Source organism: Struthio camelus, chromosome 4 (assembly GCF_040807025.1).
Source record: "Struthio camelus isolate bStrCam1 chromosome 4, bStrCam1.hap1, whole genome shotgun sequence".
In the NCBI taxonomy this organism is placed as follows: domain Eukaryota; kingdom Metazoa; phylum Chordata; class Aves; order Struthioniformes; family Struthionidae; genus Struthio; species Struthio camelus.
This window is the reverse complement of record NC_090945.1, coordinates 8,324,765-8,460,950: the sequence shown is the minus strand read 5'-3', so window position 1 is coordinate 8,460,950 and position 136,186 is coordinate 8,324,765. Positions and strand designations below refer to the sequence as shown.

At 58.9% G+C, this 136,186-nt stretch overlaps 2 protein-coding genes and 1 long non-coding RNA gene across 3 annotated transcripts; 2 read left to right on the top strand and 1 right to left on the bottom strand.

Annotated features, from left to right (window-relative positions):
• Positions 1-22,507: 22,507 nt before the first annotated feature.
• On the top strand, positions 22,508-41,624 carry LOC138067059 (maestro heat-like repeat-containing protein family member 2B). Its single transcript, XM_068941016.1, has 42 exons — positions 22,508-22,532; positions 22,838-22,977; positions 23,183-23,305; positions 23,765-23,930; positions 24,346-24,444; positions 25,014-25,165; positions 25,593-25,736; positions 26,279-26,371; positions 27,138-27,207; positions 27,322-27,435; positions 27,891-27,964; positions 28,267-28,386; positions 28,946-29,053; positions 29,245-29,404; positions 29,793-29,833; positions 30,117-30,258; positions 30,854-30,906; positions 31,518-31,625; positions 31,926-32,045; positions 32,232-32,354; positions 32,518-32,670; positions 32,904-32,930; positions 33,279-33,401; positions 33,737-33,816; positions 33,912-34,047; positions 34,179-34,262; positions 34,523-34,627; positions 34,854-34,977; positions 35,141-35,250; positions 35,960-36,112; positions 36,895-37,049; positions 37,293-37,455; positions 37,732-37,925; positions 38,508-38,645; positions 38,821-38,932; positions 39,511-39,657; positions 39,953-40,132; positions 40,421-40,576; positions 40,751-40,873; positions 41,041-41,143; positions 41,354-41,419; positions 41,498-41,624. Exons 1-42 carry the CDS (start codon positions 22,508-22,510, stop codon positions 41,605-41,607), a joined length of 4,917 nt encoding a protein of 1,638 aa, XP_068797117.1. The 3' UTR covers positions 41,608-41,624.
• A 7,659-nt stretch (positions 41,625-49,283) lies between these two features.
• LOC138067113 (uncharacterized) lies at positions 49,284-59,766 on the bottom strand. The gene is made up of 3 exons (XR_011140774.1): positions 59,546-59,766; positions 58,198-58,344; positions 49,284-49,428 (listed from the first exon to the last, which is right to left on the bottom strand). It is a non-coding gene; the product is annotated as an uncharacterized lncRNA (long non-coding RNA).
• A 323-nt stretch (positions 59,767-60,089) lies between these two features.
• On the top strand, positions 60,090-117,355 carry LOC138067058 (maestro heat-like repeat-containing protein family member 2B). Its single transcript, XM_068941015.1, has 44 exons — positions 60,090-60,123; positions 60,503-60,607; positions 60,818-61,018; positions 98,558-98,697; positions 98,903-99,025; positions 99,486-99,651; positions 100,067-100,165; positions 100,735-100,886; positions 101,313-101,456; positions 101,999-102,091; positions 102,858-102,927; positions 103,042-103,155; positions 103,614-103,684; positions 103,986-104,105; positions 104,665-104,772; positions 104,964-105,123; positions 105,512-105,552; positions 105,785-105,977; positions 106,573-106,625; positions 107,237-107,344; positions 107,645-107,764; positions 107,951-108,073; positions 108,237-108,389; positions 108,623-108,649; positions 108,998-109,120; positions 109,456-109,535; positions 109,632-109,767; positions 109,899-109,982; positions 110,243-110,347; positions 110,574-110,697; positions 110,861-110,970; positions 111,680-111,832; positions 112,615-112,769; positions 113,013-113,175; positions 113,452-113,645; positions 114,227-114,364; positions 114,540-114,651; positions 115,230-115,376; positions 115,672-115,851; positions 116,139-116,294; positions 116,479-116,601; positions 116,769-116,871; positions 117,085-117,150; positions 117,229-117,355. Exons 3-44 carry the CDS (start codon positions 60,829-60,831, stop codon positions 117,336-117,338), a joined length of 5,130 nt encoding a protein of 1,709 aa, XP_068797116.1. The 5' UTR covers positions 60,090-60,123; positions 60,503-60,607; positions 60,818-60,828; the 3' UTR covers positions 117,339-117,355.
• The last annotated feature ends 18,831 nt before the right edge of the window (positions 117,356-136,186 follow it).

Genomic DNA, 136,186 nt, shown 5'->3' with positions numbered 1-136,186 from the left:
GTTCTTCCCAACTATCCTTTTCTTCCTTGGCACCTTCTTTGTCATATATGTTGGATAGTTAGGACATGCCTGGTCCTTCTGTCATGGTAGGGCATAACAAAGCATCCCATTGTGAGGGAGCCGCTTGAGCGGCTCCTGAGTTGGCATAATTGTTGCCTTTTTCTATAGTGGTCCTGCCTTGGTGATGTGCAGGGCCGTGAATCACAGGAGTGTGTTTAGGATCTTGAGTAACATCCACCAATTCATGTACTTGTGGGCTGTGTGGGATGCTCTTTCTGCTGGAGGGTAAGACCCCTTGCTCTTTCCATAGTGCCCCTACTGCATGACAGACTCCAAAAGCTTGCTTTGATTCGGTATAAATATTAACAGTTTTGACTTTAGAAAGCCTTGTTGCTCTTGCCAAAGTGACCAGTTGGGCCCCTTGCGCACTCATAGTAGATCTTAGGGGGCTGAGCTTCCAGTATTTTGAAATCGGGTACTGCTGTGTAACCAGTTGGCTGCTTACCCTCACGATAGTAGGCAGATCCAGCTACGTACAAAGCTAACCCTGGGTTAGGGAAGGGAGCCTCTTGTAAGTCTTGAGGTTTTTCCCCCAAGCTGCTTCACCCTCGTGCAATCGTGGTAATGTTTTTCCTTGTCCCTAGGCGAGAGAAGTAGGGTAGCTGGGTTCAATTTGTTACCATGTTGACAAAGTAATTCCTGTTTATATGCTTGCTGTGGAGACAGAACTTGGAGTGGAAATCTTAATGAATTTTTGTCTCATGGGGGATGTATATGGTCGGGGGGTGGTCCCAGAACCTATGGTTCAATGTTTCTCAGCAATGATTGCTGCAGCAGCCACCACACGGATACACCCAGGAGTTCCCCAGAGGGCAGCATCTGATTGTACAGGGTGCTATGTGCCTGATGAGGGTTGAGGACCTAGCATTTGAGTCAGCAGTCTACTGGCAGCCCCTTGTTGTTCATGAATGTACAGCTGGAAAGGTTGTTTTAATAACCAGGGAGCCCTAAAGCTGGGGCTTGACTTAATTTTTTTTTTAAATGCCAGATCTGAGGTGTCTGCTTTATAGGTTCTACTTGTTTCTGTTTAGTCGCTTCCAGTAACAGTTTAACTAATTCCCCCCAGCCCAGGAATCCATGGTCTACAGAAGCCTACTGCCCCTTAAAAACCTCTAATCTGTCTTTCATCATCACAGGTCAAGGTAGATCTTCAATGGCTTTGATGTGCTCAGGATTGTTTGGTTGTTTTCCTTCAGTTAGACTAAATCCTAAATGTTTTACTCTTTCTTGACAAAACTGGAGTTCAGATGGGGATGCATGGTGTCCCTTTTCAGCTAAGGCTGTACACAGAATTGTTGTATCTGAAGTTACAAACACTTTTGGTTCTGCTAGCAAGCAATAAACTGTCTGCATACTGTATTACCACTGAGTGGGAGGATAAGACAATGTTATGCAAACCTTTCTGCAACAACTGAGCAAAAAGAGCTGGTGAGCCAGTGAATCCTTGTGGAAGCTGTGTCCAGGTCAGTTGTCCTTTCCAGGTAAAGGTGAACAGAAGTTGACTCTGCTGCTACAGGTATACTGAAGCAAGCTGAAGTTCAATCTGTTGTCAACCACTTAACCCCTACAGGAGTTTGAGTTAAAAATTGTGAAAGGGTCAGGTGCTACAGAGGCATGTGAATCCTGTACAAATGGATGCTCAGGATCTCCATCACTGTCCAGATGATGATTATGTACTGGTAAAATGGGTGTATTAAAAGGAGAAATGCAGGGCTTCAAAATCCCCTGCTCTAAATAGGTCAATTTGTTTCTGAATGCTTTTCTCTGCCTCCTGTGGGATAGGATATTGTTTTACAGGGGGGGGGCCCTTGGAGAGTTTTTATGCACGCAGGCTCTGCGTGCATAAAAGCAAGCCCCCTGTCTGTTCCTTTTTCACTCCACAATTTAGCAGGCACAGCAGCTAATTCAATAGGAACATGGGCCCCTGGAACTGGCACTTCTGATGCACTGACTTTGAAAACGCCTCTAACTACTAAATCCATACTGTTTGGACTTGCCTGTATCTGTGTGTGAAGTGCTTGTAACAAATCCCACCCTAATAAACACAGGTGATTCTTCAACCAAAAGCTATTGCTTCCATATTGATTTTGCGTCTATAGCTGTCAGTAATGGTTTGCTCAGGTTTTTCTCCTCCTCCCATCACCCCCCTACTTTCCAGGCCTCCCCGCAACACAACTGTTCATCTGCATAATTCAAGGGAGAAAGTAGCCCCTGTATCCACTCAAAAGGTTACTTGCTTTCCAGCAACTTTCCTGGTTGTGCAGCCCTGACTCTCCAAAGGGATTACATCTGAGAACATACATACACATTTAACACGAGGACAGTTATGTTCCTCCTCGAGTAGTCATTGATCAGCTTGGCCTGAGACTTGATTCTTCTCCAGAAGGAGGGTTCACCCTGACTGTGCTGGAAATTGTGGATGGCTTGGGTGCTCACACTGCCCATATCCTGAGTTGCCACAAAAACAGCATTCCTGAGACCCCTGACCCTGGTGTAGAAGTTAGTGGCATTCCCCTTCTTCCCCTTGTGACTCCTTGTCCTGCAGCCATCCCATGCATCTGCTGTCCAGGGGAAGATCCATGACCTTGTCCTCTAAAGAACCCAGTTCCACACTCGGAGGGAGGAGCCCTTGCATGACTGCAGCCAGACTTGTTGCTGCTTCCTTTTTTTAATTTATTTTTTCCCTCTAATTTCTTAGCCTCATGCCCATTACAGGCAAGAGTTGCCAGGCAGACAATCTCACCTAGTCTTTCCTGGCCAGTCGTCAGGCCCATGTTTAGAAAAATATTTCTCTAATCTATGGCAGCTTGATCAACTAATAGATCTCTTAGCTTTGGCTTCTGGGTCTGCTCCACCGCTGCCCCCCCCTTCCCCCCCATACATCTGAAATTGCTGAAACAAGCAAGACAGAGATGTGGATGGGGGTTCAGTAGGCTGTTGGTGGTGCTCCCCCACCCTTGACCAATTTGCTGGTCTAACAGCTGCAAGCCTAATAGCTTCTTCTGGTCCTCTCTGAGCCTGTCTAAGGTGCCTGTGATCTGCATCATTTGAATAATCCCACCCAAGATCTATAGCAGGCCAGGGGGTATGAGCCTCAGGATCCCCTCCCTCTCCTGCCCAATGTTGATTGGCATCTAAAATGGCATGTTTCTCATCTGGTGTCAACAGAGTGTCTACTACCATCTGTACACCTCCCCAGGGAGGGTCATATGCCTGAAATATGCCTTTCAGGATTCGAATGACCTTCTCGGGGTCCTCCTGCCACTGAGGGGTCTGTTACAGAATCACAGAATGGTTGAGGTTGGAAGGGACCTCTGGAGATCATCCAGTCCAGCCCCCCTGCTCCAGCAGGGTCTTCTAGAGCATGCTGCCCAGGATCCTGTCCAGGTGGGTTTTGAGTATCTCCAGGGAAGGAGACTCCACAACCTCTCTGGGCAACCTGTTCCAGTGCTCTGTCACCCTCACAGTCAAGAAGTTTTTCCTCGTGTTCAGATGGAACTGCCTGTGTTGCAGTTTGTGCCCGTTGCCTCTTGTCCTGTCACTGGCCACTCACTGAGAAGAGTCTGGCCCCATCCTCTTGACACCCCCCCCTTCAGATACTTGTAGGCATTGATGAGATTGCCTCTCAGTCTTGTCTTCTCCAGGTTGAAGAGGCCCAGCTCTCTCAGCCTTTCTTCAGAGGAGAGATGCTCCAGTCCCCTCATCCTCTTTGTAGCCCTTTGCTGGACTCTCTCCAGTAGTGCCATGTGTCTCTAGTCCAGAACTGGACCCAGCACTCCAGGTGAGGCCTCACCAGGGCAGAGTAGAAGGGGAGGATCAGCTCCCTCGACCTGCTGGCAACGCTCTTCCTAATGCAACCCAGGATCCCATGGGCCTTCTTGGCCACAAAGGCACATTGCTGGCTCACGGTCAGCTTGTCCACCAGGACTCCCAGGTCCTTCTCTGCAGAGCTGCTTTCCAGCACGTCAACCCCTAGCCTGTCCTGGTGCAGGGGGTTATTCCTCTCCAGGTGCAGGACCCTGCACTTGCCTTTGTTGACCTTCAGGAGGTTCCTCTCTGCCCAGCTCTCCAGCTTGTCCGGGTCCCTCTGAAGGGCAGCACAGCCTTCTGGTGTGTCAGCCACTCCTCCCAGTTTCGTATCATCAGCAAACTTGCTGAGAGTGCACTCTGGGCCTTCATCTAGGTCATTGATGAGTACACTGAACAAGACTGGACCCAGGACTGACCCCGGGGGACACCGCTAGCTACAGGCCTCCAACTAGACTCTGCGCCACTGACCCCAACCCTCTGAGCCCTGCCATCTAGCCAGTTCTCAATCCCCCTCCCTGTCCACTCATCCAACCCACACTTCCTCAGTTTCCCTAGCAGGATGTGATGGGAGACAGTGTGCAAAGCCTTGCGGAAGTCCAGGGAGACGACGTCCACTGCTCTCCCCTCCTCTACCCAGCCAGTCGTTCCATCCTAGAAGGCTATCAGACTGGTCAAGCATGATTTCCCCTTGGTGAATCCATGCTGACTCCTCCTGATCACCTTCTTGTCCTTGTGGAGGGGAGGCTGACAGGCCTGGAGTTTCCTGGCTCCTCCTTCTGGCCCTTGTGGAAGACTGGAGTGACACTGGCTTTCTTCCAGTCCTCAGGCACCTCTCCTGTTCTCCAGGACCTTTCCAAGGTGATGGAGAGTGGCCTAGCGATAACATCCGCCAGCTCCCTCAGTACTCGTGGATGCATCCCGTCAGGGCCCATGGATTTATGGAGGTCAAGCTTGGACAAAAGATCTCTAACCTGATCCTCCTCAACCAAGGGAGAGTCTTCCTTTCTTCAGACTTTCTCTCTTGTCCCCAGGGTCTGGAATTCCTGAGGGCTGGCCTTAGCAGTGGAGACTGAAGCAAAGAAGGCATTCAGCAACTCTGCCTTTTCCGTATCCTTCATCACGAGAGCACCCGCCCCATTCAGCAGCGGGCCCACATTGTCCCTAGTCTTCCTTTTGCTATTGATGTATTTGAAGAAGGCCTTCTTGTTGTCCTTGACATCCCTCGCCAGATTTAATTCCAGCTGGGCCTTAGCCTTCCTTGTCGCATCCCTGCACGCTCTGACAACGTCCCTATATTCCTCCCCAGTGGCCTGTCCCCTTTCCCACATTCTGTAGACGTCCTTCTTCTGTTGGAGTTTTGCCAGGAGTTCCTTGCTCATCCATGCAGCTCTCCTGCCCCCTTTGCTGGATTCAGAGGGCTGCGCTGCTCTTGAGCCTGGAGGCAGTGATACTCGAATATTAACCAGCTCTCCTGGACGCCCCTTTCTTCTAGGGCCCTACCCCATGAGATTCCCCTAAGTAGGTCCCTGAAGAGGCCAAAGTCAGCTCTCCTGAAGTCCAGCGTTGCGATCCTACTTATTGCCCTGCTTCTTCCTCGTAGGATCCTGAACTTTACCATCTCATGGTCACTGCAGCCAAGGCTGCCCCCAGCCTTCGCATCTCCAACTAGACCTTGTTTGTTTGTTAGTACAAGGCCTAGCGGCGCACCTCTCCTCGTTGGCGTCTCCACCACCTGTGTCAAGAAATTATCATCAATGCTCTGCAGGAACCTCTTTGACTGTTTGTGTCTACTGTTGCCGCCACATAATCAAATCTAGGGGTCCGCAGGGTCTATAAACTCAGTAAAGACTTGGGGTACTCCTCCTCCTCCCTCTCGCAGGGCACCAGCTATTGGGACTACCCGTAAGGGGGCTTGTATTATTTCAGCATTCGCAGTGGGTAATGGGAGGGCAGGATACAACGGGGAAGCAGCCCCTCCTTCATCATTATTTCTCCCTTCCTCACGCTCTTCAGGACTTCCATTCTCATTCCCCTTTCTGATCTTATTATCGTTCCCATTGCCATTATCATGACTACCATGCCCTGACCGTCTGCTGCTTCCCGCATGCATCATCATTGTTCGGACCGTGCTGTCCTTCTGGCCTTCATATGCCCAGTTGTCCCACACGTACCAGGAATCCATTTGACCAGGATAATGATCCTCAGGCTGGTGCCATGAGAAAGTTAATATTTGTGAATCAAAACCTCCACTCGACGGCCAGCGTTCATCTGCATTGCCATCGCAAGTAATAAAAGCCCAGTCCTCCCAGCACAAAGTTATTAATCGCCTCAATGACATACCTGCGATCCCTGGAATACGTTTCCAATTCGTAATACTTTCTGCCAAGGGTCTCCCTTTTGGGGCACTTAATCCAGTTCCCATTTTTCTTTCCCTCTTTTTTTTCTTTCTTCTCCTCTCGCACTCCACCAAATTGTAAAAGCTTATAGGAACGTAGGAAAGACAGTACTCACCCAGTCTGAGGACGTCTCCACAGAAGGTGTTTTATCTGTGGGGCAAAACTCGAATTCAGATTTTTTTTTCTCTTTTTTTTTCTTTTTTTTTCCCTTGGGGACTCAAACCCCTTCACTCATCCTCCTTCAGTGTGTGCGCTATGGGACTTGAACCCACTTTTTTCCTCTTCCCTTTTTCAAACTCTTTTTTTTTTCCTTTCTCTTCTTTTTTTCCTTCTTTCAGGGGACTTGAACCCCAAATAACCTGCTCTTTTTTCCTGCTTTTCCAAGAGACTTGAGCCCCAAATAAAATACTTAGTGGTGGAAATTAAGTATCCCTGAATCGGTGTAACCCGAGGAGCAGTCCATGAGGTGAACTCACCCGTATGCCGGCAGCAGTTGCTCCAGAGTCACATCAAGCAGAGAAGCCTGGGTCCCACCTGGGCTGCCAAACTGCTGTAAAAGTCCCCAGGCATTCACCCCTAAGTCAGGGTCAGCCTCGTACGCGATCCTTCATTTCAGCTCGAGCTGGGTGCCAGCTGGAGCAAGCCAGAGACTGTAAGCGTAGTTGTCAGGGAGCTGCAAGCGTCGGGCAGCTCTGCAGAGGCAGGCGAGCTGGGACCCAAGGGTGACGGCAGGGCAGGGACCTGGCGCGCTCCCGTAGCGCCTGGACAAGAAGGGCAGGGCAGGTCTGGTGATGGTGACCGGGGTCAGCCGCGGGCTCGCCAGCCCAGTCTGCAGGGACAAGGCAGGACCAAAGTGAAGTCAGACGAGCAAGGCGTAAGGCCTGGCATGGCACAGCCCGGGCAGGGCCTGGGCTGGGACGCAGCCCCGAGCAAAGTGGGAAGGAAGAGGGGTGGAGGGCCTAGATGAAGCTTCTTGAGAGTGTTCTGCATAATGGGGTACGGAATTAAATTGACAGTAGCAAGAGCATTAAAATTAAATATGCAACAAGTACATTATATTCAGACTAAGCGTTAGTAATGAGCCCTTTCACAGTTTCCTTTTCTTTTTCACATGGGAAAGTGGAAGAAAGAACTGAACTGATCTGTGAGTCTTGGCTACTGCAACCCCCATACACAGAAGTGTGGGCGGTTTGTTAGAATTATTTCCAGAGGTGCTGTTATTGTAGAGCAGGCGGGCATAGATGTCCTGTCAGCTCAACACTTCTTGAAAATTATCGCAGACTGCATATGGTGGTGCTTGTTATGTCCCTGAGCTAGATTTCTCTCCCGTCAGCTGTTCCGGATAGAATACATATGCCTTACAGCCTGACTCCGTGTTTGCTCTGACGTCAAGGAGAGGAGGGTGTGTGTTTTGCCATCCTGTTAAAATAGTGCCAATGAAAAAGAAAGAAGGCTCGTGTTCTGTAGAGCTAGTGGCCGGCTAGTGGCCGGCTTTGGGGGAAATTAAGTATAAGTCTCCATCTGATGACTGTGTGCCTCAGCTTCACTGTAATTGTGGCTGCAGCACTTTCTCCATTCTTGGCTGCAGCTAAGTGGCAGAATGTTACAAGGTCCCTAGGTGGCTGTCTGCCATTGACACAGGTAACTCTTACAGTCTGGCTGCTGGTCCCCAGCTCCAAGACTTTTCAAACTGAGGAGAAGACAGTTCAGGAGAAGAAATGGGACATGAGAAGAAAAGCAAGGCAGTGTAAGAGGAAAATGTATATGTTCAGCTCTGTCATTATTTATGGTTGAAAAATAAGCAACCATCACTTGTTTATTTTTTGTGAAATGATGTCACGCGTCTGCCCTTCGCCATGCTATCAAAGACAGTCTTGACTGCCTGCACGAGACCTAGGACTGCAAGCCGATGGTCAGTGTTGCGTTTGTCGCCCTGTGACCTCAACGAGGTCCTTAGCCCCACTTTTCCATGTTATTCTGTGCACCCTTCAGTGTATCGAAGTGGGAAGGTGGTACTCGCCCAGATGGGTGGGCAAGTAAAGCTCTAAGGACGAAAGGAACAAGTGCAGCGTATGTAATGTTGGAGTAGTAGGGACTGTTGACTTTAGGCCTGATAGAAAAGGTGTTTCTAGAGGAGGTGGAAGGAGGCGGACCAGCAGCAGGGCAGGTTAGGGCAAGCGATGAGCCAGGACGTGTGCTTTGTGTTTGTGTGGGAGCACCTACAGCATAAGCACCGACATGGCTGCTGAGTTGCGTATGGTGCTTTGCTGGCGTGCAGTCATTTCTAGGTGGCGCTGAGTTATACTGGGGAAGTCTGCCAGGATTGCTCTCCCAAGACAGTGATTATCCATATCGGCAATCGTCTTCAGTAAGGAGAATCATGTTATTTGGATGACTCGTACTGCGTGGAGGCAGAAAAGCCTCCGCAGGCAGAAATGTGTGCTGGGAAAGATGCTTGTTTTCGGTGCTTGAAAGTCATTTACAGTTTACGTATCCCTGTGAAGTCTGGCTGCATAGCTCTGCAAGGTGACTTAAGCTACGTTTTCCACTGCACTGCACTTCCCTAGGGCACGGAGCTAAGCAGGATCTTGTGTGGGTTTCCAGAGATGCTGATAAAGTGCAAGGCGCTGTGTGGAAAAGCAAGGTCAAAGAGGGACTTGCCTTTGGCCTGGAAAGCAGTCGCGTTCATGGACCTCCTTTTTTGCAGTATTTTATAGCTTTGACCTTGTTGCTGGAAGTTCCCTCCCTCATACGTAAGGGAGCTTCAACGTAATAATGGCTTGCTTTGCTTTTCCTGCACGGTACAACGTTTCACAGCAGTCAGGCGCTCTGAGAACGAGAATTGCCCTTTGGAGTTGCTTGATTGCTGATGAACTTGAGAGTTAAAAGTGGCCCTGTCGGTGCTGCCTTTGACCCAAATGTGCGAGGGTTGCAGTGTGGCTTCGGCTACTTTCAGAAGCGTTTGTTTGTGTCTTGAAACACACGGCTGCTTTTTGAAAATGCGGTCTTTGAGGGTCAAAAGACAGACAGAGTGCCTGTGGTGTAGGAGCCATATTTAGTGTGCCGTCTTGCAGAGTCTATGAAAAACCGGGCATGCCCAGTGGTTTATGACTGAGCAATTGGGAAGAGGGCTTTGTGCTCTGATTGTTAAAAGTAACTGGAGGGGAGAGCGCCCAAGATGGGTCTCCTTTCATGTCTCTGCAAAGCCAGAAGTTATTCGGCTCTCCACCTTTGCATTAGGTGTAGCTATGACTTTGGTGATTGGTGGAGCTTCTAGGATGTGTGACAGCAGCCGGAGAGTCACACAGAGATTCAGGCAGAAGTTGGGCTCCCGTACCCCAAACTTTTCTGTCTAATTTTGTAAAAGATGTAATAATGCGATGGGAGCAAGGACTAGAATACAGGACATGCTGCTGTCACACGAGCGTCTTTACTGCATGAAGCCAGCGAACTCTTCCACGTGAAGCTGGCCGATCTCTATGGGGAATCTGAAGTGCTGCTGATGGCCTTTGCGGGTGCCTTTGGTAACGGTTGGCTTTTTAATCCGTGGGAGGTGCTTGGGAAAACAACAGTTTGGGAACACCTTGCTCTTTCCCCCTTTGTAGTTGTTCCTTCCAGACCTGGGTGATGAGGGCAGCGGATCGGCTCTAGGAATGCCAAAGATTGAATGCTTCTCCTGTCCTGAAAGGGCTGAAAAGTGAGTGAGCCAGTGAGTTTCTGTAAGATGGCAAGTAAAGTCTGCAGGAATCTTACTGTTCAACGTGACTTAGTGGTGTTGTAGTACTGAGTTGAGGGCAACTTAACTGGGGTAGAGAGTGAAAATTATCCCCGATATTTAATACTAATTCATCCAATTCTAGAGAAAGTAGCCGAGAAATCTGAAAAAATCTGAAGCCTTCTGGTTTGCTTTAAGAAAATGCTTCACTTTCTACACCTGGTAGCTGTCTTCACCGAGATTTAATTTTTGTGACAGTGGTGGTAGAAAGGATGGACTTAGTAAAAGACTTATTTCTTGAGCTCCAGTCAAATTACTATGGCTGTATTTGTGTGTGTGTGTGTGTGTGTGTGTGTGTGTGTGTGTGTGTGTGTGTGTATCCTAATGAGGCAGCTATATAGATATAGATAGATATAGATAGATATAGATAGATATATATTCCCGTAATGAGGCAGAGATGCAACCCGGAAACTTGTGAAGACACAGAATTAGATAATTGCTGATTAATAAAGTACTGTCCTCATTTCTGAATCTCTTGCCTTGCCAAACTATGTCTGCCTCACCGCAGTGTTGACCGTATTCTGCAATTCTGTCATTTTTTAGCCATTAGAGTCTTTCTGAGCGTTATGTTCATTTGATTCCTTTGGTTTCCAAATCGATAATCAAATCTTCCTTCTAATGCTGGCGCGCGCTAACGTTACGTTCTCTCAGCAAAATAGCTTTTGAAGTTGTGATTCTTACTGCTCGGTGACGTTTGACACTACACGACACTCCCGATCAAAACTGCTGCTCGTTTCTATCAGCCTAGCAGCTGTTTCTGTAGTGTGCCTAATGGATGTTTTCCATGCTGCCAGCTTCCTGCGTCTTGCGTGGCGTCGTGGCCTAGGCGTAAGAGGCCACAGAGGCACTGCTGTCTGCCACGCGTCAGTCGTTACCCTACAGCATGTCACATAATGCCCCAGCTTACCATGGGCAAGATTTAAAGGTGCCTTTCTAGCAAAACCAGGACACACAACATTTCTTTCTGAACCTTCGTGCATGGCTGTGAGCCACAGAAGCTGCCAGCACGAAGACAGACGCTCGTCTGTCAAAGTACCACCGCGTGCATTTGTGTGTACGGGACCTGAGGAGTTGTAGTAAAGGGCTGAGGTCAAAGTCTGAGCGTGGTGGTTTTCTATGATGTGGAGCTGGGCAGAATGGAGCTGTTCGTCGCTGCGTGCGCAATGGGGTCTCTCCTCGCAGCCCTGCCAGCGATTGTGCCGACGCAGGAAAACAGGAGGACGTTTTCTGCCTCAAAGAACCATTTCTATTCCTTGCGTATGATTTTGTAGGGGAGGCGTCATTAGCTAGAATAGTGCTAAGGCCCGTGCCTGCTACAGGAGCAAAGCTCTCCTGTTGTTAGAAAAGGAAGCTAATTTAGCTCTAGCCCAGCTTAGCGCTAGTGCCTAAAGTAGATGAAGCCTGCAGGCCTCGGGATTAAACGAGTAAATGAGCTCGAGGGACATTGCTGAGGATGCGGCTGCAAACCTAGCTAGAACCAGCCCTCAAAGATACAGCACACAACGGCCAGAGGTAACGGTTAACCTTCGGATAAGAGCAGGCACTATGAAGCAAGAACATAGCAACTGTCCCGGGATGCAGACGTGAACCAATCAAAAGGAAAGAGACCGCCGACCCAGTAAAGAAGATCGGAAGAGACTGTCACTAGCAGGCGGGGAAATTTGACTGTAAGGAATATAATTAGCCCAAAATTTCTTTGTTCAGGCTCCCTCCCCGGAGGCACCCAGCTCGAGCTGTTACTTTGCCGTACCGTCATTTAAATAAATAACTAAATTCACTGTTAGACGTACGTGAGACTCTGCTCCTAGGAAACCTAGGGACGAACTATTTCCGTAACAGCATGGATTCCATCTTCCGTAGAGCAAGAAATGTAAATCTGAACCCAAGTGACCTGAGAAGAGGGGCAGAAGGCCACGAAGGATTTTTGCTATCAAATTAAGTATTTCGCTAGGCAACTAGTGTTGCCTCTGAGGATTGCTCTTATGACCAGATGGAAATCTTATCTGACTGCTTTGTGTAACTGTTCAGATGTTATGGTCGGTGACTGCCGCGCTGAGCTCATGGCAGAGAGCAGATCTTTATTTTGTTTGAAGGCTTATGTCCACAGGAATAACTGTCCCAGTTGCTTCTTTCTGCGGAGCTACTAAGCAAAGCAGCTAAGTGAGCAAAGAGCAGTCAAGAATCTGGTGGGAAACACTTCTGTGGAGTGCTTTAAGAGGAGAAAGGTAGTTTTCTCACTAGGTCAGGATCATCCCCCGTTAGTGTTGATGATTTCCTTTTCTTTGACCTGTCTGACCTGGTCTCTTACACTAACTACTTGGAAAAGACCCCTTCATCTGCTCTAGCGTGAGGCTGAACACGACTCTCTCGCAGCTCAGTTCTCACAAAGCAGTCTGTGGGCTTCTTTCAGGCAGGGCATTGGGCTCCCCATCGTACAGCACATCCTTTCCAAGGTTTGTGTTTGTAGGTATTTTTATGGGTTCCCACTATGCTATCTCGCTCTGTTTGTTAGTAGCAGTCTGCCTTCTGCAGCTGTTGCTGCCTTTTTTGCTCTCCTAATTTGTTTCCTGATTTTACTAGGTCTTTGTTGCTACTTCTTCCCAAATAAACAGAAGAGCTGCACGTGCCTTTAATCATCCAACTGTTCTTTATCTTTTCTTAGTGCCTTTAAATTTGTGCCCAGCTCTCTCCCGTGATGTATCAAACAGGCTACCATGTTTTGGCCTATTGATCTTTTTCCAGAGCCCTCCACCTCAGGCCTCTTCCTTCTGTGCTGTCTGTCTTAGGCTGCTGTTCCTCTCGTGATGGTCCTTTATATTTCGTTACTGCGATGAAGATAGTGCCGACATCTTTTAGCAGATGATCTTGAAGTATTTTGTTGAAATTGGCAGTATTTGTTTCGTTCTGCTGTCTAGTCTGTGACCTGTGGCCCGTCCTTTCGTGCAAGGTCTGTGACCTTTTCTGCCTGTCTTCCCGTTTTGTTTTTTTCTTGCTCCCTTTCTCCCACTAGGAAAGTCTTCCTCTGTTGCGTTTGCCCGGTCTCGCAGTGTAAGCAGGAGTTACAAGTGTGTTGAAGCCCAAGTTGAAAACCCTTAAGATCTGTCACTTTCTGATGGCAGCAACGTAAAAGGAGCAGTGGCCTCCATCATGCTGCACTAAAACGCGGCATGGCTTTAGGAAGAGGCCGGATGCTGTCATCAGCAGGACTTGATGAAAACAGCCAGCTAAGCCAAGGTGTCTGCAGTTTGAGAGGGGGTCTCCTGAGGTGAAGGGTGTGCCTGCGCTTTCTTGTTCACGCCGAGCGCTTTCAACTTGACCGATTACTCGCTGACAGGGTATAGCTCTTTTAACTGAGCTTTTCCTGGGCAGAAGCAGGGTAGACGTTAGCTCCGCAAGCCCAAAACGAAGCCTAGCAAGTAACAGCTGTGAAGTGAAGGTTTGGAAGCTGCCCGTGAGCCTCTTGCTGCAGCGTATGACAACCCGGAAGGGAACCGCCACCGTAGCCAGGACTGGAACGCGTAGCGCCGCCAGCCCCAGCTGCCTCCTGGGGCTTTGCTTCCTGCCGAGCTGCTCAGTGGCCCCCGCGGGCACTGGTCCGCGCTGGTGGGGAACAAGCGGAGGATGGTGTGGAGGAGCTGCTCAGAGCACGTGCACGTTTCGGCAGCGCGTTATGGTTCGGAGGAACTGCGCATTTCCGACTGTGGCAAAGAACTGGAAGTGTTGGTCTCAGAAATTTCCTTTTCATCCTCCGAGCTTCGCTTGTTGCCGAGTTCCTTTTGGGCTTTCTGTGGCTGTGACGGAGCACCGAAAGCGTTGGTTGTGCGGGCTCCGCTTCTGCACGTGGGATGAGACCGTTCAGTGCCGGCGGCTGCAGTTCAGCGTTGGAGGGCGTGCGGATGTCTATAGCGTCTGTGCTAAGTGTTGTTACTAGCCGGCAGCCTGCTTAAACCCGTCCGCGCCAGCTGCTGGTTGCTTTCCGGGCACTATTTCAGGCCTGTTAGGTTGCAGTGTGCGGAGCCTTCCCTGGCCTGGGTCTGGCCGCCTTCGGGAGCGTTTCCCTTTGTGCGCGCGGGGCGGATTGCCGGCTGGAAGGGCTGTCGGAGCGTGGGGTTGGGGCGGTTGGACAGACTGAAAAGGATTCGCTTCCCTGCTGGGGAGGAAGGCCTTACTGCTTGTGACTGCTGTGTTTGCTTTTTGTGTGTGGGCTTAGCTTCCCGCGGCCGCCCCGGCCCCGGCCCCGGCCCCGGCCCCGGCCCCGGCCCCGGCCCCGGCCCCGGCCGGGTCGTCGTGCCCGCGGGCCCTGGCGCGCTCAGAAGAGCCAACGCCGCCGCCCTCTCCCGCCGCTGGCGGGGCGCTGCTGGCCGCTGGGGCCGCTCCGGGGCGTTTGGCCCCCGGGGCTGCGCGGCAGCGACCGAGCGACGCCGTCCGGTCGGTTTTCCACGGAAACCGGCCACGAAACGCGGCGCTGGGGAAAGGGCGGCGGAGCTGAAGTTTCCCGGCCGGGGCCCCGCTGCCTGGGGCGGGTCCCGGGTCCCGGCGGGGCGGAGCGGGGCGGAGCGGAGCGGACCCGCCCGCCGGGGAAAAGCGGCCGAGGGCGGCGGCGGCGGCTGCTTCCTGCTGGCCGCCTGCGGCCCGGCCGGGCAGCCGGGAGCGGGAGAGCCGAGGCCGGCGGGGGAGCGGAGCGGGCCGGGCCGGGCCGGGCCGGGGCGGCGGCGGCTGCCGGCGGCGGGAGCGCCTTCCCCGGCGCGTGGGGGGGCCCGTGGGGGGCCGCGGCGGGGGCGAGGGGAAGGGGCTGGCGCGGTACCTGCCCCGCGCTTGTTAACCCCCCCTTCCGCTTCCCCTTCCCGGTTGGGCCTTTCGGGAGGCCTCTGCTTTTGCGGGCTCTCCCCTCGCGGTTCGGCTCAGCTGGGACCTTAGCGTCGGCGGGCTGGGGGCGGCGGGGGGTGCGGGGCCTCTGCTCTGTCCCCAGAGCGCTTGTGGGGCCCGGTGGAGCCTTGCTGCTGCCAGGAGCAGCCTCGCCCTGTGCCAGTCAGGCCCCGGAGGGCGCTCGGGTGCGGCAGGGGCAGCAGCTTGGCCGGCTGGGCCTCCTCTTGCAGACGCCAGCCCTGGAGGGCAGGAAGGAGCTGGTGAGGCAGAAGGCAAGCAGGTGCCCAGAGCTGTCTGCTCTTGGCGGTTGTCTGAAGGTGAGAGCTGGGAGCTGAGCCGAAACGGGCTGCGTTGGGGCTGCTGCCGCGGGCGGCTGGAGGGGTTCTGGGCAGGGCCCTGTCCTCGGCCCGGCTGGGGTTTTGTCTAGGCGCAGGTGAGCAGAGGGGAGCCCCCTGCCTCCCCCGAGTCCTGGGCGCGGGTTTTTGCCCGGCTGCTGAGATGGGTAACGCGCGCCGCTCCGGCTGGCGGGAGGCCGACGGGCTCGGTGGGCTCGTGAGCAGAAGTTGGTGGTGTCCTCGGCGGCTCCTCCGCAGCACAGAGCGGGGTTGCGGGAAGCCGCGTGCACAGTTAACCCCGGTGCGGTGTGCAGTCACCCCCCTCTGTGGGACCCGTTGTCGGTGGTGTGTCCGGCGCTTGAGCGGGAGGCTGGTGGCCGTTGCAGGCTGACGGGACCCTGGGCTGGCTCCCTCGGAGAACAGGTACGCGGCTGGAGGGAGCAGCAGCCGCCTCCCCAGGCCTGAGAGGGGGAGTAAAAGCGTGTCGTGCCTGGCTGGGCAGCGCTGCTGGGGCGAGCTGGAGACAGCGTTCAGGGGCTGAAGCATCTGCTGGCCCGGCTTGGGCTGCGAGTGGGGAGAGGCAGCGCTAGCTGGAGGGGAATAAAGCCGAAATGGCCAGAGCACAGGGAGCTACCCTTTCCTTGAGCTGCCCCGCAGCAAGAGGGCTAAGCCCGCTCTGAGGCTGCCCCCCTACTCCCCAGTCCCCAAGCACTTCCTGAGACTGCATGTGGGGCTGGCAGGGGGCACAGGGCTGTGGGTGGGCTCTCCTTCCCTGCCCCGACCCCCCCCCCCACCATCACTCCCAGGGTGCAGGGGTGGGTGACTAGACAGCCTCTGTTCCTGGGCCCTGGGAAAAAAGCTGCAGTCATGCGTTTCCAGTGTGCAGAAGCAGCGGCTCAGTCATGCATTTGGGGGATTCAAAACCAGGTTTAGTGGGCTCATCTTGGGGGGGGGGGGGATGGGGCTCAGAAGAGGAGGCCAAGTCCTGTGGTTTTTGTCCTCAAAAACAGGGTCGGCGGCTGGTTTTGGGCTCAAAAACAGAAACTAGGCCCTGCTTTTTCTGGTGCTCAGAAAGGGAGGCTGAGTCCTGTGTTTTTGGTGCTCAGAGCAGGCCCACTGGGCTTTTTGAGGCTCAGACCTGCGTCTGCCTCAAAGCCTTGCAGGAGGCTAAGCCCTGCGTTTTTGTAGCACAAGAACAAGTTCAATGGACTGGTTTCAGAGCTCAGAAATGGAGGCTGAGTCCTGCGTTTTTGGGGCTTGGAAACAGGTTCATTGGGCTGTTTGGGTGCTCAGAAATGGAGGTTAAGTAAGTGCTGCGTTTTTGGTACCCAAAACCAGGTTCATTGGACTGGTTTCAGAGCTCCGAAACACAGGCTAAGTCCTGCGTTTTTGAGCTCAGAAACGGAGGCTAAGTGCTGCGTTTTGGGGGCTTGGAAACAGAGACTACTAAGTCATCCGTTTTCAGCCCCCAACCCAGAGGCCCTGGGGCCCTTTTGTGGGTGGTGGGAGGGAGAGAGGGGTGGGAAGGTGGTTGGGCCAGGTTGGGGGGGGGGTAGGCAGGGCCCGCGGACCCTCACCGGAGGTGGGGGTCTGTCCGCGCGCACCCCGAAGGCAGGGAGGCTGGCATGCACCAGGCCGAACTTTGCGTCTGAGATAGTTTCTGGCGCGAAAGGCACTTTTGGGGAGGAAACGCGAGCAGACGCCGTCTTCCAGTTCCACTCTTTATTCACCATTTGTATAATAATGTCAATATTTATTTAATATGTGCATACTGTTAATAAACAAATTATGCTCCATGTGTGCAGTATTAAATATGATATTCAGATGCAAGTTGTGACAGTGATTGATTTACAACCTGGGCAGTCACCAAGATTGCTGCAAGGAGCTGGAGCTGCAATGTCATGAATTTATACATTTATATTCCACATGTAAACATTTTTATATATAAAAACAACAACTATGTACTCAATATATACATACTATTAATAAACTAATTATGCACTATGGATGCAATATGGAACATAAATCAATCATAACTTGCATATGAATGTTATGACCTGGGCAGTCACCCAGCTAGCTGCACTGAGCTGCAGCTGAGCTGTCACAAATTTATACATTTCTATTCAACATTTACACATTTATATCCATAGTAATTAACTATCTATTCTATATGTACATACTGTTAATAAACTAATGATGCTCTATGGATGCAATATGGAACATGATACTCTATGCAAGTTATGACAGTGATTGATTTACGACCTGGGCAGTCACCCAAGCTGCAAGGAGCCCGAGCTGCGCTGGCACGAGCGGGCGCTGCGCTCCCAGCTCGGCTCCCAAGGAGGCCCAGAGCCCGGCGGCCGCAGGCAGCTCGGCCCCAGCCCGGAGCGGGGCGCGCGCAGGGCAGGAGGGAGGCGAGGCGAGGCGAGCGCAGTCGTCCTGCTGCGAGCAGGGAGCCGGGCGCCTTGCGTCAGGGGTGGAGGAAGCCTCCCTCTCTGCGGCGCCGCTCTCCCGCTTCCGTCTCCGAGCGCAGAAAGGAGGTGCGAGGCCGTCGTGCGGGGTCGGCACCACCTGCACCTGACACAGAGACAGGCAGCGAGGCTGCAGCTGTTACTCACCAGTGACGCAGCCCCTCCAGGCGATGCAGGGAGAAGCCCCCAGGAGAAGATGCCCCCAGGCTCCGCAGGAAGCGCCCCCGAGGTCCCCGTGCGGGTGAGGGGCCGGGACGCGGCCCCTGCTGCCGGACGCGCTGTCCCAGGCTCTGTGCGCAGGCGACAGCAGCAGCAGCGAGCCCGTGGCAGGATGACACTTCAGCATTTGCTCCGGCCACCCCCGAGTGCCCGGCTGGGGCTCCTCTGTCCCTGTAGGAGAGGAAAAAAAAAGGAGAGGGCATTTCAGGAGAGGCCCAGCACTGCGGCAAATGGCCGCAGGCGTGGGTCGGGACAGTTGCTGGCAGTGCCAGCAGCAGCCGCCCCCAGGGCAGCGCTGGTCACCGGAGCTTTCCTGAACTCCCCGGGCAGCGCCCCGTCCTGCGAAACACGAGGCGCAATCCTGCCCCGCCAGGGCTTCGGTGCACAACGCTCGCAGCAGCTCTGCGCAGCCCCAGCAGCCCAAGCCGGCACAGACAGACCAGCACTGACCCCCACGGCCTGCACAGGCCCTGTGGAGACACAGAGCCTGCTCTCCTCCCTCCCAACTGCCCCGCAGACATGACAAAAAATAACAACAACAAAAAAAGCTCAGCCCCCGCCGAGCAGGGGCGCAGCGCGGACCTGCCCAGGCGCCGCACTGGGACACTCACCGCACAGCGCCTCCTGCATCTTCGTGCCGGCGCCCTGCTCCTCGACGAGGCTCAGGCTGAGCCTTTCCGACTCGGCTGCTCCCACACAGCGTCACCTGCGCTGGCAAAGGCCCTCGCGAGGGACCGGCCGCAGAATCGCAGCGAGGACGACGCAGCTCTCGCTCGAGCAGGAGCTCCCGGCCCGGCACCCAGCCTGCGCACGCTCAGAGCAAATGCCGGGCTGTAACCCTGGACCTCGCTGGGACGGAGCGGCCAGGGATCACGGCGGCTCCCCACGAGGCTCCCCCCCGTCCGACACAGCAGTACAGCCGGACGCGCAGCACCACTGAAACAGAGCTAACAAGCACAAGCATTTTGCTGGGCTCAGAGCCCAGAGCTGCCCCCTCCCCAACCCCCCCGTGCAGGAGCACCCGGTGCGAACGGCTCTTCCCTGAGTCTCAAGGCCCTCGGAGGAACGAGGAGCATCTCTGACCCCAGAGAGGAGAAACCCTGCTCTCTCTGTGGGGAAAGCAGCAGAAAAGCTTCGCCCAGGTTCGGCAGCGCAGCTGAACAACTGCCCTTCAGAGAGCAGCACCCTCCCTGCAGCTCTCGCTAGCAAGCCTGTGAAGCGCACCTGGGTCACGAGTCCTGTCTCTGACCCAGCAGGGGTGGGTTCGGGGGACACAGTCTTGTACACACTGACTCTGCCCCGCTTTTACCCCGGGCCAGTCCCGACGGTGCTGGCACAGCCTGGGGACGGCGGCCCCTCTACCCCGAGCCTGGGAGAAGCAGGCTGGGACCCACCGGTGTGCGGGGAGCGACTGTACTCACCGCTGGGTCCTGCAGGGCTGCCGAAAGGCTCCGTCCCTCCGGCCGCAGCTGCCTGAAGACCGCTCCGCACACTTTTCTCCATGCCAACGGTGTCGCCGGGCAGAGATGGAAAGGAGCTGGCGTGGCCAGCCGAAACCCCGCTGACTGGTCCAGTTCCTCCCTGCGCTCATCCACCGATGAACCGCGTCGGACTTCATGGTGCGTCTCTCACCCTGTGCAGGGCCCAGCCTGAGCCCAGGGTAGGCGTAGAGAGCGGTAACAGAAACATTAAGCTTGCTGTGAATGCAACGTGGATGGAAACGTTTGGCTGTGCGTGAAAGCCGTCAAAGGCAAGCCTTCCCCGCTGTTTTGAAAGGAACTTGACAGCCCTGGGAAGGAGAATCCCTGGCGGTCAGCCGAGGCTGAGCAACTCGGACAAGAGGTTTGGGCAGCGCACGCGCTGTTGCTTGGACGAGAGCATGTGGCTTTGCACACCTGATCCCATCTTTAAACAAAACCTTGCCCCAGAAGCAACTTACAGCTTTCAGTGCAAAACCAAGAGCAGGAGGCACAAGGCTGCTGGGTTTTAGAGCAATCAGAGCAGACAGCGCCTGCCCCCGGGAGTCACTAGCTCTCCTTAGACACGTGCAAAGCCCCAAGGCGGCCCCCCGTTAACAGCAAGGCTGCACAGGCACCTACAGGAGCGGCAAACTGTCAGCTGAAGTTTTAAGCCCATTTTATATACTCATATAAGAGAGAGGTAGTACTTTAAAACATCACGGACAACAACCATCACAGTATTTGCTCACGATCAGCTAGTTCAAAAACCAGCAAGCGGAGGGAGGGCTGGGTTCAGCCTGGGCACGCAAAGGCTCGAGAGGAGGATAACGAGTAAGGAAGTAGCGCGGTTGAACTGGGACACAGTTAACGCAACACGCCGGAAGTTGATCCTGTAACGCACGGCTAACTGATGCACTAAAACTCGCATTTCTTTCGAGAGCTTAAAACCAACAAACAGAAAAGTAAGAGGATGGTTACAAATAAGAACTGCTTGTTTAAGGCAAAATATAAAGTTTATGTGTTTTAAAAGAAGAAACGGAGCCAGCGGATCACAAGCATGGCCAGGGGACTAGGCAACGGTTGTTGAAAAATATTAGCTAGGAAATAGGTGAAGCTACGGAAACAAAAACACCGTTAACAAAGCCCTTAACGTCACCCTACCAAACCACCTCCCAAGACAGGTCACGGAAATAACTCCTCCTAACTACCCTGGCTCTTCGCCTCTCCCCTCAGCAGCGCCGAGGGAGCACGACGCCAGTCCTGCCCCAGGGAGCCGTTAGCTCTCCGGGGCTTAGTTTCACTTCAGCGGCTTTCTTTTTCTCACCCCCCGCACACCTACAAAAAGGGAAAGGGGTAACGCGACCCTGGTTTGCTCGTACACATGAATTGCCACGGCCGAGCGTCGAAATTAAAAGCAAGAGAAAGCTGTCCGTAAACCAAGGCGGTAAACGCAAGCGACCCTTAAAGGCGCCCGTCTCCCGGACGCACAGAAACCCCCTCTCTCGTGGTGGGGAAGGCCGGGCCCTCCGGTACGGGCCACGATCATGACAACGCCAAGCGTTACCTGCACGGCTGTAGCTTGCCCCACCGCAGCTGTGAGCAGCTGAGACCGCTCACCGGACAGCGTCCCAGCAACAGCCTCGATAAGCAGCGAGCCGAGGCGCTCGCTGCTCTGCTGGGAAAGCAGCAGCCTCAGGTCCCGACGGGGGGCAACACCGCCGCCCGTTGCAGCCTGCCGGAGCCGCGGCAGTGCTGCAGCCCCCGGACATTGGACCGCCCTTTCCTTCGCACGCCCGATCGCGCCGCACGACAGCGCTGGCAGCGCCGCAGGGCGAAGCGCCCGCCGATGCTCGCACGGCTCGGAGACATCGTGACTGACGGCAGCCGGACGCCGAGGTCCAGGGCTGCCCCATAACCGCTCCGGAGTCCTGACGGTACGGCAGGGCCCCCGAAGGGGACGGCGTGCCCTGGCTGCTCCCCACCCCCTCCCCCCCGCTGCCCACACACACGCCGGGCCAGGCCCCGACTGCTCGAGCAGGGGGGTCGGCGAGCCCAGACACCCGGGGGCAGCCACCTCCCCCGGGGCTGCGCTCGGCACTGCCCCCAGTCTGGGGGATGAAACCCTCGGGGGGGAGGGGGAAGAGGAGGAAGGAAGTGTAACCAGACTAGGGGAACCCGTGCATCGAGCCTGGAGCCCCCCGCCCCCGGGCCACCCCGCAGCTAGAGGTGCCAAGGCACAGCAGGCAGGCGGGCGGGCCAGGACCGCGGGACCCGGGCACAGCAGGGGCCAGGGGGTCGGGCCAGCAGGACCTGCCGGGGAGCTGGAGGAGACGGGTCGCGCCGGCACCCGCGCCAGCACCCCCAAGGGAAGCGGCCGCAACGAGAGCACGGCTCCCCCCGCCCCGGGCGGCGCTTAAATGGGCGGCGGAGGCGGGGTGGGGCGGGGCCTCGTTGGCCGCCTGCTGCTCGGCGGCGGCGCTGCGGGCGGGGCGCCCTTGGGCGCCGCCTGGCGGCCGCGGGCGACACTGCCGGGCCGGGCCGGGCCGGGCCTAATTGGCTGGCAGCCCTGGGTGAGGCGGGGGCAGGGGGTGTGTCGCGGGGCAGCCCCTGATTGGCTGGCAGCCCTCTGTGAGGTGTGTGGGCATGTCCCGGGGCAGCCCCTGATTGGCTGGCAGCCCTCTGTGAGGTGTGCGGGCGTGTCGCGGGGCAGCCCCTGATTGGCTGGCAGCCCTCTGTGAGGTATGCGGGCGTGTTGCGGGGCAGCCCCTGATTGGCTGGCAGCCCTCTGTGAGTTGTGCAGGCGTGTCGCGGGGCAGCCCCTGATTGGCTGGCAGCCCTCTGTGAGGTGTGCAGGCGTGTCGCGGGGCAGCCCCTGATTGGCTGGCAGCCCTCTGTGAGGTGTGTGGGCGTGTCGCGGGGCAGCCCCTGATTGGCTGGCAGCCCTCTGTGAGGTGTGCGGGCATGTCGCGGGGCAGCCCCTGATTGGCTGGCAGCCCTCTGTGAGGTGTGCGGGCGTGTCGCGGGGCAGCTCCTCATTGGCCACCGCAGCGGCGGTGGTGCGAGTTGCCGTCCGGCGTGGGGCTGGCGCAGCAGCGCTGTCCCTGTGCCCGGTGCCATGAGGAGACTCCGGGTGCTCCGAGGTGAGGGGCCGGGGCCGGGGCCGGGGGGGAGCCCAGGCGCGAGCCCCCAGCAGCATTTCTGTGTCTGTCTCGTAGTGGGAGCTGAGAGGGGACCAGCGGGCGGGGGTGGTCTCACCAGGGCCAAGCAGAGGGGAAGAGTCGCTGCCGTCGCCCTGTCGGCTGCCCTGCCGCGAGCGCAGCCTGGGCCGCCGCGTTAGCGGGGAGCGGAGGGGTTTCTCTCCCGGCGGGGGAGGCGTTTTCCCCGGGCTGGGGCGGACGGCTGAGGCCAGCAGAGCTGACGCTCGTCCTCTGGTCTCGCCTTTCAGGTCTCTTCACTTGCGGCGGTTGCTGGTCCCGACCTCGCGTGGCCGAGGATGGAGGCAGGGTGGCAGAGTCCGTCCCTGCAGCCGTCCCCACCTCTGCTGACCTCGTGACTTCTCTGTGCAACCGCCTGCAAGACGAGGAGGTGAGGCGCGGGCGTCGCGCTGGGCTGCGCGTGGGTTCGCAGGCGCCCGGCAGGGCCCCTGGTTTCCCAAGGGGGCCGCTGCCCTCCCGCGAACGGCGCGTGCTGCAAACGCTGCCGCTGGCGGGCCCCGTGTCCGCAGCTGTGGGGCTCCCTGGCGGTCAGGGACAGCAGGGCCGACCTGTTCCCTTCTGGGCTGTGTCCCCAGGGCGACAGGGCGGAGACTTACCGAGAGCTGGAGAGAGTCTTGCAGGCCGAGGATGGCCGCTTGCAGAGCGCTGTCCTGGGCAGAGCGATCGCGGCGGCTTCGAGGGACATGAGAGCGGCGCAGGTGAGCTGCTCCTCTCTGAAGGCAGCCAGCGGCGCCCGGCTGGAGCCGGGCTCTGTAAACCGCAGGAGGGCTCTGCCGACACGTCTCGAGCGCTGAGGCCTGTCAGAGGTTGCCAGCCGCCCTGGGGCAGCTCCTTCCCCGCGGATCTGCCTCCGCGAGAGCTGCAGAGGGAGCGGGGAGCGGGAGCAGCTCCCTGAGCCAGCAGCGCCTGCGCCCAGGGCTGGTGGCGGAGCTGGGACGTGCAGGGCCACGATTTGTGCACCAGCAAGTGTTTCCCGGAGGGAGAGGCCTTGGGGGCTCGTGGCTGCAGTGGATTTGGGGGCGATACCGGGAGCTGCGCAGGGAGGTGGCCGAGGCAGGAACCGAGGGCTGGAGGCAGGCGGTGGCCGCCGGCGCGCTCAGCCTGTCCGGCTGCCTCGGCCTTTCTCCTGCTGAGGGGGGATTCGTTGCTCTTGCCAGGGTGTGACAGAGGACGTGCGGACGGCCGCCAGCGACGTCCTGGTGGCTCTGGCCCGCTCCCACTTCGACAGCGTCATGTATGAGCTGCAGTGCCACCTGAGGGCCCTGGGAGAGATCTCCGAGGACTTTGTGTTTGTCACCTTGGGCAAGCTGGCCAGCAGCTACGGTAGGGCCCCTCGGCCTCCGGCTCGGGGCTACGGTCTGCGGTAACCGGGAGAAGGGATCCTCCCCGTCCCCCAAATGCTCCGTGCTGAACCGGAGCGCTACGGACGGGACGGGCGGGAGAGGCAACGTGGCGGGCTCTGCCCCCGCCGCCCTGGCAGGCCCCCGAAGGGCTGCCCCGCTCCCCGCTTCGGGGCAGGCCCCAGCACCCTGGTGCCCTGTCGAGTCCCTCCCCGTGCTGGGGCCTGCCCCGGCCCCTCGGGCAGCTTGGTGCCCCGCTGGCCCTCCAGCGCGTCCCCGGGGGCCCGGCAGCCCGCGGGCTCGCCCTGCCGCGCTGCCCCGGGGTTTCCCCCGCGCGCTGCCCCAGCTTCCTCTGACGACGGCCGCTCTCTGTGCCCCTGCCCCTGCCCTCTGTGCAGCCCTGCGGTGCGTCCCCTTCGTGGGAATGACGCTCTTCGCCGTGCTCACGATGCTGAGCCAGGTGGGGAGCAGCCGGACCCTGCGCGCTGTCTGTGGCGGTGAGTGTCGGCCCCGCGGGGAGGGGAAGGGCCGGAGCAGCCCTCGGCGCCCGGGGCTGTTGCTGGGCCACGGCAGGGCCGAGCCTGCGGCGAGGTCAGGCCTCTGCCGTCCCCACCAGCATCAACGGGGCGAAGCAGCGCCTGAAGCCCAGGAGGTTTCTGTGGGCGGGAGGTGGGGGCGCTCAGCGCAACGGTGCAGAGGCCCTCCTGGGCCCTTGCCGCTGCCCCTGCTGCTGCGCTTTCCTCCTGGTGCGACCTCCCGTCGTTGGAGCTCTGCCCAGGCTCACTCGCGCCTTCTCCCTGCAGGGCAGGCTGGTTTTGTGGGGTTCAGAGAGAGCAGGCGAGTATTGGGGAAGGTTTGGGCAGGGAGGCAGTGAGAAGTGCAGGGGGGACCAAGGCTGTGAGGAGGAGGAACGGGAGTGATGGGGAGGAGGCGAGCAAGAACGCAGCGTTTCAGTCCCGGCATGTCAAAGCGTTGCACGGCTTGTCCCTGGAGCCAGACCCGGTCTCCTCCAGTCTCCTCCGCGCGGCAGACTCTGACGTGATCCTTCTGCCTTGTCTCGCTGCAGTCCTGGAGCAGTGGTCGAAGGCCGTAAACACCTACCTGCGCGACTGGGAGAAATGCCCCTTCCCGCGCATGGGGCAGGCCCAGTTCTGCAGCAGCGTTCACCCGCTCTTCTGCCACGTGGTGGGGAGCTGGCTGGGCTGCGAGGAGGAGGAGGTGAGAACGGCTGCCGTGGCAGCCCCGCGGCGGCAGCAGCGACATCGGGGTCCGTCTGTCTGTCAGCATGAGGGCCGTGTGGGAGGAGAGGCGCCCGGGGAGGGAGCAGGGTGTCTGATGCAGCACCCAAAGCCGGGCCCTGCCGATGCTGGTGGCAGGCGACAGGCAGCGTGCGGGACTGCATCTTCAGCCGCTGCCCGCGCCCAGGAGCACGGGGCCGGGGGCCGCCCTGCTGGGACCCAGCCGAATCCGGGGGCCTTTGGGCAGGGCCGGGGGGGCCCGGGGCTGGGGACGTGCCCTCTGCTGTGGAGCAAGCCCTCGTCCTCCAGGGGAAGCAGGGAAACGCCTGTCTGTGGGGAGGGCAGACCGTGTCGGGGCGGAAGGACCTTCAGCCCTGATGAAGAGCATCTCACTGCCCTCCGTGCAGGTCAAGCAGGCGGTCCTGGGGGCGATGGCTGCCATGATGGGCCTCCTCCTGCACGAGGAGGAGCACCGGGAGCAGGTGTGGGCGCAGCTCCCCTGGCTCCTGGGCCAGTATCAGCAGGTCCAGGACACTTTCCGGGTGACCAAGGTGAGGTGTCACAGTGGGGCTCGGTATGGCCATGGGGTCTGTGCACGTGCTGCAAGGTTTCAGGGGGCTGTGGGGTGCCTGGAGGAACCGGGGCCCCTTGAGAAAAAATGGAGAGGGCAGGGGAGGCTTGAGGCCTCCTGGGCTTCTCGGGCAGGACCAGAGCAGCGCAGGTGGGGCCGAGAGGGAGCTGAGCGTCTTCGGGGCCCGATCTCCTTGGGAAGGGAGGCCTTGAGCCCCATGCCTGGGGCGCCATGCAGGCCAGGGGCTCTGCTGTAACACCCGTCCGGCTGCTGTGCAGCGGCGTCTGGCGGGGATGGGAGGTCTGAGGGGTGTGAACGTCGTCCGATGGGCTCTGCGCAGAGGAGAAGCCCTCTAAGGCTGCTGCTGGGAGGGAAGGACACACGAGAAGCCCCGTGCAGGAGGGTTTGGGTTTTTCTCCTGGGGGCTGGAGTTGAGGAGTTCATCACAAAGAGGCTGGGTTTCCTTTCTTAAGACGTTGCTTTAGGTGACAGCCCCGCTCTTCCTCCCCCGTTCCCTTGCAGGGTCTGAGTTATTTTCTTGAGACTTTGGGGGAAGTGAAGATCCTCATCCCCAAGGACAAGCTTCAGGCCATTGGCACCGCTGTGCACAGCCAGGTAAGGGCAGCGTGACCTTGTACCGCTTGCACAGGGTGCAGCAGACCTGATTCGCGCGGCCAGGAAGGTCCTGCTGGATGGCCGGGCAGGGCATCCTGCCCGGAGGACCTACCTGAAGGCCGGGTCCGTGCAGATAGTTGGGAGTCGCCTCCCGTTCCGGTGTCTGGAGGCTGTTGTAGAGCTGGTTGTGGCTGCTGTGCGCAGGCTCAGGGGAGAGCCCAGCTCACCCAGCAGTTTCCCTCCCAGCCCCGTCGCAGCTCTCTGGAGCCCAGAGACCCCGGGCGCAGCTCAGCCCTGGGCCCCTGCGCAGCCCGGCCGCCCCAGACCTCTGGATGTGCCCAGCGCCTCAGTGGGGTGGGCTGGGCTTTGGCTGTGGGTCGCGTCCCGGGGCTAGGCCTGCCTTGGGAGTGAGGGAGGGGGAAAGCGAAAGGTTGGGGAAAGGGTTCATCTCCTCAAAGTTCGGCATCCCGAGTTGGCCACCAAAGCCCCGGCACTTCCCTCTGGGCTCCCTCTGGAGCTCCGGAGCGAAGCAAGGGTGATCCACTGCATGAGGCGAGGAGCTGCGGTCGCGGGGCGAAACGTCCCTCGGGGACGGCATCTCTCTCTCCAGGGAGTCTGCGGCCGGCCCGGGGCGACTCGCTCCGACTCAGGCAGCCGCTTTGCAGCTGTCCAAAGCTCCCGGGGAGCCGAGAGCGGAGGGAGCAGTTTCTTTTCCGTCCGCTCAGTCCTGATGCTCTTTTCTCTGAAACGCACCTTGTTCCCACAGCTCAGTGATGAAAGCAAGCAGCACAGCGGGGACCACCGGTCGGAGCTGACCTACTGCGTCCTGCTGCTGGGTGAGGGGAGGAGACTCCGCGTGACACCGCTGTGCCCTTGCCGCTCTCTCCCAAACCTCTGAAATGGGGGGAAGACACGGGCAGCTTATGCAGAGCACGAATTTTCCCTGGCAGCCCGAGTTTGCCCTGAGGACACGGTGGCTTTTCTGCGCTCGCAGCTGGGCAGCGGGAGCGAGGCCGCTCGCGTGGTGTCCTTGGAGCTGCTCAGAGCCCTGGTGCGCTCTGCAGGTCAGTGCTGCGAGGCGCAGTGAGGCCGGCCAGGGGTTTGGGCTGCCGGGCGGCGGGCAGACACGGCTGCAAGTGATGCACAAACACCCAAAACGAGCTGCAATGCTCTTGTCCCCAGCCGAGGTGCTACGCAGCTGCGGGGACAGGGATCTGACAGGGCAGCTGTAAACGGTGACACACCAGTGACGGCGCCCGACGCTGGGTGACGGGGCAGGGGCACGAGCTACGTGTCCCCATGGCGTTTCTGCAGGGCTCCGTGTTGTTATAGCAGTCTGTCGCGTCACACAGTTGTGTCTGTAAAGGGAGTCACTCGGGGACTCTGCTGCTTCCTCGGCCGTCACAGTCTCGTGCCCGGTTTTCTGTGCCGCTCGGGTGTGAAAGAGCTGGGAGCTTTGCCAGCTCCCTGCTGAACCGAGGGCTCTGCCTCAGCGCCCGCCTCTCCCCGTCTTTTCCAGCAGCGGAGGGAGGACAGCGCCTGCCCCTGCTTGTGCAGGCGGTGCGGTCTGTGCTGAGAGACCCCAGCAGGAAGGTGAGCTGGTTGGCGAGGGGCGGCACCGCGGTGGGTGGGCGGCAGAGAAAGCTTTCCCCCGGGGCAGAGCCTGGCCAGCCCCAGCGGGTCGGGGTCAAGCCTAGACGAGCGTTTCCCTGTGGAAATTTCCCCGCAGGGCAGTGACCGTGGGAGCAGAGGGGTCTCCTGCGCCCGTGTAGTCTCCCCATGGGGCAGATGGGCTGGGTGGGTGCGAAGGCGTCTGCCCCTCAGCTTTCGAGCTTGGGGGGAGGGGGGGAATATCTTATCTTATCGGGGGATAACTGCGATCTCCTCCCTGGCAGGTGGCGAGGGCAGTTCTGCGCTTCACCAAGGAGCTGCTCAGCTGCAGCGTCCAGAGCTGCTCGGCCTGGGATCTGGTGGCCCACGTCTTCGCCACGTTCAGCCAGGCCTCCGGCAGACTGGTGAGGGCAGAGCGTGACGCTTCGGCTTCGCTCTGTGCCGGGGTGTCCTGGGAGCCCCTGCGGGCGCCCTGGAAATGGGGAACCCCCCTCAGCAGGGCTGCAGTCAGCGGTGCAGAGGGCTGAGCGGCGTCCCCATCGCCGTTCCTGGGGGGGATCTCGGAGGGTGCCGGGGGAGCGCTTTGGCCTCCCACCAGCGCGTAGCAAATCCCACTGCGGCGCTGACTGTTCGCCCCGAGAGATGAGCGGTGCTCACCGGCTCTGTGGCTGGAGCCCGTCCCGGCGAGGGGATCCTTGTTCGCAGCTTTGCTCTCGGGCTGCCGCTGGCCCCGACTAAGGACGCTGGCGAGCGCCCCGACGGGCAGCGGGTCTCCCTGGTCGCAGCCTGTCTAGTCCTTCCTTGGCCGGGGACCTGGCCCCTCCTCTGGGCCTCTGTGCTCTCTCCTGCCTCGGGAGACGGGTGCTCCCAGGGGACATCACAGCAGCGCTGGGTGGTTCCCGCTTCACCTCCCGTCTCAGGGACAGGGAGTGACGCTGGCGTTGTCCAAACCGTGTCTTGCAGGCGCAGGGAAACCTTTCTCGGGCAGAAGCACAGGAAGCAACAGACCTTCAAGCCCTGTGCTTGGACATCCTGGGCTCTGTGGACGTCTCCGTCAGGGGGATGACCAAAGTAAGTCGTCCTGCGCCCTGCTGCTGCCTCCCTGCCCCGCTCTCCCCCAACTGCTCCCCAAACAGGCCCCTATGCGCACAGGGCGAGCGGAAACGCAGCCCGTCGTTTCCCCCTCAGAGCTAAAACGAGCTCTTGAGCTGGCGGTGGGGCGGGAACCCCAAAGTGCTGAATTGCCTCGTTCTCGTCTGCAGCTCTTGTGGCCGCGGCTCCTGCAGTACGTGGTGCCAGCCCAGTACACGGGCACGCTGGTGCCCCTGTCCCAGTGCCTCCGAGAGCTGGCCGAGCGCCGGCAGAGAGCAGGGGACGAGGAGGGAGAGGAGGAGGCCGATGTCGTGGCCTCCCGGGAGCGAGGTAGGAAGCCGAAACCGTCGCCGTGTGCTCTGCCGGGCCGTGCGGGGGCCGGGGACGCCCTGCCAGACGCAGGCGGGAGGCGGGAGCGAGGACGGGCAGAGCCGTGCCCCTCTGGCCGGGGCGAGGGAGCTCTGTGCCGCGTTTCCTCGTGCCCGGCAGAGACGCCTCGCTCGACTGCTGGCAGCTTTCTGCTTGCGGCCCGGGAGCGTTTCCCAGCCGCGCTGGAGCTGCCTGCACCTCCGTCTGCTCAGCCCTGGGGAAGCCCCGGCACAGGGCTGCGGCAGCGCAGCCGGTCAGCAGCCCGTGGGCCGCGCGGGGGCTGCCCGAGCCGAGAGGGGCCGGGTATGGCGGTCGCGCCGCTCTCACCGGCCTCTCTTCCTCCTCGCAGCCAAGCTGCCGACGCCGCAGGCCCTGCTGGCTCGCCTGCTGGTGAGTAGGGGCCCGGGGAAAGGGCTTTCGTGGCCTCGAGGCGACGGGAGAGGTCGGGGCAGAGCCGCTTCACAGGCCGGGGCCGGGGCCGGCAGCCTCCGGGGAGGAAGAGGCGTGCGAGAGCGAGTCGGAGCCACCCCTGCCCCGCGGGGACCCTGCTGCTGGGCGTGGAGAAGCCAACGCCGGCGGCTCCCGGCCGGGGCGGAGCGACCGCCCTCCCTCTGGGGAGAAGCCGCGGCTCTGGCGGCCGCCCCGAGCCCAGGTCTCGCCTGCCCTCTCCCAGGTGCTGGCGGCGGCTCCTCACGCCGGCGGCGGCTGCGGCGTCGCTGCCCTGCGGCTGCTGCAGGCCCTGCCGGGAGCGATCCACGGCGCCGTGGGGATGGTGTGGGCCGTGAAGATCCCCTTCCTGCTGCAGTACCTGGAAGGTAAAGTGCCGTCGGGGAGGAAGGGGCTGGGGAGGCCGAAGGGGAGGCAGGAAAAGGCAGCGTCCAGGCGTGAGGGAGGGGAATCGGCCCTGGGTTTCTCAGCGCTTGCTCTGCGGCCGCTCGTCTGCCAGGGAGCGCGCGCTGACGCCGAGGGCAGTAACGCCCAGGAGCGGTGCCTGCGGGGGCCGGGGCCTTTCTTGCCCGTCAGGGCCACGAGCAGGTTGTGCAGCCCCCCGGCGTCCTTGCTGGGTGGGTGTTTGGGAGGGCCGGGCTCGGCGCTCCTGGGGGTGGGGGAGACGTGTCGGGGCGAGAACGCGTGAGCGTGGTCCGTGCCCTCGTGTGACGGCCTGGTTTGCCCTGGGAGCCGCAGTGGAGCGAGGGGGATTGGGCCCGGCGGGTCTGTGAGTGACCCCGGCCCCCGGCCCCAGGGTCCGCCGGGCGTCTGGGGCCTGGCAAAGAGTTTGGCGCCGGGGCTTGAGCCTCCCGGCTCGGGCCCCTTCTGGCGTGGGAGCCGGGGGGTGTTGCAGTGCCAAGGAGACCCCTGGGCTCCTCTGGTGCTAAGTGACGCTGAGCGTGTCTTGCTCTGGCTTTGTAGGGAAAAGCGAGAGCTGCCTGGACTCTGCCGAGTGGGAGCGCCTTCTGCTTAAGGTGGAGCGCTGCTGCGAGGGCAGCAAATGACGCTGGGAAAGAGGGGGAAGGTGTGGGTGGGAACTTCCCCAGGAGCAGAGGGAGCCTAAGGAGGAGAATGCCAGTTTAGTTTAGAAAAGAGGAAACGCCCACAAGACGCCCTGAAAACGCCCAGAGGATTTTGTTTTGCAAAGGGCTCTGGGTCACAGAGGGTCGTTTCCTGTTCTGCCGTGTCACATCGTTCCGCTTGGTGAGCGGCTCTGCGGGACGCGGGCCGTGACCGGCATAGCCAGGGAGCTGCCACGTGCAGGCTAGCGCCAGGCGTGCCTTGAAGTCCCTCAAGAAGAATGATCTCCCAGCGCCCAGAGAAATAGAAAATCCTCCGTATGAAACAGGGAAGGGAAAAGAGGACGAGATGTTTTGGGCTGTCTCTTGTGGAAAGCCGCCGCCCCTGGGCAGAAAGGCAGGATTCACTGAACCCGAGCGATGGCTGCGGGATACGTGTGCGCCACCGGGCCGGTCGCTGGGGCTCCCTGCGCGGAGGGAGGGAGAGAGCAGGAGCAGCGGGCGCCTGGCGAGCAGCCCTCGCCCAGGGGCCGGGGAGGGTTTGCTTCAGCTTGTGCTTCCCCTAGTTCCTGAGGACGTCGCTGGAGACGATCGAGAGCCAGGCCTGGACCATGGGCCTGAGCTTCGAGCTGAGCCAGCAGAAGGGCAGCTACCCCCGGCTGTCCCGGGAGCAGGTGGGTCCCTGCCGAGGCCTCCTTTCTGCTCCCGTTCCCCGTGGGCGCTGGCGCGAGAGCCCGGGACGCTCCCCGGGCTGCGCCTGCAGATATTGCCCTCTGTGGGCGGGCCGGGCTCCCTGGCTCCCGTCCCTTCCCCACGCAGGCTTTTGTCTCGGCGCCGGCGGGCAGCGGGGCTGGGCTGAACGGCCGGGCGCCGCGGCCGGCTCCTCATGCCTGGCGCGGGCTGGTGCGTCGCGGCCCCGCTCCGTCCCGCCAGGTTGTGCGTGACCTCGTCTGGGGTGGCCTCTTCTCTTCCAGGCCTTCCTGTACAAGGCTATCGGGGTGTCCCTGGCAGTGTGTCCGCACGTCCCCTACGTCCGCGCGGAAGTGAAGAAACATCTACTGAGAACAAATTACTTGGAGGCGTCTGAGAGAGAGGTGGGTTTCCTCTTCTCCCCTTGCTTTCCGCCGAGCCCCTCCGTGTTCCCAGGGGAGCGGTGATCTCTCCCAGCAGAGCGCTCCAGGCTCTTCCGATTTCCGTGTCGCTGCTCTTTCCGTGGGATGATATGGCAGGTGTCGCTCGGAGCTTGCTGTGGCTGAGTGTCCCTTTCTCTTGTGTTGCAGGGGATGATTTGCGTTGTAGGCGGCTCTGCCGAGAGCCACTTCCACCTTGCCTTGGACTTGGTGCAGGAGTTTGGCTCTTCCATGGAAGAAAGACCAGTGTCGGGGGTTTTCAAGCGCCTGAAGGTAGAGGATCGCGGGTGTCTTGGCTTCTTTTTCCTCTGCCTTTTTTTCACTTGTAAAGCAGTAGCAGCCCAGTGGTGGCTGCTGCGTGAGAAGCGGGAGGCAGCGGGAGCTGGGGTCCACGGAGGTGCTGGGCTGACGTCTCGTGGCTTCTCCCACGGCCCAGGAATACCACCAGGGGAAGAGAGCAGGGACACACATGGCGCTCATGCTGGCCTACAGCCGGATCGCGCTCTGCGCCCCGCGGGAGCAGCTCCTGGCCCGCGTGGAGAGCGACATCGTGAGGGGCATCCTGCAGCACTACCGCACCAGCTGCCAGGTGGGTGCGCGGGTGCAGGGCCGGCCACGCCGAGGCGCCGCCTGCCCCAGCCCGGCTCCGAGCTGGAGCTCGCCGCGATGGGCCGTCTCGTAGCAAAGAGCCCCGAGGAGGGGTCTGCGCTGAAGGCCGAGTCCCAAACGCAGCCCGTGTCCCTCTGCGTATCCCTGTGTCCGCATGGCTGCGTGCGCTGCGACCGTTCGTTGCCTCTCACCATGTCCCCCTTCGCCTTGCAGGTGCTGGGCTTCACCATCTCCACCAAGGTAAGTGCTGCCCGATGGGGCCTTGCTTCCTGCCCTGGCCGCGCACCTTTCCCATCGCCGGCGTGCCGGGCTCGCTCTCCCGCTCGCTGGGCCAGGGTCCGGGGTCTCCTTGCAGTCGGTTGCCGGGAAAGCTTGTGCCTTCCCGGGGGGAGCTTCCTCCAAGGAGGGGAGAGGAGGTTTCCTTCCTCCGACCCGCGCGCCGAGCCCATGTGCCTGCGGCTCCTGGAAGATGCAGTGGTCGTGCGCTGTGCTTTGGGGCTGGCCGCCCCGCCGTGTTCCCCTGCCAGCCTTTGGCCCGGTGAGGCGTTGCTCATCGGTGCCGCTGTGTTTCTCTCTCCTGGGCCGCAGGACGTGCAGCTGAAGCTGACCCTGGTCCAGAGCGTCGCTGAGGTCAGCCGCGCCATGCAGGGGGCGGGGGGCTCGCACCGCGTGGAGCTCTCCTCCAAACGGGAGCTGCTGGGCATCCTGCTGGTGAGTGCTGGGGCCGGGACTGTCCCGCCAGGGAGTTTGGGGCTGAGCCCCGAGGCCGGTTGCCCCGAGGCGTGATGCTCTCCCTTGGCTGTGCGCGGCCCCTTGAGCGCCCTGAGCCTCGGGGCCTGTGGGTGCTGGCGCCCGGTGGCTGTCGCTGGGGAGAGCAGTGGGTCTGTCCCCGGTGGGGCGGCTGGCCGGCCCCGGTGCCGCTGTGGGAGCCGTGCGGGTGCCCAGGGCGTGCGCCGGGGCAGGGCGAGCAGAAGAGCCTGTTCCCGGCGGGAGGGCTCTGGGTCGCTGCCCGCTGCCCACGGTGCGCGTGTCTCTGTGACCTGCAGGGCTTGGTGAAGGAGGAGCCCCGGGATTGCCTGGCGTCCCCGCTGCGCAGGGAGGCGTTTCTGGCCCTGGGGCACTTGAGGTAGGCTCTTCCCGCCAGGGCTGGGGGGGCTGTGGTTTGACCCGCTCTGGGGAGGGGTAGGAAGCCTCTTTCCTGTCTTCCTTTTTCTCTGCCAGCAAACTGAAGCCGTCGCTGAGCCGGGAGGAAAACCGCGACCTCCTGGATCAGTGTTTGCAGAGCGCGATGCCCCTGCCTGCCCCGGAGCAGGTGGAAGAGGAAGGGGCGGCAGCGGCGGACGCTCTGCGCGTGCAGGTACCTTTTGGCCCTTCTGTCCCGGCCTCTCCGGGGGATCCCCCAGCAGCAGGTGCTGCGCGCTGCCCCCTCCGGCTGCGCTGGGCGTCTCCGTGTGCGGCCCAACGCCCGTCCTTCTCTCCCGCTCTCAGCAGACCATGGGGGCTCTCGGCGAGCTGGTGACAGCCCTGCTGGAGGAAGACCTCACCTCCGGCTGGTGCGCAGAGATGCTGCACGTGAGTATCCGGGGGGCGTCGGGGGAGGCGTCCCCGGCGTCGGGTGGAGGGTGCGCGGGGAGAGCTGGGCTGTGCAGTCGGCAGGGTCAGCGCGTCTGCGCTGGTGCCCCCCGCGAGCGGCTGACGGGGTGGCAAGGGGCCGGCGCCACCGGCTGCCGAGTCCCAGCTCCTCGGCGGGACTCTGCGCGGGAGGGAGACGCTTGGGGTGGCGGCGGGCAGGCCGGGGAGGCCCGTTGGGAGACAGGTCTGCTCTTGCCCAGGTGCTGGAGTACTGGCTCACCTCGGCCAAGGAGTGGGAGCGCGAGAGGGCCCTGCAGGCCTGCGCCCAGCTGCTGGGCGCTTACGAGGAGCGATTCGAGCGCACGGTGAGAAGGGACCCCCGTGCGCCGTGTCCCCACTCCCCACGGGCTGCGGCCCCGGCAGGGAGCTCTGCCCCGGGCCAGGTGCTGGGTTTCGGGTCTCCTGGGCTGTGGGGCTGCCCCGCTGGCTGCCCCGCTGCCCTGCCCCGGCTCGGACGCCAGCACAGCCGGGAGAGGGAGATCGGCCATCGGGGCCGCCCGCGACCTTCTCGTCGGCCTTCTGTTTCCCCAGGGAGAAAAGTCTTTCGAGCTCTTTGGCTCCATGGTGGGACTGCTGGCGCCTTTCGTCTGTGACTCGCCGGCCGCGTCCCGCCAGCGGGCAGGGGCCTGCCTGGGCCACCTGCTCCGCATCCGAGGTGAGGGCAGCCCCCGGCCAGGCTCGGCCAGCCGGGCCCCTGTGCCCCCGGGGGCCCGACGATCGCGCGGGGCCGGGCTCCGTTCCTCCTTCGTCCCGGCCCGCGGGCCAGAGGTGGGGTCTGCGTCGCCATCACGGCCCTTTTCTCCTGGTGCTCGCTGCAGGCAAGACTCTGGACTCGGGGGCCGAGGAGGACGAGGTGCAGCCCTTGTGCCAGCGGCTGAGCGCCCCAGACGCCGAGGCTCAGCTCCAGGCTTCCTCCAGACTGGCGAAGGTACCTGGCCCCGACAGCGCGGGGGGAGCCGGTGGCCGGGCTCCCGGGCAGCTGCCTGCTTCCCGGCCGGGGCCCCGCTCCGTTTTGGGAGAGCTGTGGCACTGGGCGCCGGGGGTTAGCGAGCAGCAAGCGGCTGTCGAGCGTGTCCGTCCTTCAGGCGCGCTGGGGAAGGAGGAGAGGCCACGGGGGGTGTGTGCGGGTGTGTGTGGGGGTGTGTGCACACGTGTGGGACCGTCACACACCGCACGGAAGCACACATACCCACCCGTCTGTGGGAAAAGAGGTGCTGGAGGGAAGCCGGGAAGCTGCTCTGCCTTCTCTTTCTGGTCTCCTGCCCGTTCTCCCTTTGCTGGGTTTAACACGTACTTGTTTGGGTGTCCCGTGTATCGAGCCGTGCGTTTGCGGGGGGTCGGCGTGCGCAGCGCCTGCGCGGGCTCTCAGCAGCTCTGGCATCCTGAGGGCCTGGCCCCGGGGGCGGGCAGGGTGCAGGCTTTGCGTGTGAGCAAGCAGCGCCCGGGGAGACACTTCCAGGCCTCTGGGCCGCACAGCGCTCAGCCAGCCCTGCCTGCCCGGCTGCCCTGGGAGGCGGTCGCACCCGCCAGGCCTAGCGAACTGGCCCGCCGCCCCCCAGCGCCCGAGTCTCCTCTCCTTTCTGAAGAGCCGGAGCAGACGTGTGACGTGGTCTCTCCTGTTTCTGATTTCTCCCCAGATCATCTGCAAATACATCCCCGAAGCGCAGGCTACGGATTTCATTTCTGCCGCCCTGGACGGGATGCTGTCGGTCAGGTCCGCGTGCGCTCAGGCAGCTGGCGAGTGGCTGGTCACCTTCCTGGAGAAATGCGGGGGGCAGCTCTCCACGAAGGTGAGAGAGACACCTTTTCCCTGGGGCTTTGGCCTTCCCGCCTCGGCCGTTGCCCTGCCCCTTGTGCCCTCAGCCCTCCCTGCCCCGGGCCCGAAGGGGGACGGCACCCATCTGCCTCCAGAAGAAGGGGGGTTGCGGCAAACTGTTGGCATCCCGGGCCCTGCCCCGGGAGGAACAGGATGTTGACGCTGGGGGTTTCTTCCTCCTGACTCCTGGTGCTGCTTGGGGTTTCTTACACACTCGCTAGCACAGTCCCCTTCCTTGCTCGTTTTTCCTTGGTGCCCAGCTCCACGCACTGCCCGCGTTTTGCTCTGTGCATGGTGCCTTTTCTGATGTTGGGTGGCTGTTGTGGGTCCTCGTCGTTCTGCCTGAGCCTGGCTGTGCCAGCCCCGGGGCGGCGTTGCTCTCGGGAGCAGTCATGGCCTCTTTGTTGGTGATTCGTGCCTGTGGCCCTGGGGCCCGGTCCCATCCGGTGCCTGCACGGTCACAGCCTCTGCTGCCCTCCTCCGCTCGGGCTCTGCTGCGCTGGGGTTTGGGTCTGGGGCCACAGGCAGGTCCCTCGGCCCAGGGCGGCTCCTCGGTGTCGCCCTCGGTCGGCAGCAGAGATGTGTCCCCGTGGCGGTCCAGCGTCCCCCCGCCGCGGCCCAGAGCCTTCGGGCTTTAGGGCTGGATCTTGAGAAACGGTCGGGGAGCAGGAATTGCTCATCGGCCGAGTGGGGTGCCGGGCTGTGCGGGAGGACGAGGAAAGGATGGGCAGGACGGCTCTTTTGGTCTTCGTTCAGGTGCCGGAAATCCTGAGCATCATTTACATCCGGATGCCGACCATGCAGCAGGACACCCTCCGACGCGTCCTCTTGGAGGCGGTGTCCGTGCTGGCCCTCTACCACCCCGGGGCCGTCATCGACAGCCTGCTGCAGAAGCAGCTGCCCATGGACAGGTACGCGCAGTGCCCCGGCCCCGCGGGCAGGCAGGACCCACCGCCGACGGGGCGAGCAGGAGCCAGCGGAGAAGCCGGTCCTGCTGCTCTGGGGGGAGAAAGCCTGAGCGCGGCAAGAGCCGACGGCCAGAGCCCGGCCCGCGCCAGCCCCTTGGAGGCCAGGAGAGCGTTTGGCCGCCGCCGAGGTGGCATCGCAGGTCGCAGAGCCCGCGGGCTCACGGGGGAACTTGTGCTGCCTTGCAGCGGCACCGTGGAGCTGTGGCAGGTCCTGGGGAGGAAGTTCTTTGTGCAGCAGCTCCTGAGGGCTTTAATGGAAAAACTGGAGCGCTCGGGAAACGACCAGCCCAGGAGCAGCTCTGCGGAGGCTGAGGCAGACGACGGTCAGGCTGCGCTGGAGCCGCTCAAGGTGCGTGCGCTGGCAGACGCGTTTCTGCAGCTTCGCATCGGACGTCCTAACAACCCTTCAGGCTGAGGGAGTTTTGTGCACGTCGCGACCCCCCCGAGCCCCCGGGGTGCCGTGCTGGGCCCTTCGCAGCGCTGGCAGCGGGGGCAGCCGAGACCGTTTGCTGCTGCCAGCCTGCAGGGCTGCTGCGGAAAGCCGAACTGCGGACAGCAAAGGTCCCCGAGGCGGGAGGGGAGGGTGGGAAAAGGCCTTGTTTTCACAGGTTGAATTTCTCTGCAGATCACACGTGCCATCGGCGAGGTGGTGTCGACGCAGCAGACCCCGGAGGCTGTGCAGCGCTTGCTGCCGGAGCTGCTGCCGGTGCTGCTGAAGCAGATCAGCGCCACGCTGGGGAAGGAGATGCCCTTTTCCCAAGTCAGCACCCGGGGAAAGCTGTTCCTCAAGGGACACACGAGTGATGACAATCCTTGCAGGTGGGAGCCAGCGGGACAGACGCAGGGGCTGGGCTTTGGTCCCCGTAACCGGGCCACATTCGCTCACGGCCCCGAGGCAGCGCTTTGGCCTGCCCCGTCGCCTACGCGGCCGGTACCGCCGAGGGCTCGGGCCTTGCCTGCCGCGTCTCCTGCCTGCGGGGTGTCGTGCCTTTCCCTCTGCCCTGCTGCCCCTTGGAGAAGGGACGGGAACAAGCAGGATAAAACCCGGCGTGGCGCCGGCCAGGCCAGGCTGCCCGCGAAAGGGAGGTGGCCGTGGCCTGCCTTTGGGGCCGGGTGACCGGGGCAGCCCGGGGCCCTGGCAACGGGGCCTCTGGCGCGAAGTCTAGAGCCTGGGGGTTTCTAGTGCGATCGGTGAGTTCGGGGTGCCAGGAAGGATGAAAAGGCCAGTTTTCTCACAGCCGGGCAGACGCCAGGGTGGTGAGATGTCATTTTGGGGCGCGTTGCGTCTCCCCGGGGGAGGCTGAGCTCGAGGGAAGGATCGCCTCGCAGGCGGCGGCGTCTCCTTAGCTCTGCCCAAGGAGCCTGTTGCGGTGATGCAGGACTCGCTGCTCTTCCCCCCAGGCTTTCCCTGGAGACCCTGGAGGTGGTGCTGCGCACGAGCCTCGAGGAGAAGTGGCTGCGGCTGCTCCGGAAGCAGGGAGCCTGGGCCGCCCTGGAAGACCCGCGGGCTCACCACGACGGCGTCTGTCTCCTGACCGGGTGAGGGCCCGCGGAGGCGCCTCGCTGCCCTGGGGGGGCTGGTGGGACCCTTCCCCTGGCCTGGCCGTCTCCGAGTTGCCGAGCGGAGCCTGCGGGGCAGCGGGTGAATTTTGGGGCTTGAGGCCGGGTGCCTGCCTGCGTAACCGCGTGCCGCCTGCCTGTGCTCTGCGCGCAGCGTGCTGCTCCGCGCCGGGACCGTCTCGCTGCCCGTCGTGCTGGTCCTGACGCAGTGGCTGGAGGCCCCGTCGTCCAACCTGCGGGTCATGGCGGCGGCTTTCTTTGCGGAGGTGAGAGAGGAGGAGGGAGAGGCAGGTTTAGGAGGGGTTTTCTCATGACGCTGCTCTTTGGGGAGGTGCCGGCAGCAAGTGTCGCAGTCGAGGCGGGAGCGGATCCCCCCGTAGGAGGCCTCCCGGGAGCTGCCCTTCCCCGGCCCCTGCCGCGTCGCTCCCCCGCGCCGCGGCCAGGGATGTTCTTGGCCCTGCAAACCGCTCGCTCCGGGTCCCCGTCGCTGCTGCCGGGGCAGAGGACGGACGGGCGGGCGTTCTGTCAGCGACCCCTTTCCAGGGCGTCCCCGACCCCAGCCGGGACGGGCTGCCAGGTTGCCTGGAGCTCCGCAGCTCTGCTGAGCGGCCCCGGGACCCAATGAGAAATCCTCTCCGGAGGCCGACCGCCCCAACGTGGGCGCCCTGGGGCCCGGGGCAGCGCTGCCCTCGGCCTGGGCCGGGCGCAAAGGGAGGCGGCCGGGGGCCGGGGGCGTCAGGCCGGGCTCGTGGGGCTTCCTCTCGCGGCGCCCCGGGCGGGCGCTGTGGCCGGGCCTGCTCCGCCTCCGTCCCCGGCTGCTGACGGCCGGGTCGCTGTGCTGCAGCTGATGAAGGACCCAGCGGCCCAGGCCAGGAGGTGCCTTCAGCCCGTCCTGGGGGCCTTGGTGGAGAAAGCGCGGGACCCGAGCAGCACGGTGCGGCAGATGGCAGCGCGCGGGCTGGGCAACGCGGTCAGCGGCGCGCCGGAGAAGGTGAGAGGGGCTTTGCCCCGCAGGAAACGCGGCCCCTGGCTGGAGAGATGCAGGCGGAGAGCGGCGGAGGGGTTGGCGAGGAGCCTGGGCAGAGCAGCAGAGGCAACCGGGGGCCTTTCCCCCGGGCGCGCTGCGTCCTCGGGCGTCAGCCGGGCTGCAGAGGGGGCGGAGGTGCCGCCGGGAGCCTCGGGCTGCCCCCTGCTCGGGGGCCGATGCCGGAAGCTTGGGCCCCGGGGCAACGGGAGAGGCGGGCGGTCGGAGGCAGGACAGCGAGAGGCTGGTGCGCGCGTTACAGCTGCGGAAGCGCAAGGGAGCCGTCCTGGCGGCGCTGCGGAGGGGCCTGGAGGACGCCTCGGCGGAGGTGGTGGCCGAGAGCCTGCTGGCGCTGGCGAAGGTGGTCGACGAGCTCCGGGGGAAGGCCGTGGGCTCCGCCTTCAAGGACATCGCCAGGGCCACGAGGGCGTTCTTTGATGCTGTAAGCGAGCGGCGTCGCCTGGCGCCCGCTCGAAGGGTCCCTGGCGGGCTGGGCGCGGGGCGGCGCGGGCCGGGGCAGCTCCGCAGCGGGAGGGTTCGGGCAAGACACCGATGTCTGGGCGAGACGGAGGCGGCGCTGTTTGTGGCCCCCCTCCCCTCCCCTCCCCTCCCCTCCCCCGGGGGTCCTTTCTGAGGGCGTTGCGCTCGACGGGCAGCGCTCGGGGGTTACAGAGCAGTCGTCCGAGGGGTCCCTGCCGCCCGCCTGACGGCCGGGGGCGCTGGGTTGCAGGAGCAGGCGTCGCTGCGCTCGGCGGCCTTCACCCTGTACGGGGTGCTGGCCGCCGCGGCCACGAGGCGGTGGAGGCCCTTCTTCGCCCGGGAGCTGGGGAGCACGTGGGCCAGCCTGGTGCTCCACCTGCGCGACCCGGACGCGGGAGCCGCCACGGTGAGAGCCCGGGAGCTGGCGCGCGAAGCAGCCGGCAAAGCCGCGCGGACGTTTCCGCCCTCCCCGCTGGCAGCGGTGCCGCGCGCAGGGGGCCGCGGAGGGGGCCGGGGCAGGCTCCCTGCTGCCGGCCCCGCGTCCGGGGCGGCCGCGACAGGGCTGGGCTCTCTCTGCCAGGCGTGCCAGGGCGCCCTGCGGCTGTGCGCGCCGCTCCTGGAGCTGAGGAGGGTGCGGCAGGGCATCGCCGTCGGCACCAGGCTGAGCGCGGCCGAGCTGCAGGACGCCGTCTGCAGCCTGCTGGTGAGGAGCTGCGCGCCCCGGGGGCCGCGGGGGCCGCGGGCAGGGACGGAGGGAGGGCGGGAGGGAGGGGGCGGGCGATGCACCCGCCCGCGGTGCCCGGGCCGTGGGCGCCGCGGGGGCGTTTTCGGGCGGGCAGAGGAGGACACGCGTGTGCCCGCGTCCCCCAGGCCCAGGAGAGCCGCGAGCACCAACAGAGGCTGTACGTCGCCGCCAGGCGCTGCTTCCTGGAGGGCTGCGCGGAGCTGCGGGCCGCGGCCCTCGACGTGGCCGGTGAGCCGGGGCGGCGCGGGGTGGCGCGGGGCGCGGGAGGTGGGCCGGGGCGGCAGCGCCCGCGGGGCCGTGGGGTGGCAGGTGCTGGTGCCCGGGGGGCGCCTCGAGGGCCGCGGCCCCCCGGGCAGCCGGGGCCGGCGCCTCCCCGCCGCGCGCTCCGGGCCGGGGCGGCGGGCAGCGCGTGACGCCGCGCGGTGCCCCGTGCCGCAGGCGTCCTCGTGGAGCACGCGGGCACCGAGTGGCTGCCGGGGCCGGAGGCGACGCTGCTGGCCGCAGGTAGGCGACGGGCCGGGGGCCGGGGGGCTGCGGGCGGCCCCGCCGGCAGCAGGGGCGCTGACGCCGGTGCCGTTGCAGCTCTGCGGGCGCTGCGGGGCGACGGGGACGCGCGGGTGCAGCAGGCGGCCGCTCGGCTCCTCCGCGACAGCGGCCTCGAGGGAGCGGCGGGCGCCGCCGAGCCGCAATAAAGCCGGGCCGAGCCGGGCCGGGCCGGGCTGCTGTGTGCGCCGGGGGCGGGGCCTCGGGCGGGGCGGGGCGTCTGCGGGGCGGGGCGTCTGCGGGGCGGGGCCTGGGGCGGGGCGGGGCGTCGGTGTGGGCGGGGCTGCGGCCCCTTGGCGGCGCCTGCGCGGCCCCCGCGGCCCCCGGAGCCGCGGGAAGCGGCGGCGGCGGCGCTCGGTGTCCGGGGCTCCCGGCCGGGCCGGGGCCGGTGCCGGTGCCGCGGGGCCCAGGTAAGCGGGGCGGGGAGGGACCGGGACCGGCCGGGGCGGGAGGCGGCCGGTGCCCGGTGCCGGCGCGGCCGGAGCCGGGAGCCGGAGCCGGGAGCCGCGGGGCGAGGAGGAGCCGCAAAGCCCGAGGGGCCGGAGCCCGGTGCCGCCCGGCCGGGGCTGCCGGCGGGGAGGGTCCCCCAGCCGCGCTGCCCGGCGCGGCCCGAGCCCGGGGCCGGCAGGGGAGGGGAGGGGAGGGGGCTGCCGGGGCGCGGGGCGCCGCAGGGGGGTCCGGGGCGGCCGGGGCTCGGGCGCGGGGCCGAGTCCTGCCCGGCCGCTGCGCCGGCACCGGCCCGGGGCCCCGAAGGGGGGCGGAGGGGGCCGGTCGGGGGAGCGGGAAGGCCAAGGGCTGCGGTTTGGGGGGCCCGAGGACGGGTTCAGCGGCTGCGGGGGGGCTCGGAGTGCGTTTCCGAGCCCGCGAACAGCCCCCGAGCCTGCTGCGGAGCCCCAGAAATGCAGGGTTTAGCCTCGGTTGTTCAGCCCTGCCTTCTGGGGCCTCCAGAAACATGTCCCTGGGGCTGTTGTGGGGCTTGAAAAGGGGAGGCTGAGGGGGCTGGCTGGGGTTAAGAGGGGAGACTAAATGCTGCGTTTCTGGGGCTCACAGCCAGGTCCAGTGGGCTGCGTTGGGGGCTCGGTGTCCATTTGTGAGCCCCCAAAGCAGCCCCCTGGACCTGGCCTTGAGCCCCAGAAACGCAGGCTTTCCAGAGGGGAGTTGGGCATTCCTGGGCCTCAGAAAACAGGTTCATTGGGTGGTTTGGGGGGCTCGGAAAGGGAGGCCGAGTCCTGCGTTTCTGGTGCTCAAAAACAGGTTCAATGGAGTTGTTTCAGAGCTCAGAAACAGAGGCCAAGTGCTGTGTTTTTGATGCTGGGAAACAGGTTCACTGGGCTGTTTAGGGGCTCAGAAATGGAGGTTAAGTCCTGGGTTTGGGGGTTCAAAGACAAGTTCAGTGGGCTGCTGTGGGGGGGGGGGCCAGTGTCTATTTCTGAGCCCCCCAAAACAGCCCACTGGACCTGTTTTTGAACCCCAGAAATGCAGGATTTCAAAATGGCATCCTGCATTTGGGGGCTCTGGAAGACAGGTTCAATGGAGTTGTTTCAGAGCTCAGAAAGGGAGGCCAAGCACTGCTGTGTTTTTGGGGCTCTCAGCCAGGTCCAGTGGGCTGCTTTGGGGGCTCGGTGTCCATTTCTGAGCCCCTCCCCCCCCCCAAAGCAGCCCCCTGGACCTGGCTGTGAGCCCCAGAAATGCAGGCTTTCCAAAGGGAGGTGGGCATTCCTGGGCCTCAGACAGCATGTTCCCTGGGCAGTTTGGGGGCTCTGGAAGGGAGGCCGAGTCCTGAGTTTCTGGTGCTCAAAACCAGGTTGGTCTGAGCTGTTTCAGAGCTCAGAAACAGAGGCTGTGTTTCAGTCCTGCGTTTCTGGTGCTTGTAAACAGGTTCATTGGGCTGGGGTCAGAGCTCAGAAACAGAAGGTAAGTGCTGCGTTCCTGGTGCTTGAAAACAGCTTCTGTTTCAGAGCCCCAAACAGCCGAATGAGCCCAAGTCCTGCGTTTTTGAGCTCAGAAACGGAGGCTGAGTGCTGCATTTTGGAGGCTTGGAAACAGAGACTACTAAGTCATCTGTTTTCAGCCCCCAACCCAGGGGCCCTGGGGCCCTTTTGTGGGTGGTGGGAGGGAGAGAGGGGTAGGCAGGGTGGTTGGGCCAGGTGGGGGGGGGGGGGTAGGCAGGGCCCGTGGACCCTCACCGGAGGTGGGGGTCCATCCGCGCGCACCCCGAAGGCAGGGAGGCCGGCGTGCACCAGGCCGAACTTCGCGTCTGAGATAGTTTCTGGCGCGAAAGGCACTTTTGGGGAGGAAACGCGAGCAGACGCCGTCTTCCAGTTCCACTCTTTATTCACCCTTTATAATGTTTTTATATATAAACAACCATGTATTCAATATGTACATACTGTTAATAAACTAATTATGTATACAATACCATGTATACTGTGCACTATGTATACAATATGGAACATGATATTCAGATGCAAGTTATGACAGTGATTGATTTACAACCTGGGCAGTCGCCCAAGCTGCAAGGAGCCCGAGCTGCGCTGGCACGAGCGGGCGCTGCGCTCCCAGCTCGGCTCCCAAGGAGGCCCAGAGCCCGGCGGGCGCAGGCAGCTCGGCCCCAGCCCGGAGCGGGGCGCGCGCAGGGCAGGAGGGAGGCGAGGCGAGCGCAGTCGTCCTGCTGCGAGCAGGGAGCCGGGCGCCTTGCGTCAGGGGTGGAGGAAGCCTCCCTCTCTGCGGCGCTGCTCTCCCGCTTCCGTCTCCGAGCGCAGAAAGGAGGTGCGAGGCCGTCGTGCGGGGTCGGCACCACCTGCACCTGACACAGAGACAGGCAGCGAGGCTGCAGCTGTTACTCACCAGTGACGCAGCCCCTCCAGGCGATGCAGGGAGAAGCCCCCAGGAGAAGATGCCCCCAGGCTCCGCAGGAAGCGCCCCCGAGGTCCCCGTGCGGGTGAGGGGCCGGGACGCGGCCCCTGCTGCCGGACGCGCTGTCCCAGGCTCTGTGCGCAGGCAGCAGCAGCAGCAGCGAGCCCGTGGCAGGATGACACTTCAGCATTTGCTCCGGCCACCCCCGAGTGCCCGGCTGGGGCTCCTCCATCCCTGTAGGAGAGAAAAAAAAAGGAGAGGGCATTTCAGGAGAGGCCCAGCACTGCGGCAAATGGCCGCAGGCGTGGGTCGGGACAGTTGCTGGCAGTGCCAGCAGCAGCCGCCCCCAGGGCAGCGCTGGTCACCGGAGCTTTCCTGAACTCCCCGGGCAGCGCCCCGTCCTGCGAAACACGAGGCGCAATCCTGCCCCGCCAGGGCTTCGGTGCACAACGCTCGCAGCAGCTCTGCGCAGCCCCAGCAGCCCAAGCCGGCACAGACAGACCAGCACTGACCCCCACGGCCTGCACAGGCCCTGTGGAGACACAGAGCCTGCTCTCCTCCCTCCCAACTGCCCCGCAGACATGACAAAAAATAACAACAACAAAAAAAGCTCAGCCCCCGCCGAGCAGGGGCGCAGCGCAGACCTGCCCAGGCGCCGCACTGGGACACTCACCGCACAGCGCCTCCTGCGTCTTCGTGCCGGCGCCCTGCTCCTCGACGAGGCTCAGGCTGAGCCTTTCCGACTCGGCTGCTCCCACACAGCGTCACCTGCGCTGGCAAAGGCCCTCGCGAGGGACCGGCCGCAGAATCGCAGCGAGGACGACGCAGCTCTCGCTCGAGCAGGAGCTCCCGGCCCGGCACCCAGCCTGCGCACGCTCAGAGCAAATGCCGGGCTGTAACCCTGGACCTCGCTGGGACGGAGCGGCCAGGGATCACGGCCGCTCCCCACGAGGCTCCCCCCCGTCCGACACAGCAGTACAGCCGGACACGCAGCACCACTGAAACGGAGCTAACAAGCACAAGCATTTTGCTGGGCTCAGAGCCCAGAGCTGCCCCCTCCCCAACCCCCCTGTGCAGGAGCACCCGGTGCGAACGGCTCTTCCCCGAGTCTCAAGGCCCTCGGAGGAACGAGGAGCATCTCGTCGAAAAGCTTCGCCCAGGTTCGGCAGCACAGCTGAACAACTGCCCTTCAGAGAGCAGCACCCTCCCTGCAGCTCTCGCTAGCAAGCCTGTGAAGCGCACCTGGGTCACGAGTCCTGTCTCTGACCCAGCAGGGGTGGGTTCGGGGGACACAGTCTTGTACGCACTGACTCTGCCCCGCTTTTACCCCTGGGCCAGCCCCAGCGGTTCTGGCCGGGAACGGTGAGGCTGCACAGGGCCACCCGCGCTCCCGCCCAAAGCCGAGCCTGGCGGACACGGGCTGGCACACACCAGCGCACGGGTACTCACCGCTGGGCCCCGCCGAGCTGGCTGAAGGCTTTGTCCTCTGGTCGCAGCCCACAAGGTATTTCACCTAGAGTACAACCATGCTTTTACGCTGCTTCAGCCTCCTGCCGCCTCTTTTCATCACTGGCTGGTTGTCAGAAGCAAAACTTGGTATTTGGGGAGACAGCTCACGCAGCTGAGGGAGAAACATACCTCTCTTTTGGCTTTTCCTCTGTCAGCTTCACCTGCATCACGTGAAGAAAATCCTGCGTGGATTATTCCACATGCTGCTGAGGTTATCCCATGCAATGGGGGGGGGGAGGGGGGGGGATAGGGAAACGTCCCTGACCTCAAGGACACTGGAGATATTCCACATCACACCCACAGAAAAATAGAATTTGCTGCCCGTGCAGAACGGCCGACGAAAAATTGCAGTTAACAGAGCATGCCTTGTTCCTGAATTGGTCCTCTGTTATCAGTTACTAATGTCTCCCTTTCAGGGAAAGCAATGAACTTCCATTTATGCCAAGTTAGCAGCTGCCTGTTAGGCAGCTTCTTTAGGGTTAAGTGTTCCTGTACTGCACGGCACCAGCGCTATCATACAAAGGCCCGCAGCTGCAGCGCACGTTTGCAAGGTCACTAAAACACCCAGACCGCCACCGTCTGGCTTCCGACCATTTAAAAATAAGGCCAAAGTCAGGACTGGCTTCTGTTTGACAGCTTGTACCTGAGGCATACCATCACCTCCAAGAATTAGATGCCTTTTCTGCCTATCTGTAAACCTACCTTCATTCCTTTTGCAGAGCCTGTAAGAAAGAGAGCACATCTCTCACAACTTAGAAAGAAGGAGGCTTCACAGAGCTAACGCTGAGGCTGCACTGGGTGCATGCTCGGGGGTAACAACGATGTTAATTCATTGAAGAGAAGGTTGAGGCCAAACCAGAGGACTTGGAGTCTTTGAAAGCTAAGAGCAACAACGTTCCGCCATTGGGAGAGGACGCAGTTACATAGAGGCCTTGATCTGTAAAAGACTCCCAAAGGAAAATACTTGGATTCTGGCAATTTAAAAAAATATATATATATACATAACACACACACACACACAGAGACCTCTCTGCAAAGCAGCACCTAGTGACAAATGGTGCCGCGTCAGTGGGATACGATTTCCATGCCTACTGCTTGGGTCTTTCATCTAACCAGACATATTACCTGGTCTTTTCGCTATATACATCAGTTGCCTTCCACAAACACGTTAACCTGGGAGTACCCAGTACGTCCATGCCTGCTGATGTGGCATACCCACAGGGATGCTGGATCGAGTTACTGTATTTTATCTGAAAAGAAAAATTACATTTCTCAACCAAGTACTCCAGCGCCTTACAAAAAGCCCTCTTTTTTTGGTACCAAAGTTCATTTCGATTGTTTAAAGGTTACAGTTCTTTCCCCTTCTCTGGTACCTGGGAGACGGTGCTCTGCCTCTTGGGGCAATGCTTTTTTGTCAACTGCAACGCTTGCAACGTTTTAACATGACACTGCAAATGCTGCAAGTCCAGCCTTTCCGGAGGAACTGAAGCACAGGCTCTTTGGGAAGGCAGCGATGGATTGTACGTTACAAAATCCCGCAATCAAGAAAGATGAACAGCTCTACGAGGAAGTGGGGGACGGAAGGAGGGTCATTTAATTGGGGGTCACTGTACCTGCTGCAGGGACTCTTCTGCTCCCCTCCGGGGCAGACGTACTGGAATCCCCTTGTCATCTGATCCCTCCTTCCTGCACTGCCTGGATTAGTTTCTTCTGCTCGTTTTGGCTGCGTTCTGTTAGGATAAAAAAAATGATTCCGCTTGGGAGAACTAGAAGTAATGAAAGCAGCGACTCTTTCTTTGGCAAGCTGCTTCGCTATTATCCTTTCTTTCTTTTGTACTTTGGCTACTGAAGGGAGTCCCTTTCCTTGGCAGCGCCGCTCTGGCTCGCGGCTGACACCCATTCTCAGCTACATCTCCAGGAGCTGAGGCTGCTTGCCAGAAAAGGTTTTATCTTTTGTTGGATGCTGTGAGTACTCACTTGCAACGTACCTGGTGTTTTCTTTCAGAAGCATAAAATAGAGAGGAAAAAGACTAATTGCATCACCTCAGTAGATCCCCTTTCTCTTCCACAGAAGAAAGAGGAAGACCCATATTTCTCCCCACCCCCCCCCACATGATAGCGTAGCTTTAAGCCGTGCTCCTAAGTGCTTGCCAAAGCGTTTCCAAGTCTTAGGCATCTGTTTTTTCAAAGAGGAGTTGAAAAGCTTAGCTTCCAGTACAATGCATTAAGTCTGAAAAAGAGGTCATCTCAGAAGTTTATCGCGCAACAGATCTTTACAGAGACTGCTTATCTCTAGGACTGGTAGCACGAGCACCCCTTGCCAGTCAAGACAAGGGGAGAGTGCTTTGAGAAGGGGATGTGCTGGTTCTGCGCAACAGAGCATCCAGAGAGGGTGACAGCGTCTCTCAGGAAAAGTCTGAAAGCTTACCACAAGAACGTGGACTACATCATCTGGTGTGCAACACACAAACAGAACCATCAGTCAACCCGATCTTCACTTTCTGACTTCTGAGCTAATGAAAGTGCTTTTTAAAAAAGAAAGGGGGGAGGGGGTTTATTCAGTACACTAAGTTCCCGTAGGTGTTAATTTCTGTGGCTCTTTGATACCTATGTATATATATACACACTTTCCCAAGCCTAAACTACATTTCCACCTGATGGGAAAACCTGGTAATTTTTCCCATCAGCACGGGTGCCTTGGTCTTTAAAGCTCTAGCGCAAGCATCTCATCTGGCAAGACGGTCTTTACAGTAGGTTGCAGTTTGTTCAATTAAAAACTAGTTGTAGTTGTCCTACTTTCAACAGTAATTATTTTCAAATACAAAGATTATTAGCTCTCTCTCCTCCTCCAAGGAGATTTTCCTAGAACACAGATTTGCATGGAGAAAGGGAAGAAACTGGGATAAAACCATGTACTGCGTGAGCCTGACCATTCTTCCCCGTACAGCAGCACTTCAGAGAGGAGAGGGTCACCGCAAGGGGGCCTGCGTCTCTCCGGTCCGCAGCCTAACACCAAAATCTTTCTTTTTTGTTTCACGGGAACCTCGGGGAAGCCGCAGTCCGGACGGGCGTCTCACCGGCCTAGAGAGCAGAGAAGCACATGCAAGGACAGTGGAAAGTTTGCAGCCCTCCCTGCTTCTTTCAGGGCAGGTCTGTTTCCTTAAGAACACTTTTGACAGCTGTTCCAGGTAAGTTCTGGTAGTTTCGGAGACTAGGACTCAGAGGTGTTTTGTGCAAACATACCTCATCTTTCCAGAGCAAGACTTTCCACGTGAGGTTAATCCACTCTCCACATCAACTGGACCAACCAGAAAGGCTGGCAGTCCTTCGATATGGGCCCCTGTCTAGCGCAATCTAGATTCAAGTCCTACAATTCATTTCTCACATGCCACAGTACCTTCCTGAGAGCATCCCGGATCCGAGGCGGACACCTCGGCTGGGCTGGCTCCGAGCTGACGAGCAGGGAGTGAAAACTCCAAATGCCAGGGCAAACCTCTGCCAGGGCCATCCCACGCATCCTGTCAGTACGGCCTTTGAGTCTGTTTCAGGTAGCCTTTTCCTCGTCCTTCTCGGAAAGGAACGTGCTGTTCCTCCTTACTGGGGTTCTGCTGGAAAGAAGAACTACGTTATAACGTTGTCGAGCACAGCTATCGCTGCTCCATAAAACACAACTTTGTTGTTTTAAAGGAAACAGAGCACAGAACACAACTGCAAAGCACACTCCGTCTTTGCGGCCAGCTGGGTTGGGCAAAGTTCCTTATCCTTCGGTAGTCCAAAAAATTAGATACTGGAACGCTCGACAAAGAGGTGATACGCTGAACACAAACGCCCTGGAGGCTGAGGCAGGTAAAGGAAAGTTTCCCTTTCCAGCAATGTTTTTGGTAAGCTTTTTTACATTTGAAATAAAGAAATGTGGACAAGTTCATTAAATACAACCCCTGGTACATCCCATCGCTTCATGATGGGATGTCACACGCCTGCTGCTCATAACACCTAAGACAGACAGAAAACCCAGCCTCACCTGCCGAATCTAAGGACTTCTGTTCCAAAAATGCCCTTTCCTATACATTTCAATGAACTGAGGAAGAAACAGCAGCAATAGAAACAAGACCTGTGGGTCATCTACCTGGATCAAGTCAGCATGCAATGCTTTTTTTTTTTTTGTTTTGAGGTCTTAGTCATCATGATGAGTGTAATTACTGCAACCAGCTGGGATACACCTCCCTAGACCTCCTGCCCACCTACACCTGCTCAGTGCACTGCCAGTGCAAAGACTCAGGCTTAGACTGCAAGCAGGGAATAGATGGCATGTGGAGCTCACAGAAAATCCTCTGCCCATAGTCTTTTCTGCAGTCTTCTGGAAAGCCCTGACCCCAGATGTGAAGCAAAAAGCAGCTAAGGCCTCCTTTTCTCCCCCCTCATCTCCTCACCCTGAGGGTGACTCGGAGGATTGCAGTGCTCAGGCACACCCCAGCATGAAGCTCCACCACACTCAACAAATGCATTGCTTTATACAGGACTTTGCCCTGGCACTGGGCAACAGAAGAGGAACAGCAAGGAGGAAGACTGGAGGGTGGGTGGGGGGACCCAATGCAGAGCTCTGTAGGGAACAGGAGGATCATTTCTGGGCCTCACGTGCAGGATACAGGTGGACTCGTGCCCCTCTGGGCACACAGTGAGATTGAAAGCTGGGGAAACTCTGCTGCCAGGCTGAGTTTTCTGCAATAGGTCAGGACACAGGGGCAGGCACCAGAGACCTTTTCTGCACCCTCCACCACATCTAACTGGTTAACCACAGGAGGCAACACAGGATGCTCCACATGCAGCCTCCCCCTCCACCCCCCCCAGAACAGAGCAGCTGTGTGCTTCCCCACTCTGTCCAGGCTCCAGGAAACTCAGGGCTTGCACACTGGCAGACCTCACACCTCCAGAGCAGGACATGGCTGCACCCCTGGGGGGGGGGAGGAGGGAGAGGAGAGAAGCAGGGAGCAAGGGACCTCTCCCCACACTGACAGAAGAAACACATTAGGGTTTCTGAAAACCTATCACTTGCTTATGCACCCTTTCCCCTTGGGTTCAAGCTTTGGCTTGTCAGTTTTTAATGAAACAGGATTATCAGCAACAGCAACTCCTCACAAGAGGCAGTAAGCACTGCTCCATGAAGTCCAGTTGCCTCAGAGAGCAGCATGACTTGTGTCTGAAAGGCTAGGGAAACAATCCCTAGGTGGAGGCTTCTCTGCTGAAGAGACACTGCTGCCGCTCCACAAGCTCTCTTTGGAGGAGGTATTCAAAACCCGTCTGGATGTGATCCTGGGCAATATGCTCTAGAGGCCCCTGCTTGAGCAGGGAGGTTGGACTAGATGATCTCCAGAGGTCCCTTCTGACCTAAAGGATTCAGTGAGGTAGAGAATGCCTTCAATTTTCCTGGAAGAACAGCCATTAGACTGTCTCACCTGAAGCCCAGTTAATTTACTGGTTTGATGTGCATGGAAAAAAAGAAAACACACAGCACACACACACAGAAGAGCTACCCACAGATCTGGCCTGAAAGGGTATTTTCCTCTTTCCATAGACACCAGGGGAGCTCCGAGGATGCTTTGCATGTTGACCACCAAATACCAGGAGTCCTGCTTTGGAAGCATTGCATTTGGGTTGCCAGCAGCTAACACACAGCAGTTATCTGCAGGCCTTCAAGGACAAGCCACTCAACCCCCGTGCCCAGCAGGCTCCTCAGATCACACCATGGACATAGCCACATGGAGGAGGCAGAACATGCCAAGGCCAAGCAATGCTGTGAGAGCATCTGCTCCCAGGGCTTGCCTCACTCATACCCAGCCTTGAAGGGTGCAAGACTCAGCCACGGAGGCTGACCAGAATAAGCCGAGGAACACATTTCCACTTCTGCTCCGCGGCTCGGAAAAATCAATCTGCTGTCTTCCTCGCTTGGTTAACAGCGGCAATCCTGTTCTGCAAACATCCCTGTTCCCCAGCCTCTGGGAAGCAGCTCTGCCAAAGACAAAAGGGGAAAACAGGCCCTGCACAAACCACAGTAACTCTGCTTCAAGGCATATATGAAGTCCCTTCCTCCTGCCTCTCTGCGCTGCCTGGCTACATTAGGCAGCACAGCGGTCCCAGAAACCGCTGCTCCCTGTGACTTGCCATCAGGTTGTCAGCACCACCCTAGGTAGAGGCTGTCAAGGTCAGGCACTCAGCCCTGGGCTCCATTAGCCCAGAGAGACTTGGGCCAGCTCATTTGTTTCTCCCTTGGGCAGCAGGGGCTCCGCCCCTGCCACAGACAGCCCCCTCTTCAAGGGCAGGGAGCCGGGATCATGCCAGGTTGCCACATCCCAGAGTCACACTCCCCTGATGTTCTTCAGCAGCCTGAGGCAGGCAAAGACAAGGAAGCTCTTGCGTTCCCAGCTGCTCTGCTCCAGGGATCCACCTCATGGCTTTACTAGGAAAGCCACCTTCTCAGCCACAAGTGACTGCAGATCCCTGTGCAAAACCATGCCAGGTGTCTTGTCAAAACAGAGGCCTGTCTTCAGCAGCCTCCATGCCAAAGCAGAGGCAGGGCTCAAGTCAGACAGCTAAGGGTCTCTCCATGCCTTCTGACTCCAAAGCAACAGCGACCAAGTCCTAAGCACTCTGCTGCAGCTCTGTTACCGGCTTAACAGAGCAGGCAGCCTGGGAGACATTTAGGGTAAAGAAAGCACTAGTCAAGTTGCTTGGAAGAGGAGAACGAGGAAGCCTAAGGGACAGAGCTCACACAATACATAAGCCCTGTTGTGAGCAGCACAACTGCCACGCTGGCAGGCCGGCGGGGCTGCAAGTGCAGCACTAGGCTCCTGCACACTGACTTTCACAAGGGACCCTCTAAGGTCAAGGGCTCTGGAAGCACTTGCAGGAGAAGGACAGGCCTCTTCTCCTGCTCTTTTTCCCATCTAGAGCACAGGGAGGCAAGTAACTGCACAGCTGTAAGCACGAGACCTAGCTGTGCCTATGACTGACCTGCAGCAGTGCCTTCACATGCTCAGGCTGCAGGGCTCAAAACCCCTGGGAGGATGCCAAGCCCGGGCCTGCCTGCCCCTGCTGCAGGAACCACCAGCTGCAGCAGTGTGAGCTGGCTCCCCTCCTCACTCAAGCTCTACCTCCCCCTCCAGCCCCTGACAAGCACACTGAGCTTCCCATGGGTGCCTGCAGGATCACGAGAACAAGACTTGTGAGAGCACAGGGGCGGGGCAAGGTGCAAAAACCTCAAGTCCAACAAGCCCAGGTGTGTTGCACTTCTGCACAGAAGCCACTTGCATCTGCCCTGCTCAAAAACATCGTGCCCTGCTCCAGCTTTCAGCCTAGTCTCTCCTGCCTTCAGCAGGCAATTCAGTTGTGATCCTTGGGTTGCCTTTCTCATGTGGACCACTCCTGCCACTAGGGCACCCCCTGATGACACATTCAGACCAACACTGCCATCCCTGAGGCTTCCCCTGAAAAACACTGCTCCTCAGCAGTCCCTCAGCTCCTATTGCCCAGGGGAAGGGGAAAGGGGCCACCACCACCACACCAGCTCTTACAGAGTCATAAGGAAAGACAACACATCAAGCCATTCATATGCTTTTTGGAACCAAGGCACTGAATCTCTCTGCCTGAGCTGAGCAGGGGAAAGGGGAAGAGAAGAACTGCACGCCCCTGTGTCACCACCAGCAAGTGCTGACACTGAGGCCTGCAGAAGGCATGAGCTCAGCATCTTTTTTTTATCCTACCAGATGTTCAGGAAAGGAGACTTAGGATGGATTTGCTGCCTTTTCACAGGCACCGAAGCCACTCTTTGGCTCTCCTTTATTCTGAGGAAGGGAGCCCACTCTGAGCAGACCACAGGTGAAAGCCTCTGAATTCCTGATGGGCTGGGACTATTTGAGACAGCTCAAGAGGAAAGAGCATGGCCTGCATCACAGCACAGAAGAGAGCTAAGAGGAGAAGGGGCTCGTCCAGCTTCGGGGCTCTTCCAGGGTGACAGTGACCTCCTACAAGCCATTTCCATGAGCTCCCCTTCACCTTGCTTCCTCTCTGCACAGGCTCCCAGCAGGAGGCTTTAGGCCTAGCAGGCTCAGCACACCCCATTCTTCTTGCTGCTTCATTTTGTGTCCAGCTGACTGAAAGGCTAGAAGAGCCATAAAACAATGTGAACAAGGACCCTTGCAACAGATCTGGAAAGCACATGTCCAGTTTGAGAGGAGCCAGGGGCACCAAGCCCCAGGAGGCCTTCAGAAAACCCGAGCCCAAAAGCAGATAGGTACTGTGATTTTGAGCTGGGCAAACACTTCAACAATAGCTCTTAACAATTATGGGTAACTCATGCTTATCCCAGGTTACCTTGGTCAAGGCAGCACTCCATGAACACTTAACCCCATTTAATACTTTCTAGTTCCAACCCTTTATATTTGACTCCAGGTTTCTTCTGGGAAAGAAATGCTGCCCTCCTCACACCCCCCTCAAAGCCATCTCTCTTTTATGTTGGTCTCCCTTCCCCACAAGCATCTGAAAAGTAGTGGGTTAGGAGCCTGTAGAATGCTACCCCCACCTACAAACCAGTGCCAGAACTCCTCCCCAACTCACCTTACTGAGGTTCTTACAGGTGCACCTCATTTGTACATGGCAGCTCATGTCAGTCAGCTAACCCACCCAGCTCCCTTTGCAGCTGGGACATTGAGGGGGTGCTATGACTACTGGCAATTAGTAGCAGTCAAGCTTTTTCTTAGGGCTACAGCATTCCCCACACAAGTTTCAGGAGCACCACCCCCCCCAGGAAAAACCTCTTTGTAGTAGTACAGAGCCCACAAGCAAACCCCCACTGAAAAAGAAAGTCAGTCTAACTCAGCAGAACAGGAACCTCTAGTGATAAAGGAGCTGAACAGCCCCCACTGTTTCCTAAGACAAGTCCGCAGAGAGCCAATGCTTTGTGATTTCAGCTGGTCATTGAAAAGCAAAACTCTCCACACTGGGAACAGCACATCATGCTGTTCCATGCAAAACAGGGATGACTCACCCCCTTCTGCAGGTCAGCTAGGGAGAGGCCACCCAGGGAGGCTCCTTGGCATGCTCAAGATGGAAGAGCCAAGTGCTTTGTTAAAGCAGCAGAAGCTCATGCTCTTAAGGCCCAGAGATGGTTAAGAGAACTTCCCCACAGCTGCTAGCTTTTCCCCAGCTGCAGTCCTACACATACTTCCCTAAAGCTCCCCAGAGAAATACTGGCCTATTTCAAAGCCACCTCAAGCCAACAAGGCCTACCACTGCCCTTGAAAACATAGTACTGCTAAAGTTCTGCCAGACCCAGCCATCAAGCTCTCCGACTGAACTGGAGACTTCTTCAAACACTTGATGCTTGCTTGCCTGCCCACCCTGTTTTCCCCTGCTAGGCTTACTTAGAAGAGAGACAGCTTCTTCTACACTTATGAGAACCCAGGTGCTCTGAGCAGACCTGACTCACTCCCTACTTACACACTTGAAACACCTCAGCCTCCCTGTTGGGAAGCACAGTCATCTTCAGGCACTGGAAGTCACCTAGCTCTTCAAGAGCAATCGGTTGCTGCAAGCAGAGAACAGTGCTCTTCCAGAGCTCCCTTCAGACCTGAGAGCTTAGCCACCTTCTACTGAACCCCCTCCCCCCATAGGGCAGCCTTTGTCATGGCATACAGACAGGCAACAGAGCACACTCTGGGAAGAGTTACTTAGAAAGCCTCTGGAAGGACAAGGAGCCTATGCCTGACCAGTCTTGCTGGCTTCGCTTCTCTGCTTTTCAGGTGCTCACACTGGTAGCTCAGCTGGTGCTGTAGAGCTTGATCCTTTTGTTTTAACACAACAGCCCAGAACACAACCCCACTGCAGGTTAAAAAAAACAAAACATGGTTTGGATCTATTGATGAGTTGGGGGGTTCAAAAACCTGTTCTCAGCTCAAGTGACAAAGCAAACCCTAGCAGCAAGCACTCAACCGCCATTAAACACTCACCCACTGAGCAACAGAAACCACAAAACCACTCCAGAGAACAACACAAGCTCAGAAGCAGAGAGCATCAGGACACACACACACAGCAACACACAGCTCAGAACTCCCCCTAACCCTTCAGAGAACACCAAACACACTGCTCTCAAAAAACAGCCCAACCACCCCCCCTGCAACAGCCCCCTCAAAAACCAAACACCCACTCCACCACAACTCCCTGCCAGGAAACAGCCACCCCTGGGGCCAGGGCTTAAATGCAGCCCTCTGGCCAGTGGGGAGAGGAGATGTGGGTGGAAGCCCCCAGGTGACTCTGGTCAGGGAAGCCCCAGCTGAGTCTGGTCAGGGCAATTAAGGCCTACTGGTGCCCTCAGGACCCTGGCGGGAGAGCAAACAAGTTTTGCTGTGCCAAAAGGCATCTTCCCTTAGAGCACCACCTAGAGAAACAGGGCTGAGTCACACTGAGCTCATCAGGTGCACAGATCTTCCCAGCAGCTGCTGTCACCTGCCCCCAAAGGCCTTCGGCAGAATGGTAGCCAAAAGGCTTCTTTGAACACCGGCTAGCGCTGGATGTTGAGAACCTTCCCAACGTTTCCAAGGAGCTGTACCCGCCTAGATGCGCAGCACGAGCGCACAGTCATCCGGCTCCTGCAGCTGTTCTGTACCTTGCTAGCTATGGCTCAAGCGCTCCCAGCACCAGAGGTGTTGGCTTTGGATTTAGCAGCAGCCCTCACAGATTTGTCTTTTCGGAGAGTTTGTCCAGGCGTTTTTGGAACCCATGCAAACTGTTCACATCCAGCCAGGAAGTCCAGAGCTTAATTATGCATTAGGCAAAGAAATACCTCTCGAACGCTTTGGGCCTGGCCTTGGCTAGCACTGCCTAGGGGCTTTTTTGCATTGGTCCTTGCAACGCAAGAGGTAGAAAGCAACAGCTGTCTTCTTTTCCAGAATGCTTTGGTGCTCCCTCAGAAAACTCTGAGCCTCCTGAATTACTCTGCTGACAGTTAAGAGGCCTGGCCCTGTAACGATGGCCTGCCCTGTCCAGACCCTGAATGCACTAAGAGGTCTTAACTGCCTCCAGCAGCCTCACCTGGCACCTCCGCCCACGCACCCTTTGCCCATTGGCTTGAGGGCTGTATTTAAGCTGAGCCTTGGGGCTGGAGGCTTTGTTTAGTGGGGGTTGGGGGGTGTCTTTAGGGTTGGGTTGTGTTGGGTCTTTATGTTTCTGTGGCAAGTTGTGGGGTTTGTTTTTAGTGTGTTTCCCCACCACCCCCCCCTTAGGTAAGCCTTCTAGTTGTGATGTGGCTTTGTTTGTGGTTTTGGTTTCTGCATGTGAGCCTCAGAGCTGTGTTGTGGTGTCATTCCTGCTCTTGCAGGGGGGTGGTTTACAGGGGTGTTGTGGCTCTAGCTTGAGCCCTGCTTCTTGGGGGTGGGGGGTGTGTTTCCTTAAGCAGTTTTCTGGATGGTCTGGCTGTGTTATTTTTTCCCAGGGCTGGGAGTGGGCTCTGTTGCATCTGGAGATGTTAAGGGGCTGTGTTGTGCTCAGTGAGGTAGTTCCCTGGTGGGTGGCTAGCCTTGGGTTGTGGATGCTTGTTGTGGTGGGGCTGGCTTACTGCAGTTGCTGCAGGATGTGTCCCCAGAACAGGGAGGAAGGGCTGGCCAACACCAGGTTGTTCTCAAGCCAGGCTTTCTGTGTTATGCTTCCCAGAGTGTTTGGGTCCGTGTTAATCCTTGTGCTGAATGCTTAAGGCCCCCCTGAGTGGAGGAGGGAGCAGCAAGTGAGTCAAAGCCTGTTTCTGTCCCCAGACCCTCATGGGTGACCCAGTCACTCATGACTGCTCCTGACCCAGTCATTCATGACTGCTGGGTTTGGGGGGCTGGGTGCCCTGCAGAGTGTTCACAGCAGGGAAGCTTTTCTGAGGGCCTTGTTAAGCTTTCTGCAGGCCCCTAATGGGGGCTGTAGCTTAGTCAGGGAGGCTTTTCCTCAGGTGTGGGGTAACACCCCCCCCCTGGTTAGTCAACTGAGCTGTGAGGACTTAACCCTTCTTGTCCCTATCCTAGGGCTTGAATGCTCAAAGCAAGGCTAGCAGTTGTCAGGGTTTCAGAGGATTTTTTTAAATCCCTCCCTGAGTTCCCCTCTCCCTGAAGGAGTTTCAAGGCTCTGGGGAAATGTACTCAGGCCTGATTAACCCCCCCCCCCCAAGGCATTTGGGAGAAGTCACTGCTCACATGTGCATGTAAGACAGTGTGGCAGCCTTGGTTGAGCTTGGTTACTGTGCATGGGTGCTCAGGTGTCTGATATGGGATTGCACCACTACCACTGAGAGGGCAAACCAGACAGCTTTCCCATGCTCTCTTCTCCTGCTTGCACTGTTGACTTGCCTGCTTCATGGGCTTCCTCAAGAGCTGAGAGAGGGATGCTTCAAGCCAGGCAGCCTGGGTTTCTTCCAAACCAGGGGAGGTCAGCACTGTTAACTTCTGTGGCTTCTGAGTCCCTCCAGGATTTTTCTGTGTGTTTTAAGGGTAGCACTAAAAAGAAAAGGTCTCTCTCAGGGGTTGCATGAAAAAAAGGAAAGCCACCTGGATTTAACTTGAGAAGGTGTGGGGGGTGTTGGCTGTGTAGAGCAGCCTGAATGCTCTTGAGACTCAAGTGCTCTTGAGACAAGGCAGCATGTGGCTTCCACCCTGAGAACAAGTACAGCTCCTTGTTCTGTTTGGGGTGTCCTGGGCCAAGGTCCTCCTCTAGTTAAAAGGAGCACTTGAGGAGAGATGCTGGGGTGGTTTTTACCTTTTCCAAGGAAGGCTTGCTACAATGCCTGGTGCTGCTGGTGCCCCCTGGAGTGGGAGAGGCAGAAGGGGAGCAGGGACTGGGTCAGAGTAACAAGGGGTGGGTAGAGCTGCCTGTGGCACAGGGCTGCTTTCTCCCTTAGAAGAAGCAAAACATCTAAACTAACCTTGCTGCTAAGGCCTTTAGGTAGGGAAGGGAACAGTGACATGAAAGAGAGCATGTAGCTTCTGAGGAAGTGAGCCAAAACTGTGGAGTAGCTCTACTAGGATGTGCTCTTGTAGTTGTCTGTTAACATGAGAAGAGCAGGGTGACTTCAGGCAAGGGCTTCTCAGCTGAACAAGTCAAGTGCAAGGAAGCAGCAACAGCCCTCAGGGAGGGAAGAGCTGTTCTCATGCCTCAGGTCTCTGTGGGTTTCTTGTTCTTTCACCAGCCAACTGAATGGGTTCAGGCCCTCAAGCAGGAACCCAGCCTGGCAAGGACCTGGGTCCCTGCCTGGAGAGTGGGGGGGGGTGGGGTGAGGAAGGCCTGCAAGTCAGGGTGCTGGGGGCCTGCTTGGGGGAAGCTCCTGCCAGCTGCAGCCCAGCCAGCTCCTGCCTCAAGCTGTCCCCTGGCATGGAGGGGCTGGGGCAGGCAGGAAAGCAAGGAGGGCAGCTCTTGGCATGAGCACTCAGAGCTGTCCCTGGGGAAAGCAGGGTTTCTGGACTGCCCCAAAGCAGCAGGTCTGCTCTGCAGTGCATTAACAGCTACAAAGCTGCCTGAAGGATCTGGACAGAAGGAAATGAGTGTGACCTTCCCATTATGGGGGGGGGGGGGGGAAGAGCTGCTGGCCCCCTTTCTGCTGCTGGAGAGGCCAGAGCTGTGGGGTGTGTTGGGCCCAGCAGGCCTGGGGAGCCCCCCCCCCACTGCCCCTGAGCTGTGGGGGCTGGCTGGGAGGGTGCTTACCTGGGTGCTGGTCTGCTGAGGGGTGCTGCTGGTGTGGGGCAGGCTGTGGTGGTCTGAGCAGGCTGTGTGCTCTCCTCTGCCTCGGTTTTGGGGTGGTGGGTGCTGCCCCCTGCTCCTGGGCTGTGTTTGAGGGGCGGCTGCTTCCTGCAGGCTGCTGGAGGGCTCGGTGTCTCCGAGCAGGGGCTGTGAGCTGCTCGGCAGTGTGTCCCCCCCGTGTCCTGTGGTGGGCGGCCGTTGGCCCGGGGGCGGCGCGGGGCGGCCGTTGGGGGCGGGGGGGTGGGGGGGGGCGGCCGGCGCGAGGCGGCCGTTGGCCCGGGGGGGTGGGGGGGGGGGCGGCGCGAGGCGGCCGTTGGCTCGGGGTGGGGGGGGGCGGCGCGAGGCGGCCGTTGGCCGTGACAGAAGCGGCCCCGGGAGCGGGGTCTTTTCCCGGGTCTGGCGCCTCTGGCGGCGGCGGGAGCCCTGCTCGGCCCGAGGCAGCCGCTCGCCGCGGGGGAGGAGGAGGAGGCGGCGGCGGCGGGGCTGCCCGGCCCCGCGGAGGGGGAGGCGGAGACCCCCGGCCCTCGAGAGACCTGCTGGAGGTGAGTGCCGGAGCCCCGGGGCGAGGCAGGAGGGACGCTGGGGACAACCGGGGGCGGGGGAGGCACCTGAGCTGGCCCCTCTGGGGGGCTGCAGGGGGGCTCCTTGTGCCCGCTGGGCGGAGGGTCTAGGCAGGGCCCTGAGCCAGTGGCCGACCAGGGCCACAAGCCCTGGTGAGGGACCCTTGAAAACCCAGCTGGCCCGGGGGGGGGGGGGTGGCGGGGGCTGGGGCACCTTTTGCCCCTTGTGGCTGTAAATGCCCTGAGGGGAAGCAGCAGGTGATAGTGTGTGGGGGCTGCTTTTAGCAGGTGGCAGTCACCTGTTTTCCTGTTGGACTTGCTGTTGTGGCCCACTCGTTGCTTGTTGTGGGCTTCTTTCCAGGCTGTGTGCTTGTTGAAGGACACTTCTGGGTCTTTGCCGTGGACAAGCTGTGGAGCTCGGTAGGCTTGAGATGCTAGTGAATTGCCAGAGGAGCCATCCGGTGAGGTGAGTTGCTGTATGTTGTGACCTTGCACTCTCTGGCTAGTCCATTGACATCAGTGTTGATCAGCTGGACTGGGCTGAAATAACCCCCTGAACAAGCTTTACCTGGAGGTGTGACAGGTGCTGGCTGGCCCTGTGTGGAAGGATGGGTCGTGTCAAGTACTGTAGGCAATCACAAGGTACAACTGTGTCTGCTGTGCCTCTTCATTGCAGGCCTTGGGAAAATGCTTCAGCCCCCAAAGAGGAGAAGGTGGGGTGGTCTTGCAAGGCAGGCATCCCTGGAACCTGAAGGCTCCCACGAGAAGGTGAAAAATGTCGTCGTTGCTTTGTCTGCCTCGTGTTGCTTGGGATGTCTATGTAGAGGACGAGTCAAAGGATTGCTTCAGAGACCACCTGAGGCTATTGCATCTTCAAGTAGGTCCCGTGACCGCCTGTGCAGTGTATGATGGGTGTAGGAACTTGGGGCGGCATGTGAAACTGTGTTGCTTACCAGGGCACGGGGACCCTTTGGAGCTTGGCATGGTGTGTTTCAAAGTTAATCCTGTGCGAGGGCCCTTGAGAAACCCTGTGTTTTGGATGTAGTGGGGCCAGGGGGCACCTGGGGAGAAGTGAGTTGTAGAATGTGGCACTTGGCACTTGCTGTCTTGTGTAAGAGTTGGAATGCAGGTTTGAAAGGAGAGCGAGACCAGTTTGTGGGTAGTTTCAAAAGGGATGAATGAGTTGTGTGGCCAGTGAGAAGGAGCAGCAGTCGAAAGGCAGCATCAGCAGGCGAGGCCCTATTTAAGCTGCTTAGTGCTGCTGAGCGGTGTGTCTTCGAACAGTACATAAGCTGAAGCCCTCAGCTAATGCCCCAAATAATCCAGGCATGGCCCGAAACCGTGGGCGGGGAACTTGCCCAACTGCCTCAAATGAGGGGTTAGTGTTGCTTGAATAGCAGCTTCAGAGGGAAGCACAAAACCTCCGGAGCGTGCTTCCTTGTGTCTTCTTTTACCCTAACTTGGGGACTGGGAAGTATGCAATAACCCAAGAAACTAGAGAAGTGCATTTTTCCCCCTGATTTGCCTAATAGTGAATGAGAGAGGAACCTCAAAAAAAACAAAACCCTCTAAGGTTTGAGGTAGTGATGGATGAAAATCCATCCATGGGAGGGAATGTCGAGGCCATAATAATGTACGTGGGGTTGTGTTTGGGAGAAGTGGAAGCTTGTTGCTCCCTTGGGAGCAACATGTAGCAGTAGAATGATACTGCAGACCTGGTTGAGCCTACAAAGAGTAGAGTGTTCTCATCAGGCGAGTTCCCCCCCCTGTGGTGCTCTGTAGGGAATGCACTAGTAAAAATGCACAGACTCCACCCCATGAATTAAAAGCACTTGTTCCCCCCCCCCCCCGCCCCAAGTTCCATTCCAAATGCTGGAGTGGATTTTGTCCTGGGTTAATATGGTTGTCCTTTGCAGGCCCCTGCTGCCTTTGTGCTGTGCTTTTTAAAGCAGATGGAGTACCAGCTCAGAGCATTGCATCGAGGGTGCCTTGGACTATTGGGGTGCCTTGCCTTCCCTTGTGCCTTTTGTGATTAACTTAAATCAGGCAAGGCAAGGACACCTTGAGCTCAGGCCAGGGTGTTCAAAGGAACTGGATATTGACTGATGCAGTTGAGAGTGAAGTTGGTGGGGGCTCCTGGTTGTCTTAATTTCCAGGGTCAGCGTTGTGTTCCTTGTGGGGAAAGTCTACTTCTCCTGGTTGAAGTCAGCAGCAAGCTGACCTTTTTCTGTGTTTATCCAGCAGGTTTTTTCCAGGGTGTGTAACTGGGCCTTTGGTCATCTGCAGAGTGCTGTGCTGACATGGAGAAGGATGTGGGCTTCTTGGCCTGGGGGCTGGCTGCAGAGGGCCAGTGGGACCTGCAGCTGTGTGGGCTGGCTTCCTTAGCTTGGCAGGACAGAGGAGTTCTGGGTCTCTTCCACAGCCAGCCAGAGGCTCAGGATCAGCTCCAGGTGCAGGGAGGAGCTCCAAGGGCTGTAGTGGAGCTTACTGCAGCAGGCAGCTGTCTGCAGTGCCTTTTGTGCAGGTAGTGATGCTTCAGGCAGGTGAGGCCTGCCTGAGAGGCTCCTCTGGACTCCTTGAGAGGGGTAGGTCGGTTGAGGTGCCCCTGTCCTTGTCCTTAAGCTTGAAGGGGCTTTCCTGCAGTGGTGGTGGGGCTTGGGGTCCCTGTCGGGTGCCCTAAGGTGCAGGAGCAGAAGCGCTGCGAGCCACCGATTGTCTCTTTCCTGGTGAAAGGGCCCATTGTGAGTGAGTAGCCTTAGTCCCACAGAACTGCTTTGCCTGGCTCAGAGGTCAGTGCCGTCTGGAGGCACGGAGACACCTGTGTTTTGAGGGCAGAACTGAAGGCATCTTGCAGGCCCTGAAATACTGAGTTTGAGGGGGAGCAAGGCAGCAGAGTAGGTAGTGCGAGGGAGCTGGCATCAGCAGAAGCAAAGAAACAGCGGTGTCCCTTTTCTGAGGGCAGGACTGAGCCTAGGGATATACTGAGCCTCTTGTGACTCGCCCAAAGTTGAGGCGGACAGAGTTTGACAAGAGAGTTGGAGTTCTATGCGTGAGAGCAACACTATTTCCCTAGGACAGAATAGGCAATGGGGTGGTTGCTGTGAAGAAGTAGGGGAGTACCTGCTGTGTCTGGATGCCGGTCAGGTAGCAGCTGTAGCTTCCTCTTCTGTCTTCTGTCACCTTAGCTCTGAGGCCTGCGGGGAAGCTGCCGTAGTTGACACGAAGGATAACATTACTGGAGGTCTACCGAGTTGTGTAATGAGTTTCCTTGGTTTGCCTGGTGAGATGATGAAGGTTATGCTAGTCCTGATGAATGTACTTGCTTGCCACTTGCTAGCAGAACAGGCAGAAGGTTGGGCCTGGTTCTTGGTGTGCTGGGTTGCAGCTTGTGTGTTTGAGGCTGAGGGAGAAGAAGTCTTGATGCTAGTGTCTGCTGCTTTGTGTAGCAGTTGATTGCAAGTACTTGGCTACAGCTTCTGCTGGGAAGTTTGTGGTTGTTTCAGAAGAGGGTGTTTTGGCATGTGGTGGTTGTATGGAGCACAGAGATGCCCCTGTGAGGGCTCCTGTAGTGATTAAACCAAAATTGAAGTGGTGGTCTTGGTCCAGCAGCTTGGTTCCGGTGGTGAAGACAGCCTGAATTCTGACACCATGGATATGCTGCTTGGCAGTCTTTTTTGCTGTTGCTTAGCTTCTGTGTCTAATGTTGCAGGGATGGAATGGCTTGTGGAGTGTGGTGGTGATTGGCCTCAAGGTCTGGCTGCCCTGAGTCCTTGACTTGCCTGCAGCTAGTTGGCAGGTGGTGATTATGCCGAGTGTGGATGGGCATGCCGGTGTGCTTGCTTCAGGGAAGGCTCTGCAGACTTGACTGAGGCCCTGTTTCTGAGGTGGAAGTGAGTCTGGTCAAGAGGGCAGCCTTGTGGGTTTCAGAGGGCGTAGCTGAGGCCCATCTGCCCTTCTCTGTGAGGGGGTTAGTAGCCTGCATTGCAGGGTGGTTGAGAAGGGAAAGGCCCTGCAGGTGGTAAGGTGGTCATGGCTGGCAGGTGGAGATGGAGAAGCACTTGTGATGGACTGAAATCTGCCTTTGCTGTCAGTGACCAGAGTGAACTCTCTAGAATTTACCTTCTAGAGCCAGCTTAATACTGGCTGAGGCTTGCTCTTCTGCTGAGAAGACTAGAAGGGTCTCCTCAATCTTTGACCTCGGTGTCTAGGTTGGTTTCTCAAGCCTGCCTTCAGCTCCTTTCAAGTCCCAATGGTTCCTATTGTTGCATCAGCAGAGTGGGCTGCAGAAGGGGCTTGAGTCTAGGCTGCTTCCTGCTTGTGTTACGGTGAAGGGGGTTGGCATTGAAGGGGTAAGCCTTTTTTCCCCAATGTGGAAGGATTATGAGCTGGGAGGCTTTGGTTACTGGTGGCTTCGGGACAAGTTTTAGCAGTGACTTTTTGGGAGCAGGTGCGGGACAAATGAAGAGCCTTGCCCTGGGGGTGACAAAGTGAGCAAGGGGATGTAATGGAGTGGCCCAGCTAGGTGTGGTGATTAGAAGGAAATTCATACTTGGAGACTGTTAGCACCAGGTGGCGCTGCTCTATCAGTCTAGAGGCAGCTAATTTCTCAGTCCTGTCCTCTGGGTACCAGGGCCGGGTGGCCTGTTACATGGTAACTGAATATAATGTAATTGACCAGTGCAAGGAGACTGGGGAGAAAGACCTGCTGGGAGAACTGATAGGTGCTGGTAATCCTGAGGCATTTCCTGAGTGGGAACTGTCCAAGTTGGAGCAGAGATGGGCTGTTATGATCATCAAGATGAAATCTGTGTTTGCTGAATTTATTCCAGATTAAAGAAGTTTGTTTCTTGATCTTTTCCAAAGTAAAAGGTTGAGAAATAACTTGTTGGGTAAAAGATTTCACCTCACTGATTTAAAAAAAAAAAATTGCTGTGAAGTCTAGATCTTACAATGGAGTAGTTACAGGAGCAGATGACCTCTGATGAGACTAATAAGGGCAGCAAGCTTTGGCATATTTGGCAATTGAGATAGACAGTGGAGAGCACTTTGGCCACTTTGGAAAATCTTGCTCCCTTATTTGAGGAGGAGGGGATGGTGGAGGCCAGGGAGCAACATACTGGAGAGGACCAAAAAATGAAGCACCAGCCATGAGTCAGAACAATTCATCCATCTCTGGCAGCACAGCTGGGAAGTCTGCTTTCAGGAGGAGCGTGGGGAACTCTGTCTGGATGCTTGCCAGGTACAGGACACAAAAGAGATGCAGATAGGGGAGAAGTTTTTGTTTGGCTTTCTCAATTTGATTTCTTAGAGTCATTTTGATGAGGAAGTCTTGTGGTTTTTCTTTTTAAAGCTGTGGGCAGAACTGCAGGAGAAAGTCTGAGGTGAATTGAATTGCAGTAAGAGTAGTTTCTCGGGGATTCTCCTGTGTTTGTGGTAGCAGTGTCTGGGGAATGAGGGCAAAAGCATGTGCAGTGGGGAAACAGGAGCAGGAGCTGGTTGTCCCCTTGGGTGATTTCTGAAAGACTCACCCCTCTCCCTGCTGGAGTGACTTGCCAGCTTGCTGAATGTGGTCTTTGCCCCAGAGCACTTATATTTTGAACAGTCTTCTCCGCCTGTTGCTGCATGGTGCTGTAAAAGGCTTCTCTGCTGTTTTGGGGAGAATGCTCTCAAAGATGGCCTGTTTTTTTCAGTTCCGCACTGGAGGAATGTGGAGGAAATGTTCTCGCAGGAGTTGAAGGTGAAGGGCTCCCTGGGCTGGACTAATTGTTGACCTGTCCCCCAAGAACTGGCTTGTGCTAGTGGATAGTTCTCATAGGTATGAGAGCCTGGCAGGGAGCATTGCAGAGGCTCCTGTTTGTCCTCAGCTGGGCCAGAGTTTAAAGAAGTGGCCAGACTTCCCTGAGCTCAGGTGCTAGCTGGTTTTTCAAGGTGCTGAGTGTGGCTGCTGAAAGAGTCCTACATGGAACTGCAGTGTGCCTGTTTGGTCTCATTATCACTCGCATGCTGTCAGAGCATGATGCATCACCAAGTTCTGGTTGGTGGGTGCTTCATGTGCAGTTGCCTATTTGTTTTGTAATGAATAGCTGCTCAGCCTAGTGGGGTGTGGTTTTTAGCATGGATCCCTTTTGTTCCTCCTTTGATGCGTGGAAGCCTTGACAGATGCCATATTTGTTTTGCACATGTGGATTCTGAGGTTGTATTTAGCCTCTCGGAAGACCCTGACTGGACTGGAGAGGATGTCGCTTGCGGTTCTCTCAAGCTTTCTAGCAGTAGGCAGGTATAGGCTATTTCTCTGTGGTTTGGCAATACTGACAGCTCCAGCTAGTTTCCATCTAACACAGACTGTTGTTTATAAAATCAATGTTACCTGATTGGGAACTGAGTGGTTTTCAAATGTATCAGAATGACCCAAATGCTTATATGCTTTGCTGCATTACTGAATGAATATAATAAGTAAGGAGAGAGCTACTAGGATTAACTTCTTCACATCTAAAATTCGTACTTTAAATTTAATGTCATGATTTTGTAGCACAGTAGAGAAGTTGTGGTGGTTTCATGAAGTCATTTTTAAAGGCTGTCAACTTTCTTAGGTAAAAACTGACTGGCTTCCCAACCAAGGCAGAAGGAAGGAGGACTTTTTAAAAGCCAGACTACAGCACAGTGAGGCCTTGCCAAACAAGGGATTAGGAGCCAGTAAGGTAGGAGCATGAGCAAGAGCAATATAATCTTCTCTGACGAGAAGCAAAGGGGATCACAGAATCACAGAATCGTTTAGGTTGGAAGGGACCTCTGGAGATCATCTAGTCCAACCTCCCTGCTCAAGCAGGGTCACCTAGAGCATATTGCCCAGGATCACATCCAGACGGCTTTTGAATATCTCCAGCAAAGGAGACTCCACCACCTCTCTGGGCAACCTGTTCCAATGCTCTGTCACCCTCACAGTGAAGAAGTTTTTCCTCAGGTTCAGATGGAACTGCCTGTGGTTCAGTTTCTGCCCATTGCCTCTTGTCCTGTTGCTGGGCACCACGGAGAAGAGGCTGGCCTCATCCTCTTGACACTCCCCCTTCAGATACTTGTACACTTTGATGAGATCCCCTCTCAATCTTCTCTTCTCCAGGCTGAACAGGCCCAGCTCTTGCAATCTTTCTTCATAGGAGAGATGCTCCAGCCCTCTAATCATCTTGGTAGCCCTCCGCTGGACTCTCTCCAGCAGTGCCATGTCTCTCTTGTACTGGGGAGCCCAGAACTGGACACAGTACTCCAGGTGAGGCCTCACCAGGGCTGAATAGAGGGGCAGGATCACCTCCCTCGACCTGCTGGCAACACTCTGCCTAATGCACCCTAGGATCCCATTGGCCTTCTTGGCCACAAGGGCACACTGCTGGCTCATGTTTAACTTGTTGTCCACCAGCACTCCCAGGTCCTTCTCGGCAGAGCTACTTTCCAACAGGTCAGTCCCCAGCCTGTACTGGTGCATGGGATTATTCCTGCCTAGGTGCAGGACCCTGCACTTGCCTTTGTTGACCTTCATGAGGTTCCTCTCCGCCCACCTCTCCAGCCTGTCCAGGTCCCTCTGAATGGCAGCACAGTCTTCTGGTGTGTTAGCCTCTCCCCCCAGTTTAGTCTCATCAGCAAACTTGCTGAGGGTGCACTCTGTCCTTCCTCCAGGTCATTGATGAATATATTGAACAAGACTGGGCCCAGGACTGACCCCTGGGGGACACCACTAGCCACAGGCCTCCAACTTGACTCTGCGCCATTCACCACAACCCTCTGAGCTCGGCCATCCAGCCAGTTCTCCATCCACCTCACCGTCCACTCATCTAGCCCACACTTCCTGAGCTTACCTAGCAGGATGTGATGGGAGACAGTGTCAAAAGCCTTGCGGAAGTCCAGAAAGACAACATCCACTGCTCTGCCCTCATCTACCCAGCCAGTCATTCCGTCATAGAAGGCTATCAGATTGGTCAAGCATGATTTCCCTTTGGTGAATCCATGCTGACTACTCCTGATCACCTTCTTGTCCTCCAGATGCTTAGTGATGACCTTCAGGAGGAGCTGTTCCATCACCTTTCCAGGGATGGAGGTGAGGCTGACAGGCCTGGAGTTTCCTGGCTCCTCCTTCTTGCCCTTTTTGAAGACTGGTGTGACATTGGCTTTCTTCCAGTCCTCAGGCACCTCTCCTGATCTCCAGGACCTTTCAAAGATGATGGAGAGTGGCCTAGCGATAACATCCGCCAGCTCCCTCAGCACTCGTGGGTGCATCCCATCGGGGCCCATGGATTTGTGGATGTCAAGTTTGGACAAAAGATCTCTAACCTGATCCTCCTCCACCAAGGGAGAGTCTTCCTTTCTCCAGCCTTCCTCTCTTTTCTCCAAGGTCTGGAAATGGCTTTCGGGTGGTAACTTTTCCCTAGCCTCAGTAGGGAAAACTCAGGAATGCTGAAAATGAAATGCTAGATGTGTACACAGAGAAACCGGAAGGCCATGTGAATGGCATCTCTGACAGTATAAATGGTTTACACAAGCGTCTTCTGAGGCAAGTCTTTTTTGGTAGCGCTACTAGTTTTTTTCCCTGTTGGGAAGATGGAGTCATACTGTAGATGATGTTTATGCTTGAGCAGCTGAGGGAGTCAGTAGCAGGATTGGAAAGGCCCAGGAAACTAGAAGTTTAGCAAATCCTCCTAAAATGCTTGTGTGTTGTCTGAGGCAATTAAATACCTCTTAAAAACATGACTGCCTGAGTGCAGGGCCAAGGTTGAGTTTGTAAAGTAAGTATTGTCCGACAAGGAAATCAAATCGGGGTCTATTTTCTGTGAACGTAGGATCTGTTGGAAAAGCTTTAATATGTGTCTTTACCTCATGAAGGAGGAGTTAGCTGGCACATTAACTCAACCTTGCCAGTGTGGTAATCCCAGGGGCGTTTAGTAAAAAGAATGCAGAGAACCCCTAAGAGGCAAGCGTGGTTAGGATGGAGCCTCTGTCTTGAAACCTGAAGAGGCCTAAGCCTTAAGATTAGGAGGTGGCTAAATGGATGTTGCCCTTGTTCATGTAAGGCTAGATGCTTGTGTCTTGTATTTCAGGCCATTTCTGTGCGGTGTAACAGGCTGGGTCTTGCTAAAAACTAGGACTTAGGCCCTAAAGGGTGAGGGCAACTGCGGAAGTTGTATCAGGGTGTTTTCAGTTTTGAATGGAGAGCGAGGTGTTTTTGAGTCTTAAACTGCTACGGCGTGTGCAGAGTACCTTTATCTTTTTGGTCCTTGAACAGAAGGACCTGTCTCCTCGGGGCATGTGCCTTTGCCTGTGATTGGTACCACAGCATTGTTTCAAGTGGATTTGATAGTCATAACAAGATTGAAGTAACTGTTGATCATGAGGTGGGAGGGACGGGGAGGGGATAGTGATTGAATATACACACTGAGAAAGCAGTACTGTTTGCAGCATGGCAAAGAAAAGAATTGGAAAAGAACAGGAGTAGATCCTAGACAGGAGTGGATAAGGTTAGCTATAGAGGGCGTACTTGGGGACAAAAATGCAGTGAGACTTCTGCCAACAGGAGACAGCTATACGAAAGCAAAGCGCTCAAAAGCAGAGCTTCATGGATGTGTTAATATAATTGAGAGGATTCCTTCTTGATTTATCATAGTTCTTTCAGGTTTCTGCTTGAGGGTAAAGGAAGGTGGCAAAGAGAATAGGCAGGGAGAGAGCTTTGTGGAATGAAGAATTCCAAAGCCTGATGGCATTGCTGAATAGTGCGGGAATACCTTGGGTATAAGGAAGCAACCTAAATCATCAGCTAGAGCAACCTCACGTGGATTGAGAGTTGTCCTTCTGCAGGTTTAGCTAGTGGCATGCCTCTCCAAATAATGACCGAAGCAGACAGGGGCTAGGCCGAAGAATGAGGTCAAGCATTATGTTGGCACTTTGAGCCCTTCCCCTGGAAAAGGGTATTGGGGGAAATGATCTGTGTAACACCTGTGGGCTAGTGGAAACCCAATGACAAAAATGTTTTTAGAAAACATGGCCTAAATTTTGGGAAATCTGACGTTCCAATAGGACTTAGTGAAAATAGACTATAAGGCCACTAAGACGCTTCTCATTGAAGACTGTCTTTCCAAAGTGCCTCTAAATATTGAAAGCAGTAAGCTCTATGGAGGAGATGTTGAAACGCATGTGATGGGACTCCTACTTATTTTAAGTCGAAGAGGAGGAAAAAAAGGACAAGCTCAAAAGAGAAATCCTCGGCAGTAGGTCCTGCTATTGCTTGCAAAAGGAATGCAGAGGTTTTAGATGAGAGGCTGACAGAAAAACCCAGAGACAAGAGACATGAAACCTCGTCGCCTCTCATGACACCTCACGTGCAGCATGTGGCAGGTTTCTAGACCAAGAATATGGTGTCATAATACACGGTATTCAGGCAGATATTACAACCCACCACAGCTTCTAGCTAAGTGGAGCTCTCCAGGAGGGGCCTGAGAAGTGTTCTTCCCTGTCCATATGTGAGTACTGGTGCTGAAGGGCAAGTTCTTTGAGGGGAAAAATGTACACTGGAACAGAAAGCAGAAGGGAGAACCACCTGGGAGTCGTGATTTCCATGGAGTCGATGGTTAACAATCTCTTTTGGCAGGGTTATTCACTTTTTTATTTTTTAAGGAGAACGCCAGTAAAACCATCATTAACGGGGGGGAAAAAACTTAGTGGGAAGAGCTGGCTGATGTAAGGTAGCTATGTATGTGGCATTGTCCAATGAAATGCATTTCAGAGTGCTTTAGTAAAATCTGCTCAGGAGTAGAATTGCTAATTGCCTTAAAGACAAAAAACCTCAAAGAAATTAATGCTAATGTTTAACAAGTTTCTTGAGCCAGACAGCCAGAACAAAACAGAATTTGCGAGAGGTGCGTTTTTAGGACTTGCTGTGAATGCAGATGCTATGGAAGTCCCCAGGCATTCACCCCCAAGTCAGTCGGGCTTGTGTATGATGGTTTATTTCAGCTTGAGCTCGGTGCCTCAGGGCCCCTCTTCAGAACAAAGAAACTGTGGGGTAATTATACCCTTTACAGTTTTATTGCCCTGCCTGCCAGAGAAGGTCTCCTCCAATGTTCTTTACTGAGTTGGTGGTGGTCTGTCTCCTCCTGGTTGGTTGATTGGTGTCTTGCCTCCCTTTGACAGGTCCTGGCCTACATCCCAGGCTAGTTGCCATGTCCTTGTTTCTCACAGTCCCTGATCTTCTCAAAGGTCAGCTGCAACTCAGGTGCCTTGCATCTTGTCTCCTGCCTTCTACTTTGTATCCTCATTAGCTGGTTTTGTATCTTTGTTAGCTAGTTTTAATTGGTTTTGCGGTTGCCTCATGGGCAATGTCACAGCATCAGCAGTGTTTCTTGAGTTCATTGACAGTTTGACCTTGAGGCCTGCAGGCTTCATCTACTTTAGGCGCTGATGCCAAGTTAATCGAGGTTATGCCAATGGAATTAACAGTTTTCGTACACATCCCCTGTTTTTCTGGCTGTTGGTCTTAGTAACATGTCCATTTTTTGAGATGAGCAGCCAGCCTCCGTGATTTTCTGTGCAATCCCAAGGTGAGCACAAAGCGCACAATGATTAGACAGAACAGAATGGCTCCAGGATGCAGCGAAAGGATTATAGGAGCCAGAAGTGGTGGGAGACCACCCAGAGTTTCCCACCATTTATGCTCTGTCTTTTTTGGCTCTTTCAAGTACTGTTTGAATTTGTTGTCTCATGCCCTGCAGTCAGTGTACTTTTCCCTCTGTCTTTGACCTTTTGGAGCGATGTGTGCAGTTGGTCATGGTGTAATAACTCCTGCACTCAATTGAGATTCAATCCAGTAGGCAGTGGTGGTGATTCGTGAATCCAGGAATAACTTTCCTGGAGTAACTAGTGAGTTGTTACTGGGCTTGTGTAATTGTAGCCACATCCCTTTTGTTGTTGTGAAGAGACACGTGCACAAATTTAACTAGTTTTGTGATAAACATTGCACCGTCAATTATCGAAGTTCTGCACTGACTCTGCAAACATACACAACCCTTTCCAATGTAGACCAAAGTTACGTTCTCGTTTTCACTCTGTCTGCCCCCTGAAGTGACAAGCACTTTGTTCTGTGTGTACACAAATGTCTTGAGTTTGTAGGGCATTACCTTTGCGGGCAAATCCTAATTCATCCAGAACTGTGCGGGTGGTTAAGTCTATAGTGTTCCACCTATGGCAGATGTGCTGTGCCCGTCCCCTGTGTTGCAAAGGATGTAATGTCACATCCCTATGGATCAGGCTGAGAGGGATAATAGGGTAGGTTGTAGACCTGTGCTTCTTGACTAGTGAGAATGAAAGCAGTTATCACTTCTTGCTCCTTATTGAATGTAAAGTTAAGCTTTTGCCACCAAGCTTGATATTTCTGCTCAGAGACAGTACTCTTTTCCCATCACCAGTGTTTGGATTTCTGCTGGAAGGATGCCGGTCTCCCCTGCCCTTATTCTTGGTGCAGCTATTGTTTCTGTCCACAGTTGGGCTTGAATGCAACTAAGGGCAGTTGATGTATTTCCTTGAAGTACCCCTAAGGTGTCTATTATTAATTGGTAGTTGTGCTTGTTAATCTACTTCCCACTGAGGTAACATGTCTGACATTAGCCATTGTGTTTTCCCTAATGTGGTCAAAGATGATTGCAATGGATGTTGCAACTTGGACAAATCTGTTGTGGATGTGGCCAGTTTATTCATCAGCACTTCTGCCTCAATACCATTTAGTGCACCTAGGCCAGTACCCATCAGGCCAGTGGATGTCTTGTCTTTGGTTTTTTTTTTTTTTTTTTTGTTCCCTGCAATTTAACCGTGTCTCCCATCCAACATAGCTCTTTTGCAAGAAAGTCACCCATTGAGGCTTGATCCGTGGGATATTTAGTTGCCAACTAGGTTCTCCTCATTTTAAGGACCAAGTTGGATTAACCAGCACAGTTTGACCTCCTGTCTTCATCACAGATGGTCCTATTGGATAGGTCCAAAGTCTTAATTTAGGGGTGGGAGGTTTAATAGTGGGAGTAATGCTACTAGTGGTCATAGGAGTAGTTAGCGCATGTTTTACCGGACGCGCTTTGAACCTCCGTAGAAATTTCCTCAGAACTTGCACGAGTGTTCACAGGGACCTCTATATGACTTTGTTGGCCGTAACAGGTCATACTACAACAATGGCTCACTTCTACTTCCAGTGTAACTGTTTGATCAGTAAAACGGCAAAAGATTTGCTTGTCTCTGTGACCCCTTGTTGCGGCTACCGTAGTTACCCATGCAGCATCCGTGGCATTCTTGGTAGCGGCCTGTTGTCGTATACAAGGGTGTTTGGGAGTCTCCCGGTGAATTGCTATCCGTCCTTCCATCGCTTCCACGCAACACCCTATGATGAAGATGACTCTTCTGAGAAGTGTTCTGGTGGATTGTATTTTTAACATGTGAATCCAGGATTCCTGCTCAGCAATCTGGACTGCAAAATAGGAACGGAAGCACAGTATATGGTCCTTCCCCCTCTGGTTCCAGTTTATGCTTTTGGACGGACTTTTCTGTCAATACCAAATCTCCTGGTCCATAGGTATGGACTTGTAAGGCTAGAGGTACAGGCTGTGCCAGAACAGCTTGTTTCTGTAAATGGTTAGTTGAGTTCTGAGGATGCGTTACATGCCTAGTTATGTGTTCATCCCTGTCCAGCAGTTCTGATACAGGTAAATAAGTCCCTGGGACAGCCAAATGTCTACCAAATAGCACTTCTGGGGGGGGTAAGACCAACACTTTTCTGAGGTGTTTCTAATATCCCATAATCCTGAACTTAAAACCTCTGGCTGTTTTAGGTTAGTTTCTGCACAAGACTTTGCTAATTTCGTTTCCCCTGTTTTATTCCTTTGTTCTACTTGTCCAGAAGATTCTGGACGGGGTGAAACATGTAGTTGGGATACTGTGCTTAAGGACTTGCAAGTGTTTTGTAAAGCTTGAGCTGTAAAAGGTGCTCCCCTATGAGAATCATTTTTTTTCTGGAGTTCCATAACATGGCACTGTTTCTTTTAATAAAACCTTTGCCACCCCAGCTGCATCTGCTTTCCTTGTAGGAAATGCCTCCAGCCAGCCAGTCAATTGATCTGCAGTTACCAACAGATGATGATGATGATACCTGTAGGCTGGTGGCATGTCTGCATAATGAATTTGCAAGTGCTGAAAAGGAAAGTAAACCCATGGCCTTGCTCCTTGAAACTGTTTTATGTTTGTCAGCAAAGTGTTGGCACTGATCACAGCTTGATACTATTTGCTTGGTAACTGTGTATATCCCTGGAGCTGCCCATGCTCTTGGTCTTTGTTCTGGGACACCTTCAATTCTGCTGTGTCCCTTTCATTGGCACCACTGTGCCACAGGTAACAGGCCTGTTCTAGGCAATAGAGGCTGGCTTCTGATGGTCCGAATTCCAGTTTTGTCTTGTTCCCCTCCAAGTTCTTCCCAACTATCCTTTTCTTCCTTGGCACCTTCTTTGTCATATATGTTGGATAGTTAGGACATGCCTGGCCCTTCTGTCATGGTAGGGCATAACAAAGCATCCCATTGTGAGGGAGCCGCTTGAGCGGCTCCTGAGTTGGCATAATTGTTGCCTTTTTCTATAGTGGTCCTGCCTTGGTGATGTGCAGGGCCGTGAATCACAGGAGTGTGTTTAGGATCTTGAGTAACATCCACCAATTCATGTACTTGTGGGCTGTGTGGGATGCTCTTTCTGCTGGAGGGTAAGACCCCTTGCTCTTTCCATAGTGCCCCTACTGCATGACAGACTCCGAAAGCTTGCTTTGATTCGGTATAAATATTAACAGTTTTGACTTTAGAAAGCCTTGTTGCTCTTGCCAAAGTGACCAGTTGGGCCCCTTGCGCACTCATAGTAGATCTTAGGGGGCTGAGCTTCCAGTATTTTGAAATCGGGTACTGCTGTGTAACCAGTTGGCTGCTTACCCTCACGATAGTAGGCAGATCCAGCTACGTACAAAGCTAAACCTGGGTTAGGGAAGGGAGCCTCTTGTAAGTCTTGAGGTTTTTCCCCCAAGCTGCTTCACCCTCGTGCAATCGTGGTAATGTTTTTCCTTGTCCCTAGGCGAGAGAAGTAGGGTAGCTGGGTTCAATTTGTTACCATGTTGACAAAGTAATTCCTGTTTATATGCTTGCTGTGGAGACAGAACTTGGAGTGGAAATCTTAATGAATTTTTGTCTCATGGGGGATGTATATGGTCGGGGGGTGGTCCCAGAACCTATGGTTCAATGTTTCTCAGCAATGATTGCTGCAGCAGCCACCACACGGATACACCCAGGAGTTCCCCAGAGGGCAGCATCTGATTGTACAGGGTGCTATGTGCCTGATGAGGGTTGAGGACCTAGCATTTGAGTCAGCAGTCTACTGGCAGCCCCTTGTTGTTCATGAATGTACAGCTGGAAAGGTTTTTTAATAACCAGGGAGCCCTAAAGCTGGGGCTTGACTTAATTTTTTTTTAAATGCCAGATCTGAGGTGTCTGCTTTATAGGTTCTACTTGTTTCTGTTTAGTTGCTTCCAGTAACAGTTTAACTAATTCCACCCAGCCCAGGAATCCATGGTCTACAGAAGCCTACTGCCCCTTAAAAACCTCTAATCTGTCTTTCATCATCACAGGTCAAGGTAGATCTTCAATGGCTTTGATGTGCTCAGGATTGTTTGGTTGTTTTCCTTCAGTTAGACTAAATCCTAAATGTTTTACTCTTTCTCGACAAAACTGGAGTTCAGATGGGGATGCATGGTGTCCCTTTTCAGCTAAGGCTGTACACAGAATTGTTGTATCTGAAGTTACAAACACTTGTGGTTCTGCTAGCAAGCAATAAACTGTCTGCATACTGTATTACCACTGAGTGGGAGGATAAGACAATGTTATGCAAACCTTTCTGCAACAACTGAGCAAAAAGAGCTGGTGAGCCAGTGAATCCTTGTGGAAGCTGTGTCCAGGTCAGTTGTCCTTTCCAGGTAAAGGTGAACAGAAGTTGACTCTGCTGCTACAGGTATACTGAAGCAAGCTGAAGTTCAATCTGTTGTCAACCACTTAACCCCTACAGGAGTTTGAGTTAAAAATTGTGAAAGGGTCAGGTACTACAGAGGCATGTGAATCCTGTACAAATGGATGCTCAGGATCTCCATCACTGTCCAGATGATGATTATGTACTGGTAAAATGGGTGTATTAAAAGGAGAAATGCAGGGCTTCAAAACCCCCTGCTCTAAATAGGTCAATTTGTTTCTGAATGCTTTTCTCTGCCTCCTGTGGGATAGGATATTGTTTTACCGGGGGGGGGGGGAGGGGGGGGCCCTTGGAGAGTTTTTATGCACGCAGGCTCTGCAGATAAAAGCAAGCCCCCTGTCTGTTCCTTTTTCACTCCACAATTTAGCAGGCACAGCAGCTAATTCAATAGGAACATGGGCCCCTGGAACTGGCACTTCTGATGCACTGACTTTGAAAACGCCTCTAACTACTAAATCCATACTGTTTGGACTTGCCTGTATCTGTGTGTGAAGTGCTTGTAACAAATCCCACCCTAATAAACACAGGTGATTCTTCAACCAAAAGCTATTGCTTCCATATTGATTTTGCGTCTATAGCTGTCAGTAATGGTTTGCTCAGGTTTTTCTCCTCCTCCCATCACCCCCCTACTTTCCAGGCCTCCCAGCAACACAACTGTTCATCTGCATAATTCAAGGGAGAAAGTAGCCCCTGTATCCACTCAAAAGGTTACTTGCTTTCCAGCAACTTTCCTGGTTGTGCAGCCCTGACTCTCCAAAGGGATTACATCTGAGAACATACATACACATTTAACACGAGGACAGTTATGTTCCTCCTCGAGTAGTCATTGATCAGCTTGGCCTGAGACTTGATTCTTCTCCAGAAGGAGGGTTCACCCTGACTGTGCTGGAAATTGTGGATGGCTTGGGTGCTCACACTGCCCATATCCTGAGTTGCCACAAAAACAGCATTCCTGAGACCCCTGACCCTGGTGTAGAAGTTAGTGGCATTCCCCTTCCTCCCCTTGTGACTCCTTGTCCTGCAGCCATCCCATGCATCTGCTGTCCAGGGGAAGATCCATGACCTTGTCCTCTAAAGAACCCAGTTCCACACTCGGAGGGAGGAGCCCTTGCATGACTGCAGCCAGACTTGTTGCTGCTTCCTTTTTCTAATTTATTTTTTCCCTCTAATTTCTTAGCCTCATGCCCATTACAGGCAAGAGTTGCCAGGCAGACAATCTCACCTAGTCTTTCCTGGCCAGTCGTCAGGCCCATGTTTAGAAAAATATTTCTCTAATCTATGGCAGCTTGATCAACTAATAGATCTCTTAGCTTTGGCTTCTGGGTCTGCTCCACTGCTGCCCCCCCCTTCCCCCCCATACATCTGAAATTGCTGAAACAAGCAAGACAGAGATGGGGGCTCAGTAGGCTGTTGGTGGTGCTCCCCCACCCTTGACCAATTTGCTGGTCTAACAGCTGCAAGCCTAATAGCTTCTTCTGGTCCTCTCTGAGCCTGTCTAAGGTGCCTGTGATCTGCATCATTTGAATAATCCCACCCAAGATCTATAGCAGGCCAGGGGGTATGAGCCTCAGGATCCCCTCCCTCTCCTGCCCAATGTTGATTGGCATCTAAAATGGCATGTTTCTCATCTGGTGTCAACAGAGTGTCTACTACCATCTGTACACCTCCCCAGGGAGGGTCATATGCCTGAAATATGCCTTTCAGGATTCGAATGACCTTCTCGGGGTCCTCCTGCCACTGAGGGGTCTGTTACAGAATCACAGAATGGTTGAGGTTGGAAGGGACCTCTGGAGATCATCCAGTCCAGCCCCCCTGCCCCCATCCAGTCCAGTCCCCCCTGCAGGGTCTTCTAGAGCATGCTGTCCAGGATCCTGTCCAGGTGGGTTTTGAGTATCTCCAGGGAAGGAGACTCCACAACCTCTCTGGGCAACCTGTTCCAGTGCTCTGTCACCCTCACAGTCAAGAAGTTTTTCCTCGTGTTCAGATGGAACTGCCTGTGTTGCAGTTTGTGCCCGTTGCCTCTTGTCCTGTCACTGGCCACTCACTGAGAAGAGTCTGGCCCCATCCTCTTGACACCCCCCCCTTCAGATACTTGTAGGCATTGATGAGATTGCCTCTCAGTCTTGTCTTCTCCAGGTTGAAGAGGCCCAGCTCTCTCAGCCTTTCTTCAGAGGAGAGATGCTCCAGTCCCCTCATCCTCTTTGTAGCCCTTTGCTGGACTCTCTCCAGTAGTGCCATGTGTCTCTAGTCCAGAACTGGACCCAGCACTCCAGGTGAGGCCTCACCAGGGCAGAGTAGAAGGGGAGGATCAGCTCCCTCGACCTGCTGGCAACGCTCTTCCTAATGCAACCCAGGATCCCACGGGCCTTCTTGGCCACAAAGGCACATTGCTGGCTCACGGTCAACTTGTCCACCAGGACTCCCAGGTCCTTCTCTGCAGAGCTGCTTTCCAGCACGTCAACCCCTAGCCTGTCCTGGTGCAGGGGGTTATTCCTCTCCAGGTGCAGGACCCTGCACTTGCCTTTGTTGACCTTCAGGAGGTTCCTCTCTGCCCAGCTCTCCAGCTTGTCCGGGTCCCTCTGAAGGGCAGCACAGCCTTCTGGTGTGTCAGCCACTCCTCCCAGTTTCGTATCATCAGCAAACTTGCTGAGAGTGCACTCTGGGCCTTCATCTAGGTCATTGATGAGTACACTGAACAAGACTGGACCCAGGACTGACCCCTGGGGGACACCGCTAGCTACAGGCCTCCAACTAGACTCTGCGCCACTGACCCCAACCCTCTGAGCCCTGCCATCTAGCCAGTTCTCAATCCCCCTCCCTGTCCACTCATCCAACCCACACTTCCTCAGTTTCCCTAGCAGGATGTGATGGGAGACAGTGTGCAAAGCCTTGCGGAAGTCCAGGGAGACGACGTCCACTGCTCTCCCCTCATCTACCCAGCCAGTCGTTCCATCCTAGAAGGCTATCAGACTGGTCAAGCATGATTTCCCCTTGGTGAATCCATGCTGACTCCTCCTGATCACCTTCTTGTCCTTGTGGAGGGGAGGCTGACAGGCCTGGAGTTTCCTGGCTCCTCCTTCTGGCCCTTGTGGAAGACTGGAGTGACACTGGCTTTCTTCCAGTCCTCAGGCACCTCTCCTGTTCTCCAGGACCTTTCCAAGGTGATGGAGAGTGGCCTAGCGATAACATCCGCCAGCTCCCTCAGTACTCGTGGATGCATCCCGTCAGGGCCCATGGATTTATGGAGGTCAAGCTTGGACAAAAGATCTCTAACCTGATCCTCCTCCACCAAGGGAGAGTCTTCCTTTCTTCAGACTTCCTCTCTTGTCCCCAGCATCTGGAATTCCTGAGGGCTGGCCTTAGCAGTGGAGACTGAAGCAAAGAAGGCATTCAGCAACTCTGCCTTTTCCGTATCCTTCATCACGAGAGCACCCGCCCCATTCAGCAGCGGGCCCACATTGTCCCTAGTCTTCCTTTTGCTATTGATGTATTTGAAGAAGGCCTTCTTGTTGTCCTTGACATCCCTCGCCAGATTTAATTCCAGCTGGGCCTTAGCCTTCCTTGTCGCATCCCTGCAGACTCTGACAATGCCCCTATATTCCTCCCCAGTGGCCTGTCCCCTTTCCCACATTCTGTAGACGTCCTTCTTCTGTTGGAGTTTGGCCAGGAGTTCCTTGCTCATCCATGCAGCTCTCCTGCCCCCTTTGCTGGATTCAGAGGGCTGCGCTGCTCTTGAGCCTGGAGGCAGTGATACTCGAATATTAACCAGCTCTCCTGGACGCCCCTTTCTTCTAGGGCCCTACCCCATCAGATTCCCCTAAGTAGGTCCCTGAAGAGGCCAAAGTCAGCTCTCCTGAAGTCCAGCATTGCGATCCTACTTATTGCCCTGCTTCTTCCTCGTAGGATCCTGAACTTTACCATCTCATGGTCACTGCAGCCAAGGCTGCCCCCAGCCTTCGCATCTCCAACTAGACCTTGTTTGTTTGTTAGTACAAGGCCTAGCGGCGCACCTCTCCTCGTTGGCGTCTCCACCACCTGTGTCAAGAAATTATCATCAATGCTCTGCAGGAACCTCTTTGACTGTTTGTGTCTACTGTTGCCGCCACATAATCAAATCTAGGGGTCCGCAGGGTCTATAAACTCAGTAAAGACTTGGGGTACTCCTCCTCCTCCCTCTCGCAGGGCACCAGCTATTGGGACTACCCGTAAGGGGGCTTGTATTATTTCAGCATTCGCAGTGGGTAATGGGAGGGCAGGATACAACGGGGAAGCAGCCCCTCCTTCATCATTATTTCTCCCTTCCTCACGCTCTTCAGGACTTCCATTCTCATTCCCCTTTCTGATCTTATTATCGTTCCCATTGCCATTATCATGACTACCATGCCCTGACCGTCTGCTGCTTCCCGCATGCATCATCATTGTTCGGACCGTGCTGTCCTTCTGGCCTTCATATGCCCAGTTGTCCCACACGTACCAGGAATCCATTTGACCAGGATAATGATCCTCAGGCTGGTGCCATGAGAAAGTTAATATTTGTGAATCAAAACCTCCACTCGACGGCCAGCGTTCATCTGCATTGCCATCGCAAGTAATAAAAGCCCAGTCCTCCCAGCACAAAGTTATTAATCGCCTCAATGACATACCTGCGATCCCTGGAATACGTTTCCAATTCGTAATACTTTCTGCCAAGGGTCTCCCTTTTGGAGCACTTAATCCAGTTCCCATTTTTCTTTCCCTCTTTTTTTTCTTTCTTCTCCTCTCGCACTCCACCAAATTGTAAAAGCTTATAGGAACGTAGGAAAGACAGTACTCACCCAGTCTGAGGACGTCTCCACAGAAGGTGTTTTATCTGTGGGGCAAAACTCGAATTCAGATTTTTTTTTCTCTTTTTTTTTTCTTTTTTTTTCCCTTGGGGACTCAAACCCCTTCACTCATCCTCCTTCAGTGTGTGCGCTATGGGACTTGAACCCACTTTTTTCCTCTTCCCTTTTTCAAACTCTTTTTTTTTTTCTTTCTCTTCTTTTTTTCCTTCTTTCAGGGGACTTGAACCCCAAATAACCTGCTCTTTTTTCCTGCTTTTCCAAGAGACTTGAGCCCCAAATAAAATACTTAGTGGTGGAAATTAAGTATCCCTGAATCGGTGTAACCCGAGGAGCAGTCCATGAGGTGAACTCACCCGTATGCCGGCAGCAGTTGCTCCAGAGTCACATCAAGCAGAGAAGCCTGGGTCCCACCTGGGCTGCCAAACTGCTGTAAAAGTCCCCAGGCATTCACCCCTAAGTCAGGGTCAGCCTCGTACGCGATCCTTCATTTCAGCTCGAGCTGGGTGCCAGCTGGAGCAAGCCAGAGACTGTAAGCGTAGTTGTCAGGGAGCTGCAAGCGTCGGGCAGCTCTGCAGAGGCAGGCGAGCTGGGACCCAAGGGTGACGGCAGGGCAGGGTCCTGGCGCGCTCCCGTAGCGCCTGGACAAGAAGGGCAGGGCAGGTCTGGTGATGGTGACCGGGGTCAGCCGCAGGCTCGCCAGCCCAGTCTGCAGGGACGAGGCAGGACCAAAGTGAAGTCAGACGAGCAAGGCGTAAGGCCTGGCATGGCACAGCCCGGGCAGGGCCTGGGCTGGGACGCAGCCCCGAGCAAAGTGGGAAGGAAGAGGGGTGGAGGGCCTAGATGAAGCTTCTTGAGAGTGTTCTGCATAATGGGGTACGGAATTAAATTGACAGTAGCAAGAGCATTAAAATTAAATATGCAACATTGTATATGTACATTATATTCAGACTAAGTGTTAGTAATGAGCCCTTTCACAGTTTCCTTTTCTTTTTCACATGGGAAAGTGGAAGAAAGAACTGAACTGATCTGTGAGTCTTGGCTACTGCAACCCCCATACACAGAAGTGTGGGCGGTTTGTTAGAATTATTTCCAGAGGTGCTGTTATTGTAGAGCAGGCGGGCATAGATGTCCTGTCAGCTCAACACTTCTTGAAAATTATCGCAGACTGCATATGGTGGTGCTTGTTATGTCCCTGAGCTAGATTTCTCTCCCGTCAGCTGTTCCGGATAGAATACATATGCCTTACAGCCTGACTCCGTGTTTGCTCTGACGTCAAGGAGAGGAGGGTGTGTGTTTTGCCATCCTGTTAAAATAGTGCCAATGAAAAAGAAAGAAGGCTCGTGTTCTGTAGAGCTAGTGGCCAGCTTTGGGGGAAATTAAGTCTAAGTCTCCATCCGATGACTGTGTGCCTCAGCTTCACTGTAATTGTGGCTGCAGCACTTTCTCCATTCTTGGCTGCAGCTAAGTGGCAGAATGTTACAAGGTCCCTAGGTGGCTGTCTGCCATTGACACAGGTAACTCTTACAGTCTGGCTGCTGGTCCCCAGCTCCAAGACTTTTCAAACTGAGGAGAAGACAGTTCAGGAGAAGAAATGGGACATGAGAAGAAAAGCAAGGCAGTGTAAGAGGAAAATGTATATGTTCAGCTCTGTCATTATTTATGGTTGAAAAATAAGCAACCATCACTTGTTTATTTTTTGTGAAATGATGTCACGCGTCTGCCCTTCGCCATGCTATCAAAGACAGTCTGACTGCCTGCACGAGACCTAGGACTGCAAGCCGATGGTCAGTGTTGCGTTTGTCGCCCTGTGACCTCAACGAGGTCCTTAGCCCCACTTTTCCATGTTATTCTGTGCACCCTTCAGTGTATCGAAGTGGGAAGGTGGTACTCGCCCAGATGGGTGGGCAAGTAAAGCTCTAAGGACGAAAGGAACAAGTGCAGCGTATGTAATGTTGGAGTAGTAGGGACTGTTGACTTTAGGCCTGATAGAAAAGGTGTTTCTAGAGGAGGTGGAAGGAGGCGGACCAGCAGCAGGGCAGGTTAGGGCAAGCGATGAGCCAGGACGTGTGCTTTGTGTTTGTGTGGGAGCACCTACAGCATAAGCACCGACATGGCTGCTGAGTTGCGTATGGTGCTTTGCTGGCGTGCAGTCATTTCTAGGTGGCGCTGAGTTATACTGGGGAAGTCTGCCAGGATTGCTCTCCCAAGACAGTGATTATCCATATCGGCAATCGTCTTCAGTAAGGAGAATCATGTTATTTGGATGACTCGTACTGCGTGGAGGCAGAAAAGCCTCCGCAGGCAGAAATGTGTGCTGGGAAAGATGCTTGTTTTCGGTGCTTGAAAGTCATTTACAGTTTACGTATCCCTGTGAAGTCTGGCTGCATAGCTCTGCAAGGTGACTTAAGCTACGTTTTCCACTGCACTGCACTTCCCTAGGGCACGGAGCTAAGCAGGATCTTGTGTGGGTTTCCAGAGATGCTGATAAAGTGCAAGGCGCTGTGTGGAAAAGCAAGGTCAAAGAGGGACTTGCCTTTGGCCTGGAAAGCAGTCACGTTCATGGACCTCCTTTTTTGCAGTATTTTATAGCTTTGACCTTGTTGCTGGAAGTTCCCTCCCTCATACGTAAGGGAGCTTCAACGTAATAATGGCTTGCTTTGCTTTTCCTGCACGGTACAACGTTTCACAGCAGTCAGGCGCTCTGAGAACGAGAATTGCCCTTTGGAGTTGCTTGATTGCTGATGAACTTGAGAGTTAAAAGTGGCCCTGTCGGTGCTGCCTTTGACCCAAATGTGCGAGGGTTGCAGTGTGGCTTCGGCTACTTTCAGAAGCGTTTGTTTGTGTCTTGAAACACACGGCTGCTTTTTGAAAATGCGGTCTTTGAGGGTCAAAAGACAGACAGAGTGCCTGTGGTGTAGGAGCCATATTTAGTGTGCCGTCTTGCAGAGTCTATGAAAAACCGGGCATGCCCAGTGGTTTATGACTGAGCAATTGGGAAGAGGGCTTTGTGCTCTGATTGTTAAAAGTAACTGGAGGGGAGAGCGCCCAAGATGGGTCTCCTTTCATGTCTCTGCAAAGCCAGAAGTTATTCGGCTCTCCACCTTTGCATTAGGTGTAGCTATGACTTTGGTGATTGGTGGAGCTTCTAGGATGTGTGACAGCAGCCGGAGAGTCACACAGAGATTCAGGCAGAAGTTGGGCTCCCGTACCCCAAACTTTTCTGTCGAATTTTGTAAAAGATGTAATAATGCGATGGGAGCAAGGACTAGAATACAGGACATGCTGCTGTCACACGAGCGTCTTTACTGCATGAAGCCAGCGAACTCTTCCACGTGAAGCTGGCCGATCTCTATGGGGAATCTGAAGTGCTGCTGATGGCCTTTGCGGGTGCCTTTGGTAACGGTTGGCTTTTTAATCCGTGGGAGGTGCTTGGGAAAACGACAGTTTGGGAACACCTTGCTCTTTCCCCCTTTGTAGTTGTTCCTTCCAGACCTGGGTGATGGGGGCAGCGGATCGGCTCTAGGAATGCCAAAGATTGAATGCTTCTCCTGTCCCGAAAGGGCTGAAAAGTGAGTGAGCCAGTGAGTTTCTGTAAGATGGCAAGTAAAGTCTGCAGGAATCTTACTGTTGAACGTGACTTAGTGGTGTTGTAGTACTGAGTTGAGGGCAACTTAACTGGGGTAGAGAGTGAAAATTATCCCCGATATTTAATACTAATTCATCCAATTCTAGAGAAAGTAGCCGAGAAATCTGAAAAAATCTGAAGCCTTCTGGTTTGCTTTAAGAAAATGCTTCACTTTCTACACCTGGTAGCTGTCTTCACCGAGATTTAATTTTTGTGACAGTGGTGGTAGAAAGGATGGACTTAGTAAAAGACTTATTTCTTGAGCTCCAGTCAAATTACTATGGCTGTATTTGTGTGTGTGTGTGTGTGTGTGTGTGTGTGTGTGTGTGTGTGTGTGTATCCTAATGAGGCAGCTATATAGATATAGATAGATATAGATAGATATAGATAGATATATATTCCCGTAATGAGGCAGAGATGCAACCCGGAAACTTGTGAAGACACAGAATTAGATAATTGCTGATTAATAAAGTACTGTCCTCATTTCTGAATCTCTTGCCTTGCCAAACTATGTCTGCCTCACCGCAGTGTTGACCGTATTCTGCAATTCTGTCATTTTTTAGCCATTAGAGTCTTTCTGAGCGTTATGTTCATTTGATTCCTTTGGTTTCCAAATCGATAATCAAATCTTCCTTCTAATGCTGGCGCGCGCTAACGTTACGTTCTCTCAGCAAAATAGCTTTTGAAGTTGTGATTCTTACTGCTCGGTGACGTTTGACACTACACGACACTCCCGATCAAAACTGCTGCTCGTTTCTATCAGCCTAGCAGCTGTTTCTGTAGTGTGCCTAATGGATGTTTTCCATGCTGCCAGCTTCCTGCGTCTTGCGTGGCGTCGTGGCCTAGGCGTAAGAGGCCACAGAGGCACTGCTGTCTGCCACGCGTCAGTCGTTACCCTACAGCATGTCACATAATGCCCCAGCTTACCATGGGCAAGATTTAAAGGTGCCTTTCTAGCAAAACCAGGACACACAACATTTCTTTCTGAACCTTCGTGCATGGCTGTGAGCCACAGAAGCTGCCAGCACGAAGACAGACGCTCGTCTGTCAAAGTACCACCGCGTGCATTTGTGTGTACGGGACCTGAGGAGTTGTAGTAAAGGGCTGAGGTCAAAGTCTGAGCGTGGTGGTTTTCTATGATGTGGAGCTGGGCAGAATGGAGCTGTTCGTCGCTGCGTGCGCAATGGGGGTCTCTCCTCACAGCCCTGCCAGCGATTGTGCCGACGCAGGAAAACAGGAGGACGTTTTCTGCCCCAAAGAACCATTTCTATTCCTTGCGTATGATTTTGTAGGGGAGGCGTCATTAGCTAGAATAGTGCTAAGGCCCGTGCCTGCTACAGGAGCAAAGCTCTCCTGTTGTTAGAAAAGGAAGCTAATTTAGCTCTAGCCCAGCTTAGCGCTAGTGCCGAAAGTAGATGAAGCCTGCAGGCCTCGGGATTAAACGAGTAAATGAGCTCGAGGGACATTGCTGAGGATGCGGCTGCAAACCTAGCTAGAACCAGCCCTCAAAGATACAGCACACAACGGCCAGAGGTAACGGTTAACCTTCGGATAAGAGCAGGCACTATGAAGCAAGAACATAGCAACTGTCCCGGGATGCAGACGTGAACCAATCAAAAGGAAAGAGACCGCCGACCCAGTAAAGAAGATCGGAAGAGACTGTCACTAGCAGGCGGGGAAATTTGACTGTAAGGAATATAATTAGCCCAAAATTTCTTTGTTCAGGCTCCCTCCCCGGAGGCACCCAGCTCGAGCTGTTACTTTGCCGTACCGTCATTTAAATAAATAACTAAATTCACTGTTAGACGTACGTGAGACTCTGCTCCTAGGAAACCTAGGGACGAACTATTTCCGTAACAGCATGGATTCCTTCTTCCGTAGAGCAAGAAATGTAAATCTGAACCCAAGTGACCTGAGAAGAGGGGCAGAAGGCCACGAAGGATTTTTGCTATCAAATTAAGTATTTCGCTAGGCAACTAGTGTTGCCTCTGAGGATTGCTCTTATGACCAGATGGAAATCTTATCTGACTGCTTTGTGTAACTGTTCAGATGTTATGGTCGGTGACTGCCGAGCTGAGCTCATGGCAGAGAGCAGATCTTTATTTTGTTTGAAGGCTTATGTCCACAGGAATAACTGTCCCAGTTGCTTCTTTCTGCGGAGCTACTAAGCAAAGCAGCTAAGTGAGCAAAGAGCAGTCAAGAATCTGGTGGGAAACACTTCTGTGGAGTGCTTTAAGAGGAGAAAGGTAGTTTTCTCACTAGGTCAGGATCATCCCCCGTTAGTGTTGATGATTTCCTTTTCTTTGACCTGTCTGACCTGGTCTCTTACACTAACTACTTGGAAAAGACCCCTTCATCTGCTCTAGCGTGAGGCTGAACACGACTCTCTCGCAGCTCAGTTCTCACAAAGCAGTCTGTGGGCTTCTTTCAGGCAGGGCATTGGGCTCCCCATCGTACAGCACATCCTTTCCAAGGTTTGTGTTTGTAGGTATTTTTATGGGTTCCCACTATGCTATCTCGCTCTGTTTGTTAGTAGCAGTCTGCCTTCTGCAGCTGTTGCTGCCTTTTTTGCTCTCCTAATTTGTTTCCTGATTTTACTAGGTCTTTGTTGCTACTTCTTCCCAAATAAACAGAAGAGCTGCACGTGCCTTTAATCATCCAACTGTTTTTTATCTTTTCTTAGTGCCTTTAAATTTGTGCCCAGCTCTCTCCCGTGATGTATCAAACAGGCTACCATGTTTTGGCCTATTGATCTTTTTCCAGAGCCCTCCACCTCAGGCCTCTTCCTTCTGTGCTGTCTGTCTTAGGCTGCTGTTCCTCTCGTGATGGTCCTTTATATTTCGTTACTGCGATGAAGATAGTGCCGACATCTTTTAGCAGATGATCTTGAAGTATTTTGTTGAAATTGGCAGTATTTGTTTCGTTCTGCTGTCTAGTCTGTGACCTGTGGCCCGTCCTTTCGTGCAAGGTCTGTGACCTTTTCTGCCTGTCTTCCCGTTTTGTTTTTTTCTTGCTCCCACTTTCTCCCACTAGGAAAGTCTTCCTCTGTTGCGTTTGCCCGGTCTCGCAGTGTAAGCAGGAGTTACAAGTGTGTTGAAGCCCAAGTTGAAAACCCTTAAGATCTGTCACTTTCTGATGGCAGCAACGTAAAAGGAGCAGTGGCCTCCATCATGCTGCACTAAAACGCGGCATGGCTTTAGGAAGAGGCCGGATGCTGTCATCAGCAGGACTTGATGAAAACAGCCAGCTAAGCCAAGGTGTCTGCAGTTTGAGAGGGGGTCTCCTGAGGTGAAGGGTGTGCCTGCGCTTTCTTGTTCACGCCGAGCGCTTTCAACTTGACCGATTACTCGCTGACAGGGTATAGCTCTTTTAACTGAGCTTTTCCTGGGCAGAAGCAGGGTAGACGTTAGCTCCGCAAGCCCAAAACGAAGCCTAGCAAGTAACAGCTGTGAAGGTTTGGAAGCTGCCCGTGAGCCTCTTGCTGCAGCGTATGACAACCCGGAAGGGAACCGCCACCGTAGCCAGGACTGGAACGCGTAGCGCCGCCAGCCCCAGCTGCCTCCTGGGGCTTTGCTTCCTGCCGAGCTGCTCAGTGGCCCCCGCGGGCACTGGTCCGCGCTGGTGGGGAACAAGCGGAGGATGGTGTGGAGGAGCTGCTCAGAGCACGTGCACGTTTCGGCAGCGCGTTATGGTTCGGAGGAACTGCGCGTTTCCGACTGTGGCAAAGAACTGGAAGTGTTGGTCTCAGAAATTTCCTTTTCATCCTCCGAGCTTCGCTTGTTGCCGAGTTCCTTTTGGGCTTTCTGTGGCTGTGACGGAGCACCGAAAGCGTTGGTTGTGCGGGCTCCGCTTCTGCACGTGGGATGAGACCGTTTAGTGCCGGCGGCTGCAGTTCAGCGTTGGAGGGCGTGCGGATGTCTATAGCGTCTGTGCCAAGTGTTGTTACTAGCCGGCAGCCTGCTTAAACCCGTCCGCGCCAGCTGCTGGTTGCTTTCCGGGCACTATTTCAGGCCTGTTAGGTTGCAGTGTGCGGAGCCTTCCCTGGCCTGGGTCTGGCCGCCTTCGGGAGCGTTTCCCTTTGTGCGCGCGGGGCGGATTGCCGGCTGGAAGGGCTGTCGGAGCGTGGGGTTGGGGCGGTTGGACAGACTGAAAAGGATTCGCTTCCCTGCTGGGGAGGAAGGCCTTACTGCTTGTGATTGCTGTGTTTGCTTTTTGTGTGTGGGCTTAGCTTCCCGCGGCCGCCCCGGCCCCGGCCCCTTGCCCCGGCCCCTTGCCCCGGCCCCGGCCCCGGCCCCGGCCCCGGCCCCGGCCCCGGCCCCGGCCGGGTCGTCGTGCCCGCGGGCCCTGGCGCGCTCAGAAGAGCCAACGCCGCCGCCCTCTCCCGCCGCTGGCGGGGCGCTGCTGGCCGCTGGGGCCGCTCCGGGGCGTTTGGCCCCCGGGGCTGCGCGGCAGCGACCGAGCGACGCCGTCCGGTCGGTTTTCCACGGAAACCGGCCACGAAACGCGGCGCTGGGGAAAGGGCGGCGGAGCTGAAGTTTCCCGGCCGGGGCCCCGCTGCCTGGGGCGGGTCCCGGGTCCCGGCGGGGCGGAGCGGGGCGGAGCGGGGCGGAGCGGACCCGCCCGCCGGGGAAAAGCGGCCGAGGGCGGCGGCGGCGGCTGCTTCCTGCTGGCCGCCTGCGGCCCGGCCGGGCAGCCGGGAGCGGGAGAGCCGAGGCCGGCGGGGGAGCGGAGCGGGCCGGGCCGGGCCGGGCCGGGGCGGCGGCGGCTGCCGGCGGCGGGAGCGCCTTCCCCGGCGCGTGGGGGGGCCCGTGGGGGGCCGCGGCGGGGGCGAGGGGAAGGGGCTGGCGCGGTACCTGCCCCGCGCTTGTTAACCCCCCCTTCCGCTTCCCCTTCCCGGTTGGGCCTTTCGGGAGGCCTCTGCTTTTGCGGGCTCTCCCCTCGCGGTTCGGCTCAGCTGGGACCTTAGCGTCGGCGGGCTGGGGGCGGCGGGGGGTGCGGGGCCTCTGCTCTGTCCCCAGAGCGCTTGTGGGGCCCGGCGGAGCCTTGCTGCTGCCAGGAGCAGCCTCGCCCTGTGCCAGTCAGGCCCCGGAGGGCGCTCGGGTGCGGCAGGGGCAGCAGCTTGGCCGGCTGGGCCTCCTCTTGCAGACGCCAGCCCTGGAGGGCAGGAAGGAGCTGGTGAGGCAGAAGGCAAGCAGGTGCCCAGAGCTGTCCGCTCTTGGCGGTTGTCTGAAGGTGAGAGCTGGGAGCTGAGCCGAAACGGGCTGCGTTGGGGCTGCTGCCGCGGGCGGCTGGAGGGGTTCTGGGCAGGGCCCTGTCCTCGGCCCGGCTGGGGTTTTGTCTAGGCGCAGGTGAGCAGAGGGGAGCCCCCTGCCTCCCCCGAGTCCTGGGCGCGGGTTTTTGCCCGGCTGCTGAGATGGGTAACGCGCGCCGCTCTGGCTGGCGGGAGGCCGACGGGCTCGGTGGGCTCGTGAGCAGAAGTTGGTGGTGTCCTCGGCGGCTCCTCCGCAGCACAGAGCGGGGTTGCGGGAAGCCGCGTGCACAGTTAACCCCGGTGCGGTGTGCAGTCACCCCCCTCTGTGGGACCCGTTGTCGGTGGTGTGTCCGGCGCTTGAGCGGGAGGCTGGTGGCCGTTGCAGGCTGACGGGACCCTGGGCTGGCTCCCTCGGAGAACAGGTACGCGGCTGGAGGGAGCAGCAGCCGCCTCCCCAGGCCTGAGAGGGGGAGTAAAAGCGTGTCGTGCCTGGCTGGGCAGCGCTGCTGGGGCGAGCTGGAGACAGCGTTCAGGGGCTGAAGCATCTGCTGGCCCGGCTTGGGCTGCGAGTGGGGAGAGGCAGCGCTAGCTGGAGGGGAATAAAGCCGAAATGGCCAGAGCGCAGGGAGCTACCCTTTCCTTGAGCTGCCCCGCAGCAAGAGGGCTAAGCCCGCTCTGAGGCTGCCCCCCTACTCCCCAGTCCCCAAGCACTTCCTGAGACTGCATGTGGGGCTGGCAGGGGGCACAGGGCTGTGGGTGGGCTCTCCTTCCCTGCCCCGACCCCCCCCCCCCCACCATCACTCCCAGGGTGCAGGGGTGGGTGACTAGACAGCCTCTGTTCCTGGGCCCTGGGAAAAAAGCTGCAGTCATGCGTTTCCAGTGTGCAGAAGCAGCGGCTCAGTCATGCATTTGGGGGATTCAAAACCAGGTTTAGTGGGCTCATCTTGGGGGGGGGGGATGGGGCTCAGAAGAGGAGGCCAAGTCCTGTGGTTTTGTCCTCAAAAACAGGGTCGGCGGCTGGTTTTGGGCTCAAAAACAGAAACTAGGCCCTGCTTTTTCTGGTGCTCAGAAAGGGAGGCTGAGTCCTGTGTTTTTGGTGCTCAGAGCAGGCCCACTGGGCTGTTTTGAGGCTCAGACCTGCGTCTGCCTCAAAGCCTTGCAGGAGGCCAAGCCCTGCGTTTTTGTAGCACAAGAACAAGTTCAATGGACTGGTTTCAGAGCTCAGAAATGGAGGCTGAGTCCTGCGTTTTTGGGGCTTGGAAACAGGTTCATTGGGCTGTTTGGGTGCTCAGAAACGGAGGTTAAGTAAGTGCTGCGTTTTTGGTACCCAAAACCAGGTTCATTGGACTGGTTTCAGAGCTCCGAAACACAAGCTAAGTCCTGCGTTTTTGAGCTCAGAAACGGAGGCTAAGTGCTGCGTTTTGGGGGCTTGGAAACAGAGACTACTAAGTCATCCGTTTTCAGCCCCCAACCCAGAGGCCCTGGGGCCCTTTTTGTGGGTGGTGGGAGGGAGAGAGGGGTGGGAAGGTGGTTGGGCCAGGTTGGGGGGGGGGTAGGCAGGCAGGGCCCGCGGACCCTCACCGGAGGTGGGGGTCCATCCGCGTGCACCCCGAAGGCAGGGAGGCCGGCGTGCACCAGGCCGAACTTCGCGTCTGAGATAGTTTCTGGCGCGAAAGGCACTTTTGGGGAGGAAACGCGAGCAGACGCCATCTTCCAGTTCCACTCTTTATTCACCATTTGTACAATAATGTCAATATTTATTTAATATGTGCATACTGTTAATAAACAAATTATGCTCCATGTATACAATATGGAACATGATATTCAGATGCAAGTTGTGACAGTGATTGATTTACAACCTGGGCAGTCACCAAGATTGCTGCAAGGAGCTGGAGCTGCAATGTCATGAATTTATACATTTATATTCCACATGTAAACATTTTTATATATAACAACAACAACTATGTACTCAATATATACATACTATTAATAAACTAATTATGCGCTATGGATGCAATATGGAACATGATACTCTATGCAAGTTATGATTGATTTATGACCTGGGCAGTCACCCAGCTAGCTGCACTGAGCTGCAGCTGCGCTGTCACAAATTTATACATTTCTATTCAACATTTACACATTTATATCCATAGTAATTAACTATCTATTCTATATGTACATACTGTTAATAAACTAATGATGCTCTATGGATGCAATATGGAACATGATACTCTATGCAAGTTATGACAGTGATTGATTTACGACCTGGGCAGTCGCCCAAGCTGCAAGGAGCCGGAGCTGCGCTGGCACGAGCGGGCGCTGCGCTCCCAGCTCGGCTCCCAAGGAGGCCCAGAGCCCGGCGGGCGCAGGCAGCTCGGCCCCAGCCCGGAGCGGGGCGCGCGCAGGGCAGGAGGGAGGCGAGGCGAGGCGAGCGCAGTCGTCCTGCTGCGAGCAGGGAGCCGGGCGCCTTGCGTCAGGGGTGGAGGAAGCCTCCCTCTCTGCGGCGCCGCTCTCCCGCTTCCGTCTCCGAGCGCAGAAAGGAGGTGCGAGGCCGTCGTGCGGGGTCGGCACCACCTGCACCTGACACAGAGACAGGCAGCGAGGCTGCAGCTGTTACTCACCAGTGACGCAGCCCCTCCAGGCGATGCAGGGAGAAGCCCCCAGGAGAAGATGCCCCCAGGCTCCGCAGGAAGCGCCCCCGAGGTCCCCGTGCGGGTGAGGGGCCGGGACGCGGCCCCTGCTGCCGGACGCGCTGTCCCAGGCTCTGTGCGCAGGCAGCAGCAGCAGCAGCGAGCCCGTGGCAGGATGACACTTCAGCATTTGCTCCGGCCACCCCCGAGTGCCCGGCTGGGGCTCCTCCATCCCTGTAGGAGAGGAAAAAAAAAGGAGAGGGCATTTCAGGAGAGGCCCAGCACTGCGGCAAATGGCCGCAGGCGTGGGTCGGGACAGTTGCTGGCAGTGCCAGCAGCAGCCGCCCCCAGGGCAGCGCTGGTCACCGGAGCTTTCCTGAACTCCCCGGGCAGCGCCCCGTCCTGCGAAACACGAGGCGCAATCCTGCCCCGCCAGGGCTTCGGTGCACAACGCTCGCAGCAGCTCTGCGCAGCCCCAGCAGCCCAAGCCGGCACAGACAGACCAGCACTGACCCCCACGGCCTGCACAGGCCCTGTGGAGACACAGAGCCTGCTCTCCTCCCTCCCAACTGCCCCGCAGACATGACAAAAAATAACAACAACAAAAAAAGCTCAGCCCCCGCCGAGCAGGGGCGCAGCTCAGACCTGCCCAGGCGCCGCACTGGGACACTCACCGCACAGCGCCTCCTGCGTCTTCGTGCCGGCGCCCTGCTCCTCGACGAGGCTCAGGCTGAGCCTTTCCGACTCGGCTGCTCCCACACAGCGTCACCTGCGCTGGCAAAGGCCCTCGCGAGGGACCGGCCGCAGAATCGCAGCGAGGACGACGCAGCTCTCGCTCGAGCAGGAGCTCCCGGCCCGGCACCCAGCCTGCGCACGCTCAGAGCAAATGCCGGGCTGTAACCCTGGACCTCGCTGGGACGGAGCGGCCAGGGATCACGGCCGCTCCCCACGAGGCTCCCCCCCGTCCGACACAGCAGTACAGCCGGACGCGCAGGACCACTGAAACAGAGCTAACAAGCACAAGCATTTTGCTGGGCTCAGAGCCCAGAGCTGCCCCCTCCCCAACTCCCCCGTGCAGGAGCACCCGGTGCGAACGGCTCTTCCCCGAGTCTCAAGGCCCTCGGAGGAACGAGGAGCATCTCTGACCCCAGAGAGGAGAAACCCTGCTCTCTCTGTGGGGAAAGCAGCAGAAAAGCTTCGCCCAGGTTCGGCAGCGCAGCTGAACAACTGCCCTTCAGAGAGCAGCACCCTCCCTGCAGCTCTCGCTAGCAAGCCTGTGAAGCGCACCTGGGTCACGAGTCCTGTCTCTGACCCAGCAGGGGTGGGTTCGGGGGACACAGTCTTGTACACACTGACTCTGCCCCGCTTTTACCCCGGGCCAGTCCCGACGGTGCTGGCACAGCCTGGGGACGGCGGCCCCTCTACCCCGAGCCTGGGAGAAGCAGGCTGGGACCCACCGGTGTGCGGGGAGCGACTGTACTCACCGCTGGGTCCTGCAGGGCTGCCGAAAGGCTCCGTCCCTCCGGCCGCAGCTGCCTGAAGACCGCTCTGCACACTTTTCTCCATGCCAACGGTGTCGCCGGGCAGAGATGGAAAGGAGCTGGCGTGGCCAGCCAAAACCCCGCTGACTGGTCCAGTTCCTCCCTGCGCTCATCCACCGATGAACCGCGTCGGACTTCATGGTGCGTCTCTCACCCTGTGCAGGGCCCAGCCTGAGCCCAGGGTAGGCGTAGAGACCAGTAACAGAAACATTAAGCTTGCTGTGAATGCAACGTGGATGGAAACGTTTGGCTGTGCGTGAAAGCCGTCAAAGGCAAGCCTTCCCCGCTGTTTTGAAAGGAACTTGACAGCCCTGGGAAGGAGAATCCCTGGCGGTCAGCCGAGGCTGAGCAACTCGGACAAGAGGTTTGGGCAGCGCACGCGCTGTTGCTTGGACGAGAGCACGTGGCTTTGCACACCTGATGCCATCTTTAAACAAAACCTTGCCCCAGAAGCAACTTACAGCTTTCAGTGCAAAACCAAGAGCAGGAGGCACAAGGCTGCTGGGTTTTAGAGCAATCAGAGCAGACAGCGCCTGCCCCCGGGAGTCACTAGCTCTCCTTAGACACGTGCAAAGCCCCAAGGCGGCCCCCCGTTAACAGCAAGGCTGCACAGGCACCTACAGGAGCGGCAAACTGTCAGCTGAAGTTTTAAGCCCATTTTATATACTCATATAAGAGAGAGGTAGTACTTTAAAACGTCACGGACAACAACCATCACAGTATTTGCTCACGATCAGCTAGTTCAAAAACCAGCAAGCGGAGGGAGGGCTGGGTTCAGCCTGGGCACGCAAAGGCTCGAGAGGAGGATAACGAGTAGGGAAGTAGTGCGGTTGAACTGGGACACAGTTAACGTAACACGCCGGAAGTTGATCCTGTAACGCACGGCTAACTGATGCACTAAAACTCGCATTTCTTTCGAGAGCTTAAAACCAACAAACAGAAAAGTAAGAGGATGGTTACAAATAAGAACTGCTTGTTTAAGGCAAAATATAAAGTTTATGTGTTTTAAAAGAAGAAACGGAGCCAGCGGATCACAAGCATGGCCAGGGGACTAGGCAACGGTTGTTGAAAAATATTAGCTAGGAAATAGGTGAAGCTACGGAAACAAAAACGCCGTTAACAAAGCCCTTAATGTCACCCTACCAAACCACCTCCCAAGACAGGTCACGGAAATAACTCCTCCTAACTACCCTGGCTCTTCGCCTCTCCCCTCAGCAGCGCCGAGGGAGCACGACGCCAGTCCTGCCCCAGGGAGCCGTTAGCTCTCCGGGGCTTAGTTTCACTTCAGCGGCTTTCTTTTTCTCACCCCCCGCACACCTACAAAAAGGGAAAGGGGTAACGCGGCCCTGGTTTGCTCGTACACATGAATTGCCACGGCCGAGCGTCGAAATTAAAAGCAAGAGAAAGCTGTCCGTAAACCAAGGTGGTAAACGCAAGCAACCCTTAAAGGCGCCCGTCTCCCGGACGGACAGAAACCCCCTCTCTCGTGGTGGGGAAGGCCGGGCCCTCTGGTACGGGCCACGATCATGACAACGCCAAGCGTTACCTGCACGGCTGTAGCTTGCCCCACCGCAGCTGTGAGCAGCTGAGACCGCTCACCGGACAGCGTCCCAGCAACAGCCTCGATAAGCAGCGAGCCGAGGCGCTCGCTGCTCTGCTGGGAAAGCAGCAGCCTCAGGTCCCGACGGGGGGCAACACCGCCGCCCGTTGCAGCCTGCCGGAGCCGCGGCAGTGCTGCAGCCCCCAGACATCGGACCGCCCTTTCCTTCGCACGCCCGATCGCGCCGCACGACAGCGCTGGCAGCGCCGCAGGGCGAAGCGCCCGCCGCTGCTCGCACGGCTCGGAGACATCGTGACTGACGGCAGCCGGACGCCGAGGTCCAGGGCCGCCCCATAACCGCTCCGGAGTCCTGACGGTACGGCAGGGCCCCCGAAGGGGACGGCGTGCCCTGGCTGCTCCCCACCCCCTCCCCCCCGCTGCCCACACACACGCCGGGCCAGGCCCCGACTGCTCGAGCAGGGGGGTCGGCGAGCCCAGACACCCGGGGGCAGCCACCTCCCCCGGGGCTGCGCTCGGCACTGCCCCCAGTCTGGGGGATGAAACCCTCGGGGGGGAGGGGGAAGAGGAGGAAGGAAGTGTAACCAGACTAGGGGAACCCGTGCATCGAGCCTGGAGCCCCCCGCCCCCGGGCCACCCCGCAGCTAGAGGTGCCAAGGCACAGCAGGCAGGCGGGCGGGCCAGGACCGCGGGACCCGGGCACAGCAGGGGCCAGGGGGTCGGGCCAGCAGGACCTGCCGGGGAGCTGGAGGAGACGGGTCGCGCCGGCACCCCCAGGGGAAGCGGCCGCAACGAGAGCACGGCTCCCCCCGCCCCGGGCGGCGCTTAAATGGGCGGCGGAGGCGGGGTGGGGCGGGGCCTCGTTGGCCGCCTGCTGCTCGGCGGCGGCGCTGCGGGCGGGGCGCCCTTGGGCGCCGCCTGGCGGCCGCGGGCGACACTGCCGGGCCGGGCCGGGCCGGGCCGGGCCTCATTGGCCGCAGCCCTGGGTGAGGCGGGGGCAGGGGGTGTGTCGCGGGGCAGCCCCTGATTGGCTGGCAGCCCTCTGTGAGGTGTGCGGGTGTGTCGCGGGGCAGCCCCTGATTGGCTGGCAGCCCTCTGTGAGGTGTGCGGGCGTGTCGCGGGGCAGCCCCTGATTGGCTGGCAGCCCTCTGTGAGGTGTGCGGGCGTGTCGCGGGGCAGCCCCTGATTGGCTGGCAGCCCTCTGTGAGGTGTGCGGGCGTGTCGCGGGGCAGCCCCTGATTGGCTGGCAGCCCTCTGTGAGGTGTGCGGGCGTGTCGCGGGGCAGCCCCTGATTGGCTGGCAGCCCTCTGTGAGGTGTGCGGGCGTGTCGCGGGGCAGCCCCTGATTGGCTGGCAGCCCTCTGTGAGGTGTGCGGGCGTGTCGCGGGGCAGCCCCTGATTGGCTGGCAGCCCTCTGTGAGGTGTGCGGGCGTGTCCCGGGGCAGCCCCTGATTGGCTGGCAGCCCTCTGTGAGGTGTGCGGGCGTGTCCCAGGACAGCCCCTGATTGGCTGGCAGCCCTCTGTGAGGTGTGCGGGCGTGTCGCGGGGCAGCCCCTGATTGGCTGGCAGCCCTCTGTGAGGTGTGCGGGCGTGTCGCGGGGCAGCCCCTGATTGGCTGGCAGCCCTCTGTGAGGTGTGCGGGCGTGTCGCGGGGCAGCCCCTGATTGGCTGGCAGCCCTCTGTGAGGTGTGTGGGCGTGTCGCGGGGCAGCCCCTGTTTGGCTGGCAGCCCTCTGTGAGGTGTGCGGGCGTGTCGCGGGGCAGCCCCTGATTGGCTGGCAGCCCTCTGTGAGGTGTGCGGGCGTGTCCCAGGACAGCCCCTGATTGGCTGGCAGCCCTCTGTGAGGTGTGCGGGCGTGTCGCGGGGCAGCCCCTGATTGGCTGGCAGCCCTCTGTGAGGTGTGCGGGCGTGTCCCAGGGCAGCCCCTGATTGGCTGGCAGCCCTCTGTGAGGTGTGCGGGCGTGTCGCGGGGCAGCCCCTGATTGGCTGGCAGCCCTCTGTGAGGTGTGCGGGCGTGTCGCGGGGCAGCCCCTGATTGGCTGGCAGCCCTCTGTGAGGTGTGCGGGCGTGTCGCGGGGCAGCCCCTGATTGGCTGGCAGCCCTCTGTGAGGTGTGCGGGCGTGTCGCGGGGCAGCCCCTGATTGGCTGGCAGCCCTCTGTGAGGTGTGTGGGCGTGTCGCGGGGCAGCCCCTGTTTGGCTGGCAGCCCTCTGTGAGGTGTGCGGGCGTGTCGCGGGGCAGCCCCTGATTGGCTGGCAGCCCTCTGTGAGGTGTGCGGGCGTGTCGCGGGGCAGCCCCTGATTGGCTGGCAGCCCTCTGTGAGGTGTGCGGGCGTGTCGCGGGGCAGCCCCTGATTGGCTGGCAGCCCTCTGTGAGGTGTGCGGGCGTGTCGCGGGGCAGCCCCTGATTGGCTGGCAGCCCTCTGTGAGGTGTGCGGGCGTGTCGCGGGGCAGCCCCTGATTGGCTGGCAGCCCTCTGTGAGGTGTGCGGGCGTGTCCCGGGGCAGCTCCTCATTGGCCACCGCAGCGGCGGTGGTGCGAGTTGCCGTGCGGCGTGGGGCTGGCGCAGCAGCGCTGTCCCTGTGCCCGGTGCCATGAGGAGACTCCGGGTGCTCCGAGGTGAGGGGCCGGGGCCGGGGCCGGGGGGGAGCCCAGGCGCGAGCCCCCAGCAGCATTTCTGTGTCTGTCTCGTAGTGGGAGCTGAGAGGGGACCAGCGGGCGGGGGTGGTCTCACCAGGGCCAAGCAGAGGGGAAGAGTCGCTGCCGTCGCCCTGTCGGCTGCCCTGCCGCGAGCGCAGCCTGGGCCGCCGCGTTAGCGGGGAGCGGAGGGGTTTCTCTCCCGGCGGGGGAGGCGTTTTCCCCGGGCTGGGGCGGACGGCTGAGGCCAGCAGAGCTGACGCTCGTCCTCTGGTCTCGCCTTTCAGGTCTCTTCACTTGCGGCGGTTGCTGGTCCCGACCTCGCGTGGCCGAGGATGGGGGCAGGGCGGCAGAGTCCGTCCCTGCAGCCGTCCCCACCTCTGCTGACCTCGTGACTTCTCTGTGCAACCGCCTGCAAGACGAGGAGGTGAGGCGGGGGCGTCGCGCTGGGCTGCGCGTGGGTTCGCAGGCGCCCGGCAGGGCCCCTGGTTTCCCAAGGGGGCCGCTGCCCTCCCGCGAACGGCGCGTGCTGCAAACGCTGCCGCTGGCGGGCCCCGTGTCCGCAGCTGTGGGGCTCCCTGGCGGTCAGGGACAGCAGGGCCGACCTGTTCCCTTCTGGGCTGTGTCCCCAGGGCGACAGGGCGGAGACTTACCGAGAGCTGGAGAGAGTCTTGCAGGCCGAGGATGGCCGCTTGCAGAGCGCTGTCCTGGGCAGAGCGATCGCGGCGGCTTCGAGGGACATGAGAGCGGCGCAGGTGAGCTGCTCCTCTCTGAAGGCAGCCAGCGGCGCCCGGCTGGAGCCGGGCTCTGTAAACCGCAGGAGGGCTCTGCCGACACGTCTCGAGCGCTGAGGCCTGTCAGAGGTTGCCAGCCGCCCTGGGGCAGCTCCTTCCCCGCGGATCTGCCTCCGCGAGAGCTGCAGAGGGAGCGGGGAGCGGGAGCAGCTCCCTGAGCCAGCAGCGCCTGCGCCCAGGGCTGGTGGCGGAGCTGGGGCGTGCAGGGCCACGATTTGTGCACCAGCAAGTGTTTCCTGGAGGGAGAGGCCTTGGGGGCTCGTGGCTGCAGTGGATTTGGGGGGCGATACCGGGAGCTGCGCAGGGAGGTGGCCGAGGCAGGAACCGAGGGCTGGAGGCAGGCGGTGGCCGCCGGCGCGCTCAGCCTGTCCAGCTGCCTCGGCCTTTCTCCTGCTGAGGGGGGATTCGTTGCTCTCGCCAGGGTGTGACGGAGGGCGTGCGGACGGCCGCCAGCGACGTCCTGGTGGCTCTGGCCCGCTCCCACTTCGACAGCGTCATGTATGAGCTGCAGTGCCACCTGAGGGCCCTGGGAGAGATCTCCGAGGACTTTGTGTTTGTCACCTTGGGCAAGCTGGCCAGCAGCTACGGTAGGGCCCCTCGGCCTCCGGCTCGGGGCTACGGTCTGCGGTAACCGGGAGAAGGGATCCTCCCCGTCCCCCAAATGCTCCGTGCTGAACCGGAGCGCTACGGACGGGACGGGCGGGAGAGGCAACGTGGCGGGCTCTGCCCCCGCCGCCCTCGCAGGCCCCCGAAGGGCTGCCCCGCTCCCCGCTTCGGGGCAGGCCCCAGCACCCTGGTGCCCTGTCGAGTCCCTCCCCGTGCTGGGGCCTGCCCCGGCCCCTCGGGCAGCTTGGTGCCCCGCTGGCCCTCCAGCGCGTCCCCGGGGGCCCGGCAGCCCGCGGGCTCGCCCTGCCGCGCTGCCCCGGGGTTTCCCCCGCGCGCTGCCCCAGCTTCCTCTGACGACGGCCGCTCTCTGTGCCCCTGCCCCTGCCCTCTGTGCAGCCCTGCGGTGCGTCCCCTTCGTGGGAATGACGCTCTTCGCCGTGCTCACGATGCTGAGCCAGGTGGGGAGCAGCCGGACCCTGCGCGCTGTCTGTGGCGGTGAGTGTCGGCCCCGCGGGGAGGGGAAGAGCCGGAGCAGCCCTCGGCGCCCGGGGCTGTTGCTGGGCCACGGCAGGGCCGAGCCTGCGGCGAGGTCAGGCCTCTGCCGTCCCCACCAGCATCAACGGGGCGAAGCAGCGCCTGAAGCCCAGGAGGTTTCTGTGGGCGGGAGGTGGGGGCGCTCAGCGCAACGGTGCAGAGGCCCTCCTGGGCCCTTGCCGCTGCCCCTGCTGCTGCGCTTTCCTCCTGGTGCGACCTCCCGTCGTTGGAGCTCTGCCCAGGCTCACTCGCGCCTTCTCCCTGCAGGGCAGGCTGGTTTTGTGGGGTTCAGAGAGAGCGGGCGAGTATTGGGGAAGGTTTGGGCAGGGAGGCAGTGAGAAGTGCAGGGGGGACCAAGGCTGTGAGGAGGAGGAACGGGAGTGATGGGGAGGAGGCGAGCAAGAACGCAGCGTTTCAGTCCCGGCATGTCAAAGCGTTGCACGGCTTGTCCCTGGAGCCAGACCCGGTCTCCTCCAGTCTCCTCCGCGCGGCAGACTCTGACGTGATCCTTCTGCCTTGTCTCGCTGCAGTCCTGGAGCAGTGGTCGAAGGCCGTAAACACCTACCTGCGCGACTGGGAGAAATGCCCCTTCCCGCGCATGGGGCAGGCCCAGTTCTGCAGCAGCGTTCACCCGCTCTTCTGCCACGTGGTGGGGAGCTGGCTGGGCTGCGAGGAGGAGGAGGTGAGAACGGCTGCCGTGGCAGCCCCGCGGCGGCAGCAGCGACGTCGGGGTCCATCTGTCTGTCAGCATGAGGGCCGTGTGGGAGGAGAGGCGCCCGGGGAGGGAGCAGGGTGTCTGATGCAGCACCCAAAGCCGGGCCCTGCCGATGCGGTGGCAGGCGACAGGCAGCGTGCGGGACTGCATCTTCAGCCGCTGCCCGCGCCCAGGAGCACGGGGCCGGGGGCCGCCCTGCTGGGACCCAGCCGAATCCGGGGGCCTTTGGGCAGGGCCGGGGGGGCCCGGGGCTGGGGACGTGCCCTCTGCTGTGGAGCAAGCCCTCGTCCTCCAGGGGAAGCAGGGAAACGCCTGTCTGTGGGGAGGGCAGACCGTGTCGGGGCGGAAGGACCTTCAGCCCTGATGAAGAGCGTCTCACTGCCCTCCGTGCAGGTCAAGCAGGCGGTCCTGGGGGCGATGGCTGCCATGATGGGCCTCCTCCTGCACGAGGAGGAGCACCGGGAGCAGGTGTGGGCGCAGCTCCCCTGGCTCCTGGGCCAGTATCAGCAGGTCCAGGACACTTTCCGGGTGACCAAGGTGAGGTGTCACAGTGGGGCTCGGTATGGCCATGGGGTCTGTGCACGTGCTGCAAGGTGTTGTGGGGCTGTGGGGTGCCTGGAGGAGCCGGGGCCCCTTGAGAAGAAATGGAGAGGGCAGGGGAGGCTTGAGGCCTCCTGGGCTTCTCGGGCAGCACCAGAGCAGCGCAGGTGGGGCCGAGAGGGAGCTGAGCGTCCTCGGGGCCCGATCTCCTTGGGAAGGGAGGCCTTGAGCCCCATGCCTGGGGCGCCATGCAGGCCAGGGGCTCTGCTGTAACACCTGTCCGGCTGCTGTCCCGCCGCGTCTGGCGGGGAGGGGAGGTCTGAGGGGTGTGAACGTCGTCCGATGGGCTCTGCGCAGAGGAGAAGCCCTCTAAGGCTGCTGCTGGGAGGGAAGGACACACGAGAAGCCCCGTGCAGGAGGGTTTGGGTTTTTCTCCTGGGGGCTGGAGTTGAGGAGTTCATCACAAAGAGGCTGGGTTTCCTTTCTTAAGACGTTGCTTTAGGTGACAGCCCCGCTCTTCCTCCCCCGTTCCCTTGCAGGGTCTGAGTTATTTTCTTGAGACTTTGGGGGAAGTGAAGATCCTCATCCCCAAGGACAAGCTTCAGGCCATTGGCACCGCTGTGCACAGCCAGGTAAGGGCAGCGTGACCTTGTGCCGCTTGCACAGGGTGCAGCAGACCTGATTCACGCGGCCAGGAAGGTCCTGCTGGATGGCCGGGCAGGGCATCCTGCCCGGGGGACCTACCTGAAGGCCGGGTCCGTGCAGATAGTTGGGAGTTGCCTCCCGTTCCGGTGTCTGGAGGCTGTTGTAGAGCTGGTTGTGGCTGCTGTGCGCAGGCTCAGGGGAGAGCCCAGCTCACCCAGCAGTTTCCCTCCCAGCCCCGTCGCAGCTCTCTGGAGCCCAGAGACCCCGGGTGCAGCTCAGCCCTGGGCCCCTGCGCAGCCCGGCCGCCCCAGACCTCTGGATGTGCCCAGCGCCTCGGTGGGGTGGGCTGGGCTTTGGCTGTGGGGCGCGTCCCGGGGCTAGGCCTGCCTTGGGAGTGAGGGAGGGGGAAAGCGAAAGGTTGGGGAAAGGGTTCATCTCCTCGAAGTTCGGCATCCCGAGTTGGCCACCAAAGCCCCGGCACTTCCCTCTGGGCTCCCTCTGGAGCTCCGGAGCGAAGCAAGGGTGATCCACTGCATGAGGCGAGGAGCTGCGGTCGCGGGGCGAAACGTCCCTCGGGGACGGCATCTCTCTCTCCAGGGAGTCTGCGGCCGGCCCGGGGCGACTCGCTCCGACTCAGGCAGCCGCTTTGCAGCTGTCCAAAGCTCCCGGGGAGCCGAGAGCGGAGGGAGCAGTTTCTTTTCCGTCCGCTCAGTCCTGATGCTCTTTTCTCTGAAACGCACCTTGTTCCCACAGCTCAGTGATGAAACCAAGCAGCACAGCGGGGACCACCGGTCGGAGCTGACCTACTGCGTCCTGCTGCTGGGTGAGGGGAGGAGACTCCGCGTGACACCGCTGTGCCCTTGCCGCTCTCTCCCAAACCTCTGAAATGGGGGGAAGACACGGGCAGCTAACGCAGAGCACGAATTTTCCCTGGCAGCCCGAGTTTGCCCTGAGGACACGGTGGCTTTTCTGCGCTCGCAGCTGGGCAGCGGGAGCGAAGCCGCTCGCGTGGTGTCCTTGGAGCTGCTCAGAGCCCTGGTGCGCTCTGCAGGTCAGTGCTGTGAGGCGCAGTGAGGCCGGCCAGGGGTTTGGGCTGCCGGGCGGCGGGCAGACACGGCTGCAAGTGATGCACAAACACCCAAAATGAGCTGCAATGCTCTTGTCCCCAGCCGAGGTGCTACGCAGCTGCGGGGACAGGGATCTGACAGGGCAGCTGTAAACGGTGACACACCAGTGACGGCGCCCGACGCTGGGTGACGGGGCAGGGGCACGAGCTACGTGTCCCCATGGCGTTTCTGCAGGGCTCCGTGTTGTTATAGCAGTCTGTCGCGTCACACAGTTGTGTCTGTAAAGGGAGTCACTCGGGGACTCTGCTGCTTCCTCGGCCGTCACAGTCTCGTGCCCGGTTTTCTGTGCCGCTCGGGTGTGAAAGAGCTGGGAGCTTTGCCAGCTCCCTGCTGAACCGAGGGCTCTGCCTCAGCGCCCGCCTCTCCCCGTCTTTTCCAGCAGCGGAGGGAGGACAGCGCCTGCCCCTGCTTGTGCAGGCAGTGCGGTCTGTGCTGAGAGACCCCAGCAGGAAGGTGAGCTGGTTGGCGAGGGGCGGCACCGCGGTGGGTGGGCGGCAGAGAAAGCTTTCCCCCGGGGCAGAGCCTGGCCAGCCCCAGCGGGTCGGGGTCAAGCCTAGACGAGCGTTTCCCTGTGGAAATTTCCCCGCAGGGCAGTGACCGTGGGAGCAGAGGGGTCTCCTGCGCCCGTGTAGTCTCCCCATGGGGCAGATGGGCTGGGTGGGTGCGAAGGCGTCTGCCCCTCGGCTTTCGAGCTTGGGGGGAGGGGGGGATATCTTATCTTATCGGGGGATAACTGCGATCTCCTCCCTGGCAGGTGGCGAGGGCAGTTCTGCGCTTCACCAAGGAGCTGCTCAGCTGCAGCGTCCAGAGCTGCTCGGCCTGGGATCTGGTGGCCCACGTCTTCGCCACGTTCAGCCAGGCCTCCGGCAGACTGGTGAGGGCAGAGCGTGACGCTTCGGCTTCGCTCTGTGCCGGGGTGTCCTGGGAGCCCCTGCGGGCGCCCTGGAAATGGGGAACCCCCCTCAGCAGGGCTGCAGTCAGCGGTGCAGAGGGCTGAGCGGCGTCCCCATCGCCGTTCCTGGGGGGGATCTCGGAGGGTGCCGGGGGAGCGCTTTGGCCTCCCACCAGCGCGTAGCAAATCCCACTGCGGCGCTGACTGTTCGCCCCGAGAGATGAGCGGTGCTCACCGACTCTGTGGCTGGAGCCCGTCCCGGCGAGGGGATCCTTGTTCGCAGCTTTGCTCTCGGGCTGCCGCTGGCCCCGACTAAGGACGCTGGCGAGCGCCCCGACGGGCAGCGGGTCTCCCTGGTCGCAGCCTGTCTAGTCCTTCCTTGGCCGGGGACCTGGCCCCTCCTCTGGGCCTCTGTGCTCTCTCCTGCCTCGGGAGACGGGTGCTCCCAGGGGACATCACAGCAGCGCTGGGTGGTTCCCGCTTCACCTCCCGTCTCAGGGACAGGGAGTGACGCTGGCGTTGTCCAAACCGTGTCTTGCAGGCGCAGGGAAACCTTTCTCGGGCAGAAGCACAGGAAGCAACAGACCTTCAAGCCCTGTGCTTGGACATCCTGGGCTCTGTGGACGTCTCCGTCAGGGGGATGACCAAAGTAAGTCGTCCTGCGCCCTGCTGCTGCCTCCCTGCCCCGCTCTCCCCCAACTGCTCCCCAAACAGGCCCCTATGCGCACAGGGCGAGCGGAAACGCAGCCCGTCGTTTCCCCCTCAGAGCTAAAACGAGCTCTTGAGCTGGCGGTGGGGCGGGAACCCCAAAGTGCTGAATTGCCTCGTTCTCGTCTGCAGCTCTTGTGGCCGCGGCTCCTGCAGTACGTGGTGCCAGCCCAGTACACGGGCACGCTGGTGCCCCTGTCCCAGTGCCTCCGAGAGCTGGCCGAGCGCCGGCAGAGAGCAGGGGACGAGGAGGGAGAGGAGGAGGCCGATGTCGTGGCCTCCTGGGAGCGAGGTAGGAAGCCGAAACCGTCGCCGTGTGCTCTGCCGGGCCGTGCGGGGGCCGGGGACGCCCTGCCAGACGCAGGCGGGAGGCGGGAGCGAGGACGGGCAGAGCCGTGCCCCTCTGGCCGGGGCGAGGGAGCTCTGTGCCGCGTTTCCTCGTGCCCGGCAGAGACGCCTCGCTCGACTGCTGGCAGCTTTCTGCTTGCGGCCCGGGAGCGTTTCCCAGCCGCGCTGGAGCTGCCTGCACCTCCGTCTGCTCAGCCCTGGGGAAGCCCCGGCACAGGGCTGCGGCAGCGCAGCCGGTCAGCAGCCCGTGGGCCGCGCGGGGGCTGCCTGAGCCGAGAGGGGCCGGGTATGGCGGTCGCGCCGCTCTCACCGGCCTCTCTTCCTCCTCGCAGCCAAGCTGCCGACGCCGCAGGCCCTGCTGGCTCGCCTGCTGGTGAGTAGGGGCCCGGGGAAAGGGCTTTCGTGGCCTCGAGGCGACGGGAGAGGTCGGGGCAGAGCCGCTTCACAGGCCGGGGCCGGGGCCGGCAGCCTCCGGGGAGGAAGAGGCGTGCGAGAGCGAGTCGGAGCCACCCCTGCCCCGCGGGGACCCTGCTGCTGGGCGTGGAGAAGCCAACGCCGGCGGCTCCCGGCCGGGGCGGAGCGACCGCCCTCCCTCTGGGGAGAAGCCGCGGCTCTGGCGGCCGCCCCGAGCCCAGGTCTCGCCTGCCCTCTCCCAGGTGCTGGCGGCGGCTCCTCACGCCGGCGGCGGCTGCGGCGTCGCTGCCCTGCGGCTGCTGCAGGCCCTGCCGGGAGCGATCCACGGCGCCGTGGGGATGGTGTGGGCCGTGAAGATCCCCTTCCTGCTGCAGTACCTGGAAGGTAAAGTGCCGTCGGGGAGGAAGGGGCTGGGGAGGCCGAAGGGGAGGCAGGAAAAGGCAGCGTCCAGGCGTGAGGGAGGGGAATCGGCCCTGGGTTTCTCAGCGCTTGCTCTGCGGCCGCTCGTCTGCCAGGGAGCGCGCGCTGACGCCGAGGGCAGTAACGCCCAGGAGCGGTGCCTGCGGGGGCCGGGGCCTTTCTTGCCCGTCAGGGCCACGAGCAGGTTGTGCAGCCCCCCGGCGTCCTTGCTGGGTGGGTGTTTGGGAGGGCCGGGCTCGGCGCTCCTGGGGGTGGGGGAGACGTGTCGGGGCGAGAACGCGTGAGCGTGGTCCGTGCCCTCGTGTGACGGCCTGGTTTGCCCTGGGAGCCGCAGTGGAGCGAGGGGGATTGGGCCCGGCGGGTCTGTGAGTGACCCCGGCCCCCGGCCCCAGGGTCCGCCGGGCGTCTGGGGCCTGGCAAAGAGTTTGGCGCCGGGGCTTGAGCCTCCCGGCTCGGGCCCCTTCTGGCGTGGGAGCCGGGGGGTGTTGCAGTGCCAAGGAGACCCCTGGGCTCCTCTGGTGCTAAGTGACGCTGAGCGTGTCTTGCTCTGGCTTTGTAGGGAAAAGCGAGAGCTGCCTGGACTCTGCCGAGTGGGAGCGCCTTCTGCTTAAGGTGGAGCGCTGCTGCGAGGGCAGCAAATGACGCTGGGAAAGAGGGGGAAGGTGTGGGTGGGAACTTCCCCAGGAGCAGAGGGAGCCTAAGGAGGAGAATGCCAGTTTAGTTTAGAAAAGAGGAAACGCCCACAAGACGCCCTGAAAACGCCCAGAGGATTTTGTTTTGCAAAGGGCTCTGGGTCACAGAGGGTCGTTTCCTGTTCTGCCGTGTCACATCGTTCCGCTTTGTGAGCGGCTCTGCGGGACGCGGGCCGTGACCGGCATAGCCAGGGAGCTGCCACGTGCAGGCTAGCGCCAGGCGTGCCTTGAAGTCCCTCAAGAAGAATGATCTCCCAGCGCCCAGAGAAATAGAAAATCCTCCGTATGAAACAGGGAAGGGAAAAGAGGACGAGATGTTTTGGGCTGTCTCTTGTGGAAAGCCGCCGCCCCTGGGCAGAAAGGCAGGATTCACTGAACCCGAGCGATGGCTGCGGGATACGTGTGCGCCACCGGGCCGGTCGCTGGGGCTCCCTGCGCAGAGGGAGGGAGAGAGCAGGAGCAGCGGGCGCCTGGCGAGCAGCCCTCGCCCAGGGGCCGGGGAGGGTTTGCTTCAGCTTGTGCTTCCCCTAGTTCCTGAGGACGTCGCTGGAGACGATCGAGAGCCAGGCCTGGACCATGGGCCTGAGCTTCGAGCTGAGCCAGCAGAAGGGCAGCTACCCCCGGCTGTCCCGGGAGCAGGTGGGTCCCTGCCGAGGCCTCCTTTCTGCTCCCGTTCCCCGTGGGCGCTGGCGCGAGAGCCCGGGACGCTCCCCGGGCTGCGCCTGCAGATATTGCCCTCTGTGGGCGGGCCGGGCTCCCTGGCTCCCGTCCCTTCCCCACGCAGGCTTTTGTCTCGGCGCCGGCGGGCAGCGGGGCTGGGCTGAACGGCCGGGCGCCGCGGCCGGCTCCTCATGCCTGGCGCGGGCTGGTGCGTCGCGGCCCCGCTCCGTCCCGCCAGGTTGTGCGTGACCTCGTCTGGGGTGGCCTCTTCTCTTCCAGGCCTTCCTGTACAAGGCTATCGGGGTGTCCCTGGCAGTGTGTCCGCACGTCCCCTACGTCCGCGCGGAAGTGAAGAAACATCTACTGAGAACAAATTACTTGGAGGCGTCTGAGAGAGAGGTGGGTTTCCTCTTCTCCCCTTGCTTTCCGCCGAGCCCCTCCGTGTTCCCAGGGGAGCGGTGATCTCTCCCAGCAGAGCGCTCCAGGCTCTTCCGATTTCCGTGTCGCTGCTCTTTCCGTGGGATGATATGGCAGGTGTCGCTCGGAGCTTGCTGTGGCTGAGTGTCCCTTTCTCTTGTGTTGCAGGGGATGATTTGCGTTGTAGGCGGCTCTGCCGAGAGCCACTTCCACCTTGCCTTGGACTTGGTGCAGGAGTTTGGCTCTTCCATGGAAGAAAGACCAGTGTCGGGGGTTTTCAAGCGCCTGAAGGTAGAGGATCGCGGGTGTCTTGGCTTCTTTTTCCTCTGCCTTTTTTTCACTTGTAAAGCAGTAGCAGCCCAGTGGTGGCTGCTGCGTGAGAAGCGGGAGGCAGCGGGAGCTGGGGTCCACGGAGGTGCTGGGCTGACGTCTCGTGGCTTCTCCCACGGCCCAGGAATACCACCAGGGGAAGAGAGCAGGGACACACATGGCGCTCATGCTGGCCTACAGCCGGATCGCGCTCTGCGCCCCGCGGGAGCAGCTCCTGGCCCGCGTGGAGAGCGACATCGTGAGGGGCATCCTGCAGCACTACCGCACCAGCTGCCAGGTGGGTGCGCGGGTGCAGGGCCGGCCACGCCGAGGCGCCGCCTGCCCCAGCCCGGCTCCGAGCTGGAGCTCGCCGCGATGGGCCGTCTCGTAGCAAAGAGCCCCAAGGAGGGGTCTGCGCTGAAGGCCGAGTCCCAAACGCAGCCCGTGTCCCTCTGCGTATCCCTGTGTCCGCATGGCTGCGTGCGCTGCGACCGTTCGTTGCCTCTCACCATGTCCCCCTTCGCCTTGCAGGTGCTGGGCTTCACCATCTCCACCAAGGTAAGTGCTGCCCGATGGGGCCTTGCTTCCTGCCCTGGCCGCGCACCTTTCCCATCGCCGGCGTGCCGGGCTCGCTCTCCCGCTCGCTGGGCCAGGGTCCGGGGTCTCCTTGCAGTCGGTTGCCGGGAAAGCTTGTGCCTTCCCGGGGGGAGCTTCCTCCAAGGAGGGGAGAGGAGGTTTCCTTCCTCCGACCCGCGCGCCGAGCCCATGTGCCTGCGGCTCCTGGAAGATGCAGTGGTCGTGCGCTGTGCTTTGGGGCTGGCCGCCCCGCCGTGTTCCCCTGCCAGCCTTTGGCCCGGTGAGGCGTTGCTCATCGGTGCCGCTGTGTTTCTCTCTCCTGGGCCGCAGGACGTGCAGCTGAAGCTGACCCTGGTCCAGAGCGTCGCTGAGGTCAGCCGCGCCATGCAGGGGGCGGGGGGCTCGCACCGCGTGGAGCTCTCCTCCAAACGGGAGCTGCTGGGCATCCTGCTGGTGAGTGCTGGGGCCGGGACTGTCCCGCCAGGGAGTTTGGGGCTGAGCCCCGAGGCCGGTTGCCCCGAGGCGTGATGCTCTCCCTTGGCTGTGCGCGGCCCCTTGAGCGCCCTGAGGCTCGGGGCCTGTGGGTGCTGGCGCCCGGTGGCTGTCGCTGGGGAGAGCAGTGGGTCTGTCCCCGGTGGGGCGGCTGGCCGGCCCCGGTGCCGCTGTGGGAGCCGTGCGGGTGCCCAGGGCGTGCGCCGGGGCAGGGCGAGCAGAAGAGCCTGTTCCCGGCGGGAGGGCTCTGGGTCGCTGCCCGCTGCCCACGGTGCGCGTGTCTCTGTGACCTGCAGGGCTTGGTGAAGGAGGAGCCCCGGGATTGCCTGGCGTCCCCGCTGCGCCAGGAGGCGTTTCTGGCCCTGGGGCACTTGAGGTAGGCTCTTCCCGCCAGGGCTGTGGGGGGCTGTGGTTTGACCCGCTCTGGGGAGGGGTAGGAAGCCTCTTTCCTGTCTTCCTTTTTCTCTGCCAGCAAACTGAAGCCGTCGCTGAGCCGGGAGGAAAACCGCGACCTCCTGGATCAGTGTTTGCAGAGCGCGATGCCCCTGCCTGCCCCGGAGCAGGCGGAAGAGGAAGGGGCGGCAGCGGCGGACGCTCTGCGCGTGCAGGTACCTTTTGGCCCTTCTGTCCCGGCCTCTCCGGGGGATCCCCCAGCAGCAGGTGCTGCGCGCTGCCCCCTCCGGCTGCGCTGGGCGTCTCCGTGTGCGGCCCAACGCCCGTCCTTCTCTCCCGCTCTCAGCAGACCATGGCAGCCCTCGGCGAGCTGGTGACAGCCCTGCTGGAGGAAGACCTCACCTCTGGCTGGTGTGCAGAGATGCTGCACGTGAGTATCCGGGGGGCGTCGGGGGAGGCGTCCCCGGCGTCGGGTGGAGGGTGCGCGGGGAGAGCTGGGCTGTGCAGTCGGCAGGGTCAGCGCGTCTGCGCTGGTGCCCCCCGCGAGCGGCTGACGGGGTGGCAAGGGGCCGGCGCCACCGGCTGCCGAGTCCCAGCTCCTCGGCGGGACTCTGCGCGGGAGGGAGACGCTTGGGGTGGCGGCGGGCAGGCCGGGGAGGCCCGTTGGGAGACAGGTCTGCTCTTGCCCAGGTGCTGGAGTACTGGCTCACCTCGGCCAAGGAGTGGGAGCGCGAGAAGGCCCTGCAGGCCTGCGCCCAGCTGCTGGGCGCTTACGAGGAGCGATTCGAGCGCACGGTGAGAAGGGACCCCCGTGCGCCGTGTCCCCCCTCCCCACGGGCTGCGGCCCCGGCAGGGAGCTCTGCCCCGGGCCAGGTGCTGGGTTTCGGGTCTCCTGGGCTGTGGGGCTGCCCCGCTGGCTGCCCCGCTGCCCTGCCCCGGCTCGGACGCCAGCACAGCCGGGAGAGGGAGATCGGCCATCGGGGCCGCCCGCGACCTTCTCGTCGGCCTTCTGTTTCCCCAGGGAGAAAAGTCTTTCGAGCTCTTTGGCTCCATGGTGGGACTGCTGGCGCCTTTCGTCTGTGACTCGCCGGCCGCGTCCCGCCAGCGGGCAGGGGCCTGCCTGGGCCACCTGCTCCGCATCCGAGGTGAGGGCAGCCCCCGGCCAGGCTCGGCCAGCCGGGCCCCTGTGCCCCCGGGGGCCCGACGATCGCGCGGGGCCGGGCTCCGTTCCTCCTTCGTCCCGGCCCGCGGGCCAGAGGTGGGGTCTGCGTCGCCATCACGGCCCTTTTCTCCTGGTGCTCGCTGCAGGCAAGACTCTGGACTCGGGGGCCGAGGAGGACGAGGTGCAGCCCTTGTGCCAGCGGCTGAGCGCCCCAGACGCCGAGGCTCAGCTCCAGGCTTCCTCCAGACTGGCGAAGGTACCTGGCCCCGACAGCGCGGGGGGAGCCGGTGGCCGGGCTCCCGGGCAGCTGCCTGCTTCCCGGCCGGGGCCCCGCTCCGTTTTGGGAGAGCTGTGGCACTGGGCGCCGGGGGTTAGCGAGCAGCAAGCAGCTGTCGAGCGTGTCCGTCCTTCAGGCGCGCTGGGGAAGGAGGAGAGGCCACGGGGGGTGTGTGTGGGTGTGTGTGGGGGTGTGTGCACGCGTGTGGGACCGTCACACACCACACGGAAGCACACATACCCACCCGTCTGTGGGAAAAGAGGTGCTGGAGGGAAGCCGGGAAGCTGCTCTGCCTTCTCTTTCTGGTCTCCTGCCCATTCTCCCTTTGCTGGGTTTAACACGTACTTGTTGGGGCGTCCCGTGTATCGAGCCGTGCGTTTGCGGGGGGTCGGCGTGCGCAGCGCCTGCGCGGGCTCTCAGCAGCTCTGGCATCCTGAGGGCCTGGCCCCGGGGGCGGGCAGGGTGCAGGCTTTGCGTGTGAGCAAGCAGCGCCCGGGGAGACACTTCCAGGCCTCTGGGCCGCACAGCGCTCAGCCAGCCCTGCCTGCCCGGCTGCCCTGGGAGGCGGTCGCACCCGCCAGGCCTAGCGAACTGGCCCGCCGCCCCCCAGCGCCCGAGTCTCCTCTCCTTTCTGAAGAGCCGGAGCAGACGTGTGACGTGGTCTCTCCTGTTTCTGATTTCTCCCCAGATCATCTGCAAATACATCCCCGAAGCGCAGGCTACGGATTTCATTTCTGCCGCCCTGGACGGGATGCTGTCGGTCAGGTCCGCGTGCGCTCAGGCAGCTGGCGAGTGGCTGGTCACCTTCCTGGAGAAATGCGGGGGGCAGCTCTCCACGAAGGTGAGAGAGACACCTTTTCCCTGGGGCTTTGGCCTTCCCGCCTCGGCCGTTGCCCTGCCCCTTGTGCCCTCAGCCCTCCCTGCCCCGGGCCCGAAGGGGGACGGCACCCATCTGCCTCCAGAAGAAGGGGGGTTGCGGCAAACTGTTGGCATCCCGGGCCCTGCCCCGGGAGGAACAGGATGTTGACGCTGGGGGTTTCTTCCTCCTGACTCCTGGTGCTGCTTGGGGTTTCTTACACACTCGCTAGCACAGTCCCCTTCCTTGCTCGTTTTTCCTTGGTGCCCAGCTCCACGCACTGCCCGCGTTTTGCTCTGTGCATGGTGCCTTTTCTGATGTTGGGTGGCTGTTGTGGGTCCTCGTCGTTCTGCCTGAGCCTGGCTGTGCCAGCCCCGGGGCGGCATTGCTCTCGGGAGCAGTCATGGCCTCTTTGTTGGTGATTCGTGCCTGTGGCCCTGGGGCCCGGTCCCATCCGGTGCCTGCACGGTCACAGCCTCTGCTGCCCTCCTCCGCTCGGGCTCTGCTGCGCTGGGGTTTGGGTCTGGGGCCACAGGCAGGTCCCTCGGCCCAGGGCGGCTCCTCGGTGTCGCCCTCGGTCGGCAGCAGAGATGTGTCCCCGTGGCGGTCCAGCGTCCCCCCGCCGCGGCCCAGAGCCTTCGGGCTTTAGGGCTGGATCTTGAGAAACGGTCGGGGAGCAGGAATTGCTCATCGGCCGAGTGGGGTGCCGGGCTGTGCGGGAGGACGAGGAAAGGATGGGCAGGACGGCTCTTTTGGTCTTCGTTCAGGTGCCGGAAATCCTGAGCATCATTTACATCCGGATGCCGACCATGCAGCAGGACACCCTCCGACGCGTCCTCTTGGAGGCGGTGTCCGTGCTGGCCCTCTACCACCCCGGGGCCGTCATCGACAGCCTGCTGCAGAAGCAGCTGCCCATGGACAGGTACGCGCAGTGCCCCGGCCCCGCGGGCAGGCAGGACCCACCGCCGACGGGGCGAGCAGGAGCCAGCGGAGAAGCCGGTCCTGCTGCTCTGGGGGGAGAAAGCCTGAGCGCGGCAAGAGCCGACGGCCAGAGCCCGGCCCGCGCCAGCCCCTTGGAGGCCAGGAGAGCGTTTGGCCGCCGCCGAGGTGGCATCGCAGGTCGCAGAGCCCGCGGGCTCACGGGGGAACTTGTGCTGCCTTGCAGCAGCACCGTGGAGCTGTGGCAGGTCCTGGGGAGGAAGTTCTTTGTGCAGCAGCTCCTGAGGGCTTTAATGGAAAAACTGGAGCGCTCGGGAAACGACCAGCCCAGGAGCAGCTCTGCGGAGGCTGAGGCAGACGACGGTCAGGCTGCGCTGGAGCCGCTCAAGGTGCGTGCGCTGGCAGACGCGTTTCTGCAGCTTCGCATCGGACGTCCTAACAACCCTTCAGGCTGAGGGAGTTTTGTGCACGTCGCGACCCCCCCGAGCCCCCGGGGTGCCGTGCTGGGCCCTTCGCAGCGCTGGCAGCGGGGGCAGCCGAGACCGTTTGCTGCTGCCAGCCTGCGGGGCTGCTGCGGAAAGCCGAACTGCGGACAGCAAAGGTCCCCGAGGCGGGAGGGGAGGGTGGGAAAAGGCCTTGTTTTCACAGGTTGAATTTCTCTGCAGATCACACGTGCCATCGGCGAGGTGGTGTCGACGCAGCAGACCCCGGAGGCTGTGCAGCGCTTGCTGCCGGAGCTGCTGCCGGTGCTGCTGAAGCAGATCAGCGCCACGCTGGGGAAGGAGATGCCCTTTTCCCAAGTCAGCACCCGGGGAAAGCTGTTCCTCAAGGGACACACGAGTGATGACAATCCTTGCAGGTGGGAGCCAGCGGGACAGACGCAGGGGCTGGGCTTTGGTCCCCGTAACCGGGCCACGTTCGCTCACGGCCCCGAGGCAGCGCTTTGGCCTGCCCCGTCGCCTACGCGGCCGGTACCGCCGAGGGCTCGGGCCTTGCCTGCCGCGTCTCCTGCCTGCGGGGTGTCGTGCCTTTCCCTCTGCCCTGCTGCCCCTTGGAGAAGGGACGGGAACAAGCAGGATAAAACCCGGCGTGGCGCCGGCCAGGCCAGGCTGCCCGCGAAAGGGAGGTGGCCGTGGCCTGCCTTTGGGGCCGGGTGACCGGGGCAGCCCGGGACCCTGGCAACGGGGCCTCTGGCGCGAAGTCTAGAGCCTGGGGGTTTCTAGTGCGATCGGTGAGTTTGGGGTGCCAGGAAGGATGAAAAGGCCAGTTTTCTCACAGCCGGGCAGACGCCAGGGTGGTGAGATGTCATTTTGGGGCGCGTTGCGTCTCCCCGGGGAGGCTGAGCTCGAGGGAAGGATCGCCTCGCAGGCGGCGGCGTCTCCTTAGCTCTGCCCAAGGAGCCTGTTGCGGTGATGCAGGACTCGCTGCTCTTCCCCCCAGGCTTTCCCTGGAGACCCTGGAGGTGGTGCTGCGCACGAGCCTCGAGGAGAAGTGGCTGCGGCTGCTCCGGAAGCAGGGAGCCTGGGCCGCCCTGGAAGACCCGCGGGCTCACCACGACGGCGTCTGTCTCCTGACCGGGTGAGGGCCCGCGGAGGCGCCTCGCTGCCCTGGGGGGGCTGGTGGGACCCTTCCCCTGGCCTGGCCGTCTCCGAGTTGCCGAGCGGAGCCTGCGGGGCAGCGGGTGAATTTTGGGGCTTGAGGCCGGGTGCCTGCCTGCGTAACCGCGTGCCGCCTGCCTGTGCTCTGCGCGCAGCGTGCTGCTCCGCGCCGGGACCGTCTCGCTGCCCGTCGTGCTGGTCCTGACGCAGTGGCTGGAGGCCCCGTCGTCCAACCTGCGGGTCATGGCGGCGGCTTTCTTTGCGGAGGTGAGAGAGGAGGAGGGAGAGGCAGGTTTAGGAGGGGTTTTCTCATGACGCTGCTCTTTGGGGAGGTGCCGGCAGCAAGTGTCGCAGTCGAGGCGGGAGCGGATCCCCCCGTAGGAGGCCTCCCGGGAGCTGCCCTTCCCCGGCCCCTGCCGCGTCGCTCCCCCGCGCCGCGGCCAGGGATGTTCTTGGCCCTGCAAACCGCTCGCTCCGGGTCCCCGTCGCTGCTGCCGGGGCAGAGGACGGACGGGCGGGCGTTCTGTCAGCGACCCCTTTCCAGGGCGTCCCCGACCCCAGCCGGGACGGGCTGCCAGGTTGCCTGGAGCTCCGCAGCTCTGCTGAGCGGCCCCGGGACCCAATGAGAAATCCTCTCCGGAGGCCGACCGCCCCAACGTGGGCGCCCTGGGGCCCGGGGCAGCGCTGCCCTCGGCCTGGGCCGGGCGCAAAGGGAGGCGGCCGGGGGCCGGGGGCGTCAGGCCGGGCTCGTGGGGCTTCCTCGCGCGGCGCCCCGGGCGGGCGCTGTGGCCGGGCCTGCTCCGCCTCCGTCCCCGGCTGCTGACGGCCGGGTCGCTGTGCTGCAGCTGATGAAGGACCCAGCGGCCCAGGCCAGGAGGTGCCTTCAGCCCGTCCTGGGGGCCTTGGTGGAGAAAGCGCGGGACCCGAGCAGCACGGTGCGGCAGATGGCAGCGCGCGGGCTGGGCAACGCGGTCAGCGGCGCGCCGGAGAAGGTGAGAGGGGCTTTGCCCCGCAGGAAACGCGGCCCCTGGCTGGAGAGATGCAGGCGGAGAGCGGCGGAGGGGTTGGCGAGGAGCCTGGGCAGAGCAGCAGAGGCAACCGGGGGCCTTTCCCCCGGGCGCGCTGCGTCCTCGGGCGTCAGCCGGGCTGCAGAGGGGGCGGAGGTGCCGCCGGGAGCCTCGGGCTGCCCCCTGCTCGGGGGCTGATGCCGGAAGCTTGGGCCCCGGGGCAACGGGAGAGGCGGGCGGTCGGAGGCAGGACAGCGAGAGGCTGGTGCGCGCGTTACAGCTGCGGAAGCGCAAGGGAGCCGTCCTGGCGGCGCTGCGGAGGGGCCTGGAGGACGCCTCGGCGGAGGTGGTGGCCGAGAGCCTGCTGGCGCTGGCGAAGGTGGTCGACGAGCTCCGGGGGAAGGCCGTGGGCTCCGCCTTCAAGGACATCGCCAGGGCCACGAGGGCGTTCTTTGATGCTGTAAGCGAGCGGCGTCGCCTGGCGCCCGCTCGAAGGGTCCCTGGCGGGCTGGGCGCGGGGCGGCGCGGGCCGGGGCAGCTCCGCAGCGGGAGGGTTCGGGCAAGACACCGATGTCTGGGCGAGACGGAGGCGGCGCTGTTTGTGGCCCCCCTCCCCTCCCCTCCCCTCCCTCCCCCGGGGGTCCTTTCTGAGGGCGTTGCGCTCGACGGGCAGCGCTCGGGGGTTACAGAGCAGTCGTCCGAGGGGTCCCCGCCGCCCGCCTGACGGCCGGGGGCGCTGGGTTGCAGGAGCAGGCGTCGCTGCGCTCGGCGGCCTTCACCCTGTACGGGGTGCTGGCCGCCGCGGCCACGAGGCGGTGGAGGCCCTTCTTCGCCCGGGAGCTGGGGAGCACGTGGGCCAGCCTGGTGCTCCACCTGCGCGACCCGGACGCGGGAGCCGCCACGGTGAGAGCCCGGGAGCTGGCGCGCGAAGCAGCCGGCAAAGCCGCGCGGCGCCGTGGGGACGTTTCCGCCCTCCCCGCTGGCAGCGGTGCCGCGCGCAGGGGGCCGCGGAGGGGGCCGGGGCAGGCTCCCTGCTGCCGGCCCCGCGTCCGGGGCGGCCGCGACAGGGCTGGGCTCTCTCTGCCAGGCGTGCCAGGGCGCCCTGCGGCTGTGCGCGCCGCTCCTGGAGCTGAGGAGGGTGCGGCAGGGCATCGCCGTCGGCACCAGGCTGAGCGCGGCCGAGCTGCAGGACGCCGTCTGCAGCCTGCTGGTGAGGAGCTGCGCGCCCCGGGGGCCGCGGGGGCCGCGGGCAGGGACGGAGGGAGGGCGGGAGGGAGGGGGCGGGCGATGCACCCGCCCGCGGTGCCCGGGCCGTGGGCGCCGCGGGGGCGTTTTCGGGCGGGCAGAGGAGGAGACGCGTGTGCCCGCGTCCCCCAGGCCCAGGAGAGCCGCGAGCACCAGCAGAGGCTGTACGTCGCCGCCAGGCGCTGCTTCCTGGAGGGCTGCGCGGAGCTGCGGGCCGCGGCCCTCGACGTGGCCGGTGAGCCGGGGCGGCGCGGGGTGCGGGCCGGAGGGGCGGGAGGTGCGCCGGGGCGGCGGCGCCCACGGGGCCGTGGGGTGGCAGGTGCTGGTGCCCGGGGGGCGCCTCGAGGGCCGCGGCCCCCCGGGCAGCCGGGGCCGGCGCCTCCCCGCCGCGCGCTCCGGGCCGGGGCGGCGGGCAGCGCGTGACGCCGCGCGGTGCCCCGTGCCGCAGGCGTCCTCGTGGAGCACGCGGGCACCGAGTGGCTGCCGGGGCCGGAGGCGACGCTGCTGGCCGCAGGTAGGCGACGGGCCGGGGGCCGGGGGGCTGCGGGCGGCCCTGCCGGCAGCAGGGGCGCTGACGCCGGTGCCGTTGCAGCTCTGCGGGCGCTGCGGGGCGACGGGGACGCGCGGGTGCAGCAGGCGGCCGCTCGGCTCCTCCGCGACAGCGGCCTCGAGGGAGCGGCGGGCGCCGCCGAGCCGCAATAAAGCCGGGCCGAGCCGGGCCGGGCCGGGCTGCTGTGTGCGCCGGGGGCGGGGCCTCGGGCGGGGCGGGGCGTCTGCGGGGCGGGGCGTCTGCGGGGCGGGGCGTCTGCGGGGCGGGGCGTCTGCGGGGCGGGGCCTGGGGCGGGGCGGGGCGTCGGTGTGGGCGGGGCTGCGGCCCCTTGGCGGCGCCTGCGCGGCCCCCGCGGCCCCCGGAGCCGCGGGAAGCGGCGGCGGCGGCGCTCGGTGTCCGGGGCTCCCGGCCGGGCCGGGGCCGGTGCCGGTGCCGCGGGGCCCAGGTAAGCGGGGCGGGGAGGGACCGGGACCGGCCGGGGCGGGAGGCGGCCGGTGCCCGGAGCCGGGAGCCGCGGGGCGAGGAGGAGCCGCAAAGCCCGAGGGGCCGGAGCCCGGTGCCGCCCGGCCGGGGCTGCCGGCGGGGAGGGTCCCCCAGCCGCGCTGCCCGGCGCGGCCCGAGCCCGGGGCCGGCAGGGGAGGGGAGGGGAGGGGGCTGCCGGGGCGCGGGGCGCCGCAGGGGGGTCCGGGGCGGCCGGGGCTCGGGCGCGGGGCCGAGTCCTGCCCGGCCGCTGCGCCGGCACCGGCCCGGGGCCCCGAAGGGGGGCGGAGGGGGCCGGTCGGGGGAGCGGGAAGGCCAAGGGCTGCGGTTTGGGGGCCCGAGGACGGGTTCAGCGGCTGCGGGGGGGCTCGGAGTGCGTTTCCGAGCCCGCGAACAGCCCCCGAGCCTGCTGCGGAGCCCCAGAAATGCAGGGTTTAGCCTCGGTTGTTCAGCCCTGCCTTCTGGGGCCTCCAGAAACATGTCCCTGGGGCTGTTGTGGGGCTTGAAAAGGGGAGGCTGAGGGGGCTGGCTGGGGCTTAAGAGGGGAGACTAAATCCTGCATTTCTGGGACTCACAGCCAGGTCCAGTGGGCTGCGTTGGGGGCTCGGTGTCCATTTGTGAGCCCCCAAAGCAGCCCCCTGGACCTGGCCTTGAGCCCCAGAAACGCAGGCTTTCCAGAGGGGAGTTGGGCATTCCTGGGCCTCAGAAAACAGGTTCATTGGGTGGTTTGGGGGGCTCGGAAAGGGAGGCCGAGTCCTGCGTTTCTGGTGCTCAAAAACAGGTTCAATGGAGTTGTTTCAGAGCTCAGAAACAGAGGCCAAGTGCTGTGTTTTTGATGCTGGGAAACAGGTTCACTGGGCTGTTTAGGGGCTCAGAAATGGAGGTTAAGTCCTGGGTTTGGGGGTTCAAAGACAAGTTCAGTGGGCTGCTGTGGGGGGGGGGGCCAGTGTCTATTTCTGAGCCCCCCAAAACAGCCCACTGGACCTGTTTTTGAACCCCAGAAATGCAGGATTTCAAAATGGCATCCTGCATTTGGGGGCTCTGGAAGACAGGTTCAATGGAGTTGTTTCAGAGCTCAGAAAGGGAGGCCAAGCGCTGCTGTGTTTTTGGGGCTCTCAGCCAGGTCCAGTGGGCTGCTTTGGGGGCTCGGTGTCCATTTCTGAGCCCCTCCCCCCCCCCCCAAAGCAGCCCCCTGGACCTGGCTGTGAGCCCCAGAAATGCAGGCTTTCCAAAGGGAGGTGGGCATTCCTGGGCCTCAGACAGCATGTTCCCTGGGCAGTTTGGGGGCTCTGGAAGGGAGGCCGAGTCCTGAGTTTCTGGTGCTCAAAACCAGGTTGGTCTGAGCTGTTTCAGAGCTCAGAAACAGAGGCTGTGTTTCAGTCCTGCGTTTCTGGTGCTTGTAAACAGGTTCATTGGGCTGGGGTCAGAGCTCAGAAACAGAAGGTAAGTGCTGCGTTCCTGGTGCTTGAAAACAGCTTCTGTTTCAGAGCCCCAAACAGCCGAATGAGCCCAAGTCCTGCGTTTTTGAGCTCAGAAACGGAGGCTGAGTGCTGCATTTTGGAGGCTTGGAAACAGAGACTACTAAGTCATCTGTTTTCAGCCCCCAACCCAGGGGCCCTGGGGCCCTTTTGTGGGTGGTGGGAGGGAGAGAGGGGTAGGCAGGGTGGTTGGGCCAGGTGGGGGGGGGGGGTAGGCAGGGCCCGTGGACCCTCACCGGAGGTGGGGGTCCATCCGCGCGTGCCCCGAAGGCAGGGAGGCCGGCGTGCACCAGGCCGAACTTCGCGTCTGAGATAGTTTCTGGCGCGAAAGGCACTTTTGGGGAGGAAACGCGAGCAGACGCCGTCTTCCAGTTCCACTCTTTATTCACCCTTTATAATGTTTTTATATATAAACAACCATGTATTCAATATGTACATACTGTTAATAAACTAATTATGTATACAATACCATGTATACTGTGCACTATGTATACAATATGGAACATGATATTCAGATGCAAGTTATGACAGTGATTGATTTACAACCTGGGCAGTCGCCCAAGCTGCAAGGAGCCCGAGCTGCGCTGGCACGAGCGGGCGCTGCGCTCCCAGCTCGGCTCCCAAGGAGGCCCAGAGCCCGGCGGGCGCAGGCAGCTCGGCCCCAGCCCGGAGCGGGGCGCGCGCAGGGCAGGAGGGAGGCGAGGCGAGCGCAGTCGTCCTGCTGCGAGCAGGGAGCCGGGCGCCTTGCGTCAGGGGTGGAGGAAGCCTCCCTCTCTGCGGCGCTGCTCTCCCGCTTCCGTCTCCGAGCGCAGAAAGGAGGTGCGAGGCCGTCGTGCGGGGTCGGCACCACCTGCACCTGACACAGAGACAGGCAGCGAGGCTGCAGCTGTTACTCACCAGTGACGCAGCCCCTCCAGGCGATGCAGGGAGAAGCCCCCAGGAGAAGATGCCCCCAGGCTCCGCAGGAAGCGCCCCCGAGGTCCCCGTGCGGGTGAGGGGCCGGGACGCGGCCCCTGCTGCCGGACGCGCTGTCCCAGGCTCTGTGCGCAGGCAGCAGCAGCAGCAGCGAGCCCGTGGCAGGATGACACTTCAGCATTTGCTCCGGCCACCCCCGAGTGCCCGGCTGGGGCTCCTCCATCCCTGTAGGAGAGAAAAAAAAAGGAGAGGGCATTTCAGGAGAGGCCCAGCACTGCGGCAAATGGCCGCAGGCGTGGGTCGGGACAGTTGCTGGCAGTGCCAGCAGCAGCCGCCCCCAGGGCAGCGCTGGTCACCGGAGCTTTCCTGAACTCCCCGGGCAGCGCCCCGTCCTGCGAAACACGAGGCGCAATCCTGCCCCGCCAGGGCTTCGGTGCACAACGCTCGCAGCAGCTCTGCGCAGCCCCAGCAGCCCAAGCCGGCACAGACAGACCAGCACTGACCCCCACGGCCTGCACAGGCCCTGTGGAGACACAGAGCCTGCTCTCCTCCCTCCCAACTGCCCCGCAGACATGACAAAAAATAACAACAACAAAAAAAGCTCAGCCCCCGCCGAGCAGGGGCGCAGCGCAGACCTGCCCAGGCGCCGCACTGGGACACTCACCGCACAGCGCCTCCTGCGTCTTCGTGCCGGCGCCCTGCTCCTCGACGAGGCTCAGGCTGAGCCTTTCCGACTCGGCTGCTCCCACACAGCGTCACCTGCGCTGGCAAAGGCCCTCGCGAGGGACCGGCCGCAGAATCGCAGCGAGGACGACGCAGCTCTCGCTCGAGCAGGAGCTCCCGGCCCGGCACCCAGCCTGCGCACGCTCAGAGCAAATGCCGGGCTGTAACCCTGGACCTCGCTGGGACGGAGCGGCCAGGGATCACGGCGGCTCCCCACGAGGCTCCCCCCCGTCCGACACAGCAGTACAGCCGGACACGCAGCACCACTGAAACGGAGCTAACAAGCACAAGCATTTTGCTGGGCTCAGAGCCCAGAGCTGCCCCCTCCCCAACCCCCCTGTGCAGGAGCACCCGGTGCGAACGGCTCTTCCCCGAGTCTCAAGGCCCTCGGAGGAACGAGGAGCATCTCTGACCCCAGAGAGGAGAAACCCTGCTCTCTCTGTGGGGAAAGCAGCAGAAAAGCTTCGCCCAGGTTCGGCAGCGCAGCTGAACAACTGCCCTTCAGAGAGCAGCACCCTCCCTGCAGCTCTCGCTAGCAAGCCTGTGAAGCGCACCTGGGTCACGAGTCCTGTCTCTGACCCAGCAGGGGTGGGTTCGGGGGACACAGTCTTGTACGCACTGACTCTGCCCCGCTTTTACCCCTGGGCCAGCCCCAGCGGTTCTGGCCGGGAACGGTGAGGCTGCACAGGGCCACCCGCGCTCCCGCCCAAAGCCGAGCCTGGCGGACACGGGCTGGCACACACCAGCGCACGGGTACTCACCGCTGGGCCCCGCCGAGCTGGCTGAAGGCTTTGTCCTCTGGTCGCAGCCCACAAGGTATTTCACCTAGAGTACAACCATGCTTTTACGCTGCTTCAGCCTCCTGCCGCCTCTTTTCATCACTGGCTGGTTGTCAGAAGCAAAACTTGGTATTTGGGGAGACAGCTCACGCAGCTGAGGGAGAAACATACCTCTCTTTTGGCTTTTCCTCTGTCAGCTTCACCTGCATCACGTGAAGAAAATCCTGCGTGGATTATTCCACATGCTGCTGAGGTTATCCCATGCAATGGGGGGGGGGGGGGGGGGGGATAGGGAAACGTCCCTGACCTCAAGGACACTGGAGATATTCCACATCACACCCACAGAAAAATAGAATTTGCTGCCCGTGCAGAACGGCCGACGAAAAATTGCAGTTAACAGAGCATGCCTTGTTCCTGAATTGGTCCTCTGTTATCAGTTACTAATGTCTCCCTTTCAGGGAAAGCAATGAACTTCCATTTATGCCAAGTTAGCAGCTGCCTGTTAGGCAGCTTCTTTAGGGTTAAGTGTTCCTGTACTGCACGGCACCAGCGCTATCATACAAAGGCCCGCAGCTGCAGCGCACGTTTGCAAGGTCACTAAAACACCCAGACCGCCACCGTCTGGCTTCCGACCATTTAAAAATAAGGCCAAAGTCAGGACTGGCTTCTGTTTGACAGCTTGTACCTGAGGCATACCATCACCTCCAAGAATTAGATGCCTTTTCTGCCTATCTGTAAACCTACCTTCATTCCTTTTGCAGAGCCTGTAAGAAAGAGAGCACATCTCTCACAACTTAGAAAGAAGGAGGCTTCACAGAGCTAACGCTGAGGCTGCACTGGGTGCATGCTCGGGGGTAACAACGATGTTAATTCATTGAAGAGAAGGTTGAGGCCAAACCAGAGGACTTGGAGTCTTTGAAAGCTAAGAGCAACAACGTTCCGCCATTGGGAGAGGACGCAGTTTCATAGAGGCCTTGATCTGTAAAAGACTCCCAAAGGAAAATACTTGGATTCTGGCAATTTAAAAAAAAAAAATATATATATATATACACACACACACACACACAGACCTCTCTGCAAAGCAGCACCTAGTGACAAATGGTGCCGCGTCAGTGGGATACGATTTCCATGCCTACTGCTTGGGTCTTTCATCTAACCAGACATATTACCTGGTCTTTTCGCTATATACATCAGTTGCCTTCCACAAACACGTTAACCTGGGAGTACCCAGTACGTCCATGCCTGCTGATGTGGCATACCCACAGGGATGCTGGATCGAGTTACTGTATTTTATCTGAAAAGAAAAATTACATTTCTCAACCAAGTACTCCAGCGCCTTACAAAAAGCCCTCTTTTTTTGGTACCAAAGTTCATTTCGATTGTTTAAAGGTTACAGTTCTTTCCCCTTCTCTGGTACCTGGGAGACGGTGCTCTGCCTCTTGGGGCAATGCTTTTTTGTCAACTGCAACGCTTGCAACGTTTTAACATGACACTGCAAATGCTGCAAGTCCAGCCTTTCCGGAGGAACTGAAGCACAGGCTCTTTGGGAAGGCAGCGATGGATTGTACGTTACAAAATCCCGCAATCAAGAAAGATGAACAGCTCTACGAGGAAGTGGGGGACGGAAGGAGGGTCATTTAATTTGGGGTCACTGTACCTGCTGCAGGGACTCTTCTGCTCCCCTCCGGGGCAGACGTACTGGAATCCCCTTGTCATCTGATCCCTCCTTCCTGCACTGCCTGGATTAGTTTCTTCTGCTCGTTTTGGCTGCGTTCTGTTAGGATAAAAAAAATGATTCCGCTTGGGAGAACTAGAAGTAATGAAAGCAGCGACTCTTTCTTTGGCAAGCTGCTTCGCTATTATCCTTTCTTTCTTTTGTACTTTGGCTACTGAAGGGAGTCCCTTTCCTTGGCAGCGCCGCTCTGGCTCGCGGCTGACACCCATTCTCAGCTACATCTCCAGGAGCTGAGGCTGCTTGCCAGAAAAGGTTTTTATCTTTTGTTGGATGCTGTGAGTACTCACTTGCAACGTACCTGGTGTTTTCTTTCAGAAGCATAAAATAGAGAGGAAAAAGACTAATTGCATCACCTCAGTAGGTCCCCTTTCTCTTCCACAGAAGAAAGAGGAAGACCCATATTTCTCCCCACCACCCCCCCCACATGATAGCGTAGCTGTAAGCCGTGCTCCTAAGTGCTTGCCAAAGCGTTTCCAAGTCTTAGGCATCTGTTTTTTCAAAGAGGAGTTGAAAAGCTTAGCTTCCAGTACAATGCATTAAGTCTGAAAAAGAGGTCATCTCAGAAGTTTATCGCGCAACAGATCTTTACAGAGACTGCTTATCTCTAGGACTGGTAGCACGAGCACCCCTTGCCAGTCAAGACAAGGGGAGAGTGCTTTGAGAAGGGGATGTGCTGGTTCTGCGCAACAGAGCATCCAGAGAGGGTGACAGCGTCTCTCAGGAAAAGTCTGAAAGCTTACCACAAGAACGTGGACTACATCATCTGGTGTGCAACACACAAACAGAACCATCAGTCAACCCGATCTTCACTTTCTGACTTCTGAGCTAATGAAAGTGCTTTTTAAAAAAGAAAGGGGGGAGGGGGTTTATTCAGTACACTAAGTTCCCGTAGGTGTTAATTTCTGTGGCTCTTTGATACCTATGTATATATATACACACTTTCCCAAGCCTAAACTACATTTCCACCTGATGGGAAAACCTGGTAATTTTTCCCATCAGCACGGGTGCCTTGGTCTTTAAAGCTCTAGCGCAAGCATCTCATCTGGCAAGACGGTCTTTACAGTAGGTTGCAGTTTGTTCAATTAAAAACTAGTTGTAGTTGTCCTACTTTCAACAGTAATTATTTTCAAATACAAAGATTATTAGCTCTCTCTCCTCCTCCAAGGAGATTTTCCTAGAACACAGATTTGCATGGAGAAAGGGAAGAAACTGGGATAAAACCATGTACTGCGTGAGCCTGACCATTCTTCCCCGTACAGCAGCACTTCAGAGAGGAGAGGGTCACCGCAAGGGGGCCTGCGTCTCTCCGGTCCGCAGCCTAACACCAAAATCTTTCTTTTTTGTTTCACGGGAACCTCGGGGAAGCCGCAGTCCGGACGGGCGTCTCACCGGCCTAGAGAGCGGAGAAGCACATACAAGGACACTGGAAAGTTTGCAGCCCTCCCTGCTTCTTTCAGGGCAGGTCTGTTTCCTTAAGAACACTTTTGACAGCTGTTCCAGGTAAGTTCTGGTAGTTTTGGAGACAAGGACTCAGAGGCGTTTTGTGCAAACATACCTCATCTTTCCAGAGCAAGACTTTCCACGTGAGGTTAATCCACTCTCCACATCAACTGGACCAACCAGAAAGGCTGGCAGTCCTTCGATATGGGCCCCTGTCTAGCGCAATCTAGATTCAAGTCCTACAATTCATTTCTCACATGCCACAGTACCTTCCTGAGAGCATCCCGGATCCGAGGCGGACACCTCGGCTGGGCCGGCTCCGAGCTGACGAGCAGGGAGTGAAAACTCCAAAAGCCAGGGCAAACCTCTGCCAGGGCCATCCCACGCATCCTGTCAGTACGGCCTTTGAGTCTGTTTCAGGTAGCCTTTTCCTCGTCCTTCTCGAAAAGGAACGTGCTGTTCCTCCTTACTGGGGTTCTGCTGGAAAGAAGAACTACGTTATAACGTTGTCGAGCACAGCTATCGCTGCTCCATAAAACACAACTTTGTTGTTTTAAAGGAAACAGCACAGAACACAACTGCAAAGCACACTCCGTCTTTGCGGCCAGCTGGGTTGGGCAAAGTTCCTTATCCTTCGGTAGTCCAAAAAATTAGATACTGGAACGCTCGACAAAGAGGTGATACGCTGAACACAAACGCCCTGGAGGCTGAGGCAGGTAAAGGAAAGTTTCCCTTTCCAGCAATGTTTTTGGTAAGCTTTTTTACATTTGAAATAAAGAAATGTGGACAAGTTCATTAAATACAACCCCTGGTACATCCCATCGCTTCATGATGGGATGTCACACGCCTGCTGCTCATAACACCTAAGACAGACAGAAAACCCAGCCTCACCTGCCGAATCTAAGGACTTCTGTTCCAAAAATGCCCTTTCCTATACATTTCAATGAACTGAGGAAGAAACAGCAGCAATAGAAACAAGACCTGTGGGTCATCTACCTGGATCAAGTCAGCATACAATGCTTTTTTTTTTTTGTTTTGAGGTCTTAGTCATCATGATGAGTGTAATTACTGCAACCAGCTGGGATACACCTCCCTAGACCTCCTGCCCACCTACACCTGCTCAGTGCACTGCCAGTGCAAAGACTCAGGCTTAGACTGCAAGCAGGGAATAGATGGCATGTGGAGCTCACAGAAAATCCTCTGCCCATAGTCTTTTCTGCAGTCTTCTGGAAAGCCCTGACCCCGGATGTGAAGCAAAAAGCAGCTAAGGCCTCCTTTTCTCCCCCCTCATCTCCTCACCCTGAGGGTGACTCGGAGGATTGCAGTGCTCAGGCACACCCCAGCATGAAGCTCCACCACACTCAACAAATGCATTGCTTTATACAGGACTTTGCCCTGGCACTGGGCAACAGAAGAGGAACAGCAAGGAGGAAGACTGGAGGGTGGGTGGGGGGACCCAATGCAGAGCTCTGTAGGGAACAGGAGGATCATTTCTGGGCCTCACGTGCAGGATACAGGTGGACTCGTGCCCCTCTAGGCACACAGTGAGATTGAAAGCTGGGGAAACTCTGCTGCCAGGCTGAGTTTTCTGCAATAGGTCAGGACACAGGGGCAGGCACCAGAGACCTTTTCTGCACCCTCCACCACATCTAACTGGTTAACCACAGGAGGCAACACAGGATGCTCCACATGCAGCCTCCCCCTCCCCCCCCCCCCAGAACAGAGCAGCTGTGTGCTTCCCCACTCTGTCCAGCCTCCAGGAAACTCAGGGCTTGCACACTGGCAGACCTCACACCTCCAGAGCAGGACATGGCTGCACCCCTGGGGGGGGGGGAGGGAGAGGAGAGAAGCAGGGAGCAAGGGACCTCTCCCCACACTGACAGAAGAAACACATTAGGGTTTCTGAAAACCTATCACTTGCTTATGCACCCTTTCCCCTTGGGTTCAAGCTTTGGCTTGTCAGTTTTTAATGAAACAGGATTATCAGCAACAGCAACTCCTCACAAGAGGCAGTAAGCACTGCTCCATGAAGTCCAGTTGCCTCAGAGAGCAGCATGACTTGTGTCTGAAAGGCTAGGGAAACAATCCCTAGGTGGAGGCTTCTCTGCTGAAGAGACACTGCTGCCGCTCCACAAGCTGTCTTTGGAGGAGGTATTCAAAACCCGTCTGGATGTGATCCTGGGCAATATGCTCTAGAGGCCCCTGCTTGAGCAGGGAGGTTGGACTAGATGATCTCCAGAGGTCCCTTCTGACCTAAAGGATTCAGTGAGGTAGAGAATGCCTTCAATTTTCCTGGAAGAACAGCCATTAGACTGTCTCACCTGAAGCCCAGTTAATTTACTGGTTTGATGTGGATGGAAAAAAAGAAAACACACAGCACACACACAGAAGAGCTACCCACAGATCTGGCCTGAAAGGGTATTTTCCTCTTTCCATAGACACCAGGGGAGCTCCGAGGATGCTTTGCATGTTGACCACCAAATACCAGGAGTCCTGCTTTGGAAGCATTGCATTTGGGTTGCCAGCAGCTAACACACAGCAGTTATCTGCAGGCCTTCAAGGACAAGCCACTCAACCCCCGTGCCCAGCAGGCTCCTCAGATCACACCATGGACATAGCCACACGGAGGAGGCAGAACATGCCAAGGCCAAGCAATGCTGTGAGAGCATCTGCTCCCAGGGCTTGCCTCACTCATACCCAGCCTTGAAGGGTGCAAGACTCAGCCACGGAGGCTGACCAGAATAAGCCAAGGAACACATTTCCACTTCTGCTCCGCGGCTCGGAAAAATCAATCTGCTGTCTTCCTCGCTTGGTTAACAGCGGCAATCCTGTTCTGCAAACATCCCTGTTCCCCAGCCTCTGGGAAGCAGCTCTGCCAAAGACAAAAGGGGAAAACAGGCCCTGCACAAACCACAGTAACTCTGCTTCAAGGCATATATGAAGTCCCTTCCTCCTGCCTCTCTGCGCTGCCTGGCTACATTAGGCAGCACAGCGGTCCCAGAAACCGCTGCTCCCTGTGACTTGCCATCAGGTTGTCAGCACCACCCTAGGTAGAGGCTGTCAAGGTCAGGCACTCAGCCCTGGGCTCCATTAGCCCAGAGAGACTTGGGCCAGCTCATTTGTTTCTCCCTTGGGCAGCAGGGGCTCCGCCCCTGCCACAGACAGCCCCCTCTTCAAGGGCAGGGAGCCGGGATCATGCCAGGTTGCCACATCCCAGAGTCACACTCCCCTGATGTTCTTCAGCAGCCTGAGGCAGGCAAAGACAAGGAAGCTCTTGCATTCCCAGCTGCTCTGCTCCAGGGATCCACCTCATGGCTTTACTAGGAAAGCCACCTTCTCAGCCACAAGTGACTGCAGATCCCTGTGCAAAACCATGCCAGGTGTCTTGTCAAAACAGAGGCCTGTCTTCAGCAGCCTCCATGCCAAAGCAGAGGCAGGGCTCAAGTCAGACAGCTAAGGGTCTCTCCATGCCTTCTGACTCCAAAGCAACAGCGACCAAGTCCTAAGCACTCTGCTGCAGCTCTGTTACCGGCTTAACAGAGCAGGCAGCCTGGGAGACATTTAGGGTAAAGAAAGCACTAGTCAAGTTGCTTGGAAGAGGAGAACGAGGAAGCCTAAGGGACAGAGCTCACACAATACATAAGCCCTGTTGTGAGCAGCACAACTGCCACGCTGGCAGGCCGGCGGGGCTGCAAGTGCAGCACTAGGCTCCTGCACACTGACTTTCACAAGGGACCCTCTAAGGTCAAGGGCTCTGGAAGCACTTGCAGGAGAAGGACAGGCCTCTTCTCCTGCTCTTTTTCCCATCTAGAGCACAGGGAGGCAAGTAACTGCACAGCTGTAAGCACGAGACCTAGCTGTGCCTATGACTGACCTGCAGCAGTGCCTTCACATGCTCAGGCTGCAGGGCTCAAAACCCCTGGGAGGATGCCAAGCCCGGGCCTGCCTGCCCCTGCTGCAGGAACCACCAGCTGCAGCAGTGTGAGCTGGCTCCCCTCCTCACTCAAGCTCTACCTCCCCCTCCAGCCCCTGACAAGCACACTGAGCTTCCCATGGGTGCCTGCAGGATCACGAGAACAAGACTTGTGAGAGCACAGGGGCGGGGCAAGGTGCAAAAACCTCAAGTCCAACAAGCCCAGGTGTGTTGCACTTCTGCACAGAAGCCACTTGCATCTGCCCTGCTCAAAAACATCGTGCCCTGCTCCAGCTTTCAGCCTAGTCTCTCCTGCCTTCAGCAGGCAATTCAGTTGTGATCCTTGGGTTGCCTTTCTCATGTGGACCACTCCTGCCACTAGGGCACCCCCTGATGACACATTCAGACCAACACTGCCATCCCTGAGGCTTCCCCTGAAAAACACTGCTCCTCAGCAGTCCCTCAGCTCCTATTGCCCAGGGGAAGGGGAAAGGGGCCACCACCACCACACCAGCTCTTACAGAGTCATAAGGAAAGACAACACATCAAGCCATTCATATGCTTTTTGGAACCAAGGCACTGAATCTCTCTGCCTGAGCTGAGCAGGGGAAAGGGGAAGAGAAGAACTGCACGCCCCTGTGTCACCACCAGCAAGTGCTGACACTGAGGCCTGCAGAAGGCATGAGCTCAGCATCTTTTTTTTATCCTACCAGATGTTCAGGAAAGGAGACTTAGGATGGATTTGCTGCCTTTTCACAGGCACTGAAGCCACTCTTTGGCTCTCCTTTATTCTGAGGAAGGGAGCCCACTCTGAGCAGACCACAGGTGAAAGCCTCTGAATTCCTGATGGGCTGGGACTATTTGAGACAGCTCAAGAGGAAAGAGCATGGCCTGCATCACAGCACAGAAGAGAGCTAAGAGGAGAAGGGGCTCGTCCAGCTTCGGGGCTCTTCCAGGGTGACAGTGACCTCCTACAAGCCATTTCCATGAGCTCCCCTTCACCTTGCTTCCTCTCCGCACAGGCTCCCAGCAGGAGGCTTTAGGCCTAGCAGGCTCAGCACACCCCATTCTTCTCGCTGCTTCATTTTGTGTCCAGCTGACTGAAAGGCTAGAAGAGCCATAAAACAATGTGAACAAGGACCCTTGCAACAGATCTGGAAAGCACATGTCCAGTTTGAGAGGAGCCAGGGGCACCAAGCCCCAGGAGGCCTTCAGAAAACCCGAGCCCAAAAGCAGATAGGTACTATGATTTTGAGCTGGGCAAACACTTCAACAATAGCTCTTAACAATTATGGGTAACTCATGCTTATCCCAGGTTACCTTGGTCAAGGCAGCACTCCATGAACACTTAACCCCATTTAATACTTTCTAGTTCCAACCCTTTATATTTGACTCCAGGTTTCTTCTGGGAAAGAAATGCTGCCCTCCTCACACCCCCCTCAAAGCCATCTCTCTTTTATGTTGGTCTCCCTTCCCCACAAGCATCTGAAAAGTAGTGGGTTAGGAGCCTGTAGAATGCTACCCCCACCTACAAACCAGTGCCAGAACTCCTCCCCAACTCACCTTACTGAGGTTCTTACAGGTGCACCTCATTTGTACATGGCAGCTCATGTCAGTCAGCTAACCCACCCAGCTCCCTTTGCAGCTGGGACATTGAGGGGGTGCTATGACTACTGGCAATTAGTAGCAGTCAAGCTTTTTCTTAGGGCTACAGCATTCCCCACACAAGTTTCAGGAGCACCACCCCCCACAGGAAAAACCTCTTTGTAGTAGTACAGAGCCCACAAGCAAACCCCCACTGAAAAAGAAAGTCAGTCTAACTCAGCAGAACAGGAACCTCTAGTGATAAAGGAGCTGAACAGCCCCCACTGTTTCCTAAGACAAGTCCGCAGAGAGCCAATGCTTTGTGATTTCAGCTGGTCATTGAAAAGCTAAACTCTCCACACTGGGAGCAGCACATCATGCTGTTCCATGCAAAACAGGGATGACTCACCCCCTTCTGCAGGTCAGCTAGGGAGAGGCCACCCAGGGAGGCTCCTTGGCATGCTCAAGATGGAAGAGCCAAGTGCTTTGTTAAAGCAGCAGAAGCTCATGCTCTTAAGGCCCAGAGATGGTTAAGAGAACTTCCCCACAGCTGCTAGCTTTTCCCCAGCTGCAGTCCTACACATACTTCCCTAAAGCTCCCCAGAGAAATACTGGCCTATTTCAAAGCCACCTCAAGCCAACAAGGCCTACCACTGCCCTTGAAAACATAGTACTGCTAAAGTTCTGCCAGACCCAGCCATCAAGCTCTCCAACTGAACTGGAGACTTCTTCAAACACTTGATGCTTGCTTGCTTGCCTGCCCGCCCTGTTTTCCCCTGCTAGGCTTACTTAGAAGAGAGACAGCTTCTTCTACACTTATGAGAACCCAGGTGCTCTGAGGAGACCTGACTCACTCCCTACTTACACACTTGAAACACCTCAGCCTCCCTGTTGGGAAGCACAGTCACCTTCAGGCACTGGAAGTCACCTAGCTCTTCAAGAGCAATCAGTTGCTGCAAGCAGAGAACAGTGCTCTTCCAGAGCTCCCTTCAGACCTGAGAGCTTAGCCACCTTCTACTGAACCCCCTCCCCCCATAGGGCAGCCTTTGTCATGGCATACAGACAGGCAACAGAGCACACTCTGGGAAGAGTTACTTAGAAAGCCTCTGGAAGGACAAGGAGCCTATGCCTGACCAGTCTTGCTGGCTTAGCTTCTCTGCTTTTCAGGTGCTCACACTGGCAGCTCAGCTGGTGCTGTAGAGCTTGATCCTTTTGTTTTAACACAACAGCCCAGAACACAACCCCACTGCAGGTTAAAAAAAACAAAACATGGTTTGGATCTATTGATGAGTTGGGGGGTTCAAAAACCTGTTCTCAGCTCAAGTGACAAAGCAAACCCTAGCAGCAAGCACTCAACCGCCATTAAACACTCACCCACTGAGCAACAGAAACCACAAAACCACTCCAGAGAACAACACAAGCTCAGAAGCAGAGAGCATCAGGACACACACACACACACAGCAACACACAGCTCAGAACTCCCCCTAACCCTTCAGAGAACACCAAACACACTGCTCTCAAAAAACAGCCCAACCACCCCCCCTGCAACAGCCCCCTCAAAAACCAAACACCCACTCCACCACAACTCCCTGCCAGGAACAGCCACCCCTGGGGCCAGGGCTTAAATGCAGCCCTCTGGCCAGTGGGGAGAGGAGATGTGGGTGGAAGCCCCCAGGTGACTCTGGTCAGGGAAGCCCCAGCTGAGTCTGGTCAGGGCAATTAAGGCCTACTGGTGCCCTCAGGACCCTGGCGGGAGAGCAAACAAGTTTTGCTGTGCCAAAAGGCATCTTCCCTTAGAGCACCACCTAGAGAAACAGGGCTGAGTCACACTGAGCTCATCAGGTGCACAGATCTTCCCAGCAGCTGCTGTCACCTGCCCCCAAAGGCCTTCGGCAGAATGGTAGCCAAAAGGCTTCTTTGAACACCGGCTAGCGCTGGATGTTGAGAACCTTCCCAACGTTTCCAAGGAGCTGTACCCGCCTAGATGCGCAGCACGAGCGCACAGTCATCCGGCTCCTGCAGCTGTTCTGTACCTTGCTAGCTATGGCTCAAGCGCTCCCAGCACCAGAGGTGTTGGCTTTGGATTTAGCAGCAGCCCTCACAGATTTGTCTTTTCGGAGAGTTTGTCCAGGCGTTTTTGGAACCCATGCAAACTGTTCACATCCAGCCAGGAAGTCCAGAGCTTAATTATGCATTAGGCAAAGAAATACCTCTCGAACGCTTTGGGCCTGGCCTTGGCTAGCACTGCCTAGGGGCTTTTTTGCATTGGTCCTTGCAACGCAAGAGGTAGAAAGCAACAGCTGTCTTCTTTTCCAGAATGCTTTGGTGCTCCCTCAGAAAACTCTGAGCCTCCTGAATTACTCTGCTGACAGTTAAGAGGCCTGGCCCTGTAACGATTGCCTGCCCTGTCCAGACCCTGAATGCACTAAGAGGTCTTAACTGCCTCCAGCAGCCTCACCTGGCACCTCCGCCCACGCACCCTTTGCCCATTGGCTTGAGGGCTGTATTTAAGCTGAGCCTTGGGGCTGGAGGCTTTGTTTAGTGGGGGTTGGGGGGTGTCTTTAGGGTTGGGTTGTGTTGGGTCTTTATGTTTCTGTGGCAAGTTGTGGGGTTTGTTTTTAGTGTGCTTCCCCACCACCCCCCCCTTAGGTAAGCCTTCTAGTTGTGATGTGGCTTTGTTTGTGGTTTTGGTTTCTGCATGTGAGCCTCAGAGCTGTGTTGTGGTGTCATTCCTGCTCTTGCAGGGGGGTGGTTTACAGGGGTGTTGTGGCTCTAGCTTGAGCCCTGCTTCTTGGGGGTGGGGGGTGTGTGTTTCCTTAAGCAGTTTTCTGGATGGACTGGCTATGTTATTTTTTCCCAGGGCTGGGAGTGGGCTCTGTTGCACCTGGAGATGTTAAGGGGCTGTGTTGTGCTCAGTGAGGTAGTTCCCTGGTGGGTGGCTAGCCTTGGGTTGTGGATGCTTGTTGTGGTGGGGCTGGCTTACTGCAGTTGCTGCAGGATGTGTCCCCAGAACAGGGAGGAAGGGCTGGCCAACACCAGGTTGTTCTCAAGCCAGGCTTTCTGTGTTATGCTTCCCAGAGTGTTTGGGTCAGTGTTAATCCTTGTGCTGAATGCTTAAGGCCCCCCTGAGTGGAGGAGGGAGCAGCAAGTGAGTCAAAGCCTGTTTCTGTCCCCAGACCCTCATGGGTGACCCAGTCACTCATGACTGCTCCTGACCCAGTCATTCATGACTGCTGGGTTTGGGGGGCTGGGTGCCCTGCAGAGTGTTCACAGCAGGGAAGCTTTTCTGAGGGCCTTGTTAAGCTTTCTGCAGGCCCCTAATGGGGGCTGTAGCTTAGTCAGGGAGGCTTTTCCTCAGGTGTGGGGTAACACCCCCCCTGGTTAGTCAACTGAGCTGTGAGGACTTAACCCTTCTTGTCCCTCTCCTAGGGCTTGAATGCTCAAAGCAAGGCTAGCAGTTGTCAGGGTTTCAGAGGATTTTTTTTAAATCCCTCCCTGAGTTCCCCTCTCCCTGAAGGAGTTTCAAGGCTCTGGGGAAATGTACTCAGGCCTGATTAAACCATCCCCCCCCCCCAAGGCATTTGGGAGAAGTCACTGCTCACATGTGCATGTAAGACAGTGTGGCAGCCTTGGTTGAGCTTGGTTACTGTGCATGGGTGCTCAGGTGTCCAATATGGGATTGCACCACTACCACTGAGAGGGCAAACCAGACAGCTTTCCCATGCTCTCTTCTCCTGCTTGCACTGTTGACTTGCCTGCTTCATGGGCTTCCTCAAGAGCTGAGAGAGGGATGCTTCAAGCCAGGCAGCCTGGGTTTCTTCCAAACCAGGGGAGGTCAGCACTGTTAACTTCTGTGGCTTCTGAGTCCCTCCAGGATTTTTCTGTGTGTTTTAAGGGTAGCACTAAAAAGAAAAGGTCTCTCTCAGGGGTTGCATGAAAAAAAGGAAAGCCACCTGGATTTAACTTGAGAAGGTGTGGGGGGTGTTGGCTGTGTAGAGCAGCCTGAATGCTCTTGAGACTCAAGTGCTCTTGAGACAAGGCAGCATGTGGCTTCCACCCTGAGAACAAGTACAGCTCCTTGTTCTGTTTGGGGTGTCCTGGGCCAAGGTCCTCCTCTAGTTAAAAGGAGCACTTGAGGAGAGATGCTGGGGTGGTTTTTACCTTTTCCAAGGAAGGCTTGCTACAATGCCTGGTGCTGCTGGTGCCCCCTGGAGTGGGAGAGGCAGAAGGGGAGCAGGGACTGGGTCAGAGTAACAAGGGGTGGGTAGAGCTGCCTGTGGCACAGGGCTGCTTTCTCCCTTAGAAGAAGCAAAACATCTAAACTAACCTTGCTGCTAAGGCCTTTAGGTAGGGAAGGGAACAGTGACATGAGAGCATGTAGCTTCTGAGGAAGTGAGCCAAAACTGTGGAGTAGCTCTACTAGGATGTGCTTTTGTAGTTGTCTGTTAACATGAGAAGAGCAGGGTGACTTCAGGCAAGGGCTTCTCAGCTGAACAAGTCAAGTGCAAGGAAGCAGCAACAGCCCTCAGGGAGGGAAGAGCTGTTCTCATGCCTCAGGTCTCTGTGGGTTTCTTGTTCTTTCACCAGCCAACTGAATGGGTTCAGGCCCTCAAGCAGGAACCCAGCCTGGCAAGGACCTGGGTCCCTGCCTGGAGAGTGGGGGGGGGGGGGGGGGTGAGGAAGGCCTGCAAGTCAGGGTGCTGGGGGCCTGCCTGCTTGGGGGAGCTCCTGCCAGCTGCAGCCCAGCCAGCTCCTGCCTCAAGCTGTCCCCTGGCATGGAGGGGCTGGGGCAGGCAGGAAAGCAAGGAGGGCAGCTCTTGGCATGAGCACTCAGAGCTGTCCCTGGGGAAAGCAGGGTTTCTGGACTGCCCCAAAGCAGCAGGTCTGCTCTGCAGTGCATTAACAGCTACAAAGCTGCCTGAAGGATCTGGACAGAAGGAAATGAGTGTGACCCCCCCATTAATGGGGGGGGGGGGAAGAGCTGCTGGCCCCCTTTCTGCTGCTGGAGAGGCCAGAGCTGTGGGGTGTGTTGGGCCCAGCAGGCCTGGGGAGCCCCCCCCCCCACTGCCCCTGAGCTGTGGGGGCTGGCTGGGGGGGTGCTTACCTGGGTGCTGGTCTGCTGAGGGGTGCTGCTGGTGTGGGGCAGGCTGTGGTGGTCTGAGCAGGCTGTGTGCTCTCCTCTGCCTCGGTTTTGGGGTGGTGGGTGCTGCCCCCTGCTCCTGGGCTGTGTTTGAGGGGCGGCTGCTTCCTGCAGGCTGCTGGAGGGCTCGGTGTCTCCGAGCAGGGGCTGTGAGCTGCTCGGCAGTGTGTCCCCCCCGTGTCCTGTGGTGGGCGGCCGTTGGCCCGGGGGCGGCGCGGGGCGGCCGTTGGGGGTGGGGGGGGCGGCCGGGGCGAGGCGGCCGTTGGCCCGGGGGGGCGGGGGGGGGGGGCGGCCGGGGCGAGGCGGCCGTTGGCCGGGGGGGGGGGGCGGCCGGCGCGAGGCGGCCGTTGGCCCGGGGCGGGGGGGGGGGGGCGGCCGGCGCGAGGCGGCCGTTGGCCCGGGGGGGGGGGGGGGCGGCCGGCGCGAGGCGGCCGTTGGCCCGGGGCGGGGGGGGGGGGGCGGCCGGCGCGGGGCGGCCGTTGGCCCGGGGGGGGGGGGGGGCGGCCGGCGCGAGGCGGCCGTTGGCCCGGGGGGGCGGGGAGGGGCGGCCGGCGCGAGGCGGCCGTTGGCCGTGACAGAAGCGGCCCCGGGAGCGGGGTCTTTTCCCGGGTCTGGCGCCTCTGGCGGCGGCGGGAGCCCTGCTCGGCCCGAGGCAGCCGCTCGCCGCGGGGGAGGAGGAGGAGGCGGCGGCGGGGCTGCCCGGCCCCGCGGAGGGGGAGGCGGAGACCCCCGGCCCTCGAGAGACCTGCTGGAGGTGAGTGCCGGAGCCCCGGGGCGAGGCAGGAGGGACGCTGGGGACAACCGGGGGCGGGG

Bases quoted from the DNA above. Each gene is read 5' to 3' on its own strand.
- LOC138067059 (XM_068941016.1), top strand. From the start codon at position 22,508: ATGAGGAGACTCCGGGTGCTCCGAG. The intron at 36,113-36,894 runs GTGAGAGAGACA...GTCTTCGTTCAG, and splicing joins GGGGGCAGCTCTCCACGAAG to GTGCCGGAAATCCTGAGCAT. The intron at 37,456-37,731 runs GTGCGTGCGCTG...ATTTCTCTGCAG, and splicing joins CTGCGCTGGAGCCGCTCAAG to ATCACACGTGCCATCGGCGA.
- LOC138067058 (XM_068941015.1), top strand. From the start codon at position 60,829: ATGCTTCAGCCCCCAAAGAGGAGAAGGTGGGGTGGTCTTGCAAGGCAG. The intron at 105,978-106,572 runs GTAAAGTGCCGT...CTGGCTTTGTAG, and splicing joins CCTGCTGCAGTACCTGGAAG to GGAAAAGCGAGAGCTGCCTG. The intron at 108,390-108,622 runs GTGGGTGCGCGG...TTCGCCTTGCAG, and splicing joins ACTACCGCACCAGCTGCCAG to GTGCTGGGCTTCACCATCTC.